This window comes from Micromys minutus (genome assembly GCF_963924665.1).
Source record: "Micromys minutus genome assembly, chromosome: 1".
Taxonomy (NCBI): domain Eukaryota; kingdom Metazoa; phylum Chordata; class Mammalia; order Rodentia; family Muridae; genus Micromys; species Micromys minutus.
The window spans coordinates 96406655-96529346 of record NC_137969.1 but is presented as its reverse complement, the minus strand read 5'-3'; the positions used below and the strand labels follow the sequence as shown (position 1 = coordinate 96529346).

The 122692-nt window shown below is 43.3% G+C and overlaps 4 protein-coding genes across 7 annotated transcripts; 1 reads left to right on the top strand and 3 right to left on the bottom strand.

Annotated features, from left to right (window-relative positions):
• Nucleotides 1-10469: 10469 nt before the first annotated feature.
• KIF27 (kinesin family member 27) lies at nucleotides 10470-68727 on the bottom strand (the record flags this gene model as incomplete). The annotated part of the gene is made up of 17 exons (XM_080936648.1): nucleotides 10470-10933; nucleotides 13267-13431; nucleotides 14362-14560; nucleotides 15709-15915; nucleotides 24455-24670; nucleotides 30711-30887; nucleotides 32467-32580; nucleotides 36932-37129; nucleotides 40932-41137; nucleotides 43308-43463; nucleotides 45271-45374; nucleotides 46183-46352; nucleotides 47710-47916; nucleotides 56327-56470; nucleotides 60306-61264; nucleotides 62461-62661; nucleotides 68430-68727. The coding sequence occupies 17 exons, from the start codon at nucleotides 68725-68727 to the stop codon at nucleotides 10470-10472; spliced, it is 4185 nt and encodes a 1394-aa protein (XP_080792774.1).
• A 9107-nt stretch (nucleotides 68728-77834) lies between these two features.
• On the bottom strand, nucleotides 77835-86143 carry QNG1 (Q-nucleotide N-glycosylase 1). Its single transcript, XM_080930690.1, has 4 exons — nucleotides 85718-86143; nucleotides 84522-84781; nucleotides 82114-82309; nucleotides 77835-81764 (listed from the first exon to the last, which is right to left on the bottom strand). The coding sequence occupies exons 1-4, from the start codon at nucleotides 86046-86048 to the stop codon at nucleotides 81532-81534; spliced, it is 1020 nt and encodes a 339-aa protein (XP_080786816.1). The 5' UTR covers nucleotides 86049-86143; the 3' UTR covers nucleotides 77835-81531.
• Nucleotides 86144-92270: 6127 nt separating this feature from the next.
• Nucleotides 92271-103450, bottom strand: HNRNPK (heterogeneous nuclear ribonucleoprotein K). Of its 4 annotated transcripts, XM_080930591.1 has the most exons (16): nucleotides 103326-103450; nucleotides 101277-101361; nucleotides 100841-100938; nucleotides 100166-100222; nucleotides 98765-98808; nucleotides 97849-97921; nucleotides 97165-97236; nucleotides 96553-96666; nucleotides 96142-96270; nucleotides 95475-95782; nucleotides 95315-95369; nucleotides 95080-95184; nucleotides 94906-94921; nucleotides 94745-94827; nucleotides 94239-94408; nucleotides 92271-93519 (listed from the first exon to the last, which is right to left on the bottom strand). In XM_080930591.1, the coding sequence occupies exons 2-16, from the start codon at nucleotides 101332-101334 to the stop codon at nucleotides 93486-93488; spliced, it is 1416 nt and encodes a 471-aa protein (XP_080786717.1). In that variant the 5' UTR covers nucleotides 101335-101361; nucleotides 103326-103450; the 3' UTR covers nucleotides 92271-93485. The 4 variants fall into 4 exon arrangements, with proteins under 4 accessions (XP_080786717.1, XP_080786716.1, XP_080786714.1 ...); XM_080930590.1 differs by lacking the exons at nucleotides 92271-93519; nucleotides 94239-94408 and having other exon boundaries at nucleotides 94811-95184; nucleotides 103322-103410; XM_080930588.1 differs by lacking the exons at nucleotides 92271-93519; nucleotides 94239-94408; nucleotides 103326-103450 and adding an exon at nucleotides 102998-103068 and having other exon boundaries at nucleotides 94811-95184.
• Nucleotides 103451-103573: 123 nt separating this feature from the next.
• On the top strand, nucleotides 103574-110680 carry RMI1 (RecQ mediated genome instability 1). The gene is made up of 3 exons (XM_080930580.1): nucleotides 103574-103713; nucleotides 107550-107639; nucleotides 108545-110680. Exon 3 carries the CDS (start codon nucleotides 108574-108576, stop codon nucleotides 110431-110433), a length of 1860 nt encoding a protein of 619 aa, XP_080786706.1. The 5' UTR covers nucleotides 103574-103713; nucleotides 107550-107639; nucleotides 108545-108573; the 3' UTR covers nucleotides 110434-110680.
• The last annotated feature ends 12012 nt before the right edge of the window (nucleotides 110681-122692 follow it).

Genomic DNA, 122692 nt, shown 5'->3' with positions numbered 1-122692 from the left:
GAACATTAAGGATTTTATAGGTCTCATATGAAGGACAATTTGTATTTTTGTCTATTTGATGTAATCTTGTATAGAGGGTTTGTGGGATTTTACACAAATACAGAAATACCCCAGGACAGAGGCGGAGAACAGGTGGTAGTAAACAGCCAAGGGAAGGGAGTTGTGCGGACGAGTTGGGCCGTGGTGGCTCGGACCAGGCTCCAGAGGTGCACACGGCTCTGTATCAGGGTCGGGCCTGAGAAGTGAGACCTCAGGGCCGGTAAAGAGATAAACTGATTTATATTTTTTAATATTTACTGCAAAACCTGGGCAATGAAGTGAGTTTTACCTGGTAAGTTGTGCTCATGTCCAAATGCAGCGGGGCCAGTCAGTCAGTCGGGGACCTCCAAAACTGAGCTAAAATTAATATTTACTCCTTATGGGGACTGGAGAGATGGCTCCATGGTTAAGAGTACTGACTGCTCTTCTAGAGGTCCTGAGTTCAATTCCCAGGAGTAGCAACCACATGGTGGCCTACAAGCATCTGTAATGAGATCTGATGCTCTCTTCTGGTGTGTCTGAAGACAGCGACAGTGTACTTATATATAGTAAATAAATACCTCTTAAAAAATTTACTCGTTGTAAGTTGTCTGCATTAGGCACTCCTCACTGAAATACAAAGCTGATTAGCATGGAGTGGGAGCCAGCTACCCCAAAAGAAGAGAGCTCTAAGTATGAGTTGCTTCACGGTAGTGAGGAGTGTGACTCTTCCTTTCATCTCTTCCAGTGACGCTATCTACACGGTTAGATTTTATTAGATTTTTATCACCTATGCTCTAGGTGAATTCTTGAGGTTATGCCTGGTATCTGAAGAGGCCCCTTGCATGGAAGACCAGCCTATAAATAAAAAGAATAAGATGGGGGAGGAGTATAGACCAGAGCATAGGCATAACAGGATGCCAGGTTTTTAAATTTTAGTTTTTTATCTTTATTTCAAGTGCCTGCATGTGTGTGTGTGTGTGTGTGTGTGTGTGTGTGTGTGTGTGTGTGTGTGTGTGTGAAGGCATCAGATCCCCGGGACTGGAGTCACAGGAAGTTGTGAGCTGCCATGTGGGTGCTGGGAATTAAACCTGGGTCCTCTGAAAGAGCAGCCAGTGTTCTTCACCACTGAGCCATCTCTTCAGCATCAAGATGTCAGTTTTATTTTTAAACTAAAACTATTTTTTATTTTATCATTTTATGTGGATGGGTTTTTGGATGCATCCTCACATGCAGTACCCTCAGAATCCAGAACAGTGTATTTGATCCCTGGAACTGGAGTTAGAGATGGTTATGAGCTGCCATGTGGGTACCAGGACTTGAACCCTGGTCTTCTGGAAGAGCTGTGTCCTAGTTAGGGTTACTGTTGCTGTGATTAAATCATGACCAAAAGCAACTTGGAGAGGAAAGGGTTTATTTGGCTTATACTTCCATGTCACTGTTTATCATGCAAGGAAATCAGGACAGGAACTCATCCAGGGCAGGAACCTGGAGGCAGGAGCTTCTGCGGAGGTCAGGGAGGGGTGCTGCTTACTGGATTGCTCCCCATAGATTGCTCAGCCTGCTTTCTTATAGAACCCAGAACTACCAACCCAGGAGTGTCCCCACCAACAATGGGGTGGGTCCTCTCCCATCAATCACTAATAAGAAAATGCCCGACAGGCTTGCCCACGGCCTGATCTTACTGGAGCGTGAATGACTATTCAGGCTGATGAAAACCAACCAGTACAAGCAATTGCTCTTAACAGCTGAGCCAACTTTCCAGTGAAAATGTTAAATATTCTGATTCCCTTCTGCTTAATCCAGGAAATTACCAGAGAGGAGTACCCCATGCAAATCAGGGCACAAATCCAGAAACATAAAAACATGAAGGTTGGAGAAATACAAGCTAAGGAGAAGGGAATTAATTTCCTCAGCCTGGGTAGGGGGTGTCTCCAGGAAGAAGACCATGCCAGGACTAGAGACCAATTGGTCCATCCTGATGCTGGCAGGTAGCATCTCTAGCATGTGGTGGCAATGGTGTCCTTGAACCATGAGAGTGACACTTCCAAACTCTGGTTGGACACACAGATGGCATGGTGGTAGTTACAGAGAACACCCAGGCAAGTTAAGAAAGGGGTTGTGAATGCCAAGGAAAACATGGTTTTAGCAAATTGTCTGTTGAGGGGTAGCAGTTTTATCTGTTAGCTGGTGAAGCTGAGGCAGAAGGGATTGTGGGAGTGCAGAGAGCAGAACTAACTGTAGGTGCCCCGCTGAGGAGCCTGAGGTGTGACTGAAGGAGTCCTCCACTGCAGAGAGCTGACCTATTACACAGTGGAGTGGGGGGGGGGGAGGTGTCCTGTGGTTATCAGGACGGTACAGCTAACTTCGGTGTGTGAAGTACTATAGGCAATGTTTATGTAATCTTTATATAATGGAAAAAGACAGTCCCTTGAGGATGTAATGTACGTTGTACATGGTCATTTTAGCTGCATGGCATTCTGGGGCAGGGAGATAGATAGCTTTGGAAACAGCCGTAAGACAAGTGGCTGACAGGAGTTAGCACAGGCTGAGGGTTGACTAGACACAGCGCCGGATTTTTATTTAGGGTAGAAAGGCTGTTATCCACGACACTGTGGTTCACAGTTGTCTAGACCCTTAGAATGCACAACAGACAGGAGACCCTCATATAAACCATGAACGCTGGGTAAGGAAGATCTCTGTGAGCTGAGCATGGTGGTTCACAACTGTAACCTGAGCACTCAGGAGGCTGATGACAGCAAAGTCAAGGCTAGCCTGGGTCACACAATCAGAGCTTAGCAGCCGAACGGAGTAATGTGTCAGTTATGACAAATTCAATGCTCTTATTTGACACTGCTGAGACAGCCACATGTGTGCAGTTGGGTAAGTATGTGACACCTCTACTGTCGGCTCCATTTTGTTATAAACTGAATGCTCTTCTTAAAATATAGTCCACTTAAAAGGAAAAGCAGAAACCTCAACAAAGACAACTATCTCTCTTCTAGAATACTCCACTAAGGGAGGTGGCAGTCTGAGGAGCAGGGGAGTTAGGTGAGCTGCTCAGGTTGTCTCTCGACCTGAGTGGCCTGCATGTTCTGTATTTTGTGACAGCTCACTCAACTGTCCACTTGTGTGTGTATTGAGGGAAAGAGGACAATAGGTAACATGCTTAAAAGAAACAAAAAGCATTTAAGCAGAGGCCAGGCGTGGTAGCCTACCCCTTTAATTCCAACATGCAGGAGCCAGAGGCAGGTCAATCTCTGGGAGTTCAAAGCCAGCCTGGTCTACATAGTGAGTTCCAAGACATGGTGACACCATGTCTTTCAAACAGTAACAACAAAACCCTAAAACTTAAGCAGGTCACTGTGGCTGGGACTGAGGAGTCCAGGTTTGGCATACCTTGGCCAGCCAAAATCTGTCAGAACTTTACTATTAGCTTCCTTGCTCATGGGAGACGCTACATTTTCTACTTTAAGATACTGGGAATTTAACTTGGGCAATCGCTCAGACACGGAGCTGTGTTCCCAGACCTCACTCAGGAAGTCTTTCTCCTTCCTTATTGCTTCACAATCCCACAGAACTCTTCAGACTGGAGGTTCTACTAGCCTGGGGTCACCTCCTGATGGTTTGCTTGCTCAGGTCATGGGTCTGGCATAGAAGGGAAGTAGTAACATCACTAGATACACCTAGACTCACAGGAAGGAGCTCCCTCTGAAAACCCACAACGGACAGCTACCATGGTAACATCAAATTTGATCTGATTACTTGTGTATCTGGGTATAGATCGGGACATGCCAAATGAAGGCTGTGTGCTGGCATCCTGAGTGCTTGTCTGTGACGTGAGCCACCAAGTGAAGCAGCCTCTTCAGTGTCAGGGGATGTCATTATCCCAGCTGTGCTTCAGTCCTTCTGAAGTAACCGTTGCTAAAGGGAGAGCTAACACATGGCCCGAAATACTGGTCCCACTCCCAGTACAAATGTGATTTTTTTTTTCACTTCTAACTCGGTTAGCAACAGAGTATGATGTATGCCTGCTGAGGAAAGTTTAGCACATTTTACTTTCCTGACGGAAGTCACATGACAATGTGGACAATATGGTAGCCTCTGTTGGTAAGATCTATGAACTGGAGAGCAATTCATTTATAAAATGCTTTACTTACATGTATGCTGGAAGTCATTCCACCTCAACAGCCAAAGTTGGGAACCTAAATCTCATTCTAAACACACAGTGCACTTGGGTTTGTCTGTTTCTCTAGGAAAACAACAGACTGCTACATATAATCTAAAATGGCCATTTCCTCCTCTTTAAAGCAGATTAAAATGTTGCATTTGAAATACTTCATTTTTTAAAGACAAAAGAATGATAGCTTATTTTGAAGAAGGCTTACTGGTATTTTGGAAAACACCATTGATATCCTATATTTATGACAGCTGACACCCAGATCTGAGAACATGCCCTGTCCAGTGAGAGGAAATGCACTTAGGCCAAGGCCTAGAAGTAGCTCAGACACTGCCAGTCTTGAGATGAGAGGAACTCACCTCCGGATTGGCCTGGGCTTCAGAGTGCTCTGATTTCCTATTCTTCCGGACCAGAGAGCACAGGTAAGCTAAAAAGTAACAATTCTGCTAAGCCCTCAGTCAGGACAAGCTGGTCTCTCAAGGCAGACAAATGGCTACTGGTTTATAATCGAGAATGAAAATCTTTTCTCTACATGGATACTTTAATGAGGATGAAATTAAGCAAAGTAATTGAGATCATACGGCTTAGTAGAGCTGAATCATCAATTTGTCTACAATCATTTGCTTTATTGACCCTTTCTGGTTCTTCACTGTAGAATCACTTGGGTCTTAACCCCTTTTGATAGTACTGTTTCTACTGCTGTCGGCTTTGGCTATCAGTTTCGCTCACTCTGTCTTAAGGGGGGCCTTTATATAATCTCTAGTAAACAGTAACCACTGGAAAAGAAACCAGTATAAAAACTGGGCTATATTCTTTTCTTTTTTCTTTTGTTTTTTTCCGAGACAGGGTTTCTCTGGTTGTCCTATAACCCTCTCTGTAGACCAGGCTGGCCTCATATTCTGAGCTCTGCTTCCCTCTGCCTCCCAAGTGCTGGGATTAAAGGGCGGTGTATTTTCGAATGGTAAGATCAGTGCTCACTGAGTGTTCTGTAGGAGGGTTCCGTGGGTGTCTCCCGTAGGAGTCTAATGTAGACTTGGAGAGGCCTGGATGCTGGTGTTAAGGTTTGGTCCTTTAGTCAGAGAAATAAATCCTCTCCAAATATGTTTAAAAAGAGGGGGTGGTTATGAAACACTGCCAAGTAAACCTTTCTGAGCTATCCCTCCATTCCTGTCTTCTCAGCTGTCACCTGGGTCCCAGTGGAAAGTGAAGGGTAGAGCACCACATGCCTCTAGTTTGCTGCTGAGAATCGGGGACATGGGATCAGGTGATAATTCTTCTAAAACAACATATACTGTGCTGCTTTGGAGAGTGCAGTGGCTACCACCCACAGTCCCATCCCTCGGGAGAGCCCAGAGAGCAGACCCAAGAATATGAGAACCTTGCCAGGAGGACGGAGGGAAAAGATGGTGAAGGAGGATAGAGAGGCAAGGGGCGGTGGGGAGTGGAGGAAGAATGCACAGGCACTTGTATGGCTGCAGAGATGGTTCAGCTGTTACCAACGCTTTCGACTTTTTCAGGGAACCAGAGTTCAGTTCCCAACATCCCTATGGGGCAGCTTATGACGGCCTGCGTGCGACAGCAGCTCCTTCTGACCTCTTTGGGCACATATAATGTGTGCATACTCCCTTTTATGCACGCATATGAAAATGAACATTGGGGGGAAAAGGACACTTTAGGCCAATGCTGGGTGCTTGTGTAGCGCACACAAGGCCTTGGGCTTCATCCCCAGACTGTAAATAATAGCTTAAATAAAATCAAATGAACAGTATTTACCTATCTTGATTTGAAAAATCATACTTTGTTTTGTATATACTGTAGTAAGCTTGAAAGTATAAAACAAGAGTAATTTTAAAGTGAATTCTGTTTTCCTACTTTAATGACAACCATTTTAAAAAAGGTTTTAAACTTTGTACTTTTCTGAGTGGCTTTATTTCTTGAACAAAAAGGATCTTATACATTGGGTTGAGGGCTGTAAAACAGGTATGTCTCTTAAAGCAACAGAGCCATGAGCAGAGATCTCTGTTAGAATTAGCCAGCAGAACGTAACACTCAAGTCTAACTTAGTATCTTTGGGTTCAAAGATTGCATTGCTATCACTCCAAATAAATGTGATTCCGTGCCTAATGATTGCTGTCTACCAGAGACTGTTCAGACATGGGTTTAAGCCAAGAGAAAGTCCTTATTAAGCTGGCCAGTATACATGGGGATTCCCAAACACAGTGACACAAAAACACTGTGTTTGGGAATCCCCATGTATACCTGAATCTTTCTCAGAGTAAACTTGAACACACAAAAAACCATGTCTTGGGTTGACATACTTCAGTTAACAAGCAGAGTTAGCTAGAAGCAGAATTACAGAAATCAAAAAGCCTGGTTAGTCCATTTAAGGACCTTCCTAGAACCGTAGACTCTGATGGATTAGGCCTGTGTTTTTGTTTTGGTGGGTGGTGCTGTTTCCATGTCGAGTTTTACAGCCTACGTGGTATTTCAGTCATGGTGTCAGTCACACTAAGGTCTCGGGGCCCTGGTACACAGACCTTCCCATAACAAATACTAAATTATATTAAAAGAGACAAATACAGCTTGCCTGCCCTGTGCAATTCTTTTAAACTAATAAAAGTGTCTGGGGCAGTGGTCGGGAAGCAAATGAGAACTCCTGGAAACACTTGAAACGCACACTGTAACACCATTTAAAACACACACTGCAACATCCTTTAAAACGCACACTGCAACATTAGGGTTTTCTGAGGTTCCTTTGTATAACTTCTCTCGTTCTCATTCTCCTTCTGGGTTCGAGTCAAAGGACACCGTAACCATCAAACACCACTTCCAGTGTTTGGTGCCTGTGGGCAGCTCATCCTCAGACAGAAAAGAGCAGGGACCCCGTGCAGGTAAGGTGCGCATCTCTGTAGAGAACTTACAAACAGTCCCGTGAGAAGTCAGCAGCAGCAGCAACTGCAGGGATCAAGCTGTCAGGGTAGAGGTGCCGCCACCCTCCCTGGTAAGCTACCACCCAGCCCCGAGGCTGCAACCAGAGCATGCTCATTGTGCTGGAGACAGTTACTGCAGCGGGCCTGTCTCTCTCACATGGACATTTTTTGAAAATGCTATGAAAATTAAGACAGCCTACAGCTTGCTGCAGTTTTAAATGTAAAATACAGTCAGTAAACATTTTAAAGTTTCCAAAGAAGCTGAGCTAATTGTGGCTATGGGTGACTCTCCCTGTTCTTCACAGGTCATGTGTGAGAGCCTGTGTGGAGCACAGAACTACCCTCGATAGTGATTTGATTCCATTATAACTGGTCATGTAAGGCACCTGTTCTTAAATACGTTCCTTTAATACGTTTATTGCTGTGGGTTAATATAAACAAGGCAACAGTGAATGGGAATAAAGTCCAAGTCGTTACAATCATAATGATTTCTGCTGACTCTGCACTCTGAACTCACAAGGATATGAAAGATTGAAGTGCCCAAAACATGACATCAGAGGAGAAATCAAACTGAAGTCGCACAAAATGCAGGTGAGTGAAGCTCAGAGGCAGAGCATGTAGGAGCTATGGAGTGTCCCCACAGCCCTGGGCTGACCCCAGCACCAGGGGTCAGGGCGCAAAAGCACCTGGTAAGAGTCACCATTACCCATGGTTCCCAAATAACACTCCAGGGTCACGAAAGAAACAAACACTTTAAGGAGGCAGAACATTTTCCCTTCAGATACTCTGTTGCATGTGGAAAATGGAAAATGAACAGCAGAATATCCATTTTATATAAGCCATGCGGTAGCCCACACCTTTAATTCCAGCACTTGGGAGGCAGAGGCAGGTGTCTAATGATTTCGAGGCCAACCTGGTCCACAGGGCAAGTTCCAGGACAGCCAGTGCTACACAGGGAAACCCTGTCTTGAAAACAACAACAACAAAACCCCTCCATCTTATATAGTGGTAACACCAGGCTGAGGAGATGGCTCAGTGGGTAAAGTACTTGCTGCTTAAACATAAGGATGTGAGTTCAGACAGATCCTTGGCACCCACAAAAACGCCAGGTGTGGTGGTATTTGGCTGTAACCCCAGCATGAGGGGCAAAGAGACAGGTGCATCTTGGGGGTCTTGCTAGCTGGCCAGCCTAGTCTAAATAGTGATGAGGTTCAGTGGGAAACCCCTTCTAAAACATTATGTGGGAAGTAGTAAAGTGACTCTGACTTCCCTATGACATGCATAATGAATATTCATGAGCAAGCACATACATGCACATACCAACACCACCCCACGGGTAATACATGACAAAATCTAACTGTACTGGCATTGGGGAAGAGGTGCCTTATATTTTGATTATAGGCATACTGACCTAACTAGAATGAATTGCTTACAGCTAGATTACAGTGTTTGGGATACTGTTTATATATCTTTGAGTATGGGAATGAAATTTATCAAAGCATATACAAAATACAAATGAAATGTTTAATAAAAACCAGTAAAGCATACTCTTGTTACCTGTCAATCTGTTCACATTTGTATCATCTGATGAAATTGTTATAATTTTATGTAACTTCTATTGCTTTGTTAGTGAAAAATGTTTTTATTTCCATAAATAAATGTTTTAAGTTCTTGTGTAAGAAGGATTCTAGTATCAAAACACATTCTTGTATAAATTACTTAAGGCACAGCATGCTATTTAATTTTAAATTTATATCCTTCATTAATAAAAAAGCTATTTAGTAATACATAATAGTTTTTTTAAAGACAGGGTCTCTTTATATAGTCCTGGTTGTCCTCGAACATGCTATGTAAATCAGGAGAACAGAGATCCACCTGCCTCTGCCTTCAGAGTGCTGTGATTAAAGGCGTGTGCCACCACAGTCACTGAATATATAACTGTTAGGTTTTGTTGAAGGCACTGGCATTTTGCCATGAGACAGACAGACAGACAGACACACACACACACACACACACACACACACACACTCATACACACACACTATATGTGTATGGGCATACATGTAGACATAGGCACACCTTAAACAGTGGATGCAGTGAGGAAGTTGGTATTGAGAGAATTCAGTGGGAGCTGAATAAGCATCTGTACAGTGGTTCTGCCACTGGCTCGAGTTAGTCTAAGACCCAGCTTTGGTGTCCATGAGAAAGTATGGAAAAGAAACAAAGCGGCCTCATGGCATTAAAATGAGATGTCTGTCATAGACAAATATTTGTAGGAAAGAACTAATTGCTCATTTAATTGAACAAGAAAACCTTAAAGAGAAATTTTAGCAAGATTTCATATACATGTTTGTACCAATGCCCTTGAGCCTGCAAGGCTGGAAACCTGAAGTTGTTAAGTTTGGCTGAAGGCACTGGTGTTTTGCCATGAGACATATGTGTGTCTGTGTGTATATGTGTTTGTGTATGTATATATGTGTGTATATGTGTATGTGTTTATGTGTGTATATGTATATATGCGTATATATGTGTGTACATGTGTATGTGTTTATGTGTGTATATGTATATGTGTGTATATATGTGTGTGTTATTAGACAATTCGATCCCCTCACACTCCACACGGCACACAGCTCACACTCAGTGTCTTTCCTTGGAACGATAAGTGACTTGTGTTACCCTGTGATCAGTTTCCCTGTCCACGAAGCTGCAGACATTTCTCTCAATTCTGGCACTGTCTGAGGTAATGTAGAATTCATAGGGCAGGATAAAGATAACAATTTTCATTCTATAAAAATCTATATCTATAAAAATGAAAGATAGCATGTTAGAGTTAGGGCTGACATGCTGTCTAAGTTCTAACAGTTGTAATGCACCCCAGCCCACAAGCTTGATTACACAAACATTTTCATTAGGGAGGTAACTCTGGCACAATTGGGGATCATCAGGAGCACAAAAATAGCAACACACTTGCATTTTAACATTCAAATACTATGTGATATAATGTACTTCTATAATGTCTTTATATTATAGAATACTATACATCCAAAGGGTGTTTTAGTCTTAATTTTGTTCTTTAAATGTACATGAAAATAAAATATATATCAGGAAAGGAACTTACATGTACTTATAAGTAGAAATAGTTCAGTGTACCCAGCACTCAAAAATGCAGTTATGAAATAATAAAACCCCCCAATACACTGTAGTACACAGGAGTGGTGTCAGTTCCTGTGTCCCAGGAAAGAGGCTACCCTGAGCTTTAATTCTGTAAGTCAGAAAAGGAATCTTTCCACATATTTACTAAATTAAAAGTTTTATTGTTCGATGCCTGTGCCTTAAAGTTACTAGCTTTCCTCAGGTTCTTCAAGGGAATCAGCAGTCACTGAGCGGACCCCAGTTCCAAGACTGGATCGCCGTAATGACAGTTCCACTGCAGAAATCTGACGTAATTCTTTGCGACACAGTTTGACAGGCTTGACCCCCTGAAGCTGTCCTATACTTCTCACAGGCTGAAACTGGGATGATAGTGGACTCTGAGACTGTATGGAGGGCTGGGCCTCTGTTTTCTCCACATTGCTCTGGAGTTGGCCACTGGATGGTGCTAACGAGCCACACACTGGAAGTGAGTCTGGGCCATCTTCCAGAATCTGCTGGGTCAGCAGTTCGGTTTTTAAGCTGCTTGAAGAATTGTTTACTTCTCGTTCTCTCCCATTCAATTTTGTATTTTCAGTTCTAGACGCCCATTTTAATTCTTCAGAAAGCACAGCTGCCTCTTCTGGATTCAGAACTCCATCTCCAGCATCATGATCTAAAGAGAAACCGACACAAAACAAGCAAACACCATCTTCTGAAAACCAGGTATTTTTGCCGTCCTACAACCTACATCATTGCCACTAAACACCTGGAACTTGCAAACTCCTGCTTAATAATTTCCTCAGGCAGATATGTGACACGGAGGCAGGCTTGATTTACTTATAAACATCTTGCAACGTGAATATCAGATTTTTTTAAACCCATTAAAGTTGAAAATTCATCTAGTAATTTTGGTACTCTCTATAAACCTATGGGCACTTTTTGTGTCTCTGAAATCTTTTTAAAGAACTAATCATCACTTTAAGTTTAATGCAACTCAGTATTTTACTTTATGCATGTGGGTGTTTGCCTGCATGCATGTGTGTCCTAATGCAGACGTGTGGTGTCTGGAGAGCAAGCGTGTCACAGACTCCATGTGTGTCCTAATGCAGACGTGTGGTGTCTGGAGAGCAAGCGTGTCCTATCCTTTGCACTAGAGCCACAGCCTCCATGTGGGGGCTGGGAACCAAGCCTAGGTTCTCTGAAGGAGTGGTTACTGCTTTTAATGCTAAGCCACTTCTCTAGCCTGAAGAATTATTTATTTTTATGTATATTACCTGCATTTATGTCTGGGTATCATGTGTGAGCAGTGTCTGAGGGGCAAGGAGAGGGTCAGACTCCCCATAGCTGGACTTACAGACAGAGCAGTGTGGGCTCTGAACCAGTAAGCTGCCTCTCTAGCCCTCTGATGTGGATATCTGTCTTATACTTGTCCTCTGCTTGGCTTGTTACTGGTTAATTTCAAGTCCTGGCCAGGTAAAGGCAGCTCTGGACCACACCAGCTCTGTCCTCCCTCCAGCAGGGTTCATCACAGACACAGATCAAAGTCTGGTCTTGGCTTCTGCCCTAGTGTGACAGCAATAGTCTGTCACCCACTGTATTCTGTGCTATGTGCCACAACCTCTACACTCAGGGGAAGCCACAACACAGTCTTAGTGAGTACAGCCTCTGCAGTGAATGACGAGAGTGAATAAAGTTTAAACCTCAGAGGTCTTCAACTATGACAGATCTACTATCAAAACCTTGCTTAAGGGAAAGCCATCTTAGTTAGTAGTGATAAAATAATTGCCAACTTTGCATGAGCCGTCAAGTGCTCAGTACACTTTCAGTTTAGCCCTGTGAAGACAGAGTCTAAGCAGGTTCAGTGGCAGCTCAGAAGCCTGTACAAAGCTGGAGCCTGGCTTTAAAGTGACCTACACCATGGAAGGACAGAACTGACCGCTGCATGCCATGTCCTCTCACCCCTCCCCCTACATAAATGCACACAATGAATAGCAATGGAAAGAGTCTACTTGGGCTCATCCAAGCCTCAGCCCTGAGTCGGTCTCTGTCTGACAGGTGGTTGCTGAGAGTAAGAGGCCTGGCTGCCTTCACCAGAGATTAAACTCAGTTGCTTTAAAAGCCTGGGTTATAAACTAGAATATGCGTGTCTACATACTCTTCTCTAGTTATATAATTTTTTAAAGATTTATTTAATTTATTATATTTACAGATGCCAGAAGAGGGCATCTGATCCCATTACAGATGGTTGTGAGCCACCATGTGGTTGCTGGAAACTGAACTCGGGACCATTGGAAGAGCAATCAGTGCTCTTAACTTCTGAGCCATCTCTCCAACCCCTTAAAATTTGTTTTGTTTCCATTGTTTTATTTTTATGTGTATGGGTGATTTTGCTTGCATGTATGTCTGTACACCACATGTGCACCTGATGCTGGTGGAAGTCAGAAGAAGGCATCAGATTCTCTGCAACTAGAGTTACAGACAGTTGTAAGTCACTATGTGGTTGTTGGGAATCAAACTCTTGACCTCTGGAACAGCAGTCAATGCTGCACAGAGTTAAGCCTGGCCTTTACACTGCCCCCAAGGTATTGTTTGAATACTTATTTGGCTTTAATAGTTCTTTTGAAACAATACTTTAGCCATACTTTCATTTTCAAGTGTGACCTGAATGTGTTCTGTGATAAGTAAAGCTTTGCCCATGAGAAAACAAACAACTATGGGGAGGTGCGCCTTTGCTCTCAGCCCTCAGGAGGCAGAGGCAGGCTCTGAGTTCAAGGTCAGCCTGGGCTATAGAGCAGGTTCTAGGACAGCCAGGGCCACACAGAGGAAAGCCCACCTCAGAAAGAAACCCATGAACATTCTCTTCACCCCCCACCCCCCCGTTTGTCTTCCGAGCACTTCCCATGGGTCTGTTTTATATAATGCTGTCTCTACCTCACCCTGAACAGCCTTGTCATTTGCAAGTGCTCCACTACAACCAGCAGGCATTAGGGTCACGGGAGGCCTTACGCTCAGTCAGTGTGTGCTGCCACTGCGCTGCTCCTTGGGCGGGGTCTTTCAATCTCTTCTTTAGATCTCTGCTGGTTTTCTTATAGAAGTAAAGATCCTTTTCCAGCTTCTGAATTTTATCTTCATATTTTTTTAAAGTTTCTATAATGCCTTCTCCATCTTGGTCTACAAAGCAAACATTCACATTTAACTTTGACTTTAAATGAATTATTCAAAATTAGCATACTCCAGACTCATCTTAGAGGTCACAAGTATGTGACACAACTTGCCCGTTCTGTGAGCACTCTGCCGGCTGACAACACGGAAGCCTAGCCATCTTCAAAAGCTCACAATAGCTGCTTGATTTTCACTTATACAGAGCCTTTAAGCACAAGTACAGAGAGAACAGGATATGTCAGATGCAATGGCATGTGGGATCCTACCAAAGGAAATTCTCTTCATGAGCCAAAGCAGTTGCTGGTTAACTTTGTAAAAGTAACTTATTGTCCTTTCCTCCACACCCAACGTTATATTTTCCAATTTTGCTTCTTCAGGTTGCTTCTTTTACATCCCTTTAGGTCGGTGATGTCAGCTCTGTGCTCCTGAGCATCAAGGCTGAGTGGCTACACCGAAGTGAAGCAGACTCAGCCGCAGTGACTGGGCTGTCTCTGGGCACCAGCCACGTCAGGTAACGTGAGAAGACTATGGTGGCAGCTCTCTTTCCACACCAGAATCCACTGGGTTTCTGATGATCGCTAACAACGCTACGGACCTATAGTGTATAAAATTTTATAACCAACTAAAAACGTGACAACAGAACCTATCGTTTCATCTGTACATGAAAATGCCAGCAGTTGTCTTACATTTCCACATAAAAGCCAGACCAATAACAAACCAACAGGAGTTCAGGAGTTCTTGGGTGTCTGGGAGCAAGCACAGGGATGGCCCTTCAAATATGAGTCACCTTACATCAAAATGACAGGAAGCCTGGCAGCCATGTGGGAAGGTCAAGAGTTATCTGTGCGTAGTGACCATATGAACACTGTGGCCGGCTCCCGGCTCCTCCCTCAGCATTTCCCGTCCCCACCCCTTCAGTAACCGTGGGGGAGGGGCTACCTTTGAAATGGTGCAACAGCAGCTGCATCTTCTGTTCATGCTCCTTCTGCTGCAGGGTCAGTCTGCGGTCACACTGCAGTCTCAGCTGCTCCAGTGCAGCTTCCAACTCGTGGACCATGTTATCCTGTTCCAGAACCTTCATTTTCATCTCTCTATTCTGCAACTGTTGCTTGCGTTCAGCTTCTCGCAAATTAATCACCTATCAAAGGCAGTTTGGTCTTTTGAGTTTTTAAGTGTATCTTACATACCTAGCACAATAGATTACCCAGTTTTCTTAGGATACATAAAGGTAAAGCTACTTAACCTCAATAATATCTTAAGTGCTTTCTAAACGGTGTTGGATAGATGCCTAGGAAAATGCTTTAAAATATAACTATAAAACAGCCAACAACCTCTTGAATTTGTCAAAATTCTGAGTCAGTAAAACTTTCATTTTCAATACAGTATTGAACTAATAGTCACCCTTCCAAAGCATCTTAGATAAGATTTCTGCAGTTCAGATAAGATTTCTTAGCTCCTTTTCTTTTGGAGACATGGTTTTACTATATATCCCTGACTGGCCTTGAACTTGCCTCCCAAGTGCTTGGAACTGGAGACCCATGCCACTGTGGCTGGCTATAATTCTGTAACTGTTTCTCTAGTCCACACGGCTATAGAGGGATGTTTACATTCTTACAACATCTACATATTACCCTGTCTTAAGTGAAAGGATATTTTAACCTTAAATGCTGACATTCTGTCCCGGGCCATTGCGTCTGTGTGTCGAGGTCTGCTGCGTTGGGAGGAAGGCAGAGCGCCATAGAGCAGGATCTGTGCTGTAGAGCCTGACAGGACTCTGAAATGACTCCCATTAGAATAATACTCACGTGGCCTTAGCTACATCCCTTGGCTGTGACCCCTCAGGATGCCATCAGAGACTCAGCCATATGCCCACTACGAATCAGTCTATCAGCAATAGCTGCTGACTACCGACTACTCAAGCCTCAAGAGACTGCTTAGTATTTTCATTCTTTTTTTTTTTTTTTGAGATGGGTCTCACAGCTGCTCTGCAACTCACTATGTAGACGATTCTGTATTTACATTAGAATCAAGCAATGAAAAGGAAGGCTACCAGTTAAACCATCTAGACCTCCTACAAGGGGACCTTCAGTTTTAACCACCTCAAAGTTAAGGTTTACTTTGAGTAATTCACAGACTTTCTGGTAACACTCAGGTCCACGAAGGGAAACTGTGCTTACATTTAGTTAACCACTAAATCTTTGAGAATTTCACTTTCTTTAAAGTTCAATATAAATAAGGCATCTTGACCATTTTTTTTTAAAAAAGTGGCATTCTTTAGAAACACACCTTGTTGAAATATTTGAAAAGAATAGCTCTAATCTCAGCAATATTCAGGCAAACTAGCTTTTCCAGAACATTTGCTTCACTTTGAGAGAGGTTCTGGACTGATGATTTGAGTGAGTTTTGGCGACTTTGGATGCTTTCATTCTTGAATTCGATCGCAGCTTCCAGAGCTTCTATTCCTTCTTCAAGTTGGAAGAGAAGATGTTCTTCCTAGAGAGCACAGAAAGAAGTCATCGTAAAGAAAGGGCACCTGCACATTGTCATTCGCTTATATCAGATCTTACCATGGTATGACACTCTTAAACTCTCACTAAATGTAAAGGACACAGTATTTGAGATTTGGTTAAACTATATGATGTATTATGTGTTAGTGTATACATGACACACGATCATCGAGTTTTTATAGTAATACTACATATCGAAATAGAAGATGCAAAGGCTAGGTGATTTCCATGATGTTCCAAGGCTCTGCAGCAAACCCTGATTACCTGATCCAATGGAGATGCCTGAAGAGCCTCAGCTCACAGAAGCTGCAATACCACTGTCTCCCTCAATGCTCCTAAAGTGCATTTACAATGAGAGTCTTTTTGATGAGGCCTGTAAAGCTGCGGCACCCCCAGAGACCTAACAAAACATCACAGGGCTGGGACAGAAGGAGGGACACTTGGAGCCGACTAAGAACTAGTGAGAGGACAGTCTGTAGAACAGAAGCAGCCAGGGCTCAGGGAGCCACAACATTTCTTAAGAGTTCTATAATGAGCCAGACACAGAGGCAGGCACCCACAGTTTCAGTATTTGGAAGGAGAAGGCAGGAGAATCATGAGTTCAGGGGCTCCATACTGAAACCATTTTAACCCCCTTCAAAAAAGAGATTTCTATGAAATGTTATTTTAATGGTAGTAATATAACAACAGCTAATATGCTGTTTGTGTCAGAAAACCAAATAGTTCTCTGAGCTGTCTGAAGTTACACTATCTGAAGACAAGAGGTCTGTGTTCCTATGCCTGTGTAGAACAAGTGTCTGCAGGAACGGCCTTGCCCGTACTCACATTCCCACTGACAAACACCTCATGGTGTTTATTGAACGAGTTGACGAAAAATTCAAAACTATTTCCATATGTCTGTTATTTTTCCACCACTTCTAAGAGTTGTTAGACTTCCACACCTTCTTTTCTCCAGTTTGAGAAACAGGAAATAACTTCACCTGGCAGGAAGTCCCACACTCACTTTAAAAAGACATCTTATAAAGTCTTCTGGAAGAACAGTGTGTGGAAAAACATCCAATAGTCATGTTTCTGTGCAGTAGCTAACTATCCTTGGATTGCATGGTAATTGTCCCAAGAGAAACACAATAATCATATTTTGAAAGATTAAGTATTAAAATGTAAAATGATTGTGTATTGTTTATGCATGAGTACAAGTGCCCTACAGCACCCAGAGGAGATACTAACTACCTGGAGCTGGAGTTACAGGTGGTTGTGAGTGGCCAGACATGAGTGCTGGAAACTGAACTCGGGTCCATAGCCACTAAAGCCATCTTTGCAGCCTCAGTGATCACATTTTTAAGAGGAGGAGGAGAGCCACTTTAAGTACTACTGAAAGGAACTTATACGAATAACTAGAAGGAACCAAGAAACAGAACCGAGTTATCGAAACAGACTACATATGACGCTGCAATTCATACTCTCATTATATTTTTGTCAAAAATAAATGTAAGGACTGGAGAGATGGCTCAGTAGTTAAGAGCACTGACTGCTCTTCCAGAGGTCTTGAGTTCAATTCCAAGCAACCACATGGTGGCTCACAATCATCTGTAATGGGATCCGATGCCCTCTTCTGATGTGTCTGAAGACAGCTACAGTGTATTCATATAAAATAAATAAATATAAAAGGTTTATTGAGAATAGTTTAGGACATGTCTGAGAACAATTCAAGTATAATTTTAGTTTCTGTAGTTTCAGATGTAAGTTAAAAATGACTGAGAAAATATAAAGCATTATTACGACAGAACCCAGAGGATTACCCACTCTGGTGAGATATCTCAGTAAAGTCTTTTCCTGGGAAGTCTAATTATCTGTTTGTTCCCTGGAATCCACAGACAGGAAGAAGTAAATAACTGCTTCCCCATGGTGGTCTCAATGAAAATGGCTACCACAGGCCCAGAGGGAGTGTATTAGGTAATCCTTGCTGGAGTGGGTGTGGCTTTGTTGGAGGAAGTGTGTCACTGAAGGAAGGGCTCTGAGGTCTCAGATGCTCAAGCCAGGCCCAGTGTCTCTCTTCCTGCTGCTGCCTTTGTAGACGAGGAATTCTCAGCTACCCCTCTAGCACCATGTCCGCCTGTGTGCTGCCATGAAGACACTGGACTGAACCTCTGAAACTGTAAGCCATCCCTGATTAAATGCTTTCCCTTATAAAGGTTGTCATGGTCACAGTGTCTTTTTACAGCAATAGAAGCCCTAAGTAAGAAGTTGATACCTGGGACTGCAGTATTATGATTGGCTGACCATGCTTCTGTTTGGGTGAATGTGAACTTTGGACTAGAAAAGCAGCTGAGTACTTTAATGTAGCCTTAATGGACTATTCTCATTGGTGCATTGAAGAATGTTACTGATCTACCGGGCCTGGCTCAAGAGATTTCAGAGGAGAATAATGTTAATATATGGCCTAAAAATTATTCTTTTAATATTTTGCCCTTTGGCTGCTTTCTGCATTTGTCTAAAATAAAACTGCCTATGTTGTGTGCCTATTAGTAGCCAGTCTTATGCAGATCTATAATGAAAAAGAACAAACTGAGTACGGGAAGATACAAAATGTCCACTTTGAGGAGAAAAGGGGCACCAGGAAGTGTGAACAGATTAAAGACAAACCTGATGCCAAGTGGAATAAAGGGAGAGGTGACCTCAGAGCAAGACCCCAGCCCACTAAACTGCCAACTTGTGGAAAGGAATTAAAGCAAAGCTTAGGTTCAGGCATGGTGACACACAGCTTTAAGCCCAGCTCTCAGAAGACAGAGGATGGAAGATCTCTGAGCTCCAGGCCAGCTAAGCTTAGACAGTGAAGGAGACCATCAAAAACAGAAAGCTGGTGAAAATGTATTTGAAGAATGCCATGGTCCAGCCCCAGCAGCAGAAGAACTTGGCAGTTTTGGCCACATGGTTCTGATTTTAAAGTCACAGATACAAGAAAGGTGTTATAGAATTTCCCTGTGTGACTGAGGCTGAATGTGTGTCAGGGGTGTCCCTGCATGGAAGCTCAGAAAGGCCACTGCATGAAGCCTGGATTGCCTTGGAGACCCTGAAACATTGGAGATACCAGAGCTGTGGGATACCTGCTGAGGAGAGCTGCTATCAGAGCTGCTATCAGGGAGTAGAAAAAGCCCGAGAGAGAGAAGTATATTACAGTCAACAAAGCAGAGGGGAGTTGTAGACCTGAAGAACCCTTTGACATAAGACATGGATACAGTTTGGAATTTGCCTGGCTGGTTTTCCAGCCCAGTACACTTCAGCCTAGTGCTTCCTCACTCTTCTCCCTTCCCTCCCTTTTGGAATGGTGATTCTATCCTATCCTATGTCGTTGTATGTTATAAGTATGTGATCTGCCCTGTCATTTTGATTCTGCAAATAGTTATAGCTAATAGACTGCCATGTCTCATATTAGACTTTGACTTTGGGACTTTTAAAATGTGTTGAGACTGATTGACTATGGGACTGTTGAAGTTGGATGGAATATATTTCTGCATTACGATCATGCTACAAGCCTGTGGAGCCCAGGGAGTGCAATATGACTGTTTGAATGAAAATGGCCCCCAGAGGGCCAGAGGGACTGACACTGTTAGGAGATGTGGCCCTGTTGGAGGAAGTGAGTCACAGGAAGTGGGCTTTGAGGTCTCAGATGCTCAAGCCAGGCCTAGTGCCTGTCTCTCTTTCTGCTGCTTGTGCAGATGCAGAACTCTCAGCCACCTCTCCAGCACCGTGTCTGCCTGGATGCTGTCATTTTCTCACCATGATGATAATGGACTGAAACTCTGACATTGTAAGCCAGCCCCAATTAAATGTTGTCCTTATAAGATTTGTCTTGGTCATGGTGTCTCTTCACAGCAATAGAAACTCTAGCTAAGGAGACATGGCCCCACGTTGTCCACTGACCTCCATACATGTGCTTTGCCATATGTGCATGCATGCATGTGCAAATGTACATGGGCACATACACTCCACACAATGAAAATTTAAGAGTGAAAATTCAAAATAAAGCACTGCACATGGCTGTGGGTCCCTCTTATTCTATGCATGGCTGTGGCCAAATATCCAGCATACCACCATTAATTTCTGAGATAACAGGTCTGCATGGGTCCTGAGCAACTACTTTTCTAATAGGCTTCCTAGAGAACAGGGCCTAAGGCATTAGTTTTAAATGTTTTAGACCACACATATTTAGACCTTCCAATAAAGAAGTAAAACAAAAGGCTTAACAAAAGCTTTCAAGTGAGGGCTGGAGAGATGGCTCAGTGGTTAAGAGCACTGACTGCTCTTCCAGAGGTCCTGAGTTCAAATCCCAGGAACCACATGGTAGCTCACAACCATCTGTAATGAAATCTGATGCCCTCTTCCAGTGTGTCTAAAGACAGCTACAGTGTACTCATATACATAAAATAAATAATTAAAAAAAAACTTTCAAGCAAGTACTGTGTTATATGTACATTTTGAATAAATGAATGTTTAAATACAAAAGATAGAAGTAAAATGTAAAAGAATAGAGGTTCTTAAATCTTTTCCTGTATACCGCTTACTATAGACAACTGAGTTCTTAGCAAACAACGGTGTTTATCCCATCATCTGCAGCAATACAGAGGGAAACAGAGGACATTAAGTTAGTGAAGTAAGCCCAGTACAGAAAAATGAAGCATGTCAACCCACATGAGCAGCAGCAGCAGCAGCAGCAGCAGCAACAACAAGAAGCCAACCCAAAGTAGGGAGCAAACTAGCAGTGAGAGGGGCAGACAAGGTTAACAGGCACCAAACACAGGTAGGCAGGTGGATCCAGTTCTCATGTTCCATGGTACAGCAGGTGTCCCAGTTAGATTTAAAGTGTCAACTTGATACGGCCAGAGTCACCTGAGGAGGGTGTTTCCCTTGGGGGCAGGGTCTCCAGATGAGACTGACCTGTGGACAGATCTGTGCACCGTCTTGACTGTGACTGAAATAGGCTGGCTAACTGTTGTTCTGGGATAGATTCAGCAGCAAACAAAACAGTGTTCCTCCATGGTGTGTGTGCTGTTCAGGTTCTTATGGAGTTCCTGTCCTGACTTCCTCAGTGACGGACGGTGACTGGAAGCTGAAATGTGCCTCTCCCTCTGAGCTTCCAGCACACTTATCACAGCAGCAGAAAGAACTAGAACAGGAATGGCACCAGGAAGTGTGGGGTGTTGCTTCACCATGGGGTCTGGAGAAGAATGTGAAGACTGTGGCCCAGAACATCTGTAGGGAAGGTGTAGATGCCAAGAAAAATGCAGATGGGGAGGCCTGGGGTGTGAGGATCAGAGGGAAGCCAAGGTTCTATTAAGACTTGGGATGGAGCCATTGTGAGATATGATGGAATAAGAATATGCTGATCAACTGGGGCTGAGAGTCAGCTGTGGGTAATAAGAGATCAACACGATGGAATGAAACGTGCACTGGGGCAGCCAGGAGATAGGAGCACAGGGTCAGCACAGAAGCTGTGGTCCAGGGCAGCACTACATCTCAGGCAGCCAAACTTGGCAAGCCTGTGCATGATTCCCACATAGTGCTGGCTTTAAAAGCACGAAAGATGCTAGACTGTGGGAATCATGGAGAGTGGACGAGGCTTGGAGCCATGTGGCAGGGACAAAAAGTCCCTGAAGAAAGACAGGGGGCCCTTGGTGAAGACTTGTGCTCAGTTGTGGTGGAGAATATTAGAGATGCCATGTGGGATGTGGGATGGCTGTCAGGGATGGTCAGTACAGCAGAGCAGCCCAGGCCCTCAAGTCACATATGTACCGTGGTCGGCAGAGATGAAGAAATGGGACTGTTCCAGCTGTTTGGAGCTGGAAAATGGTAGTGAGTCCTAGGAGCCAGAGGCTGAGCTACAGGGTCTGGATTTACATTGCTGACTGTTTATATGCCCAGCGATTTCCTTTTGTGTAACTTTTATTCGGTAGGAGCCCACAGTTAAAAGATTGGAGTTTTAAAATTTTGATTTTAGTTTAATAAGCATGTATATGTCTGTATGTAGTTGTGACACATGTGTGCAGGTGCTCATTGAGGCCAGAAGATGACTCAGGTTTCCCTGGAGCTGGAATTAAACGTGGTTGGGAGCCACCTGAAGTGGGTGCTGGGAACTGAACTGATAGGCTTTCCTTGAACCTTTAAAGCATTGGAATTTTTTAGACTAGACTTTTAAGAGTCCGAGTGAGACTGCAGGGACGAAGTTTAAAAGCAGCATGTTTGTATGTCAAGCTGCTAAGGGACGAACTGTTGGAGTCTGCCGTAACTCAGTTTGACACAGCCCAGTGCCGCTTGAGAAGGGAGGCTCAGTTTAGGGACTGCCTAGATCAGACTGTCCTGCAGGCCATCTGTGGGGAATTGTCAATGGATGCAGAGGGGCCCAGCCCGCTGTGAGGGGCGTCCTTCCGTGGGCAGCTGGCGCTGAGCCTGAGCCCCCTGACTTGAGCCAGCAGGCAGTGCCTACTGTGCTTCTGTGGGGGCCCGCCCCCACCTTCCAGTGTGGGACTGTGCCCTGGAAGGTGAAATAAACTTTCTCCTCCCTGGTTGTTGTAAATAGTTTTATCCCAGCAACGAAAGGAAAGTTGGCCTGTAGCAATTTACTATCCATTTTAAAATAAGTAGAAAAGTTCAAGTGTTTCTACTGTATAGAAAGAGTATTTGAAGAGATAGAAATGCTAATTACCCTGGTTTGGTTACTGTATATTGTATATGTAGACTGAATTGTATTACTAGACTCCATAAATAAATCCAAATATAAATTTACACAGATTAGAATTCAAATATATAATTTTTAATTGTGGAAATGTTCCATCTTCAGTGAATTGCTGGGCAATCTGCTACTAAAATGATCCAAAGCCTATCACTTCTTAAAAATAAATAAAAACTACTGTAAAAATAATTTTAAGCACTTCCATTAATTTACTACTGGCAGATCTGCTTGACAATATCATTCTTGGCTTTAAAACATTGGTAAGAGCAGAAAGAAAGCCAAAGAGACACAAGACTAAATGGCACACAACTGTGTTCCAGTGTTGTCCAGGGAGGTACTATGAGAGGTGTTGTGGACAAGTCCTTAGTCAATGTTATCTGCCACAGAGCCCCACATAAAATGCAAGCCGTATTCTGTGACAGGGCCTCACTCTGTAGTTCTGGCTGGCACAGAGCCTACCTGGAACTTGTAGCAGTCTGCCCACCTCAGTACTAAGATTCACACGGGCATCTTTTGCTCTAGCTTACAATGCCCTATCCACATGCCCTACCACACTTCTCAAATATGTGCTTGCAGTGCACTGTGGTAACATTAACACAACTTTTCCCAGATGACACTGCACTGCTCTGGGTAGTAATGTAGTAAACATGGCTTTGCTGCATTGCTGTAGTACTTAGTTCTGTTTGCTTGTTTGTTTTCTGCATGACCTTGTAACGGTCATGGACCTGGATGGACAGCATTCCTCACTGCTCACATGTGCAGTGTATTAGGTCCTATCCCTTCAGACCTAAGAGTCCAGGGCTCTAGTTTAACACTCTAGGAGCTACCCAAGTCATGCCACAAAATGGGGAAGCCAATGTGTAGGGTGCCCATCCCTTCCGCTGACAGTCCCTTTCATCAGTTGCTTCAACAGGAGACATGTGTGACATCTTTCTGCTGTTTCTTCATGGTACCCTCTAATTTCCTCCCTCTCACTCAATATGGACACAAGATTCAGGGAGGCCCAAGGCTGCCAGCTGTTCCCCTTATTTCTCTTGCTTTGGTAATAAATATTGGAGAGAAATTTCAGGTTCAAAAACTCATATGAAACAGGGTATTAGAATCATTTGCCAATGAAATAAAACATGTTTTAAAAGATGAAGTCTGGGACAAGTTGAAAGCCAGTGATTGAATTGTCTCTTACAGCTGAGAAGCGCTATATTTCCTCTCAAATGAATATTGTACCTAAAAGGGATTTTACTGAAATTTGTATTTTTGTGTGAATGGTGAAGAACTTCCACTGAAAACACCAGCTCTTTATCAAGATAGGCACCTAGCCCCTTTACCAAAGACACACAGGTGACAGATGAGCTGGCTCAGCAGGTAAGGGACAGACCTGACCCCTGAGTACCCCATGGTAAAAGGGAGCTCGTCTACATGCAGAGATGCGCATCCCTCTCAGACTGTGAGAACACAACTTATGTGTTCTCCTTGAAAGCATGGAGACTCAGATTCAGATTACTCTCTGTAATCTGTGACTTCAGCTGAGAACGCCACACGTGCGGCCGGGATGCTTAGTTTCAAAGTGCCTGGCAGTGTCAGTGAGGGTACGTGCGGGTGCCACTGTGCCACTGTGGGAGGACATCTGCCTAGCCAACCATGCTTATAGTACCAGGTAGATGCCAGAGGAACTCATTTGCTGACAGAGTCTTGAGGGGTGATCAGGTTTATCGGGGTTATGATCACATGAGCAGAGTCCCAGGAGACCTCCCCATCACTCGTCATACAGCAGCTCCAGCTCCAGGGAGTACTGACTTACTTTGGGGGACAGCACTCTCCCATGTTTCAGCTTCTCATCCACACTGTTCCTCTGTCTCTGGAGCTGCTCCCTTTCTTTCTGAAGAGCTTGTACCTGCTCTGAAATCTTCATCTTCTCCTCAGTCGGGCTACTCTCAAGCTGCAAGCTCTTTTCAGATAACTCCTGGTCCAGCAAGTTCAGGCGAGCTGATATTTTGAGACTATCTGTGCTTAAGGCCTAAAAAGACACAACCCACCAGACAGAAAAGTTACAAGGAATTCAGACATCCAAACAATAGAACCAGTTAGCTTCTTATTGATGTATTGAGTTGTAAGGTTTCTAGAAATTTCCTTTTTCTATTTTTATCTTTTATAAAACTTTCTAAAGGGGTTCATTAACTAAAATCTTAAAATTTATTTGAAGTTATTGAAGTTACGTGGGCTAGAGAGGTGGCTCGGTGGGCTAGTGAGGGCACTGGCTGCTCTAAAGGAACCGGGATTCAGGTCCCAGCATTCATGTGGCAGCTCACAATGGTCTGTAACTTCAGTTCCAGAGGATCTGGTCCCCCTTTCTGGCCTCCTTGGGCACTACACACACACACACACACACACACACACAAATAGTGCAACTTAACTATACCCGCAGGTAAAACACTCAAACTCTTTAAAAAATGGTTTTGGGAGGCAATATTCTTTCTTTATTCTCTTATTATTTTATTCCTTTGCACATTATATGGTATAGCTGTTATAATTTTTAAGAGGTTAATAGTTGGTGTTTTTAACATACCTTTAATTCTTTTTTAAAAAATGTATTTATTATATATTAAGAACACTGTAGCAGTCTTCAGACACATCAGAAAAGGGCATCAGATCTCATTACAGATGGTTGTGAGCCACCATGTGGTTGCTGGGAATTGAACTCAGGACCTCTGGAAGAGCAGTCAGTGCTCTTAACCACTGAGCCATCTCTCCAGCCCATACCTTTTTATTCTTTTTTTCCCACCCACCACTCCCTCTTTTTATTCTTACTAGGGTCAGAAAATACAAGAATCTGGTCATTTATGGAGATGTTCATTATAATGTAAAATATTGTTATATACTTCCATATGGTTTCTAACATACATATAAACTATTATAAAGTTTACCATATAACAAAAAGAACTATTTTCCAAACCAAGTCTCCTTAACCCCTTTAGTTGGTCTGTCTAGTGTTTTGCCATGTATCTAGACAATTAGTCTCCGATTCTGTGTATTGCAGGAGCCCCTCCTCTCCTGTCTTCCCACTGTGAGATACAACTATAGCTTTTGGCTAAGTCAGTAGTCACTTAGCTCATTATGAATGTGTAAATAGTAATTTCACAGCTAACATATCTATTAAAATGATCTCATACTTTGTTCATTTAGTCAAAGTCAGCAGTAAATGTATTCAGTAATGTTTTTTTTTCCTCACTATTTAGTGTGTGTGCATGCACACCACAGCATGAGTCAGAACACAACTTATGGAATCCCTTCTCTACGTCCACCATGTGAGCTCTGGGTGTCAATGAATTTGGTGACAAGCACCCCTGCCCACTGAGCCATTTCAGTATTTTCTCTTCTTGAAACATTTCACCTGAAGCTGCCCTGCTGCAGATCCTGCTTAAGCTAACTTCCCCCGGGGGCTCATGGGAAAGGCCAGTGCTGTCTCGGCTTCAGACAGTGCTCATGTTCCTGAGGCACGTGCTCCAGCAGTTTCCTGAGGCAGCTTCCACAGGACGGACTCTGCTTTCACGATAAGTAGGAATGTGGGCTAAGAAGGGGATGTTTTACTTAAAATAATTTTCCTCATAAATTTGAAGACTGCTTTGGATCTTTTAACTTGCAGTGAAGAAAGTAGAGAAGCCCAGTGCTAGTCCCTTCTATCTGGAGGTATTGAAGAGCTGGTTTTCCATCTAAACCTTTCATGGTGCTTTGCCTTAGACTCACCAGGCTGGGCCTTTGATGGCATTTTTAGTCTAGAATCTCATACTGTGTGAAGAACCTTTTCTTTTAAGATTTATTTTTTTTTTCTGTCAATTTGTATTTTGCCTGCATATGTGTGTATGTGTGTGTATATATACATACACACACACATATGTAACATATGTAACATTCGTGTTCCTGAGGTCAGGTAAAGGATCCCCTGGAAATGTGGCTGTTGGGAATGGAACCTGAGTCCCCTGCAAGAGAAACAAGGGTCCTCAACCACTGAGCATCTCCCCAGCCCTGGGAACTTCATGCTGTGTGTTTGATATCTGTTTTCTCAGTCTGGATCTCCTATTACTTGTGTACTGTGCTTTCTAGATTTATCTGAGATATTTCACTCTTATTTTCTAGTGATTTTTCTTTTCTTGGTATTAAATTAATTTTACTTATTTATTTGCTTTTTGATTATTTATGGGTGGGGTGTATATGTTAATCTGTTTATCGATATGTGCCTTTTGTTTCTTTTATTGGGGGTGAATTTTCTTTTAATTTACTCTCAAATATTTAACTTTTTCTTCTTACCCTTTCCTAATAGTTCTTTCATGTCTTTAATGACCTGTATTTTCTGTTTTATGGCTACAGTAGTCTTTTTTTTTAACCACATTGAAGATTATTAAAGTCTTTTTCAGCTTCTTGTTCTAGTCCTTGTATCTCTTAGTTCCTTCTTCCTTCAGTTAAAGTGTTTGTTTTTAACACGGGTGGGTTTTGTTTTGTTTTGTTTTTGTTATGTAGCCTTAGCTGGCCTTGAACTCATAGAACCCTGCCTGCCTCTGCTTCCGCAGCGCTGTGATGAAAGGCACGAAGCACCACACAGGGCAATGTTGGTAGCATTCAAGAGTCATGCACTAGGCTGGAGAGATGGCTTGTAGGTAAAGCAGTTGCCATACAAGCCTGGTGCCCAGAGTTTAGATTCTCAAAACCTTATAATGGCTGGATGTAGAGACTCTAATCTTAGTGTAGTCCACAGGGAGATGGGAGCCAGAAGCTTGCAAGGCTGATTAGCCTCATCTACCCAACAGAGACTCACACAAGCTGGAAGGCAAGAACTGATACCCAGGGAGGGTGTTCTGACCTCCAGATGCATGCTACAGCACCACCTCCACCTCACATACACAAAATGCTGGAGGGAGTCAGGTATTTAACAGCTGGTGTGACTGCTGGGAATGGGCAGGAATCCCAGAACTTCAGGACCCAAGAGGGTGAGGCAGGAAGACTCCAAGTTGTGTGGCAGCCTGGGCTCCATTGTAAAACCATGTCTCTAAACAAGCAAGCCCAAACAAGATCGGGCGAGCTGTGGTGATAGGATCGTGTGGGCCCTGAATATAAATGTTTTCACTGTTGTTGCAGGAACCACTTCAGAATGTGCTGGCCTGCTGGCGGGATCATTCCAGCTGACAGCATGTTAGTATGTATTGAAGCCAGGGTTAGGAGAGAGAGGCCTTAGAATTTGCATGTGGACCTCCATGCATTCCTTATGTGAGGCATTCTAACTAATCCCTGCCATCTCATGAAAATACAGCATCCCGTGAGAAAAGAGGACTTTGCCCACTGTGTTCTGCTTCCATCCTGTGCCTCACTCCTGCTTTCCACGTTGTCAGTGTTCTAAGTAACATGCAGGTCACCACAGCTGTTCTCATGTAAAAGGTGTCCAATGTCAGCACCATTCATCTGCTTGGTGTCTAGCACAGACATTTTTGGGTATCATTTGGCCTCTGCTATGTCATGTTCTGGCTTTACGGTTATTTTGAATAAGATACAATTCATGTGTGATATAATTCATCTATTTAAAGTATGGTAAAGGGTTTTAGTGTATTCAGAATTATGCAACCATTGCCATAATCAATTTTAGAACCTTTTCATCACCTGATGAAAACCCAGTAAGTCACTCCATTTTTCCCAGCCTCATCCCACTCCAAACCTAGGCAACAGCTCTTCTGCCTCCTTTGGAACTGCCTATTCTGGAATGATATTACACAATGCATATTGTAACTGGCTTATTTCACTTACACGTGTTTTCCAGGCTCCCCATGTGGTAGCAGACAGCAATGTCTCACTGCTTTCTAATGCCAAGGCTCAGTATGTCACAATCTATTGACCTGTCAGCTCATGAACACCTGGGGGTTTCTATTCTTTAGCTATGATTTTATAAACCTCGAGGTTTTACATGGGCGTGGACTTTCACTTCTCTTGAATATGTGTCTAAAGAATGGCTGGCTAACACACATCTGAACATCTACCCTCTAGAGGACTCCAAGATGGTCACCCAAGGTAAAAGCACCATGTTATAATCCCAGTTTTCCTATCCCGCCCCCCAGCAACACTTCTAATCTGGCTTTCTAATTATAGCCCTCACAATGAGCAGGGCATCCCTTAAGGTTTTCCGTTGTATTAATTACCCCGAGAGCTAACTTACGAGTGCCTTCTTACATGGCCATTGGTACTTTTATATCTTCTTTAGAGAAAAGTCTTTTCAGATTCTTTGCCCTTTATGACTTTTTTGTTTTGCTTTTGTTTTTCAAGACAAGGTCTCTCTGTGTAGCCCTGGCTGTCCTGGTACTTCTTCTGTAGACCAGGCTGGCCTCCAACTCAGAATTCGCCTGCCTCTGCCTCCTGAGTGTTGGGACTAAAAAAACCCTGGCCACCACCCAGCTGATCCTTTGTTCTTTATTCTGATTTTCGTTTAGACAAAATTGTGTATATAATCTTCCTGCTTCAATCTCCCAAAGCGGGAAGGTTCTCCTTTCCTTACAGAATTTACCTCTGCTATCGTCTCAGTCTCTGACCAGACAAAGACTTTTCAAATATCCCCGTGTTCCCATAAGCTATCTTTACACATTCCTGATTTGTATCTTCCAAATCTCAAAGGTAGTTTCAAATAATACCCATTTATCTGTTTTTTCCTTTTTCTGCTGTGTTTTAAGTGTAATATTCAAGAGATCACCACTTAGAAGTGGGCCAGAGAGATGAGTCAGCAGTTCCAAGCATTTCCTACTGGACAGAGGACAGGTGTGGTTCCCAGCACCACATCAGGTGGCTCTCAACCATCTGTAACGCCAACCCCAGGGGAGCAAACACACTCTTCTGGCCTCTGGGCACACATACACACACGTGTGTGTGTGTGTGTGTGTGTGTTATATATATATATATATATATATATATATATATATGTATATATGCAGCACATACACATAAAATAAATCTTTACAAATTACACTATAAAATGGCTGCAGTCTTACTTGCAGGTCTGAAATATACTCGAATTTTATTTATTATTTATTTTTATCTGATTTGGTTTTATTTTTGTGACAGATAACATTTTCCAACTCAATGCCCAATATAAAATATCACATAGTACAATGCATCTAAAATCTCACTGGGTCACTAATGGAGGCTGACAGAGGAGGTGGAAAAAGAAAAGTTACTGTGTAAGGTTACAGTCTCTATCTGGGAAAACAGTTTTGGAAATATATACTTGTGACAGTTATACAATACAGTAGGTATTAATGCCACTGAGTTGTAAACTCAAAAAAAAAAAAAAAAAAGGTTTTAAAAGTAAAGTTTAAGATGACCATGACCAGAGGCAAATCCCTATAAGCCCTGCACCAGACACGGAGACACTTTACAACCAGACCAAGCTATATAAAGATACTAGGAAAGAACAAGACAAAAAGGCCAATGTTATGTTCTATATATTCTACTATAATATAAAGCTGATGAACAGTCACACTTGAAAAAGACTGAATGTGTCACTTCAGTGCAGCACATTGGATGACAGTCAGTTGATAAAGGGCCAGTGCACAGTAAGAACAACTTTCCTTCTGAATCTATCTACAACACCCTGTTTCATGGCCAGGGGTCAATATCAGCTGTCTTCCTCAATGTTTTTTTCACATAGGTTTTGAGACAGGGCCTCTCACTGAACCTGGAACTCAGTGATTTGGCTAGATTAGCTGGCTAACAACCTGCCTTGTCAGTATGTAGGTTCTTGAGATACAAATTCTGGTCCTCACCTTTAAGATGGGAAGCAAATTACTAAGTTGGTGATGTACACTTTAATTTTTTTTTTGTTTTTTATGTTTAGAGGTGTTTTGTGTGAATGTATGTCTGTGTTCCACGAGCATGCTGGGTGCCCAAGGAGGCCAGAAGAGGAGCCCTTAAGACAGGAGTTGTATATGAATGGTTGTAAGCGACCGTGTGTGCTGGGGTCATTCAGCCATCTATCTGTCCAGCTCCGGATTTACCTGTTAGAGAGGATAAAGTGACAGACGAGGTACCTGGCTAGATCGAAGCTTCTTATTTTCCAAGTGGTTCTTCTCCTGAAGCAGGGCTTCCTTCTTGGAGACAATGGCCTCGCGTTTCTTCAGATCTTCCTCCAGCATCTCTAGTTCCTGGCGCTGGCTCAGGACTTTCTCTACTTCTTCATCTAACCATTTCCTTTGCTCATCCAATTTCTATGTTGAAAGAAATACTATGATTTATTTCTCCTTTTACCATAAAAAATCTTATCATTCTAAGTGGCTAAACTCTTTAAAACAAACAGTAAAACGATCAGAGCAACTCCTTTTGCCCTCTGACTGGATTCTGCTTAACGTGCTGTGTTGTTTCATAGGGGGTTGAACCTCATCACCCACTGTTACTCCGAAGCCATTTGTACCTGACGAAGGCAGACTTTCTCTGTCCTTTTCAATCAGGTTGGTACCCAGCTGTGGAGAGGCTGTGCTCCCCCAGGCTTCCACAGGAAGTCCTGCAAGAACAGGACTGTTGAGCTCCCTGTGACTAATCTGACCTACTGCCTGGCCGGCACATGGTGTCTGATACAAGGCCTCATGCGTAAGTAAATAAATATTCTTGTCTAGCAACACTGGGATAAGTACTCCATGAAAAAACAAACCCATCTTGTACCTTGTCAACCTCAAATACTAAAATAAAGTACAAGGGTGGAAGGGTGGACGAAGTAGCTATGTTAGTATTCTGTTAATTAAACACTACAAGTACAAGTGTAAAGACACCATGCCTGCCGCCACAGGCACATGGAAATGCCATTAAAGCCACTAAAATAACAAATGCATAGAAAGTGTAGTTCTCCAAGAGCCCCACGAAAGAAAGCTGGAAATGTCTATGAAGACATCGAGGAAGCAGACATGGACTCCCAGCCTGCAGTCCCAGGACTCCAGATGGAAGTGTGAGGATCCGAAGTTCAGGGAATTCACAATATCAGTGAGGGTAGCAGATATGTTCGAGCAAAGAGCAGTGTAGCTAAGGCAACAGGACGACGATCCTGTCAGGACTAGCCACCCAGGCAACACTGAAGGCTACAGTAGCAGCAGGTCTGCCATTATCAGGAGTGGAGTGGCTAGGTGCCCAGATACTACACCCAATAAGAGGCCTTATAAAGTTCACAATCAAATTAATATTTATAGCCTTTCTCAGCTGTGAGTGGGGTTCCCAGTAGAAAAAAGACAGTTATAATTGTTGAAAATATTTCTGAATGCAAATGGTATGTGGAAATACAGCCTTATCCTAAGTGTCACTAATGCAGTATGAAAAATGTAAGTAATGTATTTCAAAAGGTAAATAGATATATTTGTATTCTCAATATAATTACAATTCTAAGTATTCTTTTTCTCAAATATTTTCAATTTCTTTGACCTTTGAAATTAGTTTATGGTTTATGGTTTTCTTTTAAAAAATATGACACTTTAATATGTTATAGTACATATACAATTTGGTTCTATTTGAATGTAGAGCTCCGGAGCTTAGAAATACACCTGTCTCTATAAATAAACAAAATCTAGTGAACCTAGATTTCATACAATATTAAATAAATCACTCCTGCCAACATAAAAAGAACACATTTCTGGATGAGAAGTAATTTAATTAAAATGTCTTGAAAGAAATGTAGGACATTTTATAAACTAGTGAAAAAAATCTAATGTTGCAGGAGCTTATTCAGAATCTGCTGTGTTTAACCTATGTATAGACACTCATGAGCACTGAGAGAGTTAGAGACACTGAGCTGAGCTCACTGACCTGGAATTGGTCCACACTTCTGAAAGGACCTTTGCTTCTGTTCAAGTTAAACGCATCCATGTCCTCAGCCTTGGGGGTCAGATCTTCTCCCTGTCCTGCTTTTAACTGCAGCTCCTGGACACAGAGAGATGAGATGCTTTATTCACTTGATGACCCGTCTCTCACTACAGATGCAGATAAATTACCTTTCTTCTCCCTCTTCCCTCTCCCACTGTCCCTTTCCTTATCCATGCTGGGTTAGACCCAGAGCCATGAATGTGCAAGGTTAGACCCCAGAGCTACCTGTGCACCAAGTGTGCTCTGTTGAATTTACACCCACCAGCTTGGAGTGGTTTTCTTAGCATTCACAAGCCTTGTTACAAGAGTGAAATAAGACACAGAGTGAGGTTGCCTCAGGGTTTACTAACTCGGTGGAGCCTGGTTTTCATTCTTTGTGTTAAGAATTAGCACGTTCGGAGATTGTGATCCTCACAGTCACCCACTCTGCCTACCTGCCATGGGTGTGTCTGAACGGATTCTAGTAGAAAAGAGTCAGGTGGTGGCTTACAACACCTGTCCCTGCTCCAGGGGATCAGATGTTCTGAACTCTGTGGGACCTGTGCTCAGATGCATTCACAAAGACACACGCCCACATATATAAAATGAAAAATAAGTACTGTTTTTAAATGGGAGCCTGTAGAACTTTGTAAGGCCAGATGGAGCAAAGCCTTGAAGAGATCAGTCTCCAGCTCTGTTAGCCTCCCTCTGCATCCTAAGGACTAAACCAGTGCTTGTAGTGTCCCCACCACTGACCCTGCGATCAGGAAGGAGGGCGTGGGTCAGAGGAAGCCATAGGTTAGATGGTCCACATATGCTGGGTGGTAACTCAGGGAAAGAAATACAGGGAGAAGGAGACCTAAGGACCTGGCCTTCTTCAAGAGGCCTAAGGATTATCTAAGTTCTCAGATTTGGACAGATATTTGGTTAAACATGAGTTTATTTCTTGCTGATCTACAGTGGAAAAGTCTAGAAGTTGAAAGTGTTTAGATACTTTGATAGCAATCCCATCTGATAATTTTAGATCTACTGACTTCAACCAGTTCAAACAGTGGTTCTCAACCTATGGGTCATGGCTTCTTTGGCAAACCTCTGTCTATAAAACTATGGTATTATGATTCATAACAGTAACAGAATTACAGTTATGAAGTAGAAATAAAAATAATTTTACAGTTGGAGTCTCCACAGCATGAGGAGATATAAAAGGGTCCCAGCATCAGAAAGGCTGAGAACCACCGAGTTCAACACGATGCTTAGTGGAGTATGGTGTATGCCTGTAATCTTGTTACTCAGGAGGCTGAGACAGGAGAATCACATGTTTGAGGCCAATGGAGACAATAGTGAACACACACACACACACACACACATACACATGCATGTAGAGATATATATACAGAGTGTTAGCACACACTTGTCTCCTGACTGCCATCATGAATTTGAGGCCAGCCTGGGCTCCACAGCGAGTTCCTATCACAAAAGCAAACAAGTAGAGAAAGCAGTAGAAAGTGTATGGATTGGGGCTTTAATAGTATAATTTACTTCAACGAAACACTTCCTAATGGTATTCTGCTATCTTCATAGATCAGCACCTAGCCCAGTCATCCTGAGAGGCTTCTGCCAGTGTCTGATGAGAGCAGCTGCAGAGACCCATTGACAAACATTGAGGAGAGCTCGGGAAACACAGTGGAAGAGGAGAAAGAACTGTAGGAGCCAGAGGGGTCAAGGACACCACAAGAACACAGAATCAACTAAGGTCCTTATGGTTGTGTGGCTTGGAGTTCTGGTGGGTCTCCTCAGAGTAGAAGTGGGAGGGGTGTCTCTGACTCTTTTGCCTGCTCTTGGGGCTGTTTTCTTCCTACTAAGTTGCATTGTCCACCCTTCATGAGTGGGGTATGTGACTAGCCTTACTGTAAATTGCTATTTCCTGTTCTATTGATATCCCTGCTCTTTTCTGAAGGCAAACAGAGGAGGAGTGGATCTGTGGGGGAGGGGAGGTTAGGGAAGGGGTACTGGGAAGAGTGCAGAGAGGGAAAACTGCCGTTGGAATGTAATGTATGGGAGAAGAATAAAAATAAATAGTCATAATCAAATCTGTCCTGCATTACTGGTCAAACTACAAAATGCTGTTGCTGTTGCTATGGAAAACCAGCCAGTGTCAGCTCCTCAAATACCCAAGACTTAAAAAGGCAGTGAATACCATGTCAGTGTTGGCAGTAGCATTACGTGAAACACTACAAACTACAACCTGAGCATCCACTGATGGGTAAAAACTAAAACATGGAGAAGGCTGGACATGGGGCACATACTTAAGTCCCAGCACTCAGGAGGCAGAGGCAGGAAGATTTCTGAGTTTGAGGCCAGTCTGGTCTACACAGTGAGTTCTAGGACAGCCAGGGAAACCTTGTCTCAAAACAAAAAGTAAAAATAAAATGTTAAAACCAGGGGCTGGGGAGATGGCTCAGAGGTTAAGAGCACTGACTGCTCTTCCAGAGGTCCTGATTTCAAATCCCAGCAACTACATGGTGGCTCACAACCATCTGTAATGAGATCTGATGCCCTCTTCTGCTATGTCTGAAGACAGCTATAGTGTACTTATATAAATAAAATAAACAAATCTTTTTTAAAAATTTTAAAGCCATTTGTTTGCTTGTTTTTAAGGTAGTCTTGCTATATTGCCTAGGATGGCTTCAAACTGTTGGGTGCAAGAAACCCCCCTGTCTCAACTTCAGGAGCTAGGAGTACAGATGTTACTACACCTGGTTTCACAGTGAGGAGCTCAAGGTCCTGACAAATCCTAAACACAGACAGACCCTGGAAACACTGCAGGTAAATGAGCCAGATGCCCAAGGGTGCATTATCCCACTTACAAGACAGACACAGAAAACGCAAATCCACAGAGGCAAGCTTGAGGAAGGTGCTGACAGAAAGTTCTTAACAGTTATACAATTTCTTGGGGCCAGAGAGATGACTCAATGGTTAAGAGCACCGGCTGTTCTTCCAGACGACCTGGGTTCAATTCCCAGCACCCACATAGCAGCTCATAACTGTCTGTAACTCCAGTTCCAGGGAATCTGACATCCTCACACAGATAAAACACATAGGCAAAATGCCAGTGTCCATAAAATACAAATAAAAAATTATAAAAATAGTTGCAGTTTCCTTTTGAAGTCATAAAAGTTTTAAAAACAAATGTGATGGCTGCGCCTACTGCTAATGTAATTAATCACAGAATTAAACATTGATAAGGGTTAGATGTGTTTTACACACACACACACACACACACACACACACACACACACACACACACACACACAGAGTCACACTTCATTGAGACTGGCAAGGCCCACAAGCCATCTCAGTGAATACAGTGCTTGTCACCAAGCCTGATCCAAACACGTGTGAGGTAGAAGGAAAGAGCAGGCCCTGCAGCTGGTCCTCGGACCTCCACACATGCACTGTGGCCCATGTATACCCACATTTACACACAGGGAAAAATAAGTGCAAAAATGAAAATTTTATAATTATAAAAAAATAAACTGTAATGATGTCAAACCCACTGTATGGTAAAGAAGTTACATCCCAATGAAGTTATTATAATAGCAAAAATATTTAAGAATGGGCAAATGGTTTCCCAGCTCCAGAACTAGGTTCTGTGTTTGAAAGCACACGGTAGTCAATGTTAACCTACATCTACTCTGGAGTGCTGACAATGGAGGAGCTGTGGTGCAGGGATAGATGGTGTATCCCCTTCCCTCCCCCCAAGACTCTAGAACCACTCTAGAAAGAAGTCTTAATTTGAAAAGTCCTAGAGAGTTTCTAGTTGGGCTGCAGCGCTGGGCTCTGTTTGCTGTTTCCACAGATCAAAGCTGGCACACAGTGCTAGGAAGTGTTTTTAGGATCATCCTTTTCAAACAGTCCTGGGAGTGAAGTGTGATGAAGGCATCGTTAGATAGGAACAAACAGACACAGAGAGGCCACTGGCTTTCCCCATTCATCTCATGCAAGCAAAGGAATGCTGGGGCGGACACACCAGCCTCTTCCACACTGGGTGTGCAAGCAGATAGGGCCAGGCCTGCACTGCAACCCCCCACCCCCACCCCCTATCCAGCAGCAGGAACAATGAGTGACAAAGCATCCGAAAATGAGCAGCCCTTTACCGCGGACACTGTTTGCATGTTACCTTTATAAACTGACATTTTTGACATTTTTATCTAACGATCTGAGTTTTTATCCTTGTAACTTATTTGTGATGTCAAACCTTCAAGACAGTACTCAGAATTGAGTAAACAGCTTTTACTATGTGCTAAGCAAAGCTTTCCAAGAGTAAGGACAGTACTGAGAAACAGGCAAGGCAAGAAACGCTGCACACACCGGCCGAATGGAGGCCCGGGTGTTTCACACAATGCTTAGGAACTATGGACAAGATTACTTTGATTTTTTGTTGATCTCTCTTAATTTCTGCATCCAGCTGCTTCTTTTTCTCACTCTCTTCTCGAAGCCTTCTCTGCAGCTGCACTTTCTGGTACTTCATGTGATCCACGTTCTGCTCGAGCTCACTGGCCCGCTTCTCATTGTGGACGGACAGTGACGCCAACTTCTTACTCTCTTGCTGCTTCTTTTGTAAGACCTGAGGTCACACAGAATACTCCAGAATAAGAAAGAAGAGTCCCCACATTTCCGAATGACACAATATTCTCATTCAGCAGTGAGGGCAGCCATTTCCTCACATTCACATTTATTTTGACAGGTTCGCTAATACATGTCTACTTTTCTACAGTTCTTTTAAAACATTTTTAAAGACAGATCTTTCACTTCTAATTTTATAGTTGAAGGCATTGCAAGTTCATCAGATATATAAACAAAAGATGCTGAGACTTATGTTAATAATCAGGAAACTCAACCACTTTTGCTTTTTTTATGAAGAATCCTAACTTAAAATATATGTGGCATAAAGTATTCTAGTTACTGTCTAATCTGAAATCCATTTGCCTGTCTTCTGTATCACACACACACACACACACACACACACACACAGGCACAGTGGCTCACACCTATAATTTTGACACTGAAAAGGCTGAGGCAGGATAATCACAAGTTCCAGGACAGCCTGGACTAGAGAGTGAGAGACACTGTCTCAAACACACACACACACATGATTTATATATATATGGTGAAATATATGTGGGTATATATGTATATATAATATATGGTGAAAACTAAAACAACACAAAACTGAATTTATATATAAAATTATGCTATTCCAGACTCCAAATCTACCTGTCCTGTTCCATGGCACAATTACTCATGAAAGGTTTATCAGATATAAGGAGACATGTTTATGTAAATGGATCTACTCCCTTTTATTTTCTATGGATCCTGGAGGTAACTGCACAGTATTCTACTCTTATTTTGGCGTCCTATTTTTCTGGTTCAACTGTAGTCTGAGCCATTGCACCTCTGAAGAAGTTGAGTGGACTAGGTCATTTCCCCTGAAAGTTCATTACATTCAAAAGGATCTGTTAGTCGCACTAAAAACTCACTCACATTTTGCAAGTGTTTGTAGTAGTATTAAATCCCAGCATGCTACAAATTATTCCCAGGCAAACAAATGACACATCCAAGACTTGTGTCCTGGCACTGTGAGAAGGTAAGTGGATAGTGAATGGTGACTATGCTAGCTTTATAAGGCAAAACTAAGAGAATTACCGCAAGTTCAAGTTCAGCCTAGTCTACATAGCGAGTTCTAGGAAGCCTAAGGTTACATAGCAATACTGATAAATAAGCAAAAAGAATTAAGAAAGTTATTCATACATTACACAAGCCATAGTAATCACTATCTTAATTTTAGAAATAGATTACTAACACAAACATAGTTTTGCTTCATTTAAATATTTATGCAAACATTAAAGTTTACAGCAGCGCTACTTAAAGGGAATCTTGGACCAGCATTAATCAGACTGTTGTCTGCACTGCAAAACATCCGATTAGACTGAGGTAGCATTATTTCCATGAAAGACATCTTGTTTATTTCAGACAGAGAATAATCCAGGTTGGGCTTGAACTCATAATCCTCAGCTGTTTTGTATGCTGGAACTATAAGAGTATACCACCATACCATTTCTCTCTCTCTCTCTCTCTCTCTCTCTCTCTCTCTCTCTCTCTCTCTCTCACACACACACACACACACTAAATTAAATAATGACATTGTTTCCTCCCTTCCTTTTCCTCCTTCCAATCCTTCTTTTGCACTCCCACTTGATCTCTAATTAATGGTCTCCATTCCATTTTTGTAATTACTGTTACAGAAATATATGTACACACACATATTCCTAAATATATAACTATAACCTGCTCAGTCTGTATAATATTACATATATATGTGTGTATATACATGAAATCATATATATATATATAATTTTGTATATTGGATAGTCAATCGGAGCATCTTTCCCAGGGAAGACTAGTCTGCCACTTTCTGTTATCAGATGTGCAGATACACATTGTGATGGTTTGTACGTACATGCCCAGACACTATTAGGAGGTGTGGCCTTGTTGGAGTAGGCATGGCACTTGGTTGTGGGCTTTAAGATCCTCATCCTAGCTGTCTGGAAGTGAGTCTTCTGCTGACAGCCTTCAGACAAACATGTAGAACTCTCAGCTCCTCCTGCACCATGTCTGCCTGGACACTGCCATGCTCCTCCCTTAATGATAACTGAACCTATGATTCTGTAAGCTCGCTCCAATTAAATTTTGTCTTCATAAGAGTTGCCTTGGCTATGGTGTCTGTTCACAGCAGTAAAACTCTAAGACATACATCAAAGATAGGAGAAGGTCTAGAAGAGTACACTTTGTTTCAGCCCTCAGCTCAATTAGACATTTTTTTTTCTGAAGTTCAGTTGTGTCTTTTTATTTCCTTTGCAGCACCATCAGCAGAAGAGCACACACAGCAGAAAACAAGAGAAGGGGCTGCAGAGATGGCTCAGAGGTTAAGAGCATGGTCTGTTCTTCCAGAGGTCCTGAGTTCAATTCCCAGCAACCACATGGTGGCTCACAGCCATCGATAATGAGATCCTACACCCTCTTCTCCTGTGTCTGAAGAGAGTGACAGTGTGCTTATTTAAATTAAAAAATACTCTTTTAAAAAAGAAAACAAGAGAAGTAAACTTTGACCTATTCAGAGCTTGTTACTTTTTTGAGTGGAACTGTCATTTTTGTTTGAATTTGCAACAAGATAAACATCTGCTGCTACTTCTCTGGTATGTCAGGACCTATCTATCACTGCGGGGAGACACAGAGGTGATCATACTAAAAGAGCCCTTCCTTCTGATGTTCCTAGTACCACTTTAAACAGCACCAAACACAAAACCAAGCAGTAACAAAGCTCTGGATAGGTCAACTCTAATTCAACTCTACCTACAATGAGAGGTAGAATGGGGGAGATATGGTAGCACACCCTTTAACCCAAGCTCTCATGAGGCAGAGGCAGGAGGATGGTGAGGAAGACAGGCTTGGCTACATAATAAGATTTGGTCTCAAAAAGCGCAAAACAAATGAAACAGAATCACAAGCACATTGTAGAGTCTTCTCTTCAAAACACCAGGAAATGGCTTCCTTGCACAAAAATCTTTCTGTACAGAATATTCTTATAGAATAGGATGTGCATATGCATGTTTTCCCCAGAACTTCATGAACCTAGGGCCTCACCCATGCTCAGTAAACAACATGCTCAACCCTAGAAAAGAAGTTATAACTTTTTCTAAAGTTATTGCTAAACCCAAAGCATGTGGAAATGAAGTCTGTGTTGTTAAGTCCTGGTTAGGTCTTAAAGTGACTAACCTCTTAAACCAACCAATTACGGTTTCAAAAACTAAGAGAGTGCACATCCGCAGAATGTCTACAGAGTGCCACCTGGTCCCTGGTGCTGTATGTGCACCACTTCACTGTTTCTCTTTTGTCCTTCAGAAAAGGATACATTTTTTGCTATCTTTATGTCTTATATGTACGATTTTATTAAATGCTCATTGAATAAAAAGAATACACAACTCCAACTGTAAAATACATTAAGTAATGAAAACTCTAGGTAGAAGGAAATGTTATACAGTTCTGATTATTAAAAAACTGAATCCTATTTCTCTCAATACAAGAATCCTCAAAGGGTCTCACACACATGAGGTAAGCTCCCTCTCTCTCTACCACTGGCTTCATCTTAGCCCAGCAGGATTCAGAACTAAGAAAGGAGGGCTTGGTCGGGTGTGATGGAACACATCTTTAATGTCAGAACTCTGCATACTTGAACTCTGAGCTCACGGCCAGCCTGGACAGGACAACCAGGGCTACACACAATGAGACTCTGCCTCAAAAACACTAAACAAAACAAAACACAAGGAAGGTGGCTTTGTGAGGTTACTAGATTGTATTTTGTAAGTTACCTGAACTCTCAGCTTCGCGGCATCCATCTTTTTACGGAACTCTTTCTGCAATTTTACCTTCAAAGCAACATCAGAAAGGTCTTTGCTTTCCAGCTCCTGCAGCTGCTTCCGGGTTTCAGTGAGTTCCACTTTTGCCTGCTCAGCTTCGTGCTCCAGTTTTGTTACCTTCAAAGAATACTGTCTGCTCACAGACTTGGCATTGTCACCTTCACAGAGACACAGCAGGAAGAAGAATTACAAACTCCAACTCCAACCCTGCACTCTAACGTGTAGCGGCTACAACTGAGCTGTACTGTTAAACAGGCAGTTTGACCTTCGGGCTCTCTGAAACCCAGCTTGCTACCAGCCCTCAGTGACTGTTCCCGTCTGGTTCCAGCTGACTTCACGGCTTTCTCTGTTGTGTTTAATGTTATAGTGAAGATCTATTCTTTTATGTATGTGTATATCTGTATATGTCAATGCACATGTGTGTGATGCCCACTGGGGCCAGAGAGGCCGTCTGATTCTCTGGAGCTGGAGTTACTAATGGTTGTGAGTCCCAGTGTGGGAGCTGGGAGCCAAACCCAGCCCAGTGACTTGTTTATATCCTCTCAATCTGCAACTGAGGTTTGCTGGCATCAAGCTTCAGCTAAGGCATGAGGAGGCTAGAGAGACGGCTCATCAGTTAAGGGTACTGGTTGCTCTTCAGAAAACCTAAGCTCATTTCCCAGTACCCACATGGGGGCTCACAACCATTCACAACTCCAATTCCATGTGGTATATACACATGCTATGTGATACTGTGGCATGCATGTATATACATACAACAAATAAATATAATTTAAAAATTTTAAAGTATCCTTTAATACAGAGCTAACTATTCTTTATTTCATTGAAGTAGTTAAATATTTTTTAATTTATTTACTTATTTGTGTGTGTATGTGTGTGTGTGTGTGTGTGTCCCAAAAGTCCCAAGTGGAGGCCTGAGAAAAACTTTTAACATCAGTTCTTTCTTCTATAATGTACATCCTGGGATTTGAACTCAGGCTCTGAAGATGCTCAATTTCTGAGCCTCCTCAGCTGTGGTTCGGCTCTTCCCAGTTCCCTGAACTACTTTGTTGTTCTCAGTAAATCCAAGCTCTTGGTTGAGTTAGTAGAACCAGTGCAACAGACATGAAAATCTTTTAATTTTTAGGATAAAATGGAGTTCTTAATGTAAACACACGGTGAACTAGCTTCATATTCTAGAACTATACCTATGTAACGATGACAGAGACAACTGAGACTGCTGGAAATGGAAAGGCCAATGAGCCTGGGCTGCACTTGCCGCTCTCTGGCAGGCCTAAGCACCCTGATGAGGGATGTAGTAACCACCCCAGCCTGACAAAAGCTGGGTTTACCAAAGAAAATAACTCTTAAGGACAAATCTTTATATTTTCAGAGAAATAAAAATTATCTACAACTAAAGTACAATATTTAATGCTAACAATAAACTATCAGACTGAGGATATAGCTCATTGGTAGAGTTCTTGTGTAGTGTGCTCAAAGTCCTGAGTTCAATTCCCAATAAGGAAAAAATAATTCAAAACGAGCTAAGTCAAGATTGACTGATAATTAAGTGATTATTCTTAGGCCCTGGCTTACGTGGCAGCAGTTAGAAGCCAGCACATGCAAACACCTGAGCTACTTTGCCTTGGCTGTGTTATTACTGCTGTCATATTGCAGAGGGAATGTCATTCTGTAGCACAGGCTGTCCTGGAATTCACTACCTGGCGCAAACTGGCCCTGAACTCACAGAAATCATCCTCTTCAGCCTCTAATGAGCTTGGATTACAGAGGTGAGGCCCAGCTAAAATCCTGGGTTTAATCCCTGCCCTACAGGGGAAAAGGAGAAATGTTCCTTTAAGGTATACACATTAAGTGCCATGAAGTTTCAGCCAACACAGAGCTCATGGTAGCTGTAACAGTTTAAAGGTGAGTCTTGGCCTCAGACTTGTGAACATGCTGGCTCGGAGACATAACTCTTTAAAGCAACCCAAACTGCAGAGGACAGCTGTGAGCAGCTGCAGAGGACAGTTGTGAGCAGCTGCAGAGAATAGCCTTGGTGAGCTGCAGAGGACAGCTGTGGTGAGTTGCAGAGGACAGCTGTGGTGAGCTGCAGAGGACAGCTGTGGTGAGCTGCAGAGGACAGCTGTGGTGAGCTGCAGAGAACAGCTGTGGTGAGCTGCAGAGGACAGCTGTGGTGAGCTGCAGAGGACAGCTGTGGTGAGCTGCAGAGGACAGCTGTGGTGAGCTGCAGAGGACAGCTGTGGTGAGCTGAGAACTAGAGTGTACAACATCACATCACAGGCAGTCTCATATGTTCTTCCTAATCACACAAGTACAAGACACTGTTACCTGTTTTTATTAACTCTTTGATCAGATCTTCTTTCATCCTGATGTTAATTGTAAGTTCTCTCATTTTTTGTTTAGCTTTATTAAGTATGAGTTCTGAAGTCCTTAATTTTTGTAAGTTTAACTCTTGACTCTCTTGGAGAGATTCCATCTTCAAATCTTTAAAATCAAAGACACAAAAATCTCAGTGTATAAAATATTCAACTGAAGCAGAATTTTGAAATATTTAAAAACAGAACAAAACCAATCTAGAGTGTCTTGGTTACTTTTCTATTGCTGTGAGAAACCATCATTACTGTGGCAATTTATATAAGACATCATTGAATTTGGCTGACAGCTTAGGAGGGTTGGAGGGCTTGGAGGCCTGCAGGCAGAGCCAAGGCAGCAGGGACTGCTGAGAGCTCACAGCTTGACCCACAACCATGAAACAAAGAGAGCACAGCAGGAATGGTATGAGATCTTAAAACCTTAAGACCTGTCTCCCCCAGTGACACACTTCCTTCAACAAGGTCACCTCTCCTAATCCTTCCCACACAACCTACTAACTGGAGACCAAGTGCTGAAATAAGCCAATGGTAGTTGTTCTCAATTCCAACAACAGAGGTAGCAGAAGAACAGGAGGGGAGTCAAAACAGGAAGCATGTGCAGCAATTGACCCCTAAGCTTTGAGCTTATGGAAGTTTTTAGTTTACGTTTTTAATTTAAAGTATCTTTATACATATAGCTATGGATCTGTTTTCTCATCCCCCATATGGTGGGAAGAATAGCTTTAGTTCCCTTTAGGTAGTTATCTCACGTAGACACGGAAGCTGCCACCTTGTCATGGGGGTATCAGGGACAGAGCATGCACAGCACACTGAGATGGCTCACTCCACTTTCCTAACTGGGCTACAGAGGGTCTGCTGTGGCGCTCCAGTGCATTCTGGCCTGAGTTTCTTTTGTGACTGCAGAGCAGTAACAAATGACCAAGGATGGATACTGATGAGCACCTCACTTTACTACATCTACATTCTAAGTCATCACTGGTTTTAGTTTTAGTCTAATTTTGGTAGATATTATAAGCATGTAATGTTCACAATTTGACACTTGATGTTAAATTTTCTATAATATTACTTTTATGCATTAACCCACTTATAGGTTAAAATGTGGTATGTTAAAATAACTTATTAGGTTAGCTGGTAAGTGGCTCAGAAGTTAAGAGCACATGCTGCCGTTGCAGAAGACCCGAGTTTGATTCGGCTCACGACTGTAATATCAATGCTCCTGGCCTCTGCAGGTATTTGTGTGTATGTGCACAAACCCACACACAGACACACGAGTTTAAAAACTTCATTTTTCAAACTTTAATTAAAATAAAATGATATGATCCTCCTTCCTCCCCTCTGTCCTCCCTTCTTCCCCACTTCAGTCCCTTCCACACCCCTCAATGATGTCTCTCAAATTCATGGCTCCTTTCCCTTTGTTTATTACTGATGGCATAACTGTTTTTTAATAAAGCATCACTAGCACATCAGACACTAATTAGGCTTCAAGCAAGATGGAGCACTGCCCCAGGGAGACAGACTCCTAGTGGGCTGGGCACAGTGTGTGCACAGAAATCAGCAACAAGGCACACATCAGAGCGAGTCTGCAGCTAAACATTTGTCCTGAAAGTTTCCATCTCCACACAGCTGACTGGTGGAAACCTTTTTAGTTTTGTTTTTGAGACAGGAGCTCATTAAGTAATCCAGAGTTAGTCTGAGTTCTTACTGCTTCGGGTGCCTGAGTGCTGAGGCTACCGGTGTAGATAATCAGCCAGGTTTTAGAAACTGAAAGAAAAAGATTATTAGGAATGAGTAGAGGGGAAGAGAGAGTGAACTGTGCACCATGGGGAGCTCTGCAAATGTCTGGCTTTGACGACCTGGGTGCTCGGTAAATGGCCGCTGAAGAACCAACCCATACACCTGTGCTATCGGAGGACACCTACCTCCATTCCCCAGGTAGGACCTCTGAGACTCAGCCTGAGTGTCACTCAGTTCAACAAGAGAGCAAACAGAGCCTGGCTTTTTGACCCATGAGTGACTTCTAGATCTAAAAAAGAACATTTTTAGAACATTAGAATTAAAGGCAACTTCCTTGTTAGCATTTCCCAGGCTCTCAAATGAGATCCTCTAAAAAGTAACAAAATGTTTTAAAATGGTAATTGTATGGAACAAGCATATTTTACTAATATTCTTTAAAATAAAGGGATTACCTCCAACTCAATGCTTACAGAATACAGAAACCAACAATAGTAAAGCAAAGCAAAACAAAACCCTCTCTGCTTAAGTCTAGTGGCTCAGTGGTTAAGGGCACTTGTTGCTCTCTCAGAGAGAACCCAGGTTCAATTCCCAGCATCTACATGGACACTAGCAACCAACTCTAACTCCAGGCCCAGAGAATCTGAAGCCCTTTGCTGGACTCCTCAGGCACCAGGCAGGCAGGAGGTACAGACAAACATGTGAGTAAAACACACATTCAAATAAAATAAAGTAACTAAAAAAATTTAAAGGATTTATTTTATATGAGTACACTGCAGCTGTCTTCAGACACACCAGAAGAGGACATCAGATCCCATTACAGATGGTTGTGAGCCACCATGTGGTTGCTGGGAATTGAACTCAGGACCTCTGGAAGAGCAGTCAGAGCTCTTAATCCCTGAGCCATCTCTCCATCTCCCAAGTAAATAAAATTTTAAAAATTAAAAAAAGACTTCTGTTCAAACACTATTTTCTTAATAAATGAAGACGACAGGAAATTTAGCAGAAACTGCCCACTGCGTATTTACTGGGAAAGACACTAGAGCGAAGGCACCACCAATTATGAGGATGATGCTCACCGAGCGGCCTCTGTGACACACCTAACTCTGGGCTTCTCCTGGGCTTCTGAGTCCTCATCATCACTGTTGTCAGAAAACTGGCAGTGGAGAACTTCGTCTTGGTCTTCTAAGTGACTTATCAGCATCTGACTTCGAGTTCTGAATCCAGCGAATACTTGATCCGGAGAGTATATGGGAAGACTGGAGCAGACCTTTCAAGGGATTCCCACCCAACAAAAGAGGCAATTCTTTAATGTCAGCTCTTATCTTAGTACACAGTGATTTTGAGGGGATGTAGGTAGGTACTCTTATGTAGCCAATCACTGAAAATATGTTTGCTGCAACATGTCAAAAGTAACTCCACAGTGTGATACTTCACAGACACACAGTTCTTTCAGCTCTCATTAGAATATGGGGGCGGGGTGGTGGGGGTGGGCAGTGCTATGCAGGCACTGTCACCTGAGCCTGGAACATAGGAAGGACCTTGGACTTATGATGAGAATATGGTGGAGCAGTGCTGTTGGATTCATGCTCTCATAACTCTGCGCATCTCACCAGGGTCCCCACGCTTACTCTAAGGAGCCTGCCCTCTCTCAGGTTTAGTCATATGTACAGCAGCCTGACACAGAGCCTGCCCCTCCTATACCTCTCATCCTCTGACTACTTACCACAGAGATCTCAAACAATTTCCATTCATAATGTTAGTAAGTAGAAACACAACTTCAATCTGATCATTATAACATTTTCACAGCACATTTTTTGGTTTATTCCATAAAAGTCTACATTGGTGCTGGAGAGATGTGCAGTGGTTAGGAGTACCAGCTACTCTCACAGAGAACCTGGATTTGGTTCCCAACACCTGCATAGCAGCTCATGACTGACCTCCAGCTCTAGGGGATCTGATGCCCTCTCCAGCCCAAACAGCACCAGGCAAGCATATGATGTGCACAGACATACACAGGCAAAACAGCCACACACATAAATAATCTTAAGATAAATCTACATAGATGTAGGTTTACTACATATTCACAGATAAAAGCTAAATCTACATTTCAAGTGATGCTTATGCCATCTTGGCTGTCACTTAGAATGTCACACCACACACGAGTTTCACCCTGAAAACAGAGACGCATTAGATAAGCAACCCCCGCCTGACCTCACTTCACTTTGAGAAGTAACAGCCAAATTCAGGACACCATCCAACTTAGCCATGTCAGAAAGGTGCAGGAGGGACAGACAGCAGACATGTAGGTACAGGGGGAAGAAGACCCAGCAGGGTCCAGGACAACAGGGATAAAACATAGATTTAGTAAGTATTAACTCAGGAATCAGAGGGGAGTGTGTTAGCCACGTGCAGTTAGGGAGTGGCCGAGCCACTGAGCTGCTTGAGGTATTAAAATATAAGGCAGTGTGTGTCTTTCAGGAATCCACAACATTGGGACAATAGTAGAAGTGTGCACACGCCTGCTGGGAAGTGCACAGTGGATTAATTTACACTCCCAAGACTTACACTCTGCTGTTATAAATAACTTTCAAATCTCAAAGGACTCAGGCCAATGCTTGACTCACTTTCTTCAAGTCCTTTTTTGACGGGATGTAAACACAATGTCCCCAGTGACTCTCAAGTGGAGCCGTGTGAGGTCTCTTTTCCAAGGTCCTGGAATCAGGCCCGTCCCCACAGCTCTCCTTAGCTAAGGCGGGCACTGATGAGCTACGCTTTGCTAGTTCTTCACTCAGCTGATTCACAAGGAGCTGCTGTTCTATTATCTTTTCATTCTGTGTGGAAGAAAGGGTTAGACAACAGAGAACCTCAGTATACATGCAGTCATGAAAAAGAACTGAGTTAAAACTGTCCAAAAATCACAGCTGTCTAAATGGAACCCTTCCCTTTCCTTTGGCGCCTATAAGTAACTAGTACTGCAAGGGCCAGACCACTGAGCTATATCTCCAACCCACAGAAACTTACTGAATAGTAAGTACAAACAGCCTAATAATAATAACAACAATAACAACAACAACACTCCATTACTGTGATTGGATAATTTGACACTGTGGTTCTATCTACGTAGTTTGTTGTTTTTACACAAGTCCGAACTGTCTAGCTGAAATATAGGACATACCAAAGCTGAAAAGCATACGTACCACACTTAGGAGATTAGAGCAAAGGAAACAGAAGGTGGTAAATTAGCAAAGTAAAGGTAAAGTGACGAAGGAAGCCCAAGCACAGACAGGAGCCAGTGGGCGTGCTGGAGAGGGGTGTGGGACCTGGAGCTGGATGGGCCGTTCACAGGCTGTCGGCTCTGTGGCTGCTCTGACTTAGAAGGATGGCCAGCTCAGCAAGCTCTAACTTCCATATGTCTCAGAAGCACAGAAAGGCACCGCACCGGTGTGGCACGGTCTTAGTCTCAGCACTCAGGACACAGAGGTAACTGGATCTCTCTGAGTTTGAGGCCAGCCTGGTCTACATAGCAAATTTGAAGTCAGCCAGAGCTGCACAGTGAGACCCTGCCTTAAAAACAACAAGTGACAAAAAGCATGTGAACAAAAACTTATCAGCCAAGGCTGGGGCTTTGGCTCTGTTGACAGAAAGCATGTGTAAAGTCCTGGATTCAATCCTCATCATCATATAAACTGGGCAGAGGAGCCTAACAGTCCCAACACATGGAGGTGAAAACAGAAGGTCAAGGTCACCCTTGCCTGTGATGAGTGTGAGGCCAGTCTGGGCTACATTAGACCCATTCTCAAATAACAGCCAACCGTAACAAAGGACTGCTAGGTACAGTGGGGCAGGCCTGTGGCCTCAAAGAGAGGAAGCAGAGGGGTCACAAGTTTGAACACAGCCTCACATAGTGTGATCTGCTCTCAAACAGCAAAACAAATGGATAATCAAAAAAGGGTCTTTTATCTTAACTTCACATGCACTATAGCATTTAAACAGGAAGCTGGGCCTCTCATTGTGTTGATACAGAATAATAAAATACAATCTTATTTTAAAATTGTCTCAAGATATTATTGATATTGCAAGATATTAGGGCTGGATGTGGTACCAAACAAAAAAGGTTGGTACAGCTGGATCTGGTGGTGTGGGGGATGGAGACAGAAAGACAGATGTTAAGGGCGGGTATGTGTGGGCTATGAATTAGTTCAAGATCAGCTGTGGCAATATTATAAAATCATGGTTCAAAATGAAAGGGGGTTAGACACAAGGCTCAGCAGTTAATAGCGCTGGCTGTTGTTCAGAGGACCAAAGTTCCATTCCTAGAGCCCACATGGCATCTCAGAAATGCCTATAATGGAACAGGTGACACTTCTTCTGGTGCGCAGGCATACATGCAGATGAATTCACACATACACATAAAATACATAATTTAATAAAATAAGTAAAGAGGACGGAGAAATACAGCTCCGCAGTAGGTAAAGTATTTATCTAGCATGGATGAGGCCTTAGGTTCAGTTCCCAGTAACACACACACACACATACATATACACAGAATTCAAAGGAGCGGGTACTTTTAAAGTGTACTTAAGAATAACTGTAGTGAGGTGCGGTGGCTCACTTCTGTAACAGCAGTGCTCAGGAGGCAGAGGCAAGCACATCTCTGAGTTCCAAACTAGCCTGACACAGTTCATTCTAGAGCATCCAGGGCTACATACTAAGGTCTTGTCTCAAAGAACAAAAGCCATCCAAACAAAAAAGAACAAAACAAAACATTTCCAAAATGCTACAGAAAATAAATTATTGGGAAAAGAGGTACACAATATAAACAATGGAAGGATATACTGTCCTCATCAGTCCAAAGTGTAAACAATGGAAGGATATACTGTCCTCATCAGTCCAAAGTGTAAACAATGGAAGGATATACTGTCCTCATCAGTCCAAAGTGTAAACAATGGAAGGATATACTGTCCTCATCAGTCCAAAGTGTAAACAATGGAAGGATATACTGTCCTCATCAGTCCAAAGTGTAAACAATGGAAGGATATACTGTCCTCATCAGTCCAAAGTGTAAACAATGGAAGGATATACTGTCCTCATCAGTCCAAAGTGTAAACAATGGAAGGATATACTGTCCTCATCAGTCCAAAGTGTAAACAATGGAAGGATATGCTGTCCTCATCAGTCCAAAGATGCTCATTCTCACTAGGCATGGCAGCCTGTGCCTTTAATTCCAGCAGAGGCAGAAAGATAACCTACCCACATACTTAAATAAAAACAAATCGTTTATAAAATGAAAACCACAACCAATTCCCTTGATGAATGAGGCACAAAAACACTCAATAAAATATTTGCAAACAATTCAAGGACACAGGAAAGGAATATCTACCCTGATCAGGTTGCCTTCATCTCAGCAGGACAGGGATGGTTCAGCACATGTTAAAGCAATAAGTGGAATTCCTAACATAAATTCAAGGTCAGAAATCACATGATCACCTCAATAAGTGCAGGGTGAACCTGACAAAATGCAACATCCTTTCACAGTAAGAGCCCTAGAGAGATTAGGGACAAGGGGATGACACTGAAGTACAACAACGGCTGCATGTGACAACACACAGTGAACATCAAGGTGAATGGAGAAAACTCCAAGCATGTCAACTAAAACCCAGAAGGAGACCCTTGGCTTCAGTCCCCCCACACTCATCCAGGATGTAGTCTTCCACAGAACACGAAGACAAGAGGAGCAAAGGAAGGTACACAGACAGGAAAGGAGCCTGGAGCCGGAGGCAGATCTCTATGAGAGCAGGGCCAGTCTGTCCTACAATCCGAGGGCCAGGCCTGCCAGGGCCACCACCAGAGACCCCATCTCAAACAAAACAGAACAGCAGTGGGAAAGGAGGAAGTCAGTGCCCTTGTCAGTACAGCCTGAAGGCCCACAGGAAAGCTCAGAGCTGATGCTCACTCTCAGCAAAGTGAGGGACTCATATAAAAATCATTAGTTTTCCTGTACACCTGTGACAGGCACATAAAGAAACCAGGGACATTCTCCTTCCTGTACACCTGTGACAGGCACATAAAGAAACCAGGGACACTCTCCTTCCTGTACACCTGTGACAGGCACATTAAGAAACCAGGGACACTCTCCTTCCTGTACACCTGTGACAGGCAATTAAGAAACCAGGGACACTCTCTTGCTCACAACAGCCTGAAGCCAAAATAAAATACCCTGGAATAAGCCTACCGCAGGGCATAAAAGACTTCTACAGTGAAAACTTTAAAACCCGAAGAATCAAACTGAGGAAAGCACTAGAAGACAGACGACAAAACATCTTATGCCACACGCTGGAATGACTAATATTGTGAAAGTGTCCATCTTTTCAAAAACAGTCTACAGCTTCAATACAATCCCAATCAAAATTCCAGTGATATAATTCACAGAAATATAAAAAAGTCTTAAAATTCTTACCAAAACACAAACGACCTAGAGAGTCAAAGAAATTCTGAGCAGGAAGACTCATCATCCATGGTTAAATATCACCATGCCTGACTTCACAGTTCCAGCACAGAGCCACAGTAAGAAGAGCAGAGTAGCTCCAGCATGAAGCCAGATGCCAGGCCATGGGGGACAGGACAGGGACCTAGATTACATCCACATAACTCCATCCACCTGATCTTTTTTTTTTTTTTTTTGAGACTAAGTTTCTCTGTATATCTCTGGCTAGCCTGGAACACACTCAGTAGACCAGGCTGGCCTCAACTCAGAGATCCACTAGTCTCTGCCTCTCAAGTATGCAATGGTCAGTAATCCTCCTGACTTTTGACAAAGATGTTAACAACAACAACAAAACTACAACAATAATTACAGCAGCAACAGGACACTGTTGAAAGCCAGTCCCTTCAACAGATGACGTGGGGAAAACTGGGTATCCACATGTAGAAGGAAACTAGATCCTTATCTCTCACCTTCCACAAAGATCAACTCCAAATGAACCAAAGACCTTAATATAAAACTTGCAAACACTCTAGCTACCAAAGAAAAGGTAGGAAGTGGGCTACAAGATACAGACACAGGCAAGGACTTTCTAAACTAGACTTCAATTGCTCAAGAAATACAATGATCAGCAAATGGTTCTCCTGGAATTAAAACACTTCTGTAAAGCTAAGAAAACTGTCAGCCAGGTGAAGAGGCAGCCTATAGTAAGGGGAAAACCTTTGCTGGCTACATATCTGACAGAATATTAGTATCCAGAATTAGTATCCAGAATACACAAAGAAGCTAAAACTAAACAGTACTTAAAAAATGGGGCCATGGATCTGAATAGAATTTTCAAAAGAAAAAATACAAATAGCTAATCAAAATTCAACAGCAGCTCGATGAGGTGGTGCACACCTTTAATCCCAGCACTCAGAAGGCAAAGGTAGGCAGATCTCTGAGTTTGAGGCCAGCCTGGTCTACAAGGAGAGTTCTAGGACAGCCAGAGCTGTACAGAGAAACTCTGTCTCAAAACAAAACAAAACAAAAAATAAAAAAGTGTTTGACATCACTTATCAGGAAAGTGAAAACTCAAACTGCTTTTAGATGCCATCTTTCCCTAGTCAGATCAGCTACCAGATGGCAGGAGGTTTTAACAAGTTAACATTATTTGCTGACAAACCTAATGGCTCAAGTTTGATGCCCAGGGAACTCAGGGCACTCATGGTGAAGGAAGAGAACCACGTCCAGAATGCACAGGGGTACATGTGCACACACCCACATGGGTGGGTGTAAAGAAGCAAGTGTGAGAGAAAAGTCAAAGAACAAGCAAGGGTGGCAAGAGTGGGAGAGTGCAGTGTGGAGGCACGGGCTGATGTGTGCCCGAGACACAATGCAGCTACCACACCAGCTCTGCTGCTTCTGGGTGTTCATCAGGAGGACTCTGTAGCATGTGATGGATACTTACATTCCCATGTTCACTGCTACTCTGTCAGCAACACTAGGAAACAGTCATCTCACATCCATTAGCAGGTGATGGAGAGGACGTCGGTGCACATACACTACTAGCTGAAAGGAAACACAGACTTTTCCAAGAAATGGACACACCTGGAACAGGTTATTCCGAGTGAGGTAAGCCAGGTCCAGTAAAACAATTCCAGACATTCTTACTCGTGGGTCCCAACTCCTAAGCCTTCAGACGTATGTGTTCCAACTGGAGTGAATTCCTGACAGGCCAAGCATCGAGCAATGATCCGTTATGGGTGGAAAAGGGTGAGCTCTTCACGGGGTAGGAAGAGCAAACAGCACATTACAACAGTGAAGGAAGGGAGTCTGGGTTGAAAGACTGGAACTGGGCTGGAGAGGTGGCTCAGTGGTTAAGAGCACTGACTGCTCTTCCAGAGGTCCGGAGTTCAATTCCATCTATAATGAGAGCGGATGCCCTCTTCTGGTGTGTCTGAAGATAACTACAGTGTGCTCACATACATAAAATAAATAAATCTTTAAAAAAAAGAAAAAAAAAAATGAACCGTGACAAAGGCAGAGTAGGGAAAGGGAAGACTGGGGAAGGAGTTAACCATACTAAGAATGTGTGCAAACATACAAACTAACTAAAACTATGTAAATAATATCATTTGAAAAGCTTGACTGGAGGAGGTACCCAATGGAATTGATGGTGCCGAGAATATGTTTTGCGGCAACCATTTGAGGCCTACTCCACAGGAAGAAACTAGTACTTAGTACAGTAAACTTGATCAACAGCCATGGCTGAGGAGGCCAAAGGCTTTAGAAGAGATACTGCTGATGTTCTGTAAATGGACAAACTACCTTGTAGACATTAGCTTCTTTCTGCAAAGGGTGACAATCAATGCAGAGATTCACGACTGTCAAAGTGCTGAGTTCTCAGTCCTCAAATGACATCTCCAAGGCCCAGAGAACATGAGAGGGTGGAAGATAACAAGAGCCAAAGAACAGAGAGAAGCACTATGACTGTGTTCTGGACCCTGCATCCCATTAAACCACATCATAGAGCAGCTGCATGCACACACGCACACACACGTGCACACACGCATGTACACACACACACACACACGGAGCAGTGGGGCAGTGGGAGTAGGAAGGAAGCTAGCTGAAAAGGTGTCAGGAAGAGTAGGAAGGGGTAAGAGGGTAATGGCCATTGAATATGATCACAATACAGTCTATACAAATAATTGTAAAGACTTAATTAAAAAGAAGAAAAGGTGGGGATCAAATTATCCCTATTAATCTTTTAAAGATTTATGTGCGTTATATGTTTGCCCAAATGAGTTAGGCACAGCAGTGCCCGTGGGAGCTCAAGGGCATCAGATGCCCTGGAACTGGAGTTATAGGCAGTTGTGAGCCTGATTCGGGTGCTGGGAAGCAAACATAGGTCTTCTGCAAGAGTAGGAAGCACTATGTTATTGTTTTTTTTTTTTAAACAAACAGCTAAACACTCTACCAAAATTTGTCAAAATCAACTTATAAAAACAAAATTCCTGAGAAAGGTCAAGAAAATAATCTCATTCATAGTAACTACAAAAAAAATGTAAATATCACCAAACACAGAATAACCTTTACAATGAAAACAGTAAGAGGCCAAAGAAAGACACTGAAGGTGAAGACCAGGATGAAATGGCCTTCCATGCTCCTGCACTGGAAATAAATAGTACCCAAAGTCTATACAGTCAATGTAGTTCCCATCCCAATAGCAGTGACATTCTTTACAAAGGTAGAAACACTACTAACATCTGTGTGTGACTATGAAGACTGAACAACCAGCGTATTCTGAGCACATGGACAAAATAGACACTTTAAAACCTGATTTCAAACCAGCAGAATGCTACAACGTGTGAAAACACAGAACACGAGTTTGTGTAAGCTGTAGGGCATGTTACACAGGACAGTGGAGCAGTGCTGCCGGGTCTATGACACAAGCTAGAGCCATAGAGGAGAGAATCTGGATAAGATCAGGCTGCAGCATTTTCTTAGTGATTGATGGGAACAGCCCAGCCGACTGTGGGTGGTGCCATCCCTGGGCTGGTAGTCCTGGACTCTATAAGAAAGCAGGCTGAGCAAGCCATGGGCAGCAGGTCAGCGAGCAGCACCCCTCCATGGCCTCTGCATCAGCTCCTGCCTCTAGGTATCTGGCATGCTTGAGTTCCTGCCCTTACATCTGAATGGCAATGTAGAAGCATTAAGCCAAATAGTCCCTTTCTTCCTCAATTTGCTTTGTGGTCATGATGTTTTGTTGCAGCAATAGAAACTTTAAGACAGACGGTACAAATATACACTGGAGAAAGAACGGTATTTTCAATAAATTTTGCTCAGCAAATTGAATATTTACATTATAAAAAAAGAACCCGGACCTTTGTCTCTTCTATATAAAAATCAACTTTAAAAAAAACAAAACAAAAACAAAAACAGGGGAAATATATTAGGACACTAATCTGAACAAATTATTTTGTTTTTGAGATAGGGTCTCACTGTGCAGCCCTTGCTAGTCTGGAACTCCCTGTGTAGACCAGGCTGTCCTGGAACTCCCTATGTAGACCAGGCTCACCTCTGATTCACAGGAATCACAAAATCGGAGAGCAAATCACTCGTGTAGTGTAAGAGAATAATCTTAGTAAATCATTAAGTGTTAATTATTATTAAACACTTAAGAGTTTAAGTGTTTCCAGAGGAAGTGGGAGGCGGAGGATAGTGCACACCTTTAATACCAACTCTCGGGAAGCAGGGGCGGGCAGATCTCTAGGAGTTCAAGGCCAAACTGGACTACAGAGCTAGTTTCAGAACAGCCAGGGCTACACAGAGAAAGTCTATCTTAAATCTTAAAAGAAGTTGAAATTCTGTGATTACCTTCCACTTGTCTTGGGGTTTGTCACTGGAGACTGAACCCTGGTCTTGCACACACTAGTGAGGCATTCACCACTGTGCTGCAGCGCCAGGCCTGCCTCCGTTCTAAACACCACAGTGCCAGTAACTAGACAAAAATGAATGAGCGATTTGTAAATCGAGTCCCTAGGTATTTTCTTGGTCTGTTTTTAAACCCTAAGCCTTAAGGAGGAGCCATCTTTGTTGGCTGCTTGGCTTCTGTTTCACAGACAGAGAAAATACAAACAAGCACCCAAGTAACGGAGTTACAAGTGTCCACAGCGGGCCGTCTGCAGTGCACAGCAGGTAAGGCACCGCTCATGGCCTGAGGTGCGCCTCTGCTTGGCAGTGCCACACTTACAGGGCGGCACACGGAGCCCTACCTGCAACCTGCTCACTTTCTGGGCTTCTTTCAAAGACGCAGCATGCCCTTTGCTCTCCTGCACCATCCGCTGCACTTGGCTCCGCAGCTCCTCCAGCTCCAGCTCCTTCTGCGTGAACACCACTTGGTTGGCGGCCAGAGCACACTGGGAAGGAAAGAAGGCAGAGCTCAGCCGAGCGGTCACAGCTTCACAGCACTATCTAAGGTTTGCCTGTCCTCTTTACTTGGCCTTTTCCTGATTCTTTTTGAGACAGGAAGACACAGAGGTGCCTATCACTGCGACTCCATGAGAATTAATTTCAAGTGCAAACGGTACCATTCCATGGGGATAGAAATGAGGAAGCGCCTGGAACACCAGAATTCATCTGTCATCTTCTTGACTGCAGGAGCAACATGACCTGCAGCCTCATCTCTGCCACTATGGCTGCCTTGTACCCTCATTCATTTTTAGCCAGAATGAATGTTTCTCTCCTTGGACAGCTTTTGCAGGTACTTTGCCCCAGCAACAAGACAACCTGACAGAGGTAATTAGTACTTAAAAGTGGGATGGATGACTTAGTACCAATTGCTGTGATGGGCCTCATCCCATGATCTAGTTTGCCAGGGGATTGTGGAAGACTTTGGAAAGCTAAGGTAGAATGCTGAGCTTAGAACTTAACGGGCCGTTCAGCAGCAGTTTGGTAGACCAGAACGCCAAAGAAGTGTGGACGCAGACCCGTGGAGATCCCAAGGGTAAGGCTTCGAAGGGAAACAAGGGCTCTAATAGGAACTGTTACAAGCTGACAAAGATGCAGGCTGCATTCTGTTCATGGGAATCTGAGTGAGGCTGAATTCAAAGCAATGGACTAACATGTTCAGTGAAGAAAACGTCAAAGCAGGATAGCATTCAGGCCACAGCACAGCTACCTCCTCCTCACTCTCATCCAGATCTACAATGAGAGAGAAAGCAGTGGGAAGAGCAACACTTGTTGGAAAACTGAACCGCTCGTCAGGGAAAGAAACAAATTGAAAGCATAGGTGAGGGGGCTGCGCCATCAGCAACACTGCCTGGCATGGGGCAAGAGCAAGGGGTCTTGATGGCACGGCTCTACCTAGGAAAGGCTCCATCTTCTGAGCATGACTCAGTGAGACTGCTGCTCAAGGGGATCCCTTCTGAAAAGTTTCATCATGGTCAGTTCACCAGAAGTGAACAAAAGGAGCCAGGCTATACCTCCAGCAGCAGCAGAACTTGGCAGCATTACCCAGAAGGCACTGATCATGTGGGCATGACAATCACAGGAGTATGAAAGCTATGGAGGCCTGTACCAAGGTTTTAGAAAGCCACTGAGACCAGTCAATGTATAGCACCATTGAATTTCCTGCAAGGAATCCCTGAAGGGGCCAATAGGTAGTCTGATTGGCAGCAAAGCTAAGTTGTGATGGAACCCCAGGATACTGGAGATACCCAGGCCACCGGGCACTGATTAAGGAAAGCTACAGACATGCAGTGGGACTAGTGTTAAGAGAGAGGTCATCTGCACTGAAGGAGCAGAGCTGGAGACATGTGGTAGATCTTTGGTAGCCCAGGTGACAGATGCTTAGGGTTTGGTGTCTTCCTTGCTGGGTTCCAGTCTTGCCTTGGTCCCATTTCCTGTCTCTGACTAGTTTCTCCCTTCTGAAAATACTGAAATTATAGGAACTCACAGTTAAGAAATCGAGTCTCAGAAGATATTTCAGATATTTGAGCAATGTCAGAACTGTTGGATTGTGGTGGTGTCTAGAAATATCTATATACATTTCGTATTATGAGATGAAAATAAGACCTAGAAACAGGGATAAAATGTAATGACCTAAAATAATGGATATCAAGTTGAAAAGGATGTAATTGTGAGGGTTGATCTTCATTCAACTAGAGGAAATGTAGAATCACCATGGAAATACACAACTGCAGGTATATCTATGAAGGTGTTTATAAAAAGTTTCACTGAAGAAAAGAGACCCATCCCAGAACAAACAAACAAACAAACAAATGAAAAGCCAATCTGAATAGCTCACCAGCAGTGCCTAATCTACACTTCCTGACAGTGGCCCGGCGTGGCCAGCCGACCCTGTTCTTGCTCCATGCCTTTTCTGCTATATGGCCTAGACTGCCAAATTTGAGCCAAAATAAAACTTGTCTTTTAAAAGCTACTTTTGTCAGATGTTTTATCACAGTAGTAAAAAAGTAACTAATATCTATTTGTTGCAGAATATAAAGTTCAAGTTTCATGAAGAAAAATGAGATTTTAGAAGCCATTTCTACTACTCTGAGCTCCAGGGCTCCTAATAACTGCTAAGAACTTGCTAGTGAAATCGCAGATAATATTAAAAAATATACAAAAATGTTTAAACACTTGAAATATCCACACTAAATTATACCTTAAAATGTACTTTGATCACATCATAAGAGAAAAGAGATTAACAAAGAACAAATCTGAGAAAGAATAAAAAAATGAGACACAGAGATGCTAAGAAGAAAGGCAACTGAGATTTTAATATACTTTTTTGGTTTTTTTTTTTTGTTTTTAAGACAGGCCTATGAATTGTTTCTTGTGAAGGCTCACTTCCCCAGTGTAGGGGAATGCCAGGGCAGTGAGGTGGGAATGGGTGGGTGGGAGTGGGAGCATCCTCATAGAAGCAGAGGGGGATAAGGGGATAACATTTGAAATGTAAATACATAAACTATCCAATTAAAGAAAAAAAGAATACATCAGCATGGCCTCAGGATAGTAATTAACATCCCCCCCCCCCAAAAAAAAGACAGGCTTACATCTCACTGTATAGATCAGGATGGCCTAGGTCTCACTGCATAGACCAAGCTGGCCTACATCTCACTATATAGACCAGGATGGCCTACATCTCACTGTATAGACAAGGATGGCCTACATCTCACTGTATAGACAAGAATAGCCTACATCTCACTGTATAGACAAGAATAGCCTACATCTCACTGTATAGACAAGGATGGCCTACATCTCACTGTATAGACAAGGATGGCCTACATCTCACTGTATAGACAAGGATGGCCTACATCTCACTGTATAGAAAAGAATGGCCTACATCTCACTGTATAGACAAGGATGGCCTACATCTCACTGTATAGACAAGGATGGCCTACATCTCACTGTATAGACAAGGATGGCCTACATCTCACTGTATAGACAAGGATGGCCTACATCTCACTGTATAGACAAGGATGGCCTACATCTCACTGTATAGACAAGGATGGCCTACATCTCACTGTATAGACAAGGATGGCCTACATCTCATAGAGGTTAACTAGCTTCTGCCTCCCTAGTGGTGGGATTAAAGAAATGTAGCAACATGCACCTAATTTTTCTACAATCCTTAAGAGAAAATGGCTCTCAAAAGCCGTCCTCTGACCTCCGCAACCACATGCCTGTGCTTCTCACATGCCATTCACACTCCATCCACACAGATTAATTTTTTTTTTAATTTAGAAACTTGGAAATTCCAAAGTAGCTTTTAGAATTTACTTGTCCAAATGAGCATAGTCCTTAAACAAGTTCTATCCATGAGCCAGGTATGAGAGCTCACACCCACAACTCCAACATTTTGGAAGTAGAAGCAAGAGGACTACCCTGAGTTCAAGGCCAGCCTGGGCATGTAATGAGTTCCAAATCAGCCTAAACAATAGAATTAGATCTTATTCCAAAGAAGACAAAGTAGATCAGGGATGTGTCTCAGAAAGCTGAGTGCTTTCCTGGTAGATGAAGGCTGTGTGCTTAATCCCATTGTCAACAGAGTGGGATGGGGGTTCTCAGTCAGGTGGGAGCATCCTCTCCTATGATCCCAGCACACAAGAAACAAAGGGAAGAGTCCAGGCCAGGCTGGCTGGTCTACAAGCTGAGTTCCAGCCTAGTTAGTTACATAGCAAGACACAGTCTTAAAAATGTAGTAATTTTTAAAAATGTAGTAATTAATTAGTAATGTCTAAGTACCTGGTATTTCTTAAGTTCTCTCTTCAGCTGGAGAACTGTCACATGCTGGGGTCCTTCTTCCAGGTTCCCAGTGCCCTGGTTTCCTGGCAATGGGGTGAGGACAGCCTTCCTGACTTCCTGAGTCCTGCTAAACCACTCCTGCAGCTTGTGCTGCTGTTTCTGGTTTAGCCTGACAGCATCTTTTAAGTCCACCAGGAAGGCGAATGCTTGCTCTATGCAGTCCTGGTACCCCAGACATTCCTCCTGGAGCTGAGCTACCTGCTCCTCCAGAGAATGGATTCGGCTCTGGTCGGGAGCATTCTCTGAAGAGGTCTGGCTAGTTTGGCTGATACTGGCCTGATGGCTCTGCAAAGCTTCTCGAAGCAGCTTAATCTCAAATTCCATCTCATCCATCCGGTCTGCCTGAGGGCTGAAGTTTAAAGTAGGCTTGTTTCTAATGTTCCGTGCTCTGTTGGCATATTTGAGAGAATTTAAGGACTCATCAAAGTCCGAGGAGGACGGGCTGACACACGTGATCATGACAGTCTTGGCACTGCCTCCCAGGGAGTCTTTCAGAAGCCGGGTGATCTTAGCATCCCTATACGGAATATGAGAGCTCTTCCTGCGTGGGTCCCCAAGGGCACTTATTACATTTCCTAGAGCAAGCAGTCCACTGTTGATTTGAATAGATTCTTTGAATCTTTCACCAGTATTCCCAGTCTTGGTCACTCTTTCTGATCCAGCCAAATCCACAAAGTGGAATTTAGAGGCAATATGCCGATGTGAGTACCACTCTCCGTCCTCAGCGGCCTCTGCAGTTTTCTCAACTTGGCACACACTTATTGTGAAAATAGCGTGGGATCTACTGGAGTGCTCATTCATCTGGGTGGTGCCCGTGTGCCTGGCCGCATTCCCTACCTGCAGGAGACTCATCACGTCCTCCACGCTCTCTACTTGGCATTCCTTGGCCCCAACAATCACTTAAAACAGAAAGTTTCATCAAAATCCAGTACAATTAAATTAATCACACAACAGTTATCCTTTCCTAAGCCACCCAAAAAGACAACCTCTTTCTAAAAAGTAGTAATGATGGGGAGCCCAGTGGAGAGGCTAGGGCAAGGACTGGAGGCACTAAAGGGGATCACAGCCCCATGGGAAGAACAACAGTATCAATAACCAGACCCCCCAAAGCTCACAGGGACTAAACCACCAACCAAAGAGTACGCAAGGGGGGACCCATGGCCCCAGCTGGATATGTAGCAGAGGGTGGCTTTATGGGACATCACAGGAGGGGAGCCCCTGAGTCCTATGGAGGCTTGATGACCTAGGGTGGGGGGATGCTAGGGTGGTGAGGTGGGAGTGGATGGATGGGTGAGAGAGCACTCTCACAGAATTGTAGGGGGTATGAGGGAGGGGATAGAGGGTTTGTGGAGGGGAAACTGGGAAGGGGAATAACATTCTAAGTGTAAATAAATAAAATAACCAATAGAAAATGAAAAATAAAATAAAAAGCAGTAAAGTTTCAAATAACACTAACATCAGTATCATTAAATAATTTCAGAAAAGCTCCAACAGAAATTAATTTTTTAAATAGGACTCAAATTTAAACTCTAAAAGATATATTTTATTGGTTAGGACCCAATTCTTGCTCTTGGTCAAACATATTGAATTCTTTATAACAAAGGACACTGCAAACGTCTGAGGCTCCACAGCTCAGAGGGAGAGTGTAGAAAGAGCATGTGAGACCCTGGGCTCAAGCTCCAGAATCAACAAAACAAAACAACAGAACAGAAAGAACACTTTGCGTCCACATTTTGATTTGTAATTACTCTAAGAAAACAGAAGCCATGCCTGGTAGCACAAACCTTGACCTAATCTACTCATGAGACTGAGGCAGAAAAATTAAAAGTTCAAAGCCAGCCTGGGAAAGAGTGAGTTAAAGGCCAGCATAGGCAATTCATAATGAGATGCTGTCTCAAAATCTTTAAAGTGAACAGCACTAAAGGAAACTGCGTCCTGGCTTCGGTGGCACGGCATTTTCCCAGCTGGATGGGTTTCCATGGCAAAACAAGAACATGAATAAAGTGAAAAAGGTATCGCGCAGGCGGCTCCTTCCTGTGTCCTGACAGTTCCCTAGATATTAAGGAAGGCTCTAGAGGTCACTGAGCTACTTCACCTGTGTTCCCCTTCTCATCTTCTCGAATGTGAAGGTCCTTCATGGACGTCTCCAACTCTAGGAGATCTCGTAGGTCTTCCTTATACACTTCTATATATGACACTTTGATTTTAAAGTCAACGCTAGGATTCTCAGAGATGCTCTGAAATATTTCTTGGATAGCTCGAGGAATGATACCCTTCTGACCCTCCGCAACTGATGCTGAAAATTCAGAAACAGAAAGCATGTTTGAGTTTGAAATAAAGAAAGACTACAATCTGGAGTTTATGCTTAACACATTTTTCTTACATTTCTATTCCAAGAACTGTAAAACTGGACAGGTGTGGTGGCACATATCTTTACTTCTAGCACCCAAGAGACAGAGGCAGCTGACTGGGCTATATACTGAGTTCCAGCCAGGGTTACATAGCAAGACAGAGTCTCAAAACACATTATTAACTGAACTTAGCCAGGGCTGAGCCACAACTACAGAATCTAGAGGCAAAGGCTGGGAGCATGGCTCGTCAGGAAAGAGCTCTCACTGAGCAGGCATAAGGACCTGGGGAGAGCTACAGCACCCATGTTAAAGTGAGGCATGGCACAAGGGCATCTTCAAGTCCAGAGGGAGAAAGACGGGAGCATCCCTGGCGTTGGATGGTCACCAGCCCACTAGCTCCAGATTCAGAGAGAGAACCTGTCTCAGTGGAAAGAGCTGAGAGTGATACAGCAGAACACCCATCATCCTCCTCTAGCCTCGGCTTGTACTTGCACAGGCACGAAAACATACACATGTGTGTGTGCACTTACTATGCATACATCACACACATAGTTCACATGTATCCCTTATGCAGAATTTACCCATTTAACAAATATGTACTTAGTATTTGCTACATATGACGCAACATTCTAGGCCTCTGGCACAATCAATAATAAAAAGGGACCGTTCCCTAATGTAGAATTCTACAAAGAAGCTGGCAGTAACAATAAATAAAAACTGTAAATTATATGATACATTAAAATGCTGGCCACATGTGGTGGGTACTGAGATGGGAGGGCTGAGAATTCATGGCCAACCTGGACAGAGCAAGGCTATCTGAAAAACAAACACAGATGAATCCGAATGAGCAGAGTGTGGAGAATGGAGTAAAGTGTGTGTGAGGCCATGGGCAGGACTTGAGAGTGGAAGAACACATGTTGGAGCACTAGCTGATATGATCACAAACAAGGTCAAAGGTCAGCACACCCAGGATCAGGAGCAAGAACAGACCAGCAAAGGATAAGGTCAGAAGGGTGGCACACTCCAAACCATGGAAGTCCTTGTGGATGGCTCTCTACTTGGATTCCTGTGGCTGAGGTCAGAGCCACAAGGAGAGAGTAGTACCAGTATGGTCTGAAATCTCACAAATGAGTGGGGACAGGCCTCACTGCTGTCTTTTGCTGGAGTGTGAGTGGAGAGGCCATTCAGAGGCTCCTGTAGGAATCTGGTAATTAGGGGACTTGGAAGATAAATTTAACAGGTCCTGATATAGTATCAGGATGGAACCTGCATTCATGTTGAAAAGCCATTAAGGTTTTCTGTCAACTACATGTGACATCACACACCTTACAGTTTAGAAGCAGAAACAGGACTGTTAGGAGTTTGAGGCAAGCCAAAGCTACAAAGTAAAGCCTTATCCTGCAGGGATGGGGGAGTTGGGGAGCAAACCGAAGGATGCAGGTTCAATTACCAGCACCCATGTGGTGGTTCATTTGTAACTCTAGTCTCAGGGGATCCTACACTGGCACCAGGTATAAATGTACATACACATACATGTAGGCAAAGCATTCATACACATAAAAAGAATCTTTTTAAAACCCAGAATGAAAAGTTTCTGACACATGGGATGTGACACAGGAGAGAAAGCGCTGGTCAAGATGACTGCAGGGCTGGCTCAGAATCACTACAGTCGCACTGGTGACCATTTCAGTCGGCTGGAGGAAAGACAGCACACGTTTCTAACCTATCAAGATGATCAAGCCGTTGGATCGGAGTCCCCAGAGCCTCAACAGTTATCTGACTGAGAAAAATAACTGGAAGCCATTTGTGTACACAGAGTGTGTAACAGATTGAGGCTAGCTGTGACCTCTACGGACAAGACTCTTTAACAGACAAAGGTGTCCAGGGAAAGTCACCTCACGAAGTAATTCACTTGCCAGAGCATCTGCAGAGGGACTGGCATCATAGGACAAGGACCAAGAATGTGGTCAGTCCCTAGAAACCATGTCGGTAATGTGGTCCGGTAAGAAATAAGAACTGACCACTGCTCTCAGCAGAGTGATGATTGTAGGGTTTTCTCAACAGACCAATCTCAATGGCTGTTGAAGTCGGAATAGGTGACTCTAAGACAGAGTGGGGAAGGGGATGGACACAGTCCCAGAGGACAGTTTCAGATCCTGATGCACACTGATTTAACAATGCAGATCACTGGAGTGTTTACTGATGTGCATGACGCTCTGGAGTCGAGCCCCAGCACTGTACAGATCGGACACAGTGCTACACACCTGCACCTCAGCACCAGGTGGGCAAGAAGAGCAAAAGTTCAAAGCCATCCTCAATCACACTGAAGGTTGTCCTCCGATCCCACCATATGCCATGGCATGCACCCCCAATAATAAGTAAACAAAACTTAAGGATATACATAGGCATAGTTTTTCTATAAAGAACTATAATGACACAGAAATTATCCCCCAAACTGACAAATCATACAAAAATAAAATTTGTATCATACAGCTAAGAAAAGTCACTTGAGTAAACAGAGTACAGGATCAAACAGTGTCTTTCTCAACTATACAACACACAGGTATTAATATCTAGAATGCACAAAAACCTTCAAAAATGATCCCATCAATGAATGTACTATGAATAGAATAGACAGTTCTCAAAAGAAGTCTCTGCTCGAACAGAGGTCACCAAGACAACAAATGCTAGCAAGGATGCCGGCAACACGGACTGGTACCTGCTGGTGGGATGCGAACACCATGGAGATCAGAAAAATGCAAGGCCCTTGAGAAGCAGACCAGACCTACCACATGACTCGGCTATTCCACCTCTGGGTATCTAACCCAGATCCCAAGTCAGCACATTCCAGAGACTCCTGCACAGGGATCACTGCAGCATTGTTTACAAGAGCTGAGCTATGGGATCAGCCCAGGCATCCTTCATAGAGGAATGGCTAACAAACTGGTTTATACACAGTGTCATATGTGTACATAGACAAACTGTCATATAGGCATAGAAAGGAGAAGTGCAGCTTTCTGGGGACAGAGGATTGATGAGAAGGGAGTGGAGCAAGGGAGGAGGACAGAGGTGTTGGGAGAACACACTCAAATTTCATCACATACTTATTAGAAAACAGTCTTCTGTATCCCAGCACAATAAAATTAGTATTAAAAAGAAATACAAAAAAGAAATATAACGGCTAATAAATATTTGAAAAAGTATCCACCATCTTTAGCCACTGGTCAAATGCAAATAAAGACTTCTTGAGTAGGGTGTGTTGTTGCATACCTGTAGTTCCAACACTCAGGAAGCAGAGGCAGGAGGATCTCTGTGAGGCAGAAGCCACCTAGGGTTACACAGTGAGCCTCTGCCTTTAAAGATGTGGGGTTGGAGATGGCTCAGCAGTTAAGAGTATTTAATGGCATTACAAAATATTCAGGTTTGATTCACAGCTCACAGCCACCTATAACTCCAGTTCCGGAGGATTGATGCCCTCTTTTTGGCCTCCATGGGCTCCTGCACACATGTGAGCATATGCAAGCATGCATGCATGCACGCACACGTGCGCACGCACACACACACACACACACACACACACGAAATAAAATTAATTATAAATTTCTTCTTAAAATTGAGAGTCCATTTTATTCCAGTCAGAATGTCACCATCATGAAACAAATGAGAAAACTGAGGAATATCAAGTGGCTGAGAAGCACCTAAAGAAATGTTCAACATCCTTAGTCATCAAGGGAATGCAAATCAAAACAAGCCTCAGATCCCACCTCACACCAGTCAGAATGGCTCAGATCAAACATGCAGGTGACAGATACTAGAGAGGATGTGAAGAAAGGAACACTCCTCCATTGTTGGTGGGATTGCATGCTGGTACAACTTCTCTGGAAATCAGTCAGGCTGCTCCTCAGAAAATTGGACATAGTGCTACCTGAGAAACCAGCTATATCACTCCTGCATATACTCAAAAGATGCTCCAACGTATAACAAAGACACATGCTCCACCATGTTCATAGCAGCCTTATTTATAATAGCCAGAAGCTGGAAAGAACCCAGATGGCCTTCAACAGAGGAATTGATACAGAAAATGTTGTACATTTACACATGAAGTACTACTCAGCTATTAAAAACCATGACCTCATGGAATTCTTATGCAAATATCTAGAAAATATCATCCTGAGTGAGGTAACCCAATCACAAAAGAACACATATGATTTGTACTCACTGGTAAGTGGATATTAACCCAAAGGCACAGAACATTCAAGATACAATCCACAGACCACATGAAGCTCAAGAAGATGGAAGACCAAAGAGTAGATGCTTCAGTTCTTGTTAGAAGGGGGAACCAAACATTCACAGAAGGAAATACAGAGACAAAGTATGGAGCAGAGACTGAAGGAAAGGTTATCCAGAGATGGCCCCACATGGGGATCCATCCCATACAGTCACCAAACCCAGACAATATTGTGGATGCCAAGAAGTGCATGCTGACAGGAGCCTGATACAGCTGTCTCCTGAGAGGCTCTGCCAGAGCCTGACAAATACAGATGTGGATGCTCACAGCCAACCATTGGACTGAAAATGGGGTCCCCAATGAGGGAATCAGAAAAAGGACTGAAGGAGTTGAAGGAGTTTTCAACCCCATGGGAAGAACAACAAGATCAACCAACCAGACCCCCCAGAGTTCCCAGGGACTAAACCACCAACCAAAGAGTACACATGAAGGATCCCATGGCTCCAGTCACATATGTAGCAGAGGATGGCCTTATCAGGCATCAAGGAGAGGAGAGGCCCTTGGCCCTGTGAAGGCTCAATGCCCCAGTGCAGGGGAGTGCCAGGGTGGGGAGATGGGAGGGAGAGAGTGAGTGGGGGAACACCCTCATAGAGGCAGGGGGAGAGGGGAAGGTACAGGGGCATTCCAGAGGGGAAACCAGGAAAGGAAATAACATCTGAAATGTAAGTAAAGAAAATATCCAAAAAAAAAAAAAAAAAAGAAAGAAAGAAAAAAAAAGAAGAAGAAGAAGAAGAAGAAAAAAAAAAAAAAGAAAACAAAACAAATGACAGGGTAGAGAGTTAGCTCAGTGGTCAGGAGCACTGCTGCTTTCCAGAGGACTGGAGTTCGATGCCCTCTTCTGGAGTTGGGAAGTAGTGTAGTGGAGCATGTACTAAGATGCAGAAGTGGGAGTAAAGGAAGAAACGGCTCAGCTGGAGTCAAGGGAGGCACGAGAGAGGGGACTGAGGAAAACATAACGTCATGTGTATATGAAGAGGCCATAAGGAAACCTATTAGTTTTATGTTAACCTCAAAAATCAACATCAAAAGGCAATGACAGGGGAGGGACTAGTGACACATACCTGAAACCCAACTCTAATGAGGGCTAAGGTGGAGGAATCCTAATTTCAAGGATGATTTGGGCTACAGAGTAAGTTTAAGGCCAGCAAAGGCAACTAAGGGACTCTTTCCCTTGGAACAAAAAAAGTAAAAAGGCAGCTAGTGATGTAGCTCAGTGCTATGGTATTTAGCTAGCAACACAGTTCTACTGCCAGTACCATAGAAACAAAACAAAATTTAAAATGTTAAGGTCTATGATGGGCTCACACAGATGGCCGCACACCAGTGTTTGTCTCAGCTAAATCGGGAGACCAGGCAAAGCCAAGTAAAACACATCAACAGACCAGTGATTCCTGCCACAAGATGTTGAGAGTCTGGAAATCTTACCAACATGGCCTCCTCCAATGGTATATGTCTTCCCAGATCCGGTTTGTCCGTATGCAAAAACCGTTGCGTTGTAGCCCTCGATGAGCGACAACACGAGGGGCTTTATGCATGTGTTATAAACTTCATCTTGAGTGGAATTCTTGCCAAAAACAAAATCAAAAGTAAAAACTCTATCTCTCCCAATGATAATCTGCTGGGTGTTTGGAATATCCCTCACACAAACTTGATGATTATGTAGAACTTCTTTGCAAAGCAGAGGTCTAATTCGGACAGCAACTTTTATTGGTATTTCTTCCATAGCAGCTTGGATTTTACTGAATAGATTATGCACTTAGTGTTCATTAACAGTGTGAGAAACATCCATTTTATATAAGATCTGGACTCCTGCATAAAAATAAAAGATAAAGTTTAATTGCTGGTTCCATTAATGTAATGAAAAACCATTCGTGTTTCAAAGCAAAGTCACTTAGAACAGATTCTTTACCAGTACAAATTTATATTACAAAGAGTTGATCTGACTTGTAAAATGCATAAGTAATTTAATGATGAAAAGGTTCACCATTTAGGTTTGCTTCAAAATAGTTGAGGGCATTGGGGAACCTGAATTGGTTAATTATAAAGGTGAGGGATTAAAAACACAGGATTCCTCTGTGTATGTACAGAATGTGATGCTTCCTAGTTCACTGATCTACATAATGATAAATTACAGAGTTAGGAGATCCAGGTGAGGAACTGACTCAGGAGTTCTAAACATGTTAAAAGTAAATACGTGTGAAGGTGTTGAGATGGTTCAGTGGTTAAGAGCACTGGCTCTTCTTCCAGAGGACCTGGTTCAAAAGTCCCTGCACCCACATCAGCCAACTCACCGCTGCCTGTAACTCCAGTTCCTGCAAACAACACATGGTGCACATACACTCATGCAGGCACACATGTACATATAATACATAAATCAATTTTGGCCAGATGGCAGGGGGTGCACACTGGGGAGGCAGAGACAGGCGGGTTGATGAGTTTGAGGCCAGCTTGGTTGACATGGTGAATTCCAGGACAGCAAAAGCTACACAGAGGAACTCTGTCTTGAAGAAAAGAAAGAAAGAAAGAAAGAAAGAAAGAAAGAAAGAAAGGAAGGAAGGAAGGAAGGAAGGAAGGAAGGGAGAAAGGAAGGAAGGAAAGGGAAAAATTATAAATAAATTTTAAAGTAAATTATTTGTATTATATTTGAAGGTATTGAAAAATAGTATTTCATCTCTAAAAAAATCAGAACTAAATGATGACATTTCTGTGTCCGTATAATTTAAAACAATTAGTTCAAAAGCAATCAAAACTACAGGCTATAGAAATGGCTCAGCCAGTAGTGCCTTCACCACACAAGCTCGGGGGGAGCATGTAAAGGTGGAAAGAGAAAAACATTTCTAAAGTTGTCCTGATGTCCACACATGCCCCATTACTCACTCCCAAGCTCAATGCATGCAGATAACTTTGAAAAATCAACACAAAGAGGTAAATGGTATTTCCTACTTCTAAACATTGCCTTAGCTTTTTTTTTCTGTACTGTGATTTAAATAGCCCAACAAAAGCAGCGCAAAAGTAGGAGTCTATCCTGGCAAGGAAGCCCAGGCAACAGCTTGAAGCAACTGACCATGTCCTAGCCACAGCCAGAAGAGAGCAGCTGATGCATGCTGCTGCTCAGCCTGACTCCTACATTTTATATAGGCAGGATTCCCTGCCCAGGAAACTGTCCTTCCCAAAACTAAGGGGGCTTTCCCAGGACAGCAAAATGGTTGTTTGTAAAGGTACCTGCCACCAAGCCTGACAACCTGAGTTTGATCCCTGAATCCACATGGTGGAAAAACAGACTTCCACCAATGTCCTCTGACTTCCATAAATGTACACACACACACACACACACACACAGTGTAAAAAATGTAAAAAAAAAAAATAGTAGAAGAGTCTTGCCTATAGGCATCCTAGAGGCCCCGAGGTCTAGATTCTGGCACTGTACCATGGTCACACATATTTGGCTCCAGAAAAATACAAAACAAAACAAAACAAAAAAACCTTTTTCTTATTCCTTCTAGAGGTGACAAGTTTTTTGTATCAACAGTTTCTGATGCTTTACCATGAGACCCCAAGGATGATCCTCTTTCACACGAGGAGTCACCCAGTTTGGCCCTGGAGACCTCTTCACACAGTACCTCCTCAAGTGGGTATCAGTGGGTCCTTTCTGAGGCTCCCTTGGTTTGATCAGTGATGCACTGAGCTGGCTGTTTAGACTTCTCTTCTAGTTTCCAGAGCACTTGTTTTATGAGCATGGTGAAAACAGCCAGTCTGATGGGGAAGAGTCTTTGGAAGAGTGGGTCTTAAGATTATCACCAATCCAGAAAGCCACTAGATAGCAAATAACACTTCCTGAACTACTTGGTATGGAACTATTCACTTTGGTTTTATACAATTTCTAATTCTGGTTTGGAACTCAGAGCAATCCTGCTGCCTCTACCTTCCCAGCACTGCCATTACAAGTGTGCACTTGAGGTGGAAATGAGACCATGATAAGTTAATATCCACTAACCTTTAAAAAACAAAACCTCAGCTACAGTAAAAATGAACAGCCAGAAGAGGCTCACAACAAAAACCCTGTATGTCACAGTACTAAAATCTCAGGTCCTTGGGCTTCAATATCCCAGAGTCAACAAACCATCTTTAATGGTGTGTGTGTGTGTGTGTGTGTGTGTGTGTGTGTGTGTGTGACAGACACACATAGCTTGGCAGTTCCAATTATTGTAATAAAATCTTTAACAACAACAACAACATACTCAGTGTATGGTAAACCCTTACATCCTAAAGCACTCTTTAAAAAAAAAAAAACAACCCTCTGGGATGCAGTCTGCATAACAGTCATACAGTGTGCACAACAGTCACACAGATTATAGGTCCCCTCCACCCCTTTTTTAAATGTCATCGAAATAAGGCAAAAGTCACTGTCTGGACTAATGAGATGGCTCAGTGGCAAAAGCACTTGTGGCCAGGCGCCTAATGACGTAAACTCAGTCTCTGGAAGCCACATAGTACAGGTGAAGAACCCACAGTTGTAAGCTGTTGTCTGACTGCCACATGCTCACACTCATACATAAAAATCCTTATTAAAACGATTATGTTAAGCTGAACCTAACTTCTTTGGATAAATTGCTAATTTAAAAATACCAACTGGCCTGGGGGTGGTAGTGCACGCCTTTAATTCCAGCACTCAGGAGGCAAGGGCAAGAAGAGCTCTCTGAGTTCTAACTGGAATATTTTCACTGTGTTGTTTTTGTGAAGGCAGTGTTGACGTAAGCAGTGTGGCCATATAAGCAGTTAGGATTCGCCTACTGTAATCATAAGAAGTAATATGGTGCATAAATATATGGACCATAAGTAATATTCAGTCCATGTTTAAAAGCCTGTATGTGGCAGTCTTCAGATTCAATTTAGTTCTTGTGTACTGTCAGATATCATTTAAAAAATCACCAGGGAAATCTGATTGGCTGGTAATATTTGGGGACACATTTTTTAAATGTGACCAAATGCAAGGTAAGCACTGGGCGTCCTGTCTTGTCATTTGCTAGGAATGGGGTCTTCAACTACCGGCTTCCCGGGACGTGGCGGGGGTTGTGTAGAAGTTGTGGTCAGCGGGTTGTCAGCTCTCTCCCGAGAAGCGTAGCGGCAGATAACGATGCTCGCAGCATCTCACGACTGCATAACGGAGCCCGAGTGTGAGCCGGAAAACAGGAAAACAGACCGGGGCGGGCGGCGGACACCGTCCCCCAGCGCCTCGCCGCACCAAGGCTTCCCTCGCGAGGGCAGGCTCTCAGCGGCGCCCTCCTCCTGCCGCAGCCGCGCGCCCCGCCGCCCTCCGGCCAGCGCCCAGGGCCCGCTGCTACCTCCGGACGCCCCGCTCCGGACGTCTGCCGCTCGCCCGCCGCGTCTGCGACCCTCAGCGGGGCCGCCGCAGGCCGGGTGACGCCGGCTTCGCGCCCGTCGGGCCCGCGGCGCACCGACCGGCTCGGGACAGCCCAGGTCTTCGCAGGCGAGCGCCCCACGCCGCGGCCTTCCTCCACCCTCCGCGTCCACGCCTTTTGTTGTAACCAGTTCTCACGGCAACGGCGCGGCACGCCTCCCGCCACTCCTCTGCGACCCCGCCCCCACTGGCTCCGCCCCAAGCCGTCCCCGCCCTACGTAGGCTCAGGTTCAGGCAAAACCTGCCAGCAGTCTCCGCCCCCACACGCCCCGCCCCTCTCCAAGGCTCCGCCCCGCGGCTGCCCTTAGCCCCAGGATCCTTCTCTGAGCATCGCAGTAAACAGACACAGGGTGTGCTACAGGTTGTGCGACCCCAGCTAAGATCTCAGCCAGCTCTACTTTGAGACAGGGTCTTATGTAGCGCAGGCTACTTGAGTGTATTATTTCTCTGGCACCTAAGTCCTAAGTCCTAAGGCACCTGCCCCCACACTGCTTATATAGTGCAGGAAACTGAAACCAATCATCATGTCCATAAAGATACCCTATCAGGAGTGAAAAGGGGTGTGGGTGAACGATGGCTTTCAATTTTGACCTGTTTCATTAACAGAGATAAATTTGAAAACCCAACATAGTGGCTCAAGCCTGAGACCTGCTATATGATTCAATATATATGTTTAATTACACGAATGAAAACCAACGTTTCATGAAACACTTGCCAGCTCTGATCCTATTCTATTCTAACTTTTCTTAATGTTGACCACAACCTGTGAATCGATTTCATTGGCACAAAGGAGTGTAGTGTAGTGACTGGGCGTGCGTTTAGACTGCACAAGGCACAGAGTTCGCTCTCCAGGACTTCTTCCTCAGACAGCCAACTTCATAACTCAGTAATACAATGCAGCCTGCAGTTTAACATACTTTGGTCTTCAGTGGAGATCTAGCTGATGATGGATCAGATACGACATTTTCTACACAACTATTGCTGTTGTACCTTTGTGTCTTAATTAGGGCTGATATTGTTATGATGAAACATCATGACCCAAAGTATCTTGGAGACGAAAAGGAACAGTTTGCTTGGCTTCCATGTCCTGAATCCACAGTCCGTGGAGGGAAGAAGCCAAGGAGAGAACTCAAACTGAGCAGGGACCTGAAGACAGGAGCTGATGCAGAGAGGCGCTCCGCTGGGCTTGCTCAGCCTGCTTTCTTTCAGAATCCAGAACCACCAGGCCAGATGGCCCCACCCACAATGGTCTAGACCCTCCCCCATCAGTCACTAATTAAGAAAATGCCCTACAGGCTTACCTGCAGTCTAATCTTATGGGGGCATTTTCTTGATTGAGTCTTTCTACTCTCAGATGACTGCAGCTTGTGTCCAGCTGACTTAAAGCTAGCTAGGACACTTGGGTTAAACGTGCTGTTGAGAAGTGACTGGTTGTCTCATCAAGCATCTAAAGTCTGACCCTAATAACAAGTCGATACCCCACCCTTTCCTTTCACCTCCCTGTCAGAAGGTAAACAATTTGCTCTGATATGCCCTAGCTGCTGTCTCTTGCTGCCTGACCACAGCTCAAAGCAGCCAGCGGTGGTGCCCACTGCCTATGGACTGAAACCTGTAAAGTTTTAAGCCAATGGAAACTCCTCTTGCTGTGGGCCTCTGTGAATTCTTTATCTTAGGCTTGTCCTTGTTACTGTTCTATTGCTGTGAAGAGACACTTCTGCTAAAGCAATTATAAAAGAAAGCACATAACTGGAGGCTTCCATACAGTTTCAGAGGGTTAGTCCGTTACCGTCATGGCAAGGAGCACAGAGTCAGGCAGGCAAGGCAGAGGAGCAGTAGCTGAGAACTCACACACGTTATCCACGGGTTGCAGGCAGAGAAGATGAGACTGGACCTTATAGAGAGCAGTATGTGCTTGTGCTCAGAGATAAACACCGGAGAGGTCAGGAAAGCTACACTCACAGGCATCCTTCAAAGGAAGGAATGTTTAACCATCTACCTCCTGGAATGCTGGGAATGTGCATAGTTTCCAACCTAGTGATCCTTTGCCACCTTATGCCCATATCTTATTGTTTTTCTCACTCCAGACCCTTTCCCCCTAAAACTTGGAGCATTACCAACTTCTAAGCTTTAACAGCCATCCTTATGATGTCATAGGTCCTTTACAACAGCCTAAGTGGATGTTATCTTAGGGCCAAGCCAATCATGACACCCACAAGCATTATGTTTACCTCAGTCTTCCTGGACCAGTGGTTCTCAACCTGTGGGTCATGACCCCTTGGACAACCCTTTAACAGGGGTCAAATAGCAGATATTATTTACATTATAATTCATAACAGTAGCAAATTTACAGTTAAAAAGTAGCAACAAAAATAATTTTGTGCTTTGGGGTTGCCAAAACATAAAGAACTGTATTAAAGGGTCGTAGTAGACTCTAAACCTTGGGCACTCACTATCTTTGAGCCAACAGTACTCATCTTTGGTACTAGATGTACTTTGTAAAAAAGTATCAATGTAAAGCTTATCTTAAATTTCTTGTGCACTTGGGACTGAGCTATTATCCGAAAACTTTTTCTCCCAAAATTGTGCTGTGCTTAAATATGGCTAAAGTAAATAATCTGGTGTCAGAGTCTGTAAGTCCTGGTCCAGCACTGGTACCTAAAAGTGGACCTGAACGGTTTCATTTTTTCTCTTTGGGGTAGTTTTCTCTGCCTACTATAAAGCCTTCAGGGACCTCTTGAAGCCTGGCATGGGCTTTTGAAACCACAAAGTCCACTCCTAGTGACATACTTCATCCAACAAGACCATGCCTCCTAATCCTTCCCAAACAGTTCCATTGAGTACCAAGCATTCAAACCTATGAGCACATGAAGGCCATTCTTTTTCAAGTCACCACAAATATCTTGCCAGAGTAACAGAGAGACTGATGCATTATCTGCCTATTGTATTTAGTACCTTCCACTAAGCCATAAATCACTCTGAAAGTTAGTGACTTGAAACAACAAACAGTTCTCTCTCTCTTTTTTAAAAGGATTTATTTATTTATTTATTTATTATAGTAAGTATTTAGTAAGTACACTGTAGTTGTCTTCAGACACACCAGAAGAGGGCTTCAGATCTCATTACAGATGGTTGTGAGCCACCATGTGGTTGCTGGGATTTGAACTCAGGACCTCTGGAAGAGCAGTCAGTGTTCTTAACAGCTGAGCCATCTCTCTAGCCCAACAACAAATAGTTCTTACAGTCTGAGCCTGGAACCTGGGATCAGCAGAGTTCAGGGCCCTCACAAAGGTTCCAGACTCTCTCCAGTGATCTGTCTAGAGCAGTGGTTCTCAACCTGTGGGTCACAACCCCTTGGGGGCAGAATGATCCTTCCACAGGGCTCACCTAAGACCATCAGAAAACACAGATATTTACAATTTATAACAGTAGCAAAACAACAGTTATAAAGTAGCAACAAAAAAATTTTATGGTTGAGGGGTCACCACAGCATGAAGAACTGTATTAAAGGGTAATCCGGGAGCCAAGGAACAAGGGGAGCAGGCCTGGAACAAGAGTGGGGTCAAGGCATGTCCAATTCTCAGAAATCTCATCCTGAGGTCAGCAGGAGTAGGACCACTCGCCCCCCTCTGCCCCAGGCTTGCCTGTCCTACCAGAGGAGGTCAGGTAGCCAAGTAGCCAGGTTAAACTACCTTTTTCCTTATAAGTTCATGTCCAGTAGCATCTGAAATTCCTCCTTATGCTAATGAGACATCCCAGCACCCTGGCCTTGCAAATAATGTACATTCCTCCCATAACCCCTACTCATCCCCCCAAAGTTTAAATAACCTTTAACCCCTTCCCCCCATTAAATAAGTTGCCTCACTGATACCTGTCTCCCTGTTCTTGAAGTGCACACACTTACCTGAGGTTGCCAATTCACACCGCCACGGGTGGGGAAGCAGATCCCGAACCACAGAGAACCACTGGTCTAAAGTGAAATTCAAATGAAGTGGAGAAAAGTCCATGATGATATAATGCCTTCTGTAATGAGAATAATAATAATTTTTTTAAAAAATGCATTTTAGACACAGAAATCGCTTAGTCGGGAATTCCACTGCATTCAGTGCTGTTGTTGACAACACCAGGCACTCAAGATAATCAGCATGACTGCACAAGTGGAAAATCCTGTGATACCCACTTGACATACACAGAGACCAAGAGCAATCCTCTCTTCACCAGCCTCTTCAGGATGGCTGGAGACACTGGCGAGACAATAGCTTGGTTTGCTCTGCTGCTGAAGAAGGTGGTCCTGGGATTCTGACCCTGGAACCAGAGCTTTGAAGGGAAAACTTAAGGGTTCTTTGGAGTCAGTTGTGTCGGATGGTGTTTTGCTGGGGCAAACACCTGAAGTGGACACAGGTGAATGGCTAAGGCAGACTTGTAAAGGAATGTTTAGCTGAAGCAGATGCAGGAGAGAGGATGTTCTGCTGAAGCAAGCATGTGAAAGGACACATGACGAAGGATTCTTTGCTAACAACACACATGAACTGCTCTGCCTTACACTGAGCAATTGAACTGCATTTGTTGGGACTCTGAGAACTCAGGTTGCTTGGATGTATGTGCTGAGGCAAGGCATGTGGAAGACAGGTGATATTTGGAGGGTATCAATAGAACTTCACAGAGTGACGGAGACAGGGCTTGGCTTGCTGGTACAGCTAGCTGTGCAACGCTTGGGTCTCACCTCTTCCCTGATCTTTCACCTGCCTGAGAGAGACACAGCAGAGAACTTCTGGTGTTCCTGTTGGTCCCTCCTGCTGACTGGAGCCTAGCCTGAGGCCTGGCTGTCTCTAGGTCATATCACTGCTGTTGCTAACCCGACTCTACCAAACTGGACGGCTGGTGTATCCGTGAACTGTTTGTGAGTGGATGGAGCTGCTGCTGACCTGTGAACTGAACTGCAGATTTCCAGGCAACACGGACAGGAGTTGCTCCAAAGAACCTTTCTAAACAGGTCCACTCCCCCCACTATCCTTTTTTCCCCACTACCTCTGGCACGTGGTGGGTTAAAGGAGAGGATATAGTGTTTAAGAACCATCATTAATAGGTTTTGAAAAAAATTAAAGTTACAGAGATTACTATTAGAGACTGGACCCAAGCTTCACATGGGAAGACAGGCTTAGGATCATAATTAGGAATGTGGAGTAAGAACTTTGTGTGAAGACGCTCAACATAATAAAATATAATTTTAGTAATACCAACTGAGCATACCTACCTTCTTGTTCCCAACATCTTCCTGTTGAGAAATAACTGCACACACTTAGAGACTAATTAAGGGAAATCTCTTTAATGGTGCTTTGTCAGCTGGGCTAACACCCAAGGAATAGCTGCATGTTCAACAGATTTTACTAAATTGTATACACTTTAGGCTTTCACATTCCACAAACACTGTGAGCCTTAACTCTCTTTCAGATCCTGGCCCCAGGTTACACTTTGAAAATTTACAGAGCACTAAAAGTCTAGCCACTTAGATAGATAGGAGATTTATGCAGCAAAGATATTACATATTATTGGAATTATTTAAAGTACACCAGTGTTACTCTTTTTCTGATAGTTGTTACCAAGGTTCATCTTGCCCACTCAGCAGAATCATGTTTCCCAGATAAGAGCACAGGGAACTTAATGGCAAAGCAGAACTTATGACAGTTGTAGCCCTGCCTGAGTTGCCCTAGTGGTATGTCTTTAGTATGAAAATCAGGGCCTAATGACTGATGTATCCTAGCTGGTAAATGTGTATTTTCCTGTGCCCTACATTCCCTAGTCTCTAACAGGCCTGGTTAGCATGCTACTTACTTTTCAGGTATTTAGGATGTGTAAGACTAAATTGAGTCTTATCAATTTGAGGCTCCCATGAATGAGACTAGAGATCAGGGATCGATGCAAAAGCAAGAGGTTTATTGTCCAGTGCAACGGGGTGGCTTACATCCCCAGGAGAGGCAACCCTGAGCCCTCTGTCAGTACAGTTGCACTTAGTAACAGGTGGGCTACAGCAATGGTGACTAGAGAGGCAAGCATTGGTGGGTTTAGTTGACCTTTAAATTGATTGGCTGCTGCCAACGTGGGTTGCATCTCAGGGCATATGCCCTACATTCCAGGGCTGCCCTGATAAGACACTTCTCCCCAGGAAGTGCTGTTAATGGTGCCTGCCTGGGTCATATATCAAGGCTCTTCCCCTACATTTCAGGGGCTGCCCAGATAAGGTTGAAGCTCTCCTTCTTGAAGGGTGTAGGACCGCAGAATCCCTCAGTGGGAGGGGGAAGCTATAAGGAGGATGTGAGACTCTAAATGGCTTTAGGATCCCTCATATGCAGGGTTCACTTAGCTAAATATCACTTGTGTGACTCAATGTCTCCTAAGCAAATCTACTAGTAAATGCTTTATAGCATTAATTTTATTACTTTGAGCTTCTTTTGTGTCAATTAAGATCATAATTAAGGTAGAAACCATGGCCAATTCAGAAGGTGGATAACTGAGTTTGAAGCCAGCCTTCTCTACAGTGAGTTACCAGCAAGGACTATATAATGAACTCCTGTCTCAGAAAGGAAGAGTACAGAGATGAACTTGAAAATCATCGGCTATAATCCTTTTGAGTTACATCAAATTGAGGGCCAGGAAGATAGTTTAGTGGGTGAAGGGGCCTACTCTTGGGCCCCACACAGTGGTAGGAGAGACCTAACACCTGCAAGCCACACTGAATCCCACACCTGCCAAGGCATGCAGATATGTGTGCATTAAGTAATGTGTACACATTAAGAAGCAACATTTTAAAGATAGAAAGTGAATTGAAAATGCAACATGTTCTTTATCTCAAGCAGGAAGTTCACAGAGCAGACAGCACACACAGCAGAGCTCTGGGCCCTCACATTGGCTACAACAGAGGAAGGGTGTGGCTCTGTGGTAGAATCCTTGCTTAGTTTGTCAGAGGCTCTGGGTTCTAGTCTCAAGACGGACAGAAAATAAAATCAAGGTGGCCACTGTTTCTGCTGTTATGCTTTGACAGAAAATCCCTCAAAGGGAGTTTCCTGTGTCTTTCCTGACAAAGCTGCACCTCCTCACTACCAAGACAATCACAGGCAAGAAGACAGTATGACAGTGACTTGCTGATACTGTACCACAAAGCCTCTGGATGGGCATAGGATCACTCACATGCCCCTAAATCATGGGAGGAGGGACAGGCATAGCTACTTGAAGGGAGACCCTTTCACATGCAGTCCCTGACCCAAGCTTCCAGCAGATGGCAGCAAGGTGCTTGGAGCTCCTGTTCCAGGTTTATGCAGTTACAGTAACTGTCAAAGGTGAAGCCAGCCTTCCCTGGATTCTGCACCTGTGCATTCAGCCAGATGCAGAGGGGAGGGGGTGGAGGCGCGACTTGAGTTAGCAGCTGTTCAGCGCCTACCTCCATGACATATCACCCCGCTGTAAACCCTTTTAAACTGCACTTGGCAAAGTCTAATTTTGTTTTTCAAGACAAGCTATCTCTGTGTAGCTCTCCCTATCCTGGAACTCACTCACTAGACCAGGCTGGCTTTAAACCTCAGAGATCCACCTACCTCTGCCTCCTGAATGTTGGGACTAAAGGTGTAGTCCACCACCCTGTAGCAAATTCTATGTCAATGAAATATCCCATTCCAGGTTTAAGCAAAGTTTCAAAGATCTGAACTGAATACCAATGAAGAGATATTCAAAACTGAAGCGTCATTATGTTCAAAACTCATTACTATCACCAACAGAAAGCCCCCAAAATGCCAAGATTGATCTTTATTTTTATTTTTCTATGATCAGGTCTTGGGGTTGGTGAGGGTAAATCTGGGAGGAGTTAGGGAGTAAATACGATCAAAGTAGTATAAAAATTTTTAGTGATTAAAACATTGTATCAAAAATAATACAAGGACAAGCTTGCTACCTTTGAGCCCCCCCCCCACCACCCCCACACCTTCTCATGGTGCTGGGGTTAAGCTGTGGTGCTATAGCATTTTGCTGGCGCATAACTGGGGCTGCCTGCCCTTTGTGGGCAGCCCTTTTAACTGCTAGCTATAGGCTAAAATAATCATAATACAAAGTCTTAAGTACTCTAGGTTGGCCTGTTTGGCTGAGGCTGATGATAGTCAATTACTGACTTTCCGGACTCTCACCTCAGTGCTGGGATTCCTGGTAGGTGACATCACACACTAGGTTTTATACAGTGCTGGAGAATGAATTCAGGGCCTTTGGTAGGCAAGTACTCCTCTAACCGCACCACACTCATAGCCCTATTTTAAAGACTAATTTTACTTGTTTGACAGTGGAGTGACCCAGGAGCTGTTAGTACCCGTTGTGTGTGTTGGAAACCAAACGCATGCCCTCTACAAGAGAAGCAAATGCTCTAAATTGGAGATCATCTCTATTTTTGCTTTTTGAGTGGATCCAGGATGGCCCAGAACTCGTGATCCTCCATCTTCCGAGTACTGGGATTACCTATCCATCATATGTATGGTGGTATGTGCCACAATGCCAAGCATTCTGTTGGTTTTTATAAAAGCAATAGTTCATACATCAAAAACTATCTCTACTTAATATTAGATCATTAAAGCATACAGAAAGCAACATCGAGGCATGTGACTCGGTGGCAGAGCACTTGCCTAGCGCATACAAGGTTATAGGCATAATCCCCGGGTCCATTTAAACAAAAGGAAAAGAAGGAAATGATTAAATGCCAATCAGTGGGGAAACGCTGCCAACTGAAGACACAGGAATCACCGCTGACAGCTGTGGAGCGCGATTATGGGAACATGGTGCTATGCCAAGAAAAAAAAGGAATGGCAACGGGACAGTCAACTGCCTGTTTCTATAGTTTCTATCTTCAACCTATCTTTTTCCTTTTCTCCTCTACGTAGCCTTGGCTGCCCTCACTCTGTAGACCTGGCTCTCCCTGAACTCACAGGGATCCACCTGCCTCTGCGTCCCGAGTGCTGTGACTATAGGCGTGTACCACCAGCCCAAGTGTAATTTCTATCCTTATAGTGAATCAAAATTGTGAAATGACTGTATGATCTAAAAGTGCAAGTGTTTCAGCTGCACCCACTAAGCTCAGGGTCAGTAATATATGCAGCGAGTGCGATGAAATGGGACTCCCTTCATGTCTGCCCTGTGCTCTCGGGCATAGTCCCACAGGTAATAGTCCAGAAGAATCGAATTGATCTCCACAGGAGGTTTTGCACCCCTTTTTTCAAGGAGCTCCAGGAGACAGTCCCGGATCAGCTCGACGCACCAAATGGAGCAACCTCTAATTTCCACTTCCTGTCTATCTCCATTCAAGAGCATTTCTCCTGCAAGAATTGGGAGGGAAAGAAAAAAAAGATCATTTAGAAACCTAGCCATTCACGTAAAATTACAAGTTAAATTCAGCAATGGAGGCTCTGTCTGCCTGACTTTTCTCAACACTCCCAGGACGGATGTTTACTAATTCCTCAAATAACAAGGCTCTCCCTATGTAGCCCAAGCTGCTCTGGAACTCATCACCCTCCTACCTCAGTCTCCCCAGTGCCAGGCACCACCCCCACACCCAGCACACGTGCTTGTGCTCTGTTTCCTAAGCAGAAGAGAGCTGCCCGCAGATAAACCTGAAAAACCCAGCCACAGGCTACAGAGCAGCAAACACAATGCTAGGCTGCGAACCTTCGAGAAGCTTCTTCAGTAAATCGTCGGAGTACTTCATGGCTCCAAGGTGCACGAGAATCTGTGGCAGCCTGTAGTCAGCAAACATGGTGATGCTGGAGATGTCCTCGAAGCAGCCATCTCCCTTACCCTCCAGCACACTCCATGTGTCTGCCACTAGGATCTGCGCTCGTTTGTAGAAGGAGAGCCTTTTCCCCTGGTGATTGGAGGACACAAGTTACTGTGGTTTCTGGAATCTTACCACAAACTGCTCATAAAGTCACTGAACGGAGGGAGACACACTGTATCTTAAAAACCAAAACAACAAAAAAGAACATTTTTTTCTTTTTCTTCCTCCCTCCTCCTTTTCTCTTTTGGTTTTTGAGATGTGATTTCTCTGTATAACTCTGGCTGTCCTAGAACTCACAAGGACAAGCTGACCTGTAACTGAGAGAGCTCTGACTGCCTCTGCCTCCAAGAACTGGATTAAAGGCCTGTGATGCCAAGCCCAACAACAAAAACACTTTTTAAAAGTAACTATCGTATCAGCTCATCTGTTGAAAATAATCAAGAATTAGCTCTCAAAACAATACTACCACCTAAGAGGACCTCTTAATTAGCAAATATCAGAAGTAAATCTTTGTGTGTGACAAGATCACTCAATGTAACCCTGGCTAACGTACAACTCCATCTTCCTGTTTGTCTCCCAAGTGCTAAGATTAGCTATGTGCAGCTCCATGCACCATGAGATTAATTTAAGGGAAAACTCCATACAGAAAGTCAAGTGGGCTGGGAGTATTGCTTGCTGGGAGAGGACTTGTTTAGTGTCCTAGAAGCCCTGATTTGACTACAACATCACAAAAAGAAAACATCTAAAAGACTGGTGAGGACCAAGGTTAATAAACTGAATTCAATCCCTGAGCACCACAGAGAAGACAAAGAACAGACTCCTAAAAGCTGTCCTCTGGCATTCACGTGGGTGTCATGGCCCGCCTGGCAATGTACATGTGTGCTTATATGTTCACGAAATACATGTGCATGCTCATGCATACTCAAACAAAAGTAAAAATGTAAAACACTCAAGTAAATTTTAAACACCAGAAAATGGTATTATATAGAGACACTCCATCATAATGAGAAGCAACTGATTACTTAACCTTAAGGTTTATCTGTTACCATCGATATAGACCTACTTTTATGAACTGTCCTTTTCTAAAGCCACCGTATGGGGTCTGGGGAGATGGCTCAGTGGTTATGAGCACAGCACTGGTTGCTCTTTCAGAGGACCCAAGTTCGATTCCCAGCACCGACACTGAAGTTCACAAGTGTCTGCAACTCAGTTTCAGGTGATCCTGAAAACTCAGACACACATGCAAGTTAAACAGCAACGCACATAAAATAAACATAATTTAAAAAAAAGCCACTATTGAAAAATTTGGGGTGGAAGGAAGCTAGTTCCCAGAACCCACACGGTTCTTATCAATCATTCCTTACTCCTGTCCCTGGGGATCCAATACCCTCGTCTGCAAGCTGTGGGTTCTAGGTATGCACAAGGGACATATATACAGACGATCAAACATTCATACACAAAATAAACATATCTAAAAAGGAAACAAAACTGGAGGGGGTTAATTTTTTTTCTCCTATTTTTGTGCTGTGATAAAACACTACAACCAGGAGCAACTTAAAAAGGAAGAGTTTATTTGGGTTTACAGTCCCAGGGGAGGAGCCCCTGGGGAGGGGCACGGCAACACTGAAGCATGACCAAAGGCACAGTACAGGAAGCTGAGAGCTCCCAGCCCCCACACACAAAACAAATAATCAAAACCGAAAAATATTCCGTGATAAGGATCCCAAAAGATTTTTACAGAAATGAAACCTAGGGCTGTACTAGGAACAAAGACAAATGCTCATTGTTTAAAAAGCACATCCATTTAATTTTTTTTTTTTTTTTTTGGTACCATAAAACAACTATAAAAGAACAGTACATAAGAAAGAAACACATGGGAGCTGGAGAGATGGCTCCAGGGGTTAAGAGCACTGGCTGTTCTTCCAGAGGTCCTGAGTTCAAATCCCAGTAACCACATGGTGGCTCACAACCATCTGTAATGAGATCCGATGCCCTCTTCTGGTGTGTCTGAAGACAGCTACAGTGTACTTATGTATAGTACATACATCTTTAAAAAAAGAAAAGAAAAAAAAAAAAAAAAAAGAAACACACACCAAGCTTTTCAAGAAATACTTTTTTCCTAGAGAAAAGCCAGCATACATTCTACGTTCTGATTTTCACCCAACTCTGTGAACTTTTTGTGCTTCCTCATCCTTAAGTGGCAGCCTTACATGGAGGGCTGAAATATTTTAAAGGGATAAAAGACCACATAAAGGAAATCTCTATCTGGAAAACACAGACCCCTCAGCAAGAAGCTCACCTCAAGCTGTGCCTCGTCTCTGTAAGAAGGAAAGTTCTCAACAACCAGGTGCATTAACTTCTGGGCACTTCTTCCACTTTTTTGGACACAGTTAAGAAAAGAGCCTCCAAACTTCTCCAGCAGAATTTTCCCAGTTTCATTGAGAATTCGATGTCTCTCTTCTATTAAAGGCATGGGCACATCTGTGTCTGAACGAAATATATTCCGCACCTGATCCAGGGTCACTGTGGCGTAGTAGGAGGCGCTAGTTATTGGTATCCCTTTAAGAGAAAATTCACAGATTTTTTTTGTTGTTCTTGTTCCAAATTGCAGATAATATGAAATCAAATTCGTGTTAAAGACGGAGTGTGGTGGCACTGGCCTAATCTGGGCACGCACGACGCAGAGGAAGTTGGCTGAGATCCCTGTGAGTTCGAGGACAGTGTAGTCTGAATTCCGCACAGAACAGGACTTACTCAGTGAGACAGTCTTTTTAAAAAAAACAAAATACAAAACAAACAAACAAAAAAAAACCCCAAAAAAACAAAAAGCAATCAGGGCTGGAGAGGTAGCTCAATAGATAGGTATACGCACTGCCCTTTCAGAGGACTATGGTTCGATTCCCTGCACCCACATGGTGGTTCAAATCCTTATGTAACTGCAGCCCTCGGGGATTGACACCCTCTGGCCTCCGTGGACACGGCCTGCACATGTGAATCACAGGCGTGCGTGCAGGCAAAACACCCAACCCAAATGAAACAAACAACCAAAGTGTGCCCCAGACAACGCATCTAAGGCGCACAAACAACAGCACACGAAGCAACCTCCCCACTTCTGTGCAGTTGCACAACCACCACACACGACAACGATGTGGCGTGCACATTTTCTTTGCACAAAACGTCCCATAGGATGTCCTTTTCTTCTGCAGGTAAGTGTTCTTTTTTTTTTTTTTTTTTTTCCATTTGTTCTTCTGTGACAGGATCTCGTTCTCTATGAGACTGGCCTTAAACTACATAGCTCAGGCTGGCCCAGAGTCCATAGCGATCCTCCTGCCTCAGCCTGGAGTGCTGGGATTGTAGGCAGGAGCCACTGTGTCCAACTTAAAGTGACTTTTTTTTTTTTAACTGGCTTTGCCTCCTCTGCTGACATACATTACTTCACTCGCGCTTTCGCTTTGGGCAGAGGTCACCTCCCGTGGCACGCCGGGCGGCACCCACCTTGGTCGAGCGCGCGGTTGACGGCGGCGCATAGGGCCCAGTAGCCGGTGTAGGCTGTCCCGCCGTAGCGCACCTCACACTTGTGCTCCTCCCGTTCGGCCCAGAAGGAGAAGTTGAGCGAGTCCACCAGGAACACCCAGGCGAGCGCAGCCTCGTCGGCCCCGCGCGGGTTGAGCTCGTGCAGGGCCTTCCACTGCTCCACGCGCCACCCCGCGGCCGCGGGCAGCAGCAGCTCGGCCGCCCGGCGCACGCCCTGACGGTCCACGAGCACGTCGCGACTGTTCTCGGCCACGAACCTCGCCGACTCGCGCGGCGGCAGCGGCGCCTCCATGCCGCCCACGCCCTCGCGCGGGGCCCTCTTCGAACCTGGAGCCTGGTCGCAGCCACGTCCGCCGCGGGCAACGCACTCGGGCCCACTTCCGGGTCTGAGGTCCGGAAGTTGCCTCGTCAGGCTTCCGGCCGGCCTCGGTGGCTGCGCGTCCGGCGGGCTTGTTTCTTGTCGCGTCCCTGGCGCACTTGGGTCTTTGAGGAAGGCTTGGGATCGCGGGGATCGTGGGGACTCAAGTCGCTGCCCCGCGCCACCCGGAACCGAGGTGTAGACTGCCTTGGACGGCAGCTATCGCGCAGGCTACTGGGCCGCACTGTACACCCCCAAGAGGGCCTCTGTCCTCACACTTCAGTGGCCAAATAATGTTTAAGAGTAATTGGAACTTTGAGTACCTGAGGGAACAGTTCTGTGAAACCTTGTGTCTGACGTTCCTGTGTCTGCCAGGAGTGATGGTGATCCCAGGTTTGCAAGAAAAGGTGAACGACTGAATGGTGAGGTTCCCCACCACCAAGCAGTGGCCTAGGCTGAAATTTATGCCTTTGCTTACCTGTCAGACCAAATCAAGGGAACTATGAACCAGACACTGTTCTGGCCGTCACGTTGCAAGACAGTGCAAAGGTTCCTCCAACTTGTATTCTTGCTGAGGAAGTTTCAGGTTTAACTAGATTCTGATCTTGATGGAGAATCCCATGGAAAATTACTCAGCTGTATTCGATGAACCAAAGGTCAGCTAACTTAGCTTCTGTTAAAACTTCTTGCTTCTGGGAAGCCCTCATACAGCTGCCAAGCAGAGTACCTGGACTTGATTTCTGCCTTTAAAAAACTGTTGATCGGGCTGGAGGGATGGCTCAGCGGTAAGAGCACTGACTGCGCTTCCAGATATCCTGAGTTCAAATCCCAGCAACCACATGATGCCTCACAACCATCTGTAATTAAACCTGATGCCCTCTTCTGGTGTGTCTCAAGACAGCTACAGTGTACTCATATATACAACAGATACTTTGGTCAATGATCTAAAGATGCCTAGAGATGCAGAATTAGTGTAAAAGTCTGTTTTTATTCTTTGGGAGTTTCTCATAGTTATTTTGAAGCAAGGCCTCTGTGGCCTTGGATCATCTGCAATTTACTATATAGACCAGCTGGACTCGAAATCATATAGATCTGCCTGCCTCTATCTTCTGAGTGTTGGGACTAAAGGCAGAGGCCAACATGCCCAGGTTTGGTTTGTTCTTTTAAATACTGATTTTGTATCCTGCAATGTTGCTGCTTATTTAAGAGTTTCCTAGTAGATTCTATAAAGGTCTTAAGAATTTTTTTTTAATTTTGTGTATGAATGTTTTACCTGCATGCATATATGTGTACCATGTATGTGCCTGGTGCCTGCAGAGGCTAGAAGAGGGTGTTGGATCCCCTGGAACTGGAGTTACAAGAGATTGTGAACAACCATGTTGGTGCTGGGCTCAGACCTGGGTCCACTGGAAGAGCAGACAGTACTCTTAACTTTTGGGGCATCTCTCAAACTCGTCTACCATGTCTTGTAAGTATAGAATCACATCATTTGCAAATAGGAATGGTTTGACTCTTTTCCTGTTTTTTTAATCATGTACTTTGTTCTAATTTCCATAGCTAACACTTCAAGCAGTATCTTGAGAAAGTGGGGTATGGATGGGCAACCTTGCCTCATTCCTGAATTTAGAAGAAACGCTCTCTCCTTTTAATTCTGGCTGTATGTTTGTTGTAATATAGTCTCTGTTATTTTGAAGACTGACTTTGTGTATGGGCTTGTCTTTACGTTTGTTTGTGTATTGCATTTATTGATTTACCAAGGTTGAGCTAAACGTGCCTCTCTGTAAAAAACCCTACTTGGTCATAATATTTAATCTTCTTAAATGTATTTCTAAATTCAGGTTGCAAGTATTTTGTGTCTGTGTTCATTAAAGAGAAGTTTGTAGTTTTAAGTTGTTGTGCCTTTACCTGAACTTGGTGTGAGTGAGAACAATGGTACTATCTTTGTAAAATGACCTTGGTAGTGTGTTCCTTCACTCCCTATTTTTTGGCATAGAAGTGGTTTGAGATTCTCCTGGAAAGTTTGATAAAATCCAGCAAAGACTACAAAAGCCAGTAATATACTGTGTCCTAAAACACATCTAGCTAGCAATGATACAAAACAAAACAAAGAATGTAAAACAAATTACAAAGCAAATCAGATAAATGTCAAACCAAAGCTAACTAGAAAACATAAAAAATGGATACCACATATCATGTTAGGAATGATTTATGAAGAGGAGTACTTCATAAGACTGAATATTGAAGTCCCTCATTTTAGAAAACAAATAATTTGAGGCATGCAATGCTTCATGGGTATTGACACAGAATGAGTGGGAGCTTCAATATTCTACTCTCATAGTTAGAGCTCCCAAATAAAAACGAAGCAAATAAACATCACAGCTAAAATACATTCTGTATCAACTTAGCAGAAATATAAAGGGTATCCCACCCAACAAACTGAAAATCTCATCGGGGCATGAGACCTTCTGCAAAACGATTATCACAAGACACAAACCTCAACAATGACAAAATCCATATTATAAAATATGTCTTTGAACAGTGAATCATTCAAGAAATCAGGAAGTTAAAAAAAAAAAAAAACAAAAAACAAAAAACAAAACACAGACCCTCCTAGAGACAAGTAAAAAGGAGAACACAACTTATTAGAACCTCTGAAACACAGCCAGGACAGTTTTCCAAGTCTATAGTAACAAGCAGCCTGAAGTGGCTGGAAAGAAAGCTCAGCAGTACTGGCTACTGTTCTAGAGGACTGGGTTTACCTCCCAGCATTTACGTGGTGGCTCCAGGTGATCCATTGCCCTCTTCTGGCTCCAGAGGGCAGAGCACCAAGAGCATACATGACTACAGTTGTCAAGATTTTATCTGCCACCTGTTTTGGCTTAGTTTTGCTATGGAGTTCAGCTGACAGTCATCACTGATGGGCATCATTCTGAAGCACTAAACACCAGCCTCTTAATGGCAATTACTGCTATTGCTTCTACTTTTTGTAACGATAGACTGGCAAACAAATAGTGCAGAAGTCACATGTGGTGGTCCATGTCTCTATACCTTGCACTAGAAAGGCAGAGGCAGGTGAATCTGCAGGCTCAAGGCCGGCCTGTTCTACATAGTGATTTCCAGGACAGCCACGGCTATGTAGAGATCCAGTCTCAAAAATACAAAACTAAATGAGAGGACAAAAGTTTTACAGGTGAAAGTAAGATGACCAAGGCCATCCTTTGTTACAAACCAAACTCAAAGACACGTGTACTTCCCCCAAAACAGCCAACCTTTCCCACTGAACTACCATCTTCCACAGTCTTAGCACTGTATCTACTCAGACTCCACATTTACTCAGGAGTTAAACCATTGATTACTTCATTCAGTCTTGTCTTCTGGTTTCTGGAAATGTCCTTGGAGGAACATCCTAAGGGTACATTTTACCCATCTCAGTATCTCTTCACCCAAAGATCAGCGTCACTATTAACATTTTATCTTTTCCAATGTATTTGCGCATACAGCCATCCCAACACAGACTAGTTCCCCATTTAAAACTTTTATTATACTTTATTTTATACTGTAAAATAGCAAGAAAACGTTTTCAAGAACAAGAGTACAGGTCAGATACACTCCAGAAGGCTAGGGGCTAGCTCAGTACTTAAGGGTCTAGTTCTCAGACATAATTGTCATAGCTTGTCTTTAGGTCAGATTGTTTTTCCTTAATTGAAGTTACTAAACTTGGAGAAATCACTTCCATTTGTACACACAAACTGACAGTGCCTACTTTGATAACTGCAGTTTGGGGTCCCAAATACTTCCAGTTATCATAGAGATCAAGCTACATCCTTCAGAATGCATACACATGTAACCATTCACCTGGAGCACACAGGCAGGAGACAGGAAGAGAAACAAGGTGGAAGGAAAGGACTTCATAACAGTCCCTGCCCTCCACAGGGGACCTCACCTCACGCAGTCCCACAGAGGGGTGGGAGTTGAATAACAGTCTTACTTGTGTTATGGGTGTCCAGACACCTGACAAGAAAACTTGAGTATTTTGGCCTAGTGTGAAGTCTATCATGGCATCAGGAGCTTGAGCTCCTGACAACTGCTTGAAGTCAGGAAACATGACTGTGCTCAGCTCACTTTCTTTGTCTCAGACGATAGGAAGCGGGTGCTTGCATTTTACATGAATTTTCCAGTCAACTAACCCAATGCAGATTATCTCCCATAGGCAATACTCATCAGCACACCTAAGAATATAGTCTCTCCACTCCATAAAACTGCCTTCAATTTTTTTCCTGTTCCAGCCTCTTTTGTGCTATGAAGTTGTACTAAAACATTTTTAAATGTACACCAAAATTTTACTTTTGTTATACCAATTTAAATTTTTTTATATGTGTATGCCATGGGTGGGCACTCTGATCATCTCTACAAGTAGAGATCAGAGGACAACTCTGTGGGTTCTGGGGATTGAACTCAGATCCAAAGGCTTGTTAACAAGTGACAGCTAGTTCCTGGATTTGATTTGCCAGCACCTTTATTTTTGTTGGTTCTAATAATGCAATTTGAGAACCATGTGCTTTCTAATAATTGTTATCACTTAACTGTGCTGGGCTTGGTATGGGGTACAAAATTTTCTGCATTCAGAAGGCTGAAAGTTTCATAGGCTGAAGGCCAGTCAAAGGGGCTGGTAAGCTAACCTGTCTTTTAAAAAAATCAAAAAATAAAAACACATTAAAAGTTGATTGGGGACCATAGAGACAGCTCATGGGTTAAAAAAAAAAAAAAAGTGCTTATCATGAATCATGACCATTAGGTTCATCTATGGGATTTCCATAGTTAACTGAATTAGTGTTCCTAATTGTTTTGACCTCCATGTGGGCACACATGTACCCACAAAAGAGTGAAACTTAGAACTTCTCTGTTGAAAATCTCATTTTCACCAACATTTCGGTAGATATGTTTATAGACTTTAGTATTCTTTAGAGGCTAGTAAAATAGTTCAGTTGGTGAGTTCTTGCTATACAACTAAGTTAGGGTCCCTAGCACCCAATAAAACCAGGTACGGAATGAGCCTGAAATCTATACTAAAGACAGGGAGATACTGCACACTAGCTGGCCAGTTAGCCTAGCCAACTGGTGAGTAACTAGCTTCAAGTGGAGAAGCAAATCAGGAAGACCTCTGGCCTCCACTCCACATCTCACCAACAGAGGCATACAAATATTTAAATCTTTCCATCTTTAAAGCTTCAATAAATTGAAGATAGTTTTTAATGATTATATTCACCCTCATTTCCTTGTTGGAGTCTTGCTATATACCCCTTGGCTGACCTAAACATTTAGTAACCCCATCTGCCTCTGCAACCCTTGAGGTTTATAGGTGTGCACAATACTGCCTGGGTTATGGGGGGATTGAACCTAAAGGCCACAAACACAACCAATGAAACCACTTCTTTAAACCTGTGAACTTCTATAGTTCTTTGGGAAAGTACAGAAATTCAGTTCTTAAGGGATGCTTCCTTCCAGTAGGACTAGCAATTTGTTATTCATTTTCCTTTTGGGAGGTTTTGTTTCACCCCAAACTTACACTTGATTCACTGAAATGCCCAAGTAAAGACCTTCTCTTGGATGCAATGCAGACAAGCCTTACCCTTCAGAAAAAACTCAGATTACCACTTGCAGTTTAACGGTTCCCTAACAAAACTATGTGCTTCCACAAACTAAGCATGTCACCACCATCTGCTCTAAAGCCCTTGGGGTACAATAAGCATCTAAACTAAAACATCCCACTCCTATACCAAACCTAAAAACATCATTATATTCCTGACTCCACCTTATTAGGGCTAAAAGCAGGTATTCTGAGCATATATATATGAACCAGCTAATTGCTCACTGAGCTCTCCCAATATAGAAAATAAATTACACTTGAGGCTCATGTAATGACTAAAAATGATTTTGCACTGATACTAACAGGTACCAGCAGGTTGTCAGAATAACTACCTGAATTTTCTATATTCTTCCCTTAACTAGACTTTGTTTCCAAGTTCTAGAAAAACATTTCACACACACAAAAAACCCCATAATTTTAAGATTACTGTATTTCCTTACAAGAGGAACACTTCAACAAACTTTACATTTATCCATCAACCCCTTTTCAAATTGGGCACACATCAAAACTAACATCATGGAAGTTTTATTTAGATGTGGATTTTGAACTATCAATACAGATGCCAAGTTACTACACAAAACATCCACAGGAACTTTTTCCATTTTTTTTGAATCGTTCACAAACATTTCCTACATAATTCAACACACAACAGAGAAATGGTACATCTTTTTTCTTTCATTGTGCATACAATGGAAAAACAAGTATATATATATTTTTACAAAGTTCAACTAACAAGACGCTAGCAGGCTGACAGCTTTGAGTCTATAGGTGAGAAATTATCTAACAAAAATAACCAAGCTTTATTCAGCATCCGCCACTTCCATAACCAAGTGTTACTCTGGTTAATAAAGCTCATTGCCCATCAGGCTTCTGGCAGATACTTCAGATGCTTAACTCTTGCAGCATTGCTCCCCACCGCAGTTCTCCACGACTAACAGAAAACTGTTGCAAAGTAGTGGCAAACATTTGCAAAAACAAACAAAATCCCAAGCTTATTATAAGCATGAATATGTGATGGAAATTTATCAAGCCAAGTCTTTCCAACCATTAAGAAATCACCCTAACTGAATTTGCCAATGTGTTTTGTCTATATCCAAGAGGTGCACTTAAATCCAACAGAGGAGCTGCTGAAAATCAAACTTAGTGTTTAGTTTAGGGGTGGGCTGGAAAATTCAACCACCATTTGAAATTGTCTTAAAAAAAAAAAAAAAAAAAAAAAGACCACCAAAAATAGATTCACTAAATTTATTTTAAAAATCATAAAACGTTTCTTACAAAAGAGCATTACATTCTGCACACTGCTCTGAACAAATGCCAGGGACATGTGGACGGTTATTTTCCTCCCTGTCCCACCCCCCCCAATGTCACAGTGACCACAAAGCAAGGTGCTCACAATAAGTACACGGGGGGAATATTTTTAAAACCACCAACAATGAACAAAAAATAAAAGTCACTCACTCTGCTGCTGTTTCAAAATTTCAGTGTTAGTTTTTGCATGCCCTCCCCCAACCCGGTTTGTAAGGAACTAAAACATTACATCTGGTGAACAGCAAAGATTTCACTACACCTCAAATGCAGAACACCTATGAAGCAGAGGAATGTTGGCTTTTTAAACAGAAGCAGATAAAAAAAAAAAGATGCAGGACTCCTTCAGTTCTTCACTAGTCTTAGAAAAACTTTCCAGAATACTGCTTCACACTATAAAAAAGAAAAAATATCTTGCATTAGAATCCTTCAACATCTGCATACTGCTTCACACTATAAAAGAAAAGAAAAAAAAGTACGAATTAGAATTTTTGTTCAAAACATCTTAATCAACATTAAGACAATTTCAATGATAAAATTAAAATGACAAAAACATGTCCATTACAATTAGAAGAACTTTTAAAGAGCAATAGCAACTATAAATTAAAGCAATGTAAAACTCAAGAAAATGTTAATAGACAGTAGTAGTGCAGGGTTAAGAAAATGAAACTGGAAGCTGTTAATACTTGGTAGAAAAGACAAAGGAGCGTGAGGAAGGTGTGAAATGCTGCATTTTACAGCACCATCATTATCTGTCCTGTAGAGGTGGCCTGTGCCATATGGCAGACTGTGATTTGTTGTCGTTTTAGTTATCTAAGAACAACAAAATCACTAGTCTTCCACACAGAACTAGGCCAACATCCAATGACTCTTCTACATTTTCTACAGGCTCTGTATAATTTATTACAAGTGGTGGTTTTGGCAGCAGTTTTCACCAGAGAAATGAGAAGTTTGCTTGGTTAAGGCTTCTTCCAGCAAGATTAGTATTGAATGTCTTCATTTTAGTAAGAAAACAGAAGAAAATTAAGGCAGAGCTATTAATTAGAATATTTAGAAGTTAGATTCCCCAAGTGACGGAAACACCATGGTTTCTAAAAGAAAAATCAATTGGGAAGAAAAGCTTTTAAGGTTTTAGTATGTATATACTAACACAAAGCTAAGCATCAACTGACCTGTTCTGCAGCAAATACTGTGCGTTCTGTATCTGGTCCTGTGTTCCTGTAATGGTAATGATCCGATCTTCAGATCCTTCTAAAGGTTCATCGATTTTGATTGATGCTCCAGACTCATGACGAATTTGTTTAATCCGCTGACCACCTTTGCCAATAATAGATCCAGCCAACTGAAAAGATTTTTAAATACAATGTATATGACAACTTTAAAGAAATCTTATTCCCTTTTCTCAATGATGAATAGCAGTAACTTTATAGTAATTTATTTAGAATGGTAGTCTTAAATTCCTGAACTAAATTTTACATTAGATATATGTGTAATTTAAGAACCCCAAACTGTCTTATTTTTATTAATGTCACTAAGTATTATTTGATGTAAGATTCAACCCCATCCCCCATTAAGTTCTTAAACAGTATCTCAATCCTAAATTGGAAATCTTCTTGTTGAATTTACAGAACTGGCAACCAGTACAAATAAGTAAATTCCCTCAATTAAAACTACTTACATCTTTGGGAATAGTTACTTGTGTAGTGATAATAGGTCCGCCAAGATCACCATATGAGCCACGACCCCCTGCATAAGAATAATCTGATTTAAATAATGAGCAGTAAGTTCATGTAAAAATAAAAATGAAATAATGTTTGATTTCACAAAGAAGAAACTTACCATATCCAGAACCACCCTAAAAACAAAAGAAAAAAAAATTATTTTAGTATTTCTAAAATATCCTAGTGTCATCCTATACCATGCATACCCAGTTTATATCCAGGAAATAAACTGAATCAAGAAATTATAGGGGTAGGGAGGGGAGATCAATTATGGATAGGCAGGGTAAATTACCGATACATATTGATACTCAACCTGTGGTTCATAAGCCATTTGCCATTCTGATGGGCTCCATGTGTCAATTGCAGAGTCCCAAGTTTCATCAGCACTGAACCCAACCTGTATTAGGTACAAAATTACTAAATTTAGATGGCTGTGCAAATAGTTTCAGTTTTTAAAAAAAGTCTTAATTACTATAATCTTGCACAAATGTTTGGTTTTAAGGTCCCTTATAAATCAAAATTCTTACCATGCCATCATAGCGGTCTCCAGGCCTTCCTCTTCTGTCATAAGCCATTAGATCTCTACAAGCAAAACATGTTGCAATGTTTGCATGGTCACATTAAAATTACCTCACCTACTACTAAGAGCAATCTTTTATTAATGTTAACATTTGGATAAAAACTTACCCCCCTCTGGGTGGTGGTGGTGGAGGAAGAGGAAGATTCCGGGCTCTGCTGCCACCCCGTCCACCTCGACCAGGAGGAGGCGGAGGAGGTCCTCGTCGAGGGCTCATATCATCATAATCTCTTCTAGAAGGGGGCATGGGACGCCCACCCCGACCAGGAGGCATTCTGTCAAAACCACCTCTTCCCCGCATGGGGAATCCCACAGGCCGTCCTCGGCGGTCATCAAACATCATTGTGAAACCACCATAATCGTACGTTTCGTCATAAAAGTTGGGATCATAAGGTTGTGCACGTCCTTTGATGGGAGACTAAAAACAGAAACAGCACCTTAAAGTCTGAAGAAAAAGTGCTGGTCCTATCAAAAACCAAACCATCTCAACCATTAACTCAAAAGGTAATGGAGGCAGGAACAGAAATGAAACAATGATGAAAAGGATTTCTAAAATACTGATGAGGTGGGGAGTGGGTATGAGTATGTAGGTGAGAGAGGAAAGGACCATTAACTCAGGCATGTCAGTAAGAAGTAGGCAACAGAGACCTTTGCATGAGGATCAAAGGCACTATATTAAAGGAGGCAATAGAAAACTTGTGGGAAGATGTCAAAATAAATGGTGTGAATATGGTAGTTTGATGAAATTGAATGTAAACAAAAATATCCCAAAGATACCTCAGATATAAGGTCAAGGATGATCTTGATGCATTCTACAACCCTATCAGGTTTTCCTCCAATAAGAACAACTCTGTCAGTAGAATGAGGGCAGCACTCCTGGAAAAGCTTGATTGTTGTCTGAGTGTTCTATAATACATTTACAAAAAGAGAAAAGCCAATACAAGTTAGCACATCAAATAAAAAAAAAAAAAATCAAGGCTTCCTAAGCTCAGACATTTAAACTCAATTACTTTCAGTATCGAATGTGGTTCACTACACAGGACTTAGATGGTGTAAATTTAAACAAACCTCAGTTTTGTTACTTTAAGACCCAACTAATGATAAGGGATCCAAGGGAGCAACCCACAAAACCAACTCTATGAAAAACTACTGAATCCAGAAGAAACAAAACAGAACAAAATTCCTTACTTCTCGAAGTTCTTTGATTTTAGCACCTTTAACACCAATAATTCCTCCTGCCAGACTTTGATGAATCAATAGTCTCAACTCGCAGTCAAAGTCACTTCCTTTATAATGCTGGTACTGTAGAGGGGGAAATACACAATCTTACTCTCTTGCAAGTATTTTCCCAACACTGTATCAGCTTATGCTTAAGCACAACATAATGTACTGTTGCAGTAAGCAACCTGAATTTATATCTCAATAACTTTACCAGTTATGTGCTTATTATCCTCAATAGCCAGGCCCAAAAAGGACAATCTGCACCACCTTAAAAAACTATTTTATTTTCAGGTCCTGCAACACCATACCCACACTGCAGCCATTTAGCATGTCGCTGTTACCACAAAATTATTAACATTCAAATAACACCATAATAAAATGACTGCAAAGCACTTTGCAAATGTAGTTAATTCCCACTGCAGCATGGAGCAGGGTCAACAGTGAGTTATAAGACTATTCATATATCATATTTTAAGCCTTTTTCTATTGAGATGGGAAAAGCACACTATGTTAAAAAGAAAATCGATCCTATGGGCCAGGCTCCATACTTCAGTGGGGTTCAATGGCACTATGACATACATTTAAGCATTCCACAGCATCAGATTCGAGCGGGAGCTGGCTGGTTGCAGTGGGTGATGGCAACTGCAGGCCCTGAAAGTAGAAAAATAAGAATAATAGGTTAAGTGTCTAGCGTGATCAGGCTATTGTCGCATATATTGGTAAAGCTACTACAACATATTTTAAAGTCTATGTTAATACAAAACAGCTTATTTAACAGTAAAATCCTTTCTTCATATACCCAGTAAACAATTATACTCTTAATGTCAATAAAGAAAATGAGCCAAACAGCAGCAGGTATAGGACCACTGCTTCCTTCTGTCTATAGAAACACTGACAAGCTCCTATAGCTGCAACTGCCTAGAGATGGAAGTAACCTGAAACTCAACTATAAATAAACTTCCTTCCTATTAGAAAAAGTAAAACCATAATCTTCCCTTATTAGATATAAATTGCCCCTTCCCTTCCTTAAACATAAGATAACATACTCTAAAACCAAGGCCTTTAAAATACATGCTAAATAACCATGATGGAGGATCAAATAACTCCTATTTACTACTCCAGGAATGGCCAGCCTAAACTTTAAAGACAAATATGCATTATGCTGCCACAAACCATTATTCTTTCTCCCCTCCCCCAGTTCACCTCAATAAAACCTTAAACATTATCCCTCATCTTGCCAAAAAATTTTTAAAAGAAACCTACCTCTTCCAAGGTAGGGATGATTTTCTTCAGAATCTCTCCAATTGTCTCAATATCAGCGCTGATACTCAGTATGCTGCCAAATATTAAATATCACATAATACAAAAAGGTGGAAAAAGAAAAATGAGTTTTGTCATCAGTAGTCATATAAACTTTTAGAGAAGTAACATCATAATTACTTAATAGTCCCCATTCAAGGTAGTCTAGTTATGAATTTTATACATGCATTTTATTTTATGCCCAATACAGACATAACATTATTAGACTTTGAGAGAGACAGAGAGAATGGGCTGCTGGAAGGGCTCAGATTAAGTGGCAATAATCGACCAGAATTGAAGCAGAGTTGAATTCTCATGTTCCCCGCCACCAAGTTAAGGACACCCTCGCTGCTATGGTAACACTGGCACACCTTCTCTTGGGTAAATTGGGGGAATATGCAAGTGGTGAACATTGTATCTGGAGTAAGGTTATGGATACCAGTTAGAAATTAGACTACTTAATGGGCTCTGCAAGAAAACAAATACAAATGCAAGACAAAGACAGTACAAATGAGAAGTGAAGGAAAGTGAACCAGTTAGCATTTCATCAGAAAAAATTATGAACAGACAATGTTGGGAAGCAAGGTGGGCCACAAAGACAGAGCGAGAGACTATTTGGGTAACAGTTTGATTTACAATGCAGCAAATATGCAACACTTGAAGCTGTGCTCCTTCCATCGAAATAAAATTAGTGGATCGTTTGGGTGGGCAACTCACGGTAAAAGTTCAGTGACAAAAGGACTTAATGGGGAAAATAAGACAGAAACTTGAAAAACAATACACCGTCTAAAGGGGATACTATTTAATTATAAAAGGCAGGTAATAAAATACATTTCTCTCTTTCTAATCAGGCAGTGAGGCATAAACTGTTGGGACATACCGCTCGGGGCCACTGCTGTCTGGGACTGAAACACTGGCATTGTACTGCATTGGTCATTGGCGTTCGTGGATGTTGGCATTGGGCATGGGCATTCAATCAGAAGTTGTCAAGTATTGTACCCGTTTGGCAACGAGCACATTTTTGGGCATAGCCAACCAGGGTTTTCACATGGGCGTTCAGGGGCGGATGGGCCAACGTCATGGTGGGCAACGCAGGGGTAAGTCGATCCAGTACATGGGCAACGGAGATATATGGCCAAAAAAACAAGGAGAGGGAAAAGGGGGAAAAGCAATAAATTTTAATTTAATACAAACTATACTCATACTCTCAATGAAACAAGCTTAAGTTGTTCTGAAGACTAACACAATAATGGACTTCTCTATACCTGATCGTGGCTTAACATTTAAGGACCTTAAATGATGGTTCTATTTTTTTTTTAAATGTTTCAGTAGCAGGCTGGCTCGTGAGGGTAGACACAAAACCTGTCATGACTCAAAATTCTTGAGGAAAACGGGGAAATAACCCAGATAATTATACAGAACATCTGGATTAAGAGGAAAGAGGTTCAAAGACAAAACAAAAATTCCCACACCAAACCCCCAACCAGTAAGACTGATTTGGTTTCATGAGGTGCAAAACACATTCCTGTATCTTATAAGCAGACTTGTAAAAATTATAACAAATTCTAAAGTTTATAGTAATCAAGAGAAGCACAAAGATCTGTTACCGAGAGAAATGAAATACTGTTAGGTATTCAACAAAGGTATTTGCCTCAATTTCACCAAGATAAACAAGAAATGTGTATAGTATGAAGGGGGAAAAAAAACAAACAAATTTTGGTGTAGTCGAGTTCTAGAAGTACACACACACTTCTGGTGCTGCCAACATTTAATGTGTCTAATCACAAGAGTCAACCCACTATAAATTATGAAGACTCAAATTCTAGGCAAACAGTTCTGATTGCCAAGATTAATCTATTCACTACCCATATTTAAAAATTAGTTAACATTAGCTCCATGTTGCAAACTGGAACAGATGATTTTTTAAAAAGGAAATAAAGTTTTTACCAGCCATCTTCAATGGCTTTCAGAAATGCCTGAATCCCTCTTACACACACACACAAGAGGAATGGTACAATTAAGGGTTTTTATATACTTTGTCTCTTCCTAATTAAGGTGTTTTGTCTTATTTGTAGTGAATTTGAAGGGTCTTATTAAAATATGAAAAGATTTAATTATGCATGTTCCACCTTAATCAGGGTTTTAAGAAAAAGCAGAAAGCATCCATATAACCATTAATTATTACAAATGGTTTGTAGCTATTCAGTGATTTCTAAGATGTGAACCTTTAAAAGTCTAGAAGCATACAATGAATTTGTTTGTTCAGTAATTTAATACTTACGTCTGTACGAAGAGCCTTAATGTTCTTGCCTCCTTTTCCAATCACTGCTCCAGCATTCTGGAATAGACAAAAAAATATTTCTGCATTTAGAAAAGTAGTATTTTTAAACTATATTTTAAGTTTACACAGCACTGAAAATCTTGAGAAAGATCAAGATGAATAGTTTTACAATAGGCCTTTGGAATATTTAGAACACCAGGCATAAATATAAAATCCCTAGAAAGTATAGATTACAAAGTGCCCTTGTGTAAAAAACAAATAGAATCTGAACAGCAAGTACTTTTATATTACGACTTCGGGTAAAGCTTAAGTAGTTTCCTGAGGAAATAAAATGCAACCAACACCCAAAACCTGTATGTCTACAGTCACTCCACTCATTTTTCTAGTTTATCTATGGTGGACCCTGGTAATAGGGCTTTCACCATCAAAGCTTCAGCACTACCTGTAGTTTTGAAATCTGCTTATTAGCAAGAATCACATCAACTAAATGTGATAGTGCTCACCCATAATCCTAGCATTCAAAGGCAGAGGATCAAGAGTTCAAAACAAATGAACTTTAGAAAACCTTTATTCAATGCGTAATACAGCTCTGAAAGCTTTCCAGTCAAAGCAGAGCTCAAAGTGAAAAATCACCAATTCTGACTGACAACCTCCAAAATTTAATCAAGTTTATACCTTGCTCTGAAGCAAAATGCGCAATTCAACCATCTCATCAGTATTTCTGGATCTTTTAAAGGCTTGCTCCTCTTCCATATCTTCTGCAGGGCGTTTACCTAGAAATTAAAGTTTAAAATTTAAATAGCCCCAAGAATGGGTAATTGAAACCACAGGAAGCCCCTGCCTTTGTCTTCTCCCCCCCTTCCTAATACCAAAGATCTTATTTTAATAAATATTTTAAAGGACTAAAATTGTGGGTAGAAAATTTGTACTGGTTTTTACCCACGCGAAAGGTTACGTCTCATAGAAACCAAGAACAGATACAAACTCAAGACCACAAAAATAAAATCATGTTAAGAGGTAAACAGGCTATATCAAACTTATTAACATTTTATGATAATAAAACTAGCGGTACAAAAAAATATAATTGGCTATAATTAAAATATCTTCTCACCAAATTCACCATTGGTTTCGGTATTGGGGAAGGTTTCTTCTGGCTGTTCGGTCTCCATTTTCTTGAATTAAATGGATCCACCAATCTGCGGAAAAATAAAGAAGCTAGCTAGTACATTTGGCTTATCAGAAAGCAAAGGCTATTATTTTGTTTAAGAATTTAAAAAAAGGATTCTGCTTCACACACACACACACAGTGGAAGTGGCATCATAATGCTACAGCAATCAGTAAAAACCAATATAAATCAGTTTTGCTTTTCTTGTCAACATTTAATACTAATATTGGGTTGAAAATCTCATTTGAGGAAACTTAAAAGTAACTATAAAAATTGAAGAGACAGGTGTAATGGATTGCTTTTAGACTATTGAGATTGTCTCAATGAAAAGTCTAACCACCTCTACCACCAGAACCTTTTTTTCCCCAGGAAACAAGTATCAGTAATTCTGTCCTCGGCAACTTGCTTCACGACGGAAAAATCCAGCAGACTTCTGTTCACAAGACTAATTCTTGAAAAGACTATGTCTTATCACAAAACTAGTGTCATTGTAGGACCAGTAGTTAATTGCTTCCCCCCACTTTGGTCATGACTGAAATACCAATCAATGAAATCTGCCAAACTTACAAAACGTAAAGGCAAATACAAACTACTTTGATTTTTCAGACAGAGAAATCTAAAATTCTGATTTTAAGGCACCAGATTGAAACCATCATCATTATCCAGCAAAGCTACGAAGCATTTAACCACCGACACCATCATTTTAAGTGATGTTATTAAAAGGGCTGTCTCCCAACACTGTCGCCTCTAATTCAACTCTCCAAGAATGCAACCAAAGCGTCACAACCGCTCCACCCAACTTGTGGTCCTACCAAACCAAGGACTAGCACAGAAGCTTAAAGTCAAGGTATCGCATTTACGCCTTCTCTTATTCCAAAACGCTGGCTGCAAGTGTCCGTCACTGTGACGACGACTTAAAAGGCTGAGACCAGCCACTCCACTCTAGCCCCAGCTGCGAGGGCATAAGGGTTCAGGCAAATGAGTAGCAGGGTCTACGCACCAAAGCCAAGCCCTCGCTCCTCCTGTAGCCGCCGTCCCCGAAACCCTCTAGCACTAACAGGTCAGCTGAGCGACAGACAGCACGCGCTGTCCTCCCGCCCACGGCCCGGCCCGCAAGCGCCCAGCTACAGTCGCCAAGCGGCTGCGAGCCTTTCCTCTACCCGGATCCGACAGGAAATGGCGGCCCGCGTAATGGCGACTACGTACGACTAGGCGGAGTCGCGCGAGACCCCCTCCCCCACCCAGCACGCGGGCTCGCGAGCGCCCGTCCCCCGCACCTCCCCCACCGCCCGAGACAAAGCAGCCGCGGGAGCCCCGGCCGCCCCATCGGCCCCCCCCCCAAGGAGGAAGGCCCACGCTGTGGAGGGACAAAGAGGGCGGCGGGGGCGCCGCGGCACAAGGCACCCGCGCGACCACCGGCCGGCCAGGCGTTCCCTCGACACTGGTGGCCCGGTTCCCAAACCCATAGGCCTTTTCTCTCGGGTCCCTGGAACCACCTAGCACCAGCTTGCCAACTGCAGAGGCACGCTCCGGGAAATGGCGGCGGTGGGGGAGGGGAGGCCGGGCAACGTTCCCCGGCGGGCCACAGCCGGCCCGAGCGCCCCGCGACAGCCGGGCAGGAGTCCGGCCCCGCTCCCACAAGCGCGGCTCGCCCGGCCCTGCTCACCGCGCGAGTCCGCCGTTGCCTCCCGGCCGCGCCGCCTCCGACGGTCGGTCACTGCTAGACAGAGAACGAGGACAACCCCCCCCACCTCCAGCGTCGCGCCCCATTGGCTGCCCATGCTTCGGCGGTGGTGCGAGGGCGAAGCGATTGGCCCAAGGCCGCGTCAATTAAGGCGCCGAGAACCCCGCCTTCCGCCGGCGACTCCCTTTGGACTGTAAGGCCGGGGGCCTGAGAAAACCCAGGCATGGGGATAGCCCAAGCCGCCGACCCGGGAAGCCAACCCGCCTCCCGGACTCGCCACCCCGAAGCCCCCAGTCACTCCGATACCTACAGGCCGCAATCGAGTGAGAGACGAGCACGACGGCGACGTCCGTGCAGCGGAGAAGCAGAGGATAATGGCGTCTGCAGCGGTGTCGCCTGTAGCGCCCTCCTCCTTTCTCGTTCGCGCACTCTGTAGTGGGGGGGAGGGGCGTAGTGACTATCCTCTCGCGAGACTTCGGTGGGCTGCTCACGTGTGCCGGGAGGGGGCGTCTGCAGGGAATTTTCGAGCCCCGAGGGAGTTGTGCGGGGATTGGAGGAGGGACGCCGGTCCGCCGCAGATTGGGCGGGAAGAAGTGGAAGAGGGAAAAAGAAAACCCTAGGACCGGGGAAGGGAGAGCGCCGGGTGGCGCGCGGCCCCGGGTATCACGCAGCTGTGCGAGACGAGGCGGGAAGGCCAGGTCGGTGCTCGGCCCGGGTTCCACAGCTGACCGCGTCTCGCTCGCTCCCTCCCCGCGCCGCGGGCTCTGCGCCCCTCCGTGGCGCCCGGGAAACCCGCTGTGCTAACGGCTCGCCCGGCGGGGAGGGCGGGGGAGGCCTGGACGCGGCGCTCCCCTCAGCGCCTACTCTGAGGGACACGCAACTCACTTCCGTGAGGGGCCCGTGCGGTGCGGATTAGGGGACGCCGCGTAGGCGCCCGCGCGTCAGGCCTGCGGAGATAGCTCGCAGGCGCAATGCCCCGCCATGGCCGGTCCGCCCGAGGAAGGGTCACTGTGGGTGCTCCCCTCCCCACTCACCCTCACCGCAGTCCTCCACGGGCCCCAAACTCTTGCCAAAGCGCCAAGTGAGCGTGGTTTTGCTTTGAGACAGCCTAAGGTAGCTCTGGCTGTCGTGGGATTTATTAGGTTGACCTCCCGCCTCTGCCTTTCCTCAAATGCTGGCAGTAAAGGTGTGAGCCACCACTCCTGGCTCAAGATTTTTAATATTTTGGGTCCTTGAGATGGGGGTCTCAGAAGATCCGCCTCTGCTTCCACTTCCCAAGCGGAGATTAAAGGCAGTCACATCCTTGGCCAGTTAAAGTTAGTGTTTCTATTGTATCTCCACGCCCCAGCAGGGTTTCTCTGTGTAGCCCTGGCTGGCCTGGAACTCAGAGATCCGCCTGTCTCTGCTGTCCGAGTGCTGGGATTATAGCAAGCACTGCATCCACCACCTCCCGCCTAAGCACCTTTTTCTTTTCTTCTTGAAGTTAATGAGAAGTGGGAATCTAAAAGGAAGGGGAACAGAAATCACCTTGACTAGCCTCTAGTGAGAAGTAGCTTCTAGATTCCATGATGGGACCCCCCCCCCCCCCCCCCCCCCCGCAAGCTATGCTGGTTCGTTTTCTTCTCTCTTCACTTTGGAGGTTTGAGTAATCAAAGTCTGTCATTTCTCCATCCTTCGTTTTCAATGTAGAGTTGGAAGTTTTCGTTATTAAAGCCCCAGGCTGGAAATGTATCTCCGCGGCATAGCACCTAGAGTGTGGAGGCTCAGGATTTGGGTGGTGCAACAAAGCTTGTGCCAGTTTGCTTCATTTAGTGGCTCCTGGCTACACCGAGAGTTAATGGTTAAATGCTATTAGTCTAATGTTTTAATGTCAGTTTGGATCCAGTATTACTTAGCTGTGGGATTTATTATAATTTCAACAGTTCAGTAGCTGGTTGGATAATATTTAAAATGCTTTCTTTAGGCACCATACCCTGAGTTCTCTACTGTTTGCCATTTTGTGCTGACAATTTAATGCTTATTACAGTATTTTGAATAAGTTGTGGTTGTTTTATTTTATGTATGAGGGAGTTTTTTGAGAAGTAGGATAAACTATGATGGTTCACGCCATTAATCGTAGCAGCTGGGAGGCAGAGAGACATGTGACTGTGTGAGTTCCAGGTCAGCCAGAGCCATGTAGTCAAACAGTCTCAAGAAACAAACACAAAAACTAAGGCAAGCGGGCAGACAGATGAGATGGTCAGTGGGTAAAGATGTTTAATACCAAGGCCCTACCTGATGGTGTAAATTTCATCTCTAGAATGGGGGAAGAGCAACTGGCTCTCTAACCTTCTCACATGCATATATAATGAAATTGTTTTTAAAAACGAGGATAAAAACCATATCCAAGGTGACAGAACAGACCTGGGTTGCAGACTCCCAAATGGAATTTTCACTTTTTATTTTTTTCTCAAGACAGGCTTTCTCTGTAGCTCTGGCTGGAACTCCCTCTGTAGACCCAGGCTGTCCTCAAACTCTGAGATTCAATAGCCTCTGCCTCCCAAATACTGGGACTGCAGGAGTGTGCCACCAGCCCAGCTTTGTGATTACTACTATGTCAGCAGTAATATGTCGGGTTTTTATCCCTGGCTTTCTTTGTGGATTACCTTCCAAGAATTCTCAAATTATCTTGGTGTCTTTAAGAAGTTAAAATGGTGTTGAAAAATAAGTGCTTTATAAAAAAAATGTGTGTGTGACTATGTACATGCATACCACACAAGCAAGCGGGAGCCACAGGACAACCTTGTGGAGTTGGTTCTCTCTTCAACCCTATTGGGCCATAGGAGTGGGAACTCATTCATTACATTTAGTGGTATGCACCTTTACCTGCTAAGCCATCTCCCTGGCCCAACTTTTTTTTTTCAGAAGAAAATAATAGAAACATAAAATGGATATAAATATTTGTTATTGATTTAAGATCTCAGCTATTGATTGAATGCCACATATAATATCTAGGGATGGCATTCTATTAAGAAAATTGAATCTGATTGAAAATTAATCATGGAGCCAAATATGCCTAAACCTTAGTGGTGAGTAGTAGAATTTTTCTGCTTTGTTCAGTTTTATTTCGTAGTAGTTCTTAGAATGTAGATATGTATTATTAGCACAATCTATCAGGTACAAAGGTTAATAAAAGTATTTTTTCTTACCATAAAATTGGTGAGGATTAAGCTTTGTAATTTTTTTGTCACTATTATGCTAAGAAAATATGAACATTTTTTATGTCATTAAATAGTCCCTAAACCATATTAGAGCTGGGTGTGATGGTATATTCCTTTAATCCCACAACTTGGGAGGCAGGTGCAGGTAGATCTTTGAGTGGAGACCAATCTGGTCTACATAGAGAATTCCAAAGTCGCATAATAGAGAGAACCTGCCTCAACAAAACAAAACTTGAAGGTCTGGAGGGATGGTTCCTGGACTAAGAGCACACACTGCTCTTCCAGAGGGTTGGAGTAAACTCAGCAATGAATAACTCCCAACTGCAGGGGACCTGACTCCCTAACTCCTTGAGCATCTGCTCTCACAGTGTGTACTTTCCCCTCCCCCACTTACACCTCACACCACCTCACACCACCCCACACACAGACAAACTTTAATTTTTTTTTTAATCTTTGAAGATTATGTACACAGCCTTCTAGTTTATGGACATAATGTACATTTCTGCTTGATAACATTCAATGCCCCTCAAATAGAAAAATATTGATAAGCATTGTCAGATATTCCCATGACTTTACTCATTTTCCTCTTCCCTTCTCCCTCTCCCCTTTCCTTCTAAGTCTTAGAGATTGAGCCCAAGGCTGTAAATATACCTTGTTTTTGTCTTTATTCCCAATCTTTTATTATTGGTTCTGGAAAGTAAAAGATGTGCATTACAGGATTCAAACTTAATTCAAATTTAAAAGACCTCCTTCTCTAAGTTGTTTTTCTTGTACTGAGAGGACTGTTATTTGTCCATCAGCAAATGGGAAATTGTGTGTCCTAGCTAACTCTTTGGAGCTATTGCTGTCTACTATGACTATGGTAGCACAGTTTTATAAGGGAGGGGATATGCCTAACCAAGAGCAAGTGGGGTCCCAAGCTACACTGTCTCCTCTGCGTGCCTTCCTCAAGCTGTCTTGGGAGGTAAGGGCTCTTGCCACCAAGCCTGACACCATAGTTTTGATCCCTAGAACCTACCTGATAGAAAACCAAGTTGTACCGTGGTATACATCACTGCTTCCAAAGGGGAAAAAAAAGGTCATCTGGCACCAGAGTTACCTCTGAAGTTCTCTGTTATACCCTGCATTAATTACCTTAGTTATCTTCTAGCTAAACTAATCCTGGACGTCCTGGGACTAGCTCTGTAAATCAGGCTGCCTCTGCCTCCCTAGTGCTAGGCATATGCCACCACCACCCAGCTAAACTTTCATTTTTAGCCTGTATTGTTTTTATTTTACCTCTACTGTCCCCAGAATCATTTAGAATCCTCACTTCTGCTTGTCTTACATTTCAGGGTCACTTCTCTGCAGAAGAGGCTTTGAGTACTCTACTGACCATCCAGCTTGTGATCCTGTCATTAGAGCACAGGCTATCTTGCTAAGTGGTAAGTTTTCTTATGGACATGTTAAGACTTAAAAGTGTACCTCTTCATTACCTTCCTCTCAGGAAGGGGTGGGTGGATGGATGGATGGATGGATGGATGAATAGATAGATAGATAGATAGATAGATAGATAGATAGATAGATAGATAGGTAGGTAGGTAGATAGAATTGATTTATCTTTAGTATTTTGCTATTGCTTTGTTATATTGAGAAAATCAGATTTAAGTGAACCTAACAGCACAGTTAAGAATATTTAGGTAAACAAGTAAGACTTCTGTCAGCCCAGAGTGAGGTGGCCAACTATAGTCATATAATTTTAATAGCATTAAAATATAAAGTTAATTCTAGATGTTAACAGAAACTAGTGAAAATTAAGTAAAATTTAAATTAATAGTATCTGATTATTATTAATAGCCCAGTATCTTTCAGATGTCTGACATTTATACTTTACCATGCATGTTAATCTTTCTTTAGCCCTGTAAGGCAGATGGTGGTGCTGATCAAAATACTGAGTTAAAGAGGTTAAAGAATTGACATTAGGTCGTGAAGTGGGTGCTCTTAAACATTTGCCTTTCTCATACTGTCTGAATCTAAGGTTTGCGTATCAGCCAGGGAGAAAGTCAAAGATTTTGTAATGTTGAAAAGAGAAAAGATGTAGTAATTAGGCTTGTTAGTGTATTTGAGAATTACGGGTGCTGTATTTAAATATATTGAATCACTGTTCTGTTCTGTTTTCAGGTGTATATGAACACTTACTTAAAAGAATTAGTGTAGCGTTAAGTAGTGGCCTCCTTTTGTTTTCATTGGATGTGCCCAGTTTTGTTGTTTTCAAGTGGACGCATATGTCCTTATTTAAAAGAAATGACTGTAACTAAATATATTGAGTCTCTTTTCTTTTTGTTTTCAGGTGGATGTGGATACTCTTATTGAAAAGAAATGAGTGTGGCTAGTGCTGTATTAAGAGTTGAAACCTGGCTTTTGGCAACATGGCATGTTAAAGTGCCTCAGATGTGGCTGGAAGCTTGTGTTAACTGGATCCAAGAAGAAAATGATAGTGCTAATTTGAGTCAGGCACAAATAAACAAACAAGTGTTAGAGCAATGGCTTCTTACTGACCTGAGAGACTTGGAACATCCTCTCTTACCCGATGACATTTTAGAAATTCCAAAGGGAGAGCTGAATGGATTTTATGCTCTTCAGATCAATTCCTTGGTTGATGTAAGTCAGCCTGCATATTCCCAGATGCAAAAACTGAGAGGAAAGAATACAGCCAATGATCTAGTTTCAGCTGAAACACAGATTACTACAAAGCCATGGGAAGCAAGGCCTTCACGGATGCTAATGCTGCAGCTCACTGATGGTGTCACACAGATTCAGGGGATGGAGTATCAGTCTGTTCCAGCTCTCCACAGTGGTCTTCCTCCAGGTACAAAAATTTTAGTTCATGGACACATTCTGTTCCGTCTTGGAGTTCTCTTACTGAAACCAGAAAATGTGAAGGTGTTAGGAGGTGAGGTAGATGGTCTTTCAGAAGAATATTCCCAAGAAAAAGTACTTGCAAGATTAATTGGTGAACTTGGTCCTACAGTTTCAGTCATTCCAAATAATTCCAATCACAGTGTGCCCAGAGTCTCAGGGGGTTTAGATGCTGTTTTGGGGCCTTCGGATGAGGAACTCTTGGCAAGTCTTGATGAAAGTGAAGAGCCTGCAGCAAATAATGATGTGACTATGGAAAGAAGCTGTTTCAGCACAGGCAGTTCCTCGAATACTGCTCAATCAAATCAGTCTAGTTTTGAGTCAGGATGTAATTTTTCTTCAAGGCTAAGGGAGAAACCACCTCACCAGCCTACTATGCATTTCACTGATGATGGAGACTTTGATGACTTTTCACTAGAAGAGGCCTTGCTTTTGGAAGAAACTGTCCAGAAAGAACAGATGGAAACAAAAACATCACAGCCACTAACTTTGAAGGAAAACACAGGTAAATGTATGGAGATCTCGTCACATAAACCTAGTAGTCTGAACCATGCAGCTTTGGTTCATAAACAAGGAAACAGCAATTTCAATGAAAAAACATTATCTGAACAAATGATTCATGAAGACAAATTTTTTGACTATTCATCTATTAGAGGCCATCATAAGAGACTCTTAGCTCATGATTTTACAAGTGACAGTACAATTTCAGAAGTAGATGATGCAGCACAGCAAACCGACAACAGCTCAGATGTGCATCACTTAAGTAATAAAATGTTAAACAGAAAGCTGGACCTATCAGAAAAGAGTTCACAGATCTCTAAAGAAAATGGTTACTCTCTCCAGGCTTGTTCTTCAAGACCATTTGAGAATAATACTTATCTATCTATTGGCATGGACTTACACTCTCCACCCTTCATCTATTTGTCTGCTCTAATGGCCAGAAAGCTGAAGGAAGTTATCACTGTGAAAGTCAAAGCATTTATTGTCACTTTAACTGGAAATCTCTCAAGTTCTGGTGGTCTTTGGCGTGTAACTGCAAAGGTTTCTGATGGTACTGCATATCTAGATGTAAATTTTATAGATGAAATACTTACCAGTATGATAGGGTATTCAGTACCAGAAATGAAACAATTGAAAAAGGATCCTCTTAAATATAAAAAATTCCTAGAAGGGTTACAAAAATGTCAACGAGATCTGATAGATTTGTGTTGCCTAATGACTATTTCATTTGACCCTTCTTCATGTAATGCCATGGTACTAGAATTGCAAGATGTTGGTGTAGAACACCTTGAAAACCTAAAGAAACGGTTGAATAAATAAATAATTTACCAGAATGCTATTGGGACACACTTTAAAACAGGTAAATATTTGGAATCAAATTTGTTTATTCTTAATTTTGGAATTCTGTAAAAGGAGAAAAAAGCTTCAGAGCTTAAAAATAGCTGAGTAGTTCAGAGGTTGATTGGCTTTCTGCCAAGTGTGGTGACCTGAGTTTGATCTCCTGGTCCTTTGAGGCAGAAGGAGAGACCCAGCTTCCAGAATCTGTTGGTTCTCTAAACAGCATAGGACACACACAGGTAAATAATATTTAAAAATAAAGATATTTAATCAAAATATATGTGTAAGAATGTTTTTGTTTTGGTGACACTGGCCTGGGGTCTTGTACTGCTAGCAAGCTTCTGCCATAGTCACATCTCTCAGCTCTTGGGATGTTTTATTTTTTGTTTTCTCTCCCTGGAAACTGGATCTCATAGTTCCAGGCTATCATCAAGCTGTCTTGTATTTCTCAGAGTGACCTTGAGTTTCTGGTCTTTTGCCTCTACCTCCCAAGTGCTAGGATTACGGTTGTGCACTTTCACATCATACACCAGTTTAAAACCAGGGCTGTGCGTGCAAGGCAAATACTCTACCAGCTGATCTACGTCCCTAGTCCGTAAGGGAATTTGCTGGCCCATCTCACAGAGAAACTTGTTTTCCACTTGTCTCTGGATAAACCTGTAACTGATAAAGAATTGTGATGGGCTGACAGCATTTTGTTGGGTAAAGGTGGTTGAGTTTAAGAACCTGATTCTATTCCTGGTAGCACATACTGGAAAGAAAACTCTCCCACAAGATGTCCTCTGATTTCCATATGCATGCCATAGCATGTGTGTGCTCCCTCCCATGCATATAGGCACACATAATGAAATAAATTTTAATAAAGAATTGTTCCCCAATGAGATATTATTGAAAGTTAGAAATAGAAAATGAGTAATTTTACTTCTATTGAGTTGAATATTTTTAAAAATTGTACTGTGATTTCGATGTCTTAACATTTACTGTTTGTGTAGATCAGAGGGACAGCCTGTGAGACTTGGGTTTTGCCTACCATGTGGATTCTTGAGGTAAAATCATCAGGTTTATTAGCAAGCACATTTTACCTGCTGAGCTGTGTGCCTGGTCCTGTGGCTTTTGAAATGGCATCAGTATATTTCAGGGTTCCTTTAAATTGGCTCTGCACATAAGTTAGCTAATTGTGTTATTGCTTTCAAGAGACTACACTCCTTCCTTTTGCTGTACTAGATTATGTTTGGAAGATAAACTTTTTCAATTGTGTGTGTGTAGAGGTTTCTTAATGGTTATGAGCTGATTGCTATCTTTCCATGTACAGATATACACAGACACACACACATATTAAGACATGGTTTCTCTGTAGTCCTGTATCTTTCTCTGCAGAGCAGGCTGGCCTCCAACTAACAGATCTGACTGCCTTTCCATGAGTGCTGGGTTAAAGGTGTGCACCACCATGCCAGGCTTCATGAGAGAGGGAGAAAACAGCATGGTGGTGGAGGCAAGAGGATCAAAAGTTGATCATTCTTGGCTACATAGAGGTGGCCCACATGAAATTTTGTCCAAAAAAGGAAGTTGAATGAAAAGATGTAAAAATGTTTTTCATTGTGGGGGAAAAAAAAGGGTTAAAAGCACAAGAGTACAGATACATGCATTTTAAACACTGGTGTCTGCCATTTGTGTAGGTGCCCACAGAGGCTGGAGGAGTCCATCCAATCACCTGGAGCTGGAGTTGTAGATGAGTGTAAGCTGCCCATAGTGGGTACTTGGAGCTAAACTGCAGTTCTCTGGAAGAGCAGCGAGTGCTTTCCAATTCCAGAATGTATTTATTGGCTGGTTTTGTAGAGTTATCAGAGAGGAAGGAGCCTCAGTTGAGAAAATGTGTGGGTGGTGCCATCCCTGAGCTGGTAGTCCTGGGTTCTATAAGAAAGCAGACTGAGCTGCACCCCCTCCATGCATCAGCTTCTGACTCCAGATTACAGTACTGCTTGAGTTTGTGTCCAGCGATGAGCTATGGTCTGGTTAGAGGCAGGACTTTCCACTTTCCCTTCTGGGTTCTGGAACTGTCTAGTTTGAACCTGTGCATGTCCTGTGTGTGCTGCCACAGTCTCAGTTCAAACATGATCAGCCCTGACTGTGTCTGGAAGACATTTCCTTGGAGTATCTATCTTTCTGGCTCCTTGTTTTCTCTTCATTCCCTTTCATATCAGGCCCTAGTCACTCTCTTAATTACAAGGTAAACCCCTTACCCAATTAATTATCTAGCCTGACTTCCTTTTTGCCTCATTTTGATCCATTCTTCCTGCCCCAAAGTTTTACTCACAGCAAATTGTAGTTGCTGAAGTCTGTACAGGAGTGTACCTCCCATTTATGTACTTCTGCCTCCCACCCCCATATTTCCAGCTCAGTTGAAGCTTTAGCTGTCCATTTCAGTATTTTGTGAGCTACAACTCTGGGCTTTCATGACTTCCTGTGCATCCCCCCCCCCCCCCCCCCCGTTGACTCGTGGGCTTTACTAGCTTCCTTGTTTCTCTGCCACTGCACTGTTGGATGTTTTCACAGGATAAATTGTCCTTGTGTGCTCAGTGGGTTGTTAGGAGCATCTCTGGGCTGTACACACCATGCTGTTAGCAGCCTTCTAGTTGTGACTTTGCCAAATATTTCCTAGGGGGAAATATCTCCGTTTAAAAACCATTACTGTGTTGGGACATGAGGTGCTTGAGCTGTGGGGCTGGGTAATTGGACCCTGCCATCCATCAATGATGCCCATCAGACTGACCATCTTTGCCCCCATGCTTAACACCAGTTGTGACTTCTCTTGCTACTGTGATAAAATACCCTAACAAAAACAACTTAGGAGAGAAAGTGACATTTCATTGCAAGACATGTACAGATGGTAACCGAGAGTAGGGAAAGATGAAACATTACTAGTTGATAAGAAAATGCAAATTGGGGGCTGGAGAGATGTCTCGGTGGTTAAGAGCTCTCTTGTGGCTCTTGTAGAGGACCTGGGGTTAATTTCCAGCCCCTTATCAGACAGCTGAGAACTGAGAGGAATCCTCTGGCCTCCAGGAGCACCTACCCTCATGCACACACCCCCACTGCCATGCTCCCACATGACAATGATGAACTGGATCTCTGAAGCTGTAAGCCAGCCCCAATAAATGTCCTTTATAAGACTGTCCTTGGTTATGCTGGATTGCCTTGTAGACCCAAAATGCTGGAGATGCCAGAGCCATGGGACACCTGCTGAGGAGAGCCACTAACAGGGAGTGGAACCAGCCCATGGAGAGGAGTGGGTGCTACTGTCAACAAAGCAAAGCAGAGAGGTGCTGGAGCTCTAAAGAGTGTTTTCACATGAGACAGGAGATGCAGAGTTTAGTTTGTCCTGCTGAACAGTAATATGTATTCTGTGTCATTATATGTTGGAAGCATGTTATCTGCCTTTCTATTTTGATGTTAAAGGGAATGAGAGTTAAGAGGTTTCATGAATCTCAGAGAGACTTTGACCTTTGGACTTTTAAACATTATTGACACTATGATAAACTATGGGGACTTTTGAAGTCGACAAAATGCATGTTATGTTATGTTATGTTATGTTATGTTATGTCATGTTATGGCTACAAGCCTGTGGGTACCAGGATTGAATATGGTTGAATAAGTATGGTCCTCCATAGACGTGTATTTTAATGCTTAGCACACAGGAAGTGGCACTATTAGGAGGTGTGACCTAGTTAGAGTAGGTATGGCCTTGGGGGAAGTGTGTCATTGTAGGGGTGGACTTTGATGTCTACTATGTTCAAGCTTTGCCCAGTGTGGCACACAGTCTCCTTCTGCTGCCTGAGGATCAAGATGTAGAACTCTCATCTCCTTCTCCAGCACCGTGTCTGCTTGGATGCTGCTATGATTCTGACCATGATGCTAATGGACTAAAACTCTGAAACTGTAAGTCAGTCCCAATTAAATGTTTTCCTTTTTAAGAGTTGCCATGGTCACAGTGTGTCTTTCCTGCACTAAAACCCTAAGACACCTCCACACACACAAAATTATAAACCTTTTATTTTTAGGGTCTTTTTTGGGTGGGGGGGCATTGAGACAGGATTTTTCTGTGTTGTTCTGGAACTCACTATGTAGACCAAGTTGGCCTCAAACTCAGAGATCCTCTTGCCTCTCTGCCTCCTGCATGCAGGGATTAAAGGCATACACCACCACCACCTGGCCAAAAATATTGTTTGGTACTTGGCAAATTTTTAAAAAGTTTTGTTATAAATATGTGAGTGCTCTATCTACTTGTACAGCCTACATGCCAGAAGCAGAGATCAGATTCCAGTACAGATGGTTGTGAGCCACAATGTGGTTGTGGTTGCTGGGAATTGAACTCAGGACCTCTGGAAGAGCAGACAGTGCTCCTAATTGCTAAGCCATCTTTCCAGCCCCCACTTGGCAATTTCAATGTCTACTTAGCAACACCTAACTTCCTCTCTCACCTGGAATCTCAGAACACTTTGCTGCCTACTCAAATCTCCATCTGGCTTTTGCGTGTTGTTTTATTATAGCTCTAGTGTCTCCTAAAGATATATATAAACACGTGTAAAGTACATAAACACAACCTGCTCAGCAGTCTAAAGGAAAGAAGCCGTGAATACAAATGAGATCAGGGTGTTGGAATCCTGGGCGGGTTTGGAGGGAAGAAAGGGAAGAGAGAAAAATGCTAAACAGTTAAAAACATATTTTTAAAAGCTATGTAGCTTTTAGGTGGTGGTGATGCGCACCTTTAATCACAGCACTTGGGAAGCAGAGGAAGGTGGATCTCTGTGAGCCTGGTCTACAGAATGAGTTCCAGGACAGGCTGGGCTACACAGAGAGACCCTGTCTGGAAAAACCAAAACAGGCAACTGTGTAGTTTACTTACTGTGTCTAGAAAGATGGTTCAGCAATTATTAAGCTTTCATAGTGCTCTTGCAGAAGACCTGAGTTGGGTTTTCAGAACCCACATCTGGTGGCTCACAACTGTCTCTAACTCACACCCTTTAAAAGCCTTGTGCTTTAAACTTCACTACAGCTTCCTCGTGTCTCTTAGGCAGGCCCAGTGCCGGAGTTCGGCCTTCCTCTGTACTCCTGTTCATTTAAAGGAACACTCAGCCTATGTTTGTCTATCCAGATCACTAGGATTTCTCCATATCATCTGTGGTTCTTTTTCTTTCTTTTTCAAGATGGGAGCTCACTACCTAGACCAGACTGGCCTCGAATTCCCTGTAGCTCAACCTCCCTAAAGCTACAAGTACAAATCTAGGCCACGCCCACGCAGTAATCTGGGTGGCCATGCCCACCTGATGGTTTGTTTTCTTTTTAATTCTTGTATTCACTTCAATAACACCTTGATTTTTTTTCAGATTTACCACTTGGCTAAATATTTGGCTTAGAAGGCCCAGCGTTGGGCTGGCTCACTAAGTTGTAACGATTCATATATTTGTAGTTGGTTTTGTTTGTTGTTTGTTTTTCTTGAGAGATGCCTTTGAAACCTAGCCTATTTGAACCAACAGCAGTCTTCCTGCCTCAGCTTGCAGAAAGCTGGGATTGTAGGTGTGATGTCTGGCGCCTAGCTTTGGTTTAAAGTAAGACATGTTCACGTCTTTCAATGGACCATACTTGAATACTGTGTGTTGGGTGCAGAAGTCCACACTATGCCACACAATGACCTCCTCACCCCATTCCCCCTATGTGAGAACATGGACTTTTCCCAGGGCCCTGGTGTCTACACAAGAATTAACTATACTCCGGAGTTCTGCAGTCCCAGGCACTGTGGTGTTTGTACAAGATAAGTTACAGCTCTGCTAATGACTGTGCATTCCAGAGCTCCGAAATCGATGGTGCCCAGGTGTGCCTAGAAGGCAGTTAGTTAAGCCCTAAATCTCCTAGCTAACAACTGACAAGATACCTCTGTGTGTTCACCCTGCATTCCATCCTCTTGTATAAAAGAAAGAACCTGTGACAATTTAAACAGACCTTGACAAGTCTTTGCTCCTTGCAAAAAGGTCTTGCTCCTTTTTCTCGTGCATTTCTTCCCAGGGTAGGTCCGATCCCACAAATAACTAGATCCCTCGGAACGGGACAACTGTGTTACAAATAGAAGAGAAATCCACGGGGCTTGGGGGAGGCAGGGAAATAACTGGCCATTGGGCAGATGAGAATACACAACACGCTCATTTAATGTCTTTCAGAGGCAGGCCTGATTTGTGACACCCCTAAGTAACTGCAGTAGTAATGGCAAAGATTGTTGGAGACACAGACCCCTGAAACATACAGTAATAATAACATCTGTAGTGTTGGGAGAGTTACCAAGACATGCCAGAGACAGGGTGAGCATCTGGTTTCAGAAGAATGGTGCTAATAGTTTGCTTGATGTAGGACTGCCACGAACCTTCCATCTATAAACAGTGAGTTAATTGGGCTGGAGAGATGGCTCAGTGGTTAAGAGCACTGGCTGCTCTTCCAGAGGTCCTGAGTTCAATTCCCAGCAACCACAACCACATGGTGGCTCACAACCATCTGTAATGGGATCTGATGCTCTCTCTCTTCTGGTGTGTCTGAAGACAGTGAAAGCATACTCATATATATGTAAGATTAAAAAAACAAATAAACAATGAGTTATCTGCAAGTCACAAAATGTGCTCGGCCTGCCCCTGGGTTGTACGTGGACATCTCTCTGTTCTTCTATACTTTTACTGAAGCTACACATAACACTGTGGTGTTGCATTAATAAGGCTTTTGTTGCTCCCATCCTAGGACCGACCATATGCATCCCTTCCTGTCACAGTGGGCAGTAGGAAACTCAGAAATGTGGCTCTTTGCTTCATCCTGGCAGGCTGATCTGCTTCCTGTGGGATGGGCCTACGACCTGGTTGTTAGCCATGCATGTGAATTATAGCACCATCATGCGCACCAGGACATTGCAGCTGGCTGTATGAAGCAGCTGGCTTTTACGCTTGGAAAGAAAAGAAAAAAACGAGAGTGGTCAAACCAGAACAACCAAACAACCAGCAACATCAGTTGGTGGACACCAAGACATCTTCACTGTTACCGGGTATTTTCTCCAGGAGCTCTATGATTCTGTTACTGTAGATGCAGACTAGCAATGGACTTGTGTTGGGCAGTGCTCGCTTGGCAAAGAGCCTGGCACAGGGTAAGCTCTCAGGACTAGCGCTTCTGTGCTTAGAGGTGGCTGAGCAGTCAGTCACTGGCCCAGGAACTTTATTTCAGATTCTGCAGTTTGGCTGGGTCGGCACAACTTAGCAAACTGGTAGCTAAGTTGGAGATCAAGGTCATGGTCTGTTATGCTCAGCCAAAGTCTTCCCCTGACAGTAAGGATCTGCACAGCAGCCTGAGCTCAGCACTCCTGTGGGGAAGCCACAACTCAAATGCTTACATTGACAACTGTACTCATTTCTGCATAAGTAAAGGCATTTTTGTCAACTAAAGATCATTATTCAGGCCAACGAAGTGTAACTTGAATTTTTTTTTCAATCTGTATTTTTAATGATGGTTCTTAAACACCTTCACCTCACTTTAGCCCACCACCTGCCAGAGGTAATGGGAAAAAAAGAATACCAAAGTAGGGGGTGTGGACCTGTTTAGAAAGGTTTCCTGGAGCAACTCCCATCTGTGTTGTCTGGAAATTTGCAGTTTACCTCACAAACACTTCACAGATACACGAGCAGTTCTGTTGGGTAGAGTCAGGATAGCAAACATGAATCAGCAGCAGCGAAATGACCTAGCAGAGACAGCCAGGACTCAGAAGGAGTCAGGAGGAGCCACCAGGAGGAACACCAGGAGAAGTTCTCTGCTGCGCCTCTCAGGGAAGCTAAGATCAGGGAAGAGGTGAGACCCACATCTGTTGCACAGCTAGCTGTACCAGCAAGCCAAGCCCTGTCTCTGTCACTCTGTGGAGTCCTATTTATACCCTCCAAACATCACGTGTCCTCCACGGCTCTTGCCTCAGCACGTGCATCTAATTGATCAGAGTTCAGACAAATGGAGTTCAGCTATGCAATGTAAGGCGGACCAGTACATATATGTTGTTAGCAAAGAATCCTTAATCACACGTCCTTTCACATGCTTACTTAACTAGAACATCCTCTCCTGTGTCTGCTTCAGAGAAATGTTCCTTTATGAGTCTGCCTTAGTCTTTCACCTGTTTTCACGTCAGGAAAACACTCCTTCAGATGTTTGCCCCAGCAAAACACCATCCGACACAACTGCCTCCAATGAACCCTTAAGTTTCCCCTTCAAGGGAGAGTTGCTATATTTATGCCTATCTTAGGGTTTCCGTTGCTATGAACAGACACCATGATCAAGGCAACTCTTGTCAAGAACTGCATTTAATTGGGACTGGTGTACAGTTTCAGAAGTTCAGTCACTATCATTATGGTGGGAAGCATAGCAGCTTCAAGGCAGACATGGTGCTGGAGGAGCTGAGAGTTCTGAATCTTCTTCTGAAGGCAAACAGAAGACAGTCTTCCAGGCGGCTAAGAGGATGGTAACACACTTCCTCCAACAAGGCCACACCTCCTAACAGTGCCACTCCCTGAGCCAAGCATATTCAAACCACCACAATGTCTTTGTTCAATTCATTTTGCAGATAGGAGGTTCAGGTCTTTCAGAGAATGTACATCAACTCCTGTCTCAAAGTCGATGGCACCTTGCTGTGAATATCTCTGTTCTTGGCATTTCTAGTTTCGAGATAGACATTTCACCCAGATTTCCAACTAAGAACACATGCGTGTCATAGTTTGACTATGCTTGGCCAAGGGAGTGGCACTATTTAGAGGTATGGCCTTGTTGGAGTGGGTGTGTCACTGTGGGTGTGTGCTTAAGACCCTCATCCTGGCTACCTGGCAGTCTTCTACTAGCAGCCTTCAGATGAAGATGTAGAACTCTCAGCTTCTCCTACCTGGATGCTGCTGTTTTCCTGCCTTGATAACACACACACACACACACACACACACACACGTACACACACACACCCCCTGAATCTGATTGCAACCTTCTGCCTGTGGTTAGCATGTCTCACTACTGACAACCTGTCTGTTCCCTAACAGCCTCTGTTACTTTCATGTCCTTTTAAAAGTTACATGTATTTATTATGTACTTGTCCCACCTTTGGTTGTGCACATGTGGAGGTCAGAGGACAGCTTGCAGGAAGATTCCATTCTCTCCTTCCATCATGTGGCTGGTGGGAGTTGAATATGGGTCTTCTGGCTTGTCTTTAGAGCTTCTGTCGCTGTGATAAGAAACATTATGGGCTGAAGAGATGGCTCAGTGGTTAAGAGCACTGACTGCTCTTCCAGAGGTCCTGAGTTCAAATCCCAGCAACCACATGGTGGTTCACAATCATCTGTAATGGGATCTTATGCCCTCTTCTGATGTGTCTGAAGACAGGTACAATGTACTTATATATAATAAATAAATAAGTCTTTAAAAAGGAAGAAGAAACATCATGACCAAAGCAACTTGAGGAAGAAAGGGTTTATTCAGCTTATGCTTCCACATCACTGTTCACCATTAAATGAACAAAGTCAGGACAGGAACTAAAACAGAGCAGGAACCTGGAAGCAGGAGCTGATGCAGAGGCCATGCTGCTTACTGGCTTGCTTCTCTTGGCTTGTTTAGCCTGATTTCTTATAGCAACCAGGACCATCAGCCCCAGTATGGCGCCACCCACAATGGGCTGGACTATCATGCCCTGCACGCTTGGCTGCGGACGCTTGGCTGCGGTCTGATCTTATCGAGCTGTTTTCTTAAAAATAGCTCCCTGACTTCCGAGGGGAGGGATCAGATACTCATAAGCCCAGCCTCCATCCAGGATTGAATGTAAATAGGCCCAGACTTTCCCAGGCCCAGTTCTAGCAATCTGCAACGACTTCCCTGTCCAGAAAGCATTGCTTAGATTTTCTCCCATTGCTCAGATCTTGCCTGCTTTCCATCCTCTCGTCCACAAGGTCCCAGGAGCCTTGGAAAGATGACCTAGATGTCCTGAGCACTCAACACTTACTCCTTCTCAGTGCCCTGAGCACCTTGAGTTTCTGCATTCACAGTTGACAGCACGATGGAAGTTTCTCTGGTCAAAGCCAAAAGCAACTCTCAAATGTCGTCTAAGCATGCTTATTTAGAAGGTAGTTTATATCCATTTAGCCAAAGAAGTTCCTCCCTAAGGGCCGTGACCTCCCCCAGCCAGTGGCTTCTGACTAGATTTCCAGTACCTGGTGTGAATTCCCCTCCTGTGGAGGAGGCCTCAAATTCCATCTGAAAGCAGTTGGTTACCACAGAACAGTCACTGTTATACCAGTCTGCCGCGATCTATCCCTGGGCAAGATTGCGAATGACCTTTCCCCTCAGTTGCCTTCGGAGACACCTTCTAGCAATGCGGAAGGTAGCTGTCAGGGAGGAAGCTTGTGACCACACCACGGCAACTCTTATCCACATTTAATTGGGCTGGCTTACAGTTCAGAGATTTGTCCGTTATCATCTTGGTGAGAAGCATGGCAGGCTGCGGGCAGGTACGGTGCCAGAGAGCAGCTGAGAGTTCTACATCTGGACCTGCAGCAGCAGGAGGAGAGAGACACTGGAACCCCAAAGCCCATCCCCCATCGACACACTTCTTCCAACATCCAAGGATTCAAATCCATAGCGGGGCATGACTACTCAAACCACCACATTATTCATTTGCACCTCTTCTTTTGAGAACTCTGTTCAGTCCCATGGCCCACCCACGCTTAAATTCCTTTTTTTAAAAGTTTCTTTAATATTTTTAAATTTAATTTTAATATTTAAAAAGTTACCAAATCCAACCCAGCTCCCATCCCTCTCATCCTTTTGGAACCCCACTCCCCGCTTCCCCGCACTATTTTGTCCCAAGCTCGTGTCCTCTTTCCCCCCAAATCCAGAGTCCATTTGGTGCTGGCTGTGTGTCCTAGGATCTGCAGGACCTCGGGGAGCCTTTCCGGGGCTACATCCCTGAATAAAACTAACTCCGCCCATCCCCACCAGCAACCATCATTTGCCAATAGCGCCTCAGCTAGGTGAGGTCCTTCACGATGCCCTCCGGATCCACGCTTGGATTTTTGTCTGGTTTGACCTTGTACAATCTGCGCATGTGCTCACAGCTATCGCGATTTCTGTGTGTTTGCCCGGTCCAGAAGACAAAGCTTCTTTGCGCGCGTCACTACCTCCGGCTTTTACAGTCCTTTCGCCTCCTCTTTGCAGATGATCTCGTGTTCTTTCCTTTCTTCTACTTTTACCATCCCCACCCCCACTCCAACTATGAGGGACTTGGGGTTACCGGGAATTCCTATGTGGCTGGAAATGAGGAGTATCCAAGGATACAGGCTTCAATGCGATGATTGGAATGGCCTCGCCCCATGAGGATAATAGATGAAATACTCAGAATCAAGGGGCTTACATTCATTTAGGTTACTTCTTAGCTGCAGCAATGCTAGCATCTTCTCTGTGACCCTCAGCTCAGGTCTCCAGCAGCGTCTGTCATGGCGGCCGGTTAGGCTTGGCTTGCACACTGGTTAGGCTAAGTTAAAACCAACATGTTTTTGGCAGATATTTGGCATAACTTCCCCTGGAATTTCCCATTATCTCAGATTCTCGTGGTCTCAAAATAAAACTGCGTCAGTCCAAAATAGAAAGAATATATTTAACTACTAGGGGGCCTAGAACTGTGGCTCATTTGTTAGTGTTTGCGTAGCATGTATGAGGCATGGCTTTGATCCCCAGCCCTGCCCAAAAAAAAAAAAAAATTAGGAGTGGTGGCACACGTGTATAATTCCATGGCTCGGACGCAGAGGCAGGGGGAATCCAGAGTTTAAAACTATCCTCTCCTACAGAGCAAATGAGGCCTACCCTGTGCTACATGAGACTCTATCTTAAAACAACTACTACTTTGATATTAACCTCCTGGTTTGTGTTGGCTCTAGTAGTCTGGTTGCAACTGAACTACAGTGAAGGTTCAGAAGGAAGACAGTTTTCTACAGCCCAGGGCAAGCGACCTCCGAAGGAAATGCCTCTGTGGGCAAACAATCATGGCTCACATGATCATGGAAACTGGCCTCCTAGTTGATGGCAATCTCTGGCTATAGGAGGAGGCTTTGGTTAGCCCTCCAGGATACAGGTGAGGATTTAATGTATGTGGGAGATGGTCTCAGGAAGCCATGTCTGAAAGAAAGGGAAAAAAGGGAAGAAAGGG

Bases quoted from the DNA above. Each gene is read 5' to 3' on its own strand.
- QNG1 (XM_080930690.1), bottom strand. From the start codon at position 86,048: ATGGAGGCGCCGCTGCCGCCGCGCGAGTCGGCGAGGTTCGTGGCCGAG. The intron at 82,310-84,521 runs GTGAGCTTCTTG...TCCAATCACCAG, and splicing joins GAGACGAGGCACAGCTTGAG to GGGAAAAGGCTCTCCTTCTA. The intron at 81,765-82,113 runs GTTCGCAGCCTA...CAATTCTTGCAG, and splicing joins ACTGAAGAAGCTTCTCGAAG to GAGAAATGCTCTTGAATGGA.
- HNRNPK (XM_080930591.1), bottom strand. From the start codon at position 101,334: ATGGAGACCGAACAGCCAGAAGAAACCTTCCCCAATACCGAAACCAAT. The intron at 100,223-100,840 runs GTATAAACTTGA...TGTCTATTCCAG, and splicing joins GCATTTTGCTTCAGAGCAAG to AATGCTGGAGCAGTGATTGG. The intron at 95,370-95,474 runs GTAAGTTTTTAT...TTTTGCTTGTAG, and splicing joins CCACCACCACCCAGAGGGGG to AGATCTAATGGCTTATGACA.
- RMI1 (XM_080930580.1), top strand. From the start codon at position 108,574: ATGAGTGTGGCTAGTGCTGTATTAAGAGTTGAAACCTGGCTTTTGGCA.